Source organism: Oncorhynchus keta, chromosome 22 (genome assembly GCF_023373465.1).
Source record: "Oncorhynchus keta strain PuntledgeMale-10-30-2019 chromosome 22, Oket_V2, whole genome shotgun sequence".
NCBI lineage: Eukaryota > Metazoa > Chordata > Actinopteri > Salmoniformes > Salmonidae > Oncorhynchus > Oncorhynchus keta.
Window position 1 is genome coordinate 20,924,652 of NC_068442.1, and position 144,179 is coordinate 21,068,830.

Consider the following 144,179-nt stretch of genomic DNA (forward strand, 5'->3'; position numbering starts at 1 on the left):
CCTACTGGAGCCGCTTCTTCTGGTGTGGTCGGCTGCTGCAATAGCCCATCCGTGACAAGGACCAATGAGTTGTGCGTTCCAAGATGCCGTTCTGTTCACCACCGTTTTACTGCGCTGTTATTTGCCTGTTTGTGGCCCACTTGTTAGCTTGAATGCTTCTTGCCATTCTCCTTCGACCTCTCATCAACGAGCTGTTTTCACCCACAGTACTACCAATAACTGGATACAGGTTGTTTTTTGTTTGCCGCACAATTCTTGGTAAACCCTAGACACTGTCATGCGTGAAAAGCCCAGGAGTACCTTATAAACTGTCCACTGAGTGTAAGTCTGCATAAGTGTGTGTGTGTCTCACCATGACTTGGAGGTGTAGTGTGGGTGTCTGTAGTCTGTTCTCTACTCCTCTTGTCAGACGCACCTCCCCTGTCAGCTCATCCATCACGAAATGCCCGCTATCAGCCCCTGACAACATGTAGCTATCTATGTTATCAGCTCCTAATATTATTCTGCATTTCATTGTAAAGTTAAACGATGTGTGTGTGTGTGTTACCTGACAGGATGCTGTAGCTGAGAGGTGTGCTGAGGCCTCTGTCTCCATCCACAGCATTGATTGGCCCGGGAGAGAAGTCCAGAAGAATGTCCTATAACAGACAACATTAACACAATACATCAGTCCCTAAACGCTAACCACCGACACCTACCACCAACACCTACCACCCGCACCCTGGTCACTAACCTGTTCTCCTTCTGTGATGTTAACCATGTAGATGGGATTGGTGCAGACACGATTTGATTGGTTGTTGGAGATGGGCGTGCACGGCAGGAAATGTGGGTACTGGTCGTCTCTGTCCAAGATATTCACGATCAGGATGGCACTGGTGTTGAACTTCTCTGCAGTGTTAATCTCCTACACATACATAAATAGACACACACACACACACAGACCGTAGCAGACTGAAACAGACTGGTTGGTGGAACAGTTCCAGGCATGCAATCTGATTGGTGTGCATTATTCACAAAATATATCACACAGATTGTAGGAGCAACAAAACTCTTTCAGTAGCAGTAGGTCTATTAGTATACCAAAGCGGATATGGTAATCTCTAGTTGTGTTTTGGTCTCGTAGTCCAGAGGCTTGGCCAGTATCACCTCTCCACTGTTAGGGAGATCCACTCTGAAGTATGCAGAATCAGGCTGGAACAGAGACCACCCACAAATACTGTACACACTCATTTAAATGCCCAACATTATTGATGCAGTAAGGAGACCTGGTGTATATTTATGTATAAAACGTTATTAATACTGTACCGAGGTCTGGTCGATGGAGTACATGATGGTGTCATCATCTGCATCTGTGGCCTGGACTGTAAACACCACTGTATTCACCTCAGCCAGCTAGACAGCACGCAATAGTCTGTGTCAGTGTGTGTGTGTGTGTGTGTGTGTGTGTGTGTGTGTGTGTGTGTGTGTGTGTGTGTGTGTGTGTGTGTGTGTGTGTGTGTGTGTGTGTGTGTGTGCGCTTACATGTGTAGTCTACTTACCTCACTGATGCTGCGAGGCTGAATGGTGCTCTCCACAAACTCAGGAGTGTTATCATTCTCATTTAGAATCTCCACCACGATCCTGTACTCACTCTGAAACACACACACACATTTAGAAGTTTGGGATCCATAATAAAATCACTGTGGTAAAAGGGACAAATATATTTCCAGAAATGAATAGTCTCTACCTGCACAATGTCCTCCTCAAAGCAGGTCAACGCTGCCATCAGGACTGGGCCCTGAACCTGAAACACACACACACAAATACACACAAAAATGGTTATTTCAACCATAGGAGCCCGCTCTCAATGTTCAAAAGAACATGCAAGGGAAATGCACCCCACACCATAACGTAATCTTCGTTTACTCAAGTGTTTCCATTATTTCGTCAGTTACCAGTATGCCTACAGTCGGGAAGGCCGCAATTTGGGCAGCATGCACGCCAGATATACAGCTTGATGCATTGTGGTCAAATAAACATATAATCCATAGAAGGGTTTTGGAACCTATTACCCTGGCAATATGACTGTTACACTCATAGGTACACTCATGGGTACACTAACAATGGCTGTCAGTCCTGATTTAAATGGAAACTACCACCTATGATTTCTTAATCTGGCCCTGCTAATTTGAACTCTAACCTTAACCACACTGCTAATCCTAATGCTTAACCCTAACCTTAAATTAAGACCAAAAAGCTACTTTTTGTTATCATTAATGTTAACAATTTTGACAATTTTGACTTTGAAGCTGGCCTATCTGGCAGAAATCGCTCAGTTCTACCTCCAGGGCAAGATTCATGATAATAAAGGTCAACCTGAATCTGCATATGACTCTGCTGTGTGTTGTTGTTTGCGTCATGTTCCAAACCAAGACCAAATCCTGTCATCATTGTAACAAAATTGCAATAACATTTTTAAGATTACCTCCCGGTCCAGAACTCTGTCCAATGGGGCCTTGAGTCTGATGCTCCGCCCTTCCAGGAAGAACCAATCAGAATCCTCCCCAGTCAGGTTCCAGACAACATCATTGGCTGTCAGCTCTGTGTTAAGCTCAATGATAAGTTCTCCCATCATGCTGTTCTCTCTAACCGTGGAAAACACATCCTGGCCCCCCAGACATGGGTTCCCTGCCAGTCAGACAAGTCTATGATTAGCACAGTAGCCAATCAGACAAAGTGCTGTGCCTTTGGGATATAAGCCACGCAGGAAGGACAATTTCTGCTGACAACAAACACCTTTTCGGTAGATATTTAAAGGTTATTTCAGCTAATGGATTTAATCAATAAATACATGACTTCTGGCAAAGCAATAACAGAACAGCCTACAAGAAGGTGTGCCAACCCTGTTGAAAAAAACAACACAGACTGCTTGTAAATTTCAAGCTGGTCCATGCTGGTCCAGCTGGTCTGACCAGCAGATGTGGAGTGGAGTTACTCACAATGCTTATCAAAGTAGTGTGGTGTAGTGGAGGTATACAGCGTATCAATTAATAAGGCTGATGGAACAGATCAGAATGTTTAGCTTAAAATGTTGATAAACTATAATTTCTTCACATTTTCAGCGCAGCAATATGTCCACAGTGGTAGGCATACTCGCAAATGTTCCAAAATGCAATTGGCTGCAAAACACTGTTCTAAAATGCGCACAGCTCATGCAAGAGGTTTCATGTACAGAGATAAAAATATCTTTAGAAATTTTGAAAGAGGGGAGATGCAACAACTATCATTGGTTGCTAATATGACTAGGTTAATGCCTTTGGCTGCTAGACAATGAAAGAAAGTTGATTTGAAAACCAATAGGCATGCACACACATATGTACAGTGCCTTCGGAAAGCATTCAGACCCCTTGACCTTTTCCACATTTACAGCCATTACATCCGTATTCTAAAATTCATTCACCTGTATTTTCCCTAGAAAAACGACACACAATACTCCATTAGGACAAAGCAAAAACAGATTTTAGCAAATTTATATTAATTTATGAAATAATAAATGCTGAAATATCACAGCTATTTTCAAGTCTCTACAGAGATGTTCGATCGGGTTTAAGTCCGGGCTCTGGCTGGGCCGCTCAATGAAATTCAGAGACTTGTCCCCAAGCGTTGTCTTGGCAGTGTGCCAACATGATGCTGCGACCACCGTGCTTCATCGTAGGAATGATGCCAGGTTTCCTCCAGACATGATGCTTGGCATTCAGGCCAAAGAGTTCAATCTTGGTTTCATCAGACTAGAGAATCTTGCTTCTCATTGTCTGAGATTCGTTTAAGTGCCTTTTGGCAAACACCAAGCAGGGAGTCATGTGCCTTTTATTGAAGAGTGGCATCCGTCTGGCCACTCTACCATAAAGGCCTGATTGTTGGAGTGCTGCAGAGATGGTTGTCCTTCTGAAATGTTCTCCCATCTCCACAGAGGAACTCTGGAGCTCTGTCAGAGTGACCATCGGGTTCTTGGTCACTTCCCTGACCAAGGCCCTTCTACCCCGACTGCTCAGTTTGGCCGGGCGGCAAGCTCTTGGAAGAGTCTTTGTGGTTCCAAACTTCTTCCATTTAGAAATGAAGGAGGCCACTGTGTTCATTTTTTAGTACCCTTCCCCAGATCTGTGCCTCGACACAATCCTGTCTCAGAGTTTTACAGACAATTCCTTTGACCTCATGGCTTGGTTTTTGCTCTGACATACACTTTCAACTGTGGGAACTTATATAGACAGGTGTGTGCCTTTCCAAATCATGTCCAATCAATTTAAATGTACCACAGGTGGACTCTAATGAAGTTGAAGAAATGTTGATGGGCCCTGACCTTAGAGAGCTGTTTTATTTCTCTATTTGGTTAGGTCAGGATGTGATTTGGGGTGGGCATTCTATGTTGTCTATTTCTTTGATGTTTTTGCCTAGTGTGGTTCCCAATCAGAGGCAGCTGTCTATCGTTGTCTCTGATTGGGGATCATATATAAGTTGTCATTTTCCGTTTGGGTTTTGTGGGGTGTTGTTTTCAATTCAGTATCTGTACCTGACGGAACTGTTCGCTTTCGTATTCGTTATTTTTGTTTGAGTGATTCTTGACAATATAGATCATGAACACTTTCCATGCTGCGCTTTGGTCCACTCTTCCTTACGACGACAAGCGTTACAAAACATCTCAAGGATGATCAATGGAAACAGGATGCACATGAGCTCAATTTCGACTCATAGCAAAGTATCTGAATTCCTATGTAAATCATTTCTGTTTTTTCTTTTTAATAAATATGAAGAAAAAAATTTAAACCTGTTTTTGCTTTGTCCTTTTGCTTTGGCGTATTGTGTGTAGATTGACGAGGGAAAAAATTACTCATTGCCTTGGGCCCCTGGGGCCTGTGTGTGCGTGTGTGTGTATTTTCAGTTTTTCTTCAGCAGGGAAGGAAGAAGCTTATGGAAACGTGGTGATGGGTGTATTTGCCATAAACATATACCGGTACACTACAATTACTTACAATTTTCTCGTCTCACAGTTTGGTCACCACTCCCGGCCTCCCAAGGCAAGCCATCTTCTACAATTGTATAGGGATGCCCTGCATGAACCAAAACAGCTCACTTTTACACACAGCTTCATTGGAAACTCTGTCTAAATTAAATGAAAGTACTTACAAATTCGTAACATATTGCACGAATTGACATTTTTAACATATCATACAAAATTAATGGTGTTGTCACGCCCTGGTCGAAGTATTTTGTGTTTATCTTTATGTATTGGGTCAGGCCAGGGTGTGGCATGGGGTTTTTGTATTGTGGTGTGTTTTGTCTTGGGGTTTTGGTATATAGTGGGATTGTAGCTAGTGGGGTGATCTAGCAGAGTCTATGGCTGTCTGGAGTGGTTCTCAATCAGAGTCAGGTGTTTATCGTTGTCTCTGATTGGGAACCATATTTAGGCAGCCATATTTTTTGGTTGTTTTGTGGGTGATTGTCCTTAGTGTCCTTGTTCCTGTCTGTGTTAGTTTTCACTAGTATAGGCTGTTTCGGTTTTCGTTACGTTTTGTAGTGTTTGTATTTTAGATTCGTGTTATGTTTTTTTTGTTCATTAAACATGGATCGCAATCTACACGCTGCGTTTTGGTCCGACTCTCCTTCACCACACCTAGAAAACCGTTACAGGTGTTGTACAAAATGTGCACAATATTCGGGACCCGTTTTGGCTTGTGGGTGCTACTTTCAGTACTAATAGCTAAAAAGTATATACAAAACCTCTGGAACGCATCTTTAGTTACAATGTGAAAACAAACACACACACCATTCAACAGAAAACTGTCCTCCCTCCCTACTTGTGTTTTTTTATTTTTCTATGAGACAGTCAGGGTAAGATAATAATACAGTTGTGGTGATGGGTCTTACCTGTGACTCTGAGGGGACTGAGGAGGAGTAGTGTGGACCAGAGCAGGACCCTCCACCTGGACAGACAAGGCCTCTGTGGCTGCATCATTACAGCCTCAATCCAATACTAGGTCTTAATCACAGCCCCTAGCCTTGGATCTAGAACCTTCCTTAGCACAGCTCCATGCTCCGGGCCCAGTCCCAGCCTCTCACACCACAACCCCTGGCCTGGAACAGAGAACAATAAGTGTGATAACATAAGAGCCATTTTGTTGTTGAACAACAAATAGTTTTGCCACTGATCAATGCTAGACTATCTGTGGCTAGCTAGCAGTATTAACATGTCTGTCAATGAGCAATGCTAAGCTAACTACGACTAGACAGCTGTCTTTATTGTCATTGGTGTAACTTAAGTGAGTGATGCTAGGCTAACTATGGCAAGCTATATGTCTGTATTTACATAGGCAAGCTGTCATTGAGCAGTGCTAGGAAAGCTACAATTAACTGACACAGTGGCCACTGGGCAAAACTAAGCTAACTATGGCTAGCCAGCTGTCTGTATTGACAAGGCTGTAACTGAATGCTTGGTTAACTATGGCTAGCTTGCTGTCTGTTCTATCATGGTGGTCACTGTGACTAAACGATGCTAGGCTAACTATCTAGCTTTCTGTGTTGACATTGCTTGATTGACTGTGGGCTTGTGCCATCAGTATCCCTCACCTTTTCACATTACACTTTATTCAGTGGCTAATGTTAGCATTGGGCACATTGTAATTCCTGGTCCTGCTTAACTGATCAAGTTAAGGTCTTTACTGAAGCTGTAATTAATGTTTAGTTGGATGGAGATAAGCTCTAAGGGTCAGGACTTTAACACACTTATACACACTTGCATGCACGCACATACAACACAGACACACACACCAGTAAGTGTGATTTTGTTCAGCTTTACCTGTCTGACAAACCACCTCACCTCTAACCCCTGCTCTCCCCACCTCAGTCCTCCCTGAACCCCTCTCCTGCTTGACTCTGAGACAGACAACCACCCTTCACCCTTCCTATAACCCTCCCTCTCTCTACTGACACAGCAGTACCTTCTAGATGTGAATGTGTTATTGCCCGGTAAGTGATTGAGAGTCACGTAAGGTGACAAATCAGGTCAGGCTAAACAACATTGTCAGATCTGTATAGTATTTAAAGACACATATCCATTCCTGGAGTCTAAATAATGAATTCTGTCTTTTGGCTGTGCTGCCAACAAACCTCCTTCCATGGGGCCTAGTTCTGGTTCCTGTCAGGGTTTAGGATCACTCCATTCCATTTCAATTCCAACAAATAAAGCATCCATGAGTAAATTTGAAATCACACACACACACACACACACACACACACACACACACACACACACACACACACACACACACACACACACACACACACACACACACACACACACACACACACACACACACACACACACACACACACACACACACACACACACGCTCTATGCATAGTCACTTTACCCCTACCTACATGTACAAATTACCTCGACTAACCTGTACCGGTACTCCCTGTATCATAAGTAACCATTTCACAGTAAGGTCTACTCTACTACTACACTACACTACTCTGTTGAATTCGGTGCATGTGACAAAACAAATTTGATTTGATTTTGATGAACTCAAAAGTATTACCCTGCACACACACAGACGCATGCACGCAAGCACACACACATAAATCATATTCCTTGCTTTACTATCCTTGTGGGGACTTTTGGGGTTTTCCGGTACCCACAAGGATAATAATACAAGCCCCTCCCCCCACACACATATACACATACAGACACACCGTCTTTACTTGTGCTGACTGACCTTTCGCTGTTAGATCATCTGTGCGTTATGTTCTTAATGCCTAGAGAATACAACATATCTGCTGGACGGACTGTAGGAACACATATACATACACAGCCTTCCAAGCTGACCCAGGGAGCGTGTCCTCACAGCAATAAGCACACACTAAGAAACATAAGCACAGATACACAAGCAGACACCGCCAAACGTACAGAAAGAAACACGGACGCAAACACACACAGTACTTGAACTCTCTCTCACACACCAGACAGACAGCAGCTTAAAAGGCATTTCCTGAGGATAACTGTCGGCTCAGGGGGAGGGATTTTCCTGGTGACAGTCCGATAAACAAAGAGGGTACTTCGAGAGCACTAGCCAATCGAGGTGCCTAGAAAGATCATACTAGAACAGCATGGAGGTTAAAGACAGGAGTCAAATCTCACCTTACTGTCCCTTTTGACTTCCTCCACACACACCTCTGGGATCCCTGGTGGTTGAATATGGTTTCCATCAGGCATTACAGGTCCGGGTTGTGGTGTGGATATAAAGATGTGGCTGATTAAGCCTATTGATGATCTAGTCACAGTGGAGGCAAGGGACACACGTCTTATAAGGGTGTTGTTTGAGCCAGTGTGCGAGTGCGTCAGATGTTCAAGCTTTAGAGAGAACATGCTCTTCGCTAATCAGGCTTGACAAGGGATTACCAATCAAACATAGGATTTTAAGCATGACACCCATGCCCCACTTCTCTACACACACACACACACACACACACACACACACACACACACACACACACACACACACACACACACACACACACACACACACACACACACACACACACACACACACACACACACACACACACACACACACACACACACACACACACACACACACACACACCAGACCCAGAGAGAGAGAGGCAGAGAGTAAAGCCTCTTTCTATTTCTTTCTCTCTCAATTAAATTCAAAGGACTTTATTGGCATGGGAAACATGTTGTATGTTTACATTGCCAAAGCAAGTAAAATAGATAATAAACAAAGTGAAATAAACAATAAGAATTTAACAGTAAACAAGTTTCAAAGGGATAGAGACCTTTCAAATGTCATATTAAGGCTATGCACAGTGTTGTAACGATGTGCAAATAGTTAAAGTACAAAAGGGAAAGTAAATAAACATGCATATAGGTTGTATTTACAATGGTGTTTGTTCTTCACTGGTTGCCCTTTTCTTGTGGCAACAGGTCACAAATCTTGCTTCTGTGATGGCACACTGTGATATTTCATCTAATAGATATGGGAGTTTATCAACATTGGATTTGTTTTCAAATTGTTTGTGGGTCTGTGTAATCTGAGAGAAATATGTGTCCCTAGTATCATCATACATTTGGCAGGAGGTTAGGAAGTGCAGCTCAGTTTCCACCTCATTTTGTGGGCAGACCCACATCAGAGCTAAAGACCGGCTTAAAGCTAGTTGGAGGTCTTGTCTAGTATGTGGTTGTGGCTGCCTGGTTGGTCAGGTAGACTCACAGCTTTCAGGTAGATCAGATGCTGGCCCTTTCAAGGGGTACAACTGATAACAGGACCTTTGTGTCTGCCCATCTAAATCAAGGGTGTACATTTAACTTTAAAGGTGTCAAGTGTACACTAATTTCAGTGAAGATATGAGTCCCACTGTACTGGGGTTAAAATAACAATTTTGAAAATGTTAAAGATTGAACTCTGTTGCAGTTTTGCCCATTTATCTCTTAAATGTAAGCATCTGCCTCTGGCGCTAAAGATTGCACATTCGAATCTACTGATAGAAAGTTATTTTTTCCCCAAAAAATCTGAGCCTATCCCAAACCTTAACACTAACCTTAACAATTCAGAGTTAATGCCTAAACCTTTCCTGAAACACTTTGAAATTTGACGTTTGAGAAACATGGATGAACTAATTCTGATGTCAGACTGTGATATCTTATTGGTTGAGGTGTCATTTGATGTTTCTCTTTCTCCTATAGGCTTAAAAGGTGTCATGTGATATGTTTCTCTTCACCATGGCTGCGGTTCAACCTCATAAAAGACACATCCTCGTCCACTAACCCTCGCCTAAAGGGGGAATCCCCTTCACCATCTTGGAGGGCGGTCCAAATGATTAGCCAAGCAAGGGAAATTTGCAACATAAGCTCCTCAGACCTCGTTTTTTAGTTGAGTTTGCGAGTGTACAATTATGTTCACTCCGGGGCCTGAAACTCCCCATAATTCAATTTGCGACAATTGTACATCCGCTAAGAAAAGACCGACAAAAATTAAAATCTCAACGTCAATATGGAGTCAACATACAAGGGGGGTGTCAATGTAAATAGTCCAGGTGGCCATTTGATTAATTGTTCAGCAGTCTTATGGCATGGGAGTAGAAGCTGTTAAGGAGCCTTCTAGTCCACTTGCCGTGCAGTAGCATAGAGAACAGTATGACTTGGATGACTGGAGTCTTTAACAATATTTGGGGCATTCCTCTGACACTGCCTAGTATATAGGTCCTGGATGGCAGGATGGACCCGAGTGTTGAGGATCAGTGTCGCAGACATGTTGTTGCCTACCCTTACCACTTAGGGGGCGGCCCATCAGGAAGTCCAGGGTCCAGTTGCAGAGGGAGGTGTTTAGTCCCAGGGTCCTTAGCTTAGTGTTGTGCTTTGTGGGCACTACGGTGTTGAACACTGAGCTGTAGTCAATGAACAGCATTCTCACATAGGTGTTCCTTTTATCCAGGTGGGAAAGGGAAGTGTGGAGTGTGATTGAGATTGCATCATCTGTGGATCTGTGTGAGCGGTATGCGAATTGGAGTGGGTCGAGGGTATCCGGGATGATGCTATTGATGTGAGCCATGACCAGCCTTTCAAAGCACTTCATGGCTACCGTGAGTGCTACGGGGCGGTAATAATTTTGGCAGGTTACCTTCGTTTCCTTGGGCACAGGGACTGTGGTGGTCTGCTTGAAACATTTAGGTATTACAGACTCGGTCAGGGAGAGGTTGAAAATGTCAGTGAAGACACTTGCCAGTTGGTCCGCGCATGCTTTGGGTACACGTCCTGGTAATCCGTCTGGCCCATGCCTTTGTGAATGTTGGCCTGTTTAAAAGTCGTGCTCACATCGGCTACCGAGAGCGTTATCACACAGTCGTCCGGAACAGCTGGTGTTCCATTGCATGCTTCAGTGTTGCTTGCCTCGAAGCGAGCATAAAAGGCATTTTGCTCATCTGGAAGGCTCACGTCACTGGGCAGCTCATGGCTGTGTTAACCTCTGTAGTCCGGAATAGTTTTCAAGCCTTGACACATCCTACGAGCATCAGAGCCGGTGTAGTAGGATTCTATCTTAAAGCATCCGGATTAGTGTCCCACTCCTTGAAATTTGCAGCTCTAGCCTTTAGCTCGATGTGGATATCATAAGGTACTCTACCTTATGTGTGTCAGGGAGGGTCGACTGACACGGCTCAGAATGCCCCTGACCTCACTCCACCACACCCCTCCCAGGGACCTGTTGCCGAAACAACTGTAACAGTACACACACACATGCCACACACACGCATTCAGGAATATACACACATATATACAGCATACAATTCTCAGCAGATCCTCTCAAACTCTGTCAGGTCGGATAGGGAGAGTTGCTGTATAGCTATTTTCAGGTCTCTCCAGAGATGTTCAAGTCCCCATCTGCAAAGGTACCACACACACACAAGTGATTATTTTGCAACAATGATAACATTCTATACCTACAGAGATAAAGACAGGCTGCTCCAACTGTTCCTGTCTAAATGGAGCAGTGGTGTGTACACACACACACTGTCCCCCCACCGCCTGCACACCCCCACCAAGGTAAGGTTGGTGCTGTGCAGAGTGTGAGTGCTGTACCTTCAACCAGTGTGTATATAGCAGACAAACCTTTACACACCCGACCAGCCTTGTCCTAACCTTCACTCCCAGGACAACACAGTGCAGTGTGTGAGGAGAGCCGGTCCCCCCCTGAACTGTTCCAACACACACACACTGCACAGAGAGTGCTGCCCTAAATGCATAAGTATAACACGTGTTTTTTTGCCTGTGTGTTTCTTCCAGACTGTTCCTTTGAGAACAATGTGTTTGAGGATGGCGAGGTGTTCCCCTGCCTGGTGAGTGTGTGTGAGGGGTGTGTGTGTGTGTGTGTGTCAGGGAGGGTCGACTGACACGGCTCAGAATGCCCCTGGCTTCACTGCACCACATCCCTCCCAGGGACCTGTTGCCAGAACAACTGTAACGGTACACACACAAGCCACACACACGCACTCAGGCATACAAACATATATGTACAGCACATAATTCTCAGCAGATCCTCTCAAGCTCTGTCAGGTTGGATAGGGAGAGTTGCTGCATAGCTATTTTCAGGTCTCTCCAGAGATGTTCAAGTCCGGGCTCTTGCTGGGCCACTCAACGACATTCAGAGACTTATCCTGAAGCCACTCATGCATTGTCTTGGCTGTGTGCTTAGATTTTTTATTCTATTGGAAGGTAAACCTTCACCCCAGTCTGAGGTCCTGAGCGCTCGGGAGCAGGTTTTCATCAAGGATCTCTCTGTACTTTGCTCTGTTCATCTTTGCCTCGATCCTGACTAGAGAATCTTGTTTCTCATGGTCTGAGAGTAAGGCCCAATGCTGGAGATGAGAAGCAGGTACGACGAGTTAAACATTTAATGAGGAACCCGGGCGGTGTGTTTGGGATCATTGTCATGCTGAAAGACCAAGCCGCGTTTAATCTTCAATGCCCTTGCTGATGGAAGGAGGTTTTCACTCAAAATCTCACGATACATGGCCCCATTCATTATTTCCTTTACACGGATCAGTCGTCCTGGTCCCTTTGCAGAAAAACAGCCCCAAAGCATGATGTTTCCACCCCCATGCTTCTCAGTAGGTATGTTGTTCTTTGGATGCAACTCAGCATTCTTTGTCCTCCAAACACGACGAGTTGAGTTTTTACCAAAAAGTTATATTTTGGTTTCATCTGACCATATGACATTCTCCCAATCTCCTTCTGGATCATCCAAATGCTCTCTAGCAAACTTCAGACGGGCCTGGACATGTACTGGCTTAAGTAGGGGGACACGTCTGGCACTGCAGGATTTGAGTCCCTGGCGGCGTAGTGTGTTACTGATGGTAGGCTTTGTTACTTTGATCCCAGCTCTCTGCAGGTCATTCACTAGGTCCCCCTGTGTGATTCTGGGATTTTTGCTCACCGCTCTTGTGATCATTTTGACCCCACGGGGTGAGATCTTGTGTGGAGCCCCAGATCGAGGGAGATTATCAGTGGTCTTGTATGTCTTCCATTTCCTAATAATTGCTCCCACAGTTGATTTCTTCAAACCAAGCTGCTTACTTATTGCAGATTCAGTCTTCCCAGCCTGGTGCAGGTCTACAATTTTGTTTCTGGTGTCCTTTGACAGCTCTTTGGTCTTGGCCATAGTGGAGTTTGGAGTGTGACTGTTTGAGGTTGTGGACAGGTGTCTTTTATACTGATAACAAGTTCAAACAGGTGCCATTAATACAGGTAATGAGTGGAGGACAGAGGAGCCTCTTAAAGAAGAAGTTACAGGTCTGTGAGAGCCAGAAATCTGGCTTGTTTGTAGGTGACCAAATACGTATTTTCCACCATAACTTGCAAATAAATTCATTAAAAATCCTACAATGTGATTTTCTGGATTTTTTTTTTCATTTTGTCTGTCATAGTTGAAGTGTACCTATGATGAAACAGGCCTCTCTCATCTTTTTAAGTAGGAGAACTTGCACGATTGGTGGCTGACTAAATACTTTTTTGCCCCACTGTATATAGGCAGGTGTGTGCCTTTCCAAAATCATGTCCAATCAATTGAATTTACCACAGGTGGACTCCAATCAAGTTGTAGAAACAACTCAAGTATGAACAATAGAAACAGGATGCACCTGAGCTCAATTTCGACTCTCATAGCAAAGGGTCTGAATACCTATGTAAATAAGGTATTTCTGTTTTTAACTTTTAATAAATGTTTTTATTTTTATTCTAAAAACCTGTTTTTGCTTTGTCATTATGGTGTGTAGATCTCTGAGGAAATGTTTTTATCTAATGCATTTTAGAATAAGGCTGTAATGTAACAAATTGTGGAAAAAGGAAAGGGGTCTGAATACTTTCCGAAGGCACTATATAGTGTCCATTCCTATGTAACCATGTCAATAAAATTGACATCCTACTGTAGCTCAAGGTATGTGTGAGTCTCCCAAAGGCATACAGATGTCGGATCTTAATTTGAGTAATTTTACTACAGCAGGTAAATAATCCTACAGCAACAGGAAATGTGAATTATTATATGGATTATAATTGATGGACATTTATGTAGAGGTTGATACATTTTTCGTAAGGGAAAATCAAGTATGACATTTCTAAGTGGGAATTGCAAACTTCAGAACCATTTTTAAACCTCAAATGTGTGTGCACCTGTTTATTTACATGCGTGCATACATGGACCTGTGTGTCAACATTTTGATTGTGTGACTTAATTTGTTTTCCTGCAACAGGATGATCAAATTAAGATCCTACATCTCTGAGTGTTTCAGGCTGTCCATATGGGGGTTGGGTGTAGGCCAACGGGGAATCTTGGGATGATGTGTCCGGCCCGTGTGAAGTGTATGCGTGTCGCGATGGGTTCAGTCCTCTGTGCGAGGAAATGCTGCCCTGCTGTCAGCTGTCCTTACCCAATACAGAGCGAGTGCTGCCTAGCATGTGATGGTGAGATGGTGTACTTGCCAAGTAGCACACACACACGGTCACACACACAAAATGCACACACGTTATTCAGTGCTTAATACAGTGTTTAATACCTGTTTGTACAATGGAAAGCTGCATCAGCTGCATCAGCCCAGGTTGAACAAAAAGGGAATCCGGTGTTCAACTGAGGTGAAAATCCCTCAAAGAAATCTCACTCAGGACACTTTTATGGATGACTATCTAGGAAAAGAAAGACAAAGGATCACTCTATTTCTGGATAGATCTGATTATTTATTGACGGAACATACAGTCACGCACACACAGATCCCCCAGTTTACACACCTACTGTACCTCAGTACACACACACCTACATAGGTAGTATATCAGTACACATACACTCTCTCTCACTTTAAGGCTTCCAGTAATGTTAATGTGTGTATAGCCCCTCAGTAACTGCACAGCAACTCTGATGAACCCTGCTTCACCTGCCAGTGCAAGGTACCTTGACCACTGACCTGTGTTGATTGTGTTTGTTTAAAACTGTATATTATGTGAAGTAGTTGTAGAATCATGTAAAGCTGTGTATTGTGTGTTGGACTAGTGGTATAACATGTGTGTTGTTATGTTGGTCATGACCTGATGTGTCTTTACCAGAGCTGCCCCCCTGAAGAACACCACACATTCCCTGACTCCTGCTGCCCTGTGTGTGACTGTACCGGCTCACCCCTACTCCCTGTTCTGTCTGACTCTCAGTGTTCCATCTGGTCTCTCAATATTCTGTCTGGTCTCTCTGTATTCTGTCTGGTCTTTTAGTGTTCCGTCTGGTCTCTCAGTGTTCCGTCTGGTCTCTCAGTGTTCCTTCTGGTCTCTCAATATTCCATCTGGTCCTCTGTCTTCTGTCTGGTCTCTCAGTGTTCCGTTTCACTTGTGTGTGACAGGACAAGACTTCCGCTGTGATCCCAGGTGTGTGTTGTCCCCACTGCATTCCATGGCCAGCCACCTGTGTAGCGTTCGGGGATTCCCACTAAAGGACCTTCGATGGCCGCATGCGCCACTTCCAAGGAACCTGCACCTACATGCTGGCCCAGGACTGTGACGGAGGGAACTCCAGGTATGCAGTAAGGTTTTTTGTATAAACAAAATGTATATTTAGCAAGGTTTGGTATTTGGTTGATTTGAAGTAATTTAAGTACACCTGTCTGTATCTATCCAGTATCCCTGCGACCAATGATGACCGTGGTCAAAAGGGAGTGTCCTGGACCAAAGAGGTGACTGTCTTCATAGGAGATGTGGTGGCGCAGCTACTCCAGGACTGGGTTGTTAAGGTGAGAAAGTTGTTGGTTGTGGATGTTCTAGCAGAGAGCCAATCAGAGTGTGTGTATTAGAGGTAAGAGCCAATCCGAGGCGAGGTGTTTTTTTTATTCCAGGTAATCACCCTGCCATTCCTCAAGGAACCATACATCTACCTGGAGCGCCGGACAAATGCCATCCTACTCAACATTATAGGAATAAAGGTACTGGAACTACTGTATCTATCTACTCTTAGCGGTCTTAACACTTACCGTGTTCACTCTTACATGTCTGAACTCCCCTCCCCCTCAGGTGTTGTGGAGTGGGCGGTCCCACTTGGAGGGAGGTGTTCCGGGGTCGTATAAAAGGTCACACCTGTGGCCTGTCGTGTCTTTACTATCATTAAATGAAGACTTTTAGTTTTTTTATCAAAGATTCTCTGTAATTAGTATTACGCGATTAAACTGATTAATCATGTAACTGTAATTAACTAGGAAGTCGGGGCACCAAGGAAAATATTCAGATAATTTTCCTAATATAACTTTTCAGATATTTTCATATCTGATCGATAGTCTTCTGATTAATGAATTATTCTTAACCTCACGTTAGTCTCATTCAAAACGTCGTAAATTGTTGGTTATCTGCACGAACCCACTTTTCACTATGAGTCATCCATACATCAATTGTCTTAAATCATTTATTTACTAAATAAGTAATTCACAGAAATGCATAAACAAACAGCAGATAGTTACAAGGAAATGATAACGAATGTGCCCTAGTGGGCTAAACCGGCATGGCGGCTTGTTAGACAAAAGGGGAGTGGGGGTCAGCTGATAAGTCACTACAGAGTTGATAATTATAACAATTGAAATGCTAATCCTTTGCACATGAACGCTCACTCATTCGGGAACAATTGCAATCAATATATACATTTACGCTCAGTGTGTCGTCGGGGTCTCTGTTGAGAAGTTTGTTTCTGTTGGAGAGTTTGTCCGCCCTCTCTGCCGTGGTTAGAATGGATAGTTCAGAGTGACATTCATTCATGTCGTTATGGATAGATGTTTCGGCGGTTGTCGATCTTCGTGTTCAATGATACCGAATTCCTAGCTGCAGACTAGTAATTAATATCAAAGACTTGTTCTTATTCTGTCGGTATCGATAGTCTAAGAGTTTAACCATGTGGGATGGTGAAAATATTCAGCAGTCTGGTCTCAAACCTTGGCCCTCTCATTATCTAGGTAAGCTGGTCTGTTGAGAAATTCTCAAGGTGGGGGTTATATTCGGAATTGCACAAAAGGGCCTGTCCCAGGATGCCCGACCATAACTGTGCTCATGGGCGGTCCTCTGATTTAGTTAAACGCCAAAGGGAATCGGAGTTTCCTTCATTAAACAGTCCAAAATCACATTACACAATTTCACAAACAGTATCATCCTCACTCATTCATCTTATACAACAATTAGATGTAAGCCTCATATCTGAGGCTATTATATAAACAGCGTTATGGTAATGTGGCAGTATTGGCTCCCATGAGTTTAACAAAATTGTACCAAAGGGACCAGTTCGTAGCTGGATTCTTCACCAATCTTTTATACCTTCTCTAGAACATAAATGTTGTTCGGACCTCAAGTTCTGTGAGGTGGAAGAAATTCCTTTGTTCTCTATGAAAATTCACTCTGTCTCTATACTGTGGCCATGTGGATATAATCTCCTCCAGGAATTTACGACCTCTCTCTGACCACAGCAGCCTGGGTGTAGGGGGGCTTGTTGTACCCAAAGAAGGCAACGTCATGACAGGTCTCTGTGGCAACTTCAACAACTACCTCCAGAGTGACCTGAGAACCCCTGCAGGAAAAGTCAGCCAATCAGAGGCCGCCTTCGGAAACAGCTGAAAGGTCTGTGTCTGTCTTGTAGTGTTAACCACAGCTCGTGTAGGCACGCACAGACAGACAGACAGACAGACAGACAGACAGACAGACAGACAGACAGACAGACAGACAGACAGACAGACAGACAGACAGGGGCTAGACCATTTCCGAGGAGCTCCTCACTGTGTGGCAAATACACACACAAACAAAACCACATTATAACACATTGTTTTCCAACATTATTTTCCAACATCTGTCTGTGTTGACATAATCTCTCCCTCCATGTATACCCTCCTCATCTCCCCCTTCCTGTCTCTCTTTCTCGCTCTCTCTCTCTAGCGGTGGACTGTCCAGCGGAGCGTGGTTTCGTATTTGATGTGTGTGTTCCCCCATGTCCAGTGACATGTGTTAACGGTGAAGTACCACTAGGAGTGATAGGGAGACACTGTTTTAAACCCTGTGTACCCAGATGCCAATGTCCTGCTGGACTGGTACTACACAACAACCCAACAACCACTGTGTACCGCCAAAGACATGCCTCAAGATCATACACGGCAAATCCTAACGCACAGACATATACATACATTTCTAAGGACTGCATGGACCTCTCCCAGCTCTGACAGTGTGAATGAACTTTCTGAGGAGGAACCTCACTCACTCCCTTACCTTGTTGTTGATTTATTATGATTCTGTGAGGATGAATAAATTTTTATCAACCTTGTAATGAATGCTCTGTATTTTAGGACTGTTTGGTAAGTGTTTGTGATGTGACCACTGCCTGCCTCTGTAGCACTCAGGATGTTGACGGACATATTCAATCTCTCCCTATCCCAGTCTGCTGTCCCCACATGCTTCAAGTTGGCCACCATTGTTCCTGTACCCAAGAAAGCAAAGGTAACTGAACTAACTATCAACCCGTAGCACTCACTTCTGTCATCATGTGCTTTGAGAGACTAGTCAAGGATCATATCACCTCTCCCTTACCTGACACCCTAGACCCACTTCAATTTGCTTACAGCCCCAATAAATCCACATACGATGCTATCGCCATCACACTGCACACTGTCTTATCCCATCAGGACAAGAGGAATACCTATGTAAGAATGCTGTTCATTGACTATAGCTCAGCATTCAACACCATAGTACCCTCCAAGCTCATCATTAAGCTTGAGGCCCTGAGTCTGAACCCTGCCCTGCTGTACAACTGGGTCCTGGACTTCCTGACGGGCCGACCCCAGGTGGTGAAGGTAGGAAACAACACCTCCACTTCATTGATCCTCAACATTGGGGCCCCACAAGGGTGCGTGCTCAGCCCCCTCCTGTACTCCCTGTTCACCCATGACTGCAGCCACGCACGCCTCCAACTCAATCATCAAGTTTGTAGACGACACAACAATAGTAGGCTTGATTACCAATGACGAGACAGCCTATAAGGAGGAGGTGAGAGCTCTGGGAGTGTGGTGCCAGATAAATAACCTCTCACTCAACATCAACATAACAAAGGAGCTGATCGTGGACTTCAGGAAACAGCAAAGAGAGCACACCCCCCTATCCACATCGACGGGACCGCAGTGGAGAAGGTGGAAAGCTTCATGTTTCTCGGCGTAACATCACTGACAGACTGAAATGGTCCACCCACATAGACAGTGTGGTGAAGAAGGAGCAGCAGAGCCTCGTCAACCTCAGGAGGCTGAAGAAATTTGGCTTAGCACCTAAAACCCTCACAAACTTTTACAAATGCACAATTGAGAGCATCCTGTCGGGCTGTATCACCGCCTGGTATGGCAACTGCACCACCAGCAACCACAGTGCTCTCCAGAGGGTGGTTTGTTCTGCCCAACGCATCACCGGGGGCAAACTACCTGCCCACCAGGACACCTACAGCATCTGATGTCACAGGAAGGCCAAAAAGATAATCAAGGACAACAACCACCCGAGCCACTGCCTGTTCACCCCGTTATATTCCAGAAGGCGAAGTCAGTACAGGTGCATCAAAGCTGGGACCGAGAGACTAAAAAACAGCTTATATTTCAAGGCCATGAGACTGTTAAATAGCCAACACAAGCACGTTAGAGGCTGCTGCCTATTTACAGAATCATAAAACACGGGACGAGATGTTAAAAACTGTCCACTGTGCCAATAGATGGAATGCACTCACATGAGATTTGCCGTGATGTTGACAGAGTGGCATGGGAGGTTTATTTCTTAGACTAGGGTAAGATGTCAATTTTGGGACACATCCTCAGTAGTGTGCCTTCGAATCAGTGGGTGTTTCGGCCTTTAATCACTAAACACCCTCATCAAAGGTGGCCAGCTAAAGGGTAATCAAGCCTTAGCTTGTGTCCCATGCCCAATTAAGATGTCCCACGGGACTATGCAAGGCAGGGGCGTCCTCTTCCCTGAGCCAGCCATACAGCTGACCGCATACCTCATATGCCCTCCTCAAGTTGGAGGGATCTGAATTGGGTTCTCAGGTGGGGGTGGGGGGTCATGAAGTTATAGCCCAGCAAGGGTCCTTCCGTTTGATCCAGATCCACTGGCTGCCTCTTTCAGCTGCTTGAGAAACTGCTCTGGCGGTCTGCCGCAGAGCCTGTCCATGGATTCCAAGTTCTTTCAGCAACCTGATGATGGAAGAAGCCACGAATCCTCTGCATCCCACTTCAACTGGCCAGACCTTTGCATTCCAGCCACGCTGAGTTGCGTCTGCTGCCAACTCTGTGTAACGCAGTTTCTTACGCTCGTAGGCCTCTTCAACAGAGTTTTCCCACGGGACTGTGAGCTCTATGATGTACACAACCTTTTGTGAAGGGGACCAGAGTACCATGTCTGGCCTAAGGTTGGTAGAAGCAATCTCAGGTGGAAAAATGAGTTGCTGGCCAATATCGACAAGCATCTTCCAGTCCCGGGCCATGGCTAGGTGTCCAGTTTCTGGCTTTGTAGGAGGATACTTGGGCCTTTTCTGTCCCTCCCGGATGAATGTTGTTGTTTTGACGGGATTGCTTGTTTTTGGAGGTAATGAATTGGTTGCACTCATCTTGGACTCGAGTGCTGCAGCCAGGCTCTTGAGGACCTGATTGTGCCTCCAGGTGTAGCGGCCTTGTGAGAGGCTGGTCTTGGGCAGAGGGGGCAGGTCGAGTCCTCGCCATACCATTGATGTAGATGTTTTGGTGATGGAAGCACATCATAAACAGCTCTTATGATGAAGCTGATGTTGCTTGCCTCCATTTGCCAAAGCTCACTCCAGTTGATCTTTCTTCTCTCCAGGCCTTCCCACCGCGTCCATTGCCCTTGTTTAGCAAGAGACAGCCTTTGCACTTCTTGCAGTCTCCTCCTGTCTGCGCACCTCCTCGACCACCAGCTTCCTGCTTTCAGATGTTGTTGCCTTATGGAACGTTGGTTTGCTTGCTACCAGGCCAAAGCCTCCTCTTCCATGCTGGATATTCCCCACAATGTCTTGGTGTCTCAGGGCTGATGTTGCTTGCTGCACAGCCTTGGATGATGTCCATTTCCGTCCAGTTTGTAGGAGAGGTGCAGCCTTGCTAATGGTCTGGTCTTTGGAGTCCTTCAATGTCATCTGAAGTCTTACTTTAGAGCACTTGTACTCCTCCGTTAGACTTGTAAGAGGTAGTTCAAGGACCCCTTTGCCATAGAGGCCGATGTTACTCAGGCATCGTGGGACACCCAGCCATTTCTTCACGTATGAGGTAATGGTTCGCTCCATCTTCTCCACTGTTGTTATTGGGACCTCATAGACGGTGAGTGGCCACATTACCCGGGGGAGAAGTCCAAACTGTAGGCACCAAAGCTTGAGCCTCCCAGGCAGTAGGGTCTTGTTGATGTTCTCAAGACATAGACACAGTACATAGACGTGAAATCACTGGCCACTTTAAGAACACTAGTCACAATTTATTTATTTATTTTTTACATCTTTTGCATTACTCATCTCATATGTACAGTATATACTGTATTCTATTCTATTCTAGAGTTTCTTATTCTCTGCCGCTCTGACATTGCTGGTCTATATATTTATATATTCTTAATTACATTCCTTTAATTAGATTTGTGTGTACTGTGTGTATTGTTGTGAAAATGTTAGATATTACTTGTTAGATATTACTGCATTGTTGGAGCTAGAAACAAGCATTTCGCTACACACACAATAACATCTGCTATTTGATTTGATTTGATAGGGCTGCTGGTACACTATGATGCTCTGCAGGGATGTAGTGGGAAAATAAAAAGGTGGATAAACACTGTTATTAACATGTTGTTACTCCACTACATCCCAGGAGCTTTTACTGTAGAAACCCTGTTGTATCCACAGGGAATTATTGGAATATGTTTCAACACATGATTTTTCTTCGTGACTTAATGTGTATGTAACATGTGTTATGCCGGACACAGACTGGCAATATTGGTCACATTCCCTCTGCCATTTCACAACAAATAAAGATGACTGTTCAATGTGTGGTTTCTGTGCGTGTTTTAATACTTTATACAGGCCAGGGGAACTAATTGCTCCTAGGTGAGACCAGTAACATGGTCAGGTGTCACCTGTCTGACTTAGGCTGGCAGACAACTTTCGGTATTGTTGCCTGGAAACCTAATCCGACTGTTGTCGGGGCGACTGGCGTAATAATGGCGATAGTGTGTATAATTCATCAGTCTACAGCGTAAACATGGAGCAGGTAAGACACTATGGCTGGCTGATAATATTTATTTTCTTCAGTACTGTCTTATTAGTATTGTGTTTGTGTAATGTGTGAGGTGTACTGTGTGTGTGATCTCTCCAGGGTGTGATGGAGCAGTGTGTGGCTGGTCTGTACCAGTCTTTAGGTCGTTCTCTTGGAGGACAGCTTTCTCCTCAGGAAGTGTGTGTTCTGTTCCACAAGGTGTTCCATCTACACACCAGCTTGGAGGATGCACACACAGCTATAAAGAAGGTGAGACACACAGACAAACACACAGCTATAATGAAGTTAGAAGTACACACAAACAGACACACAGCTATAATGAAGTTAGAAGTACACACAAACAGACACAGCTATTATGAAGTTAGAAGTACACACAAACAGACACACAGCTATAATGAAGTTAGAAGTAAAAACACAGACACACAGCTATAATGAAGTTAGAAGTACACACAGACACACAGCTATAATGAAGTTAGAAGTACACACAAACAAACACACAGCTATAATGAAGTTAGAAGTACACACAAACACACAGCTATAATGAAGTTAGAAGTACACAAAGACACACAGCTATAATACACACAAACAGACACACAGCTATAATTAAGTTAGAAGTACACACAAACAACACACAGCTATAAGAAGTACACACAGACACACAGCTATAATGAAGTTAGAAGTACACACAAACAGACACACAGCTATAATGAAGTTAGAAGTACACACAAACAACACACAGCTATAATGAAGTTAGAAGTACACACAGACACACACACAGAAACACAAACACACAGCTATAATGAAGTTAGAAGTACACACAACACACAGCTATAATGAAGTTAGAAGTACACACAGACACACAGCTATAATGAAGTTAGAAGTACACACAAACAAACACACAGCTATAATGAAGTTAGAAGTACACACAGACACACAGCTATAATGAAGTTAGAAGTACACACAAACAAACACACAGCTATAATGAAGTTAGAAGTACACAAACAAACACACAGCTATAATGAAGTCAGAAGTACACACAGACACACAGCTATAATGAAGTTAGTACACACAAGTACACACAAACACAAAACACACAGCTATAATGAAGTTAGAAGTACACACAGACACACAGCTATAATGAAGTTAGAAGTACACACAAACAAACACACAGCTATAATGAAGTACACACAGACACACAGCTATAATGAAGTACACACAAACACAACACACAGCTATAATGAAGTTAGAAGTACAAACACACAGCTATAATGAAGTTAGAAGTACACACACACAGCTATAATGAAGTTAGAAGAACAAACACACAGCTATAATGAAGTTAGAAGTACACACAAACACACAGCTATAATGAAGTTAGAAGTACACACACAAACACACAGCTATAATGAAGTTAGAAGTACACAAACAAACACACAGCTATAATGAAGTTAGAAGTACACACAAACAAACACACAGCTATAATGAAGTTAGAAGTACACAGTTAGAAAACAAGTACACACACAGCTATAATGAAGTTAGAAGTACACACAAACAAACACACAGCTATAATGAAGTTAGAAGTACACACAAACAGACACACAGCTATAATGAAGTTAGAAGTACACAAACACACACAAACAAACACACAGCTATAATGAAGTTAGAAGTACACACAGACACACAGCTATAATGAAGTTAGAAGTACACACAAACAAACACACAGCTATAATGAAGTTAGAAGTACACACAACACACACAGCTATAATGAAGTTAGAAGTACACACAAACAAACACACAGCTATAATGAAGTTAGAAGTACACACAGACACACAGCTATAATGAAGTTAGAAGTACACACAAACAAACACACACAAACAGACACACAGCTATAATGAAGTTAGAAGTACACACAAACAAACACACAGCTATAATGAAGTTAGAAGTACACACAAACAGACACACAGCTATAATGAAGTTAGAAGTACACAAACAAACACACAGCTATAATGAAGTTAGAAGTACACAGCTATAATGAAGTTAGAAGTACACACAAACAAACACACAGCTATAATGAAGTTAGAAGTACACACAAACAAACACACAGCTATAATGAAGTACACACAAACAAACACACAGAAGTACACACAAACAAACACACAGCTATAATGAAGTTAGAAGTACACACAAACAAACACACAGCTATAATGAAGTTAGAAGTACACAAACAAACACACAGCTATAATGAAGTTAGAAGTACACACAAACAAACACACAGCAAACACACAGCTATAATGAAGTTAGAAGTACACACAAACAGACACACAGCTATAATGAAGTTAGAAGTACACACAAACACACAGCTATAATGAAGTTAGAAGTACACACAAACAAACACACAGCTATAATGAAGTTAGAAGTACACACAAACAAACACACAGCTATAATGAAGTTAGAAGTACACACAAACAAACACACAGCTATAATGAAGTTAGAAGTACACACAAACAAACACACAGCTATAATGAAGTTAGAAGTACACACAAACAAACACACAGCTATAATGAAGTTAGAAGTACACACAAACACACAGCTATAATGAAGTTAGAAGTACACACAGACACACAGCTATAATGAAGTTAGAAGTACACACAAACAAACACACAGCTATAATGAAGTTAGAAGTACACACAAACAAACACACAGCTATAATGAAGTTAGAAGTACACACAAACAAACACACAGCTATAATGAAGTTAGAAGTACACACAGACACACAGCTATAATGAAGTCAGAAGTACACACAGACACACAGCTATAATGAAGTTAGAAGTACACACAAACAGACACATAGCTATAATGAAGTTAGAAGTACACACAAACACACAGCTATAATGAAGTTAGAAGTACACACAGACAAACACACAGCTATAATGAAGTTAGAAGTACACACAAACAAACACACAGCTATAATGAAGTTAGAAGTACACACAAACAAACACACAGCTATAATGAAGTTAGAAGTACACACAAACAAACACAGCTATAATGAAGTTAGAAGTACAAACAACACACAGCTATAATGAAGTTAGAAGTACACACAAACAGACACACAGCTATAATGAAGTTAGAAGTACACACACACAGTTAACACACAGCTATAATGAAGTTAGAAGTACACAAACAAACACACAGCTATAATGAAGTTAGAAGTACACACAAACAAACACACAGCTATAATGAAGTTAGAAGTACACACAAACACACAGCTATAATGAAGTTAGAAGTACACACAAACAAACACACAGCTATAATGAAGTTAGAAGTACACACAAACAAACACACAGCTATAATGAAGTTAGAAGTACACACAAACAAACACACAGCTATAATGAAGTTAGAAGTACACACAAACAAACACACAGCTATAATGAAGTTAGAAGTACACACAAACAAACACACAGCTATAATGAAGTTAGAAGTACACACAAACAAACACACAGCTATAATGAAGTTAGAAGTACACACAGACACACAGCTATAATGAAGTCAGAAGTACACACAGACACACAGCTATAATGAAGTTAGAAGTACACACAAACAGACACACACAAACAAACACACAGCTATAATGAAGTTAGAAGTACACACAAACAAACACACAGCTATAATGAAGTTAGAAGTACACACAAACAAACACACAGCTATAATGAAGTTAGAAGAAACACACAGCAAACACAAACACACAGCTATAATGAAGTTAGAAGTACACACAAACAACACACAGCTATAATGAAGTTAGAAGTACACACAAACAAACACACAGCTATAATGAAGTTAGAAGTACACACAAACAAACACACAGCTATAATGAAGTTAGAAGTAAACAAACAAACACACAGCTATAATGAAGTTAGAAGTACACACAGACACACAGCTATAATGAAGTTAGAAGTACACACAAACAGACACACAGCTATAATGAAGTTAGAAGTACACACAAACAGACACACAGCTATAATGAAGTTAGAAGTACACACAGACACACAGCTATAATGAAGTCAGAAGTACACACAGACACACAGCTATAATGAAGTTAGAAGTACACACAAACAAACACACAGCTATAATGAAGTTAGAAGTACACACAAACAAACACACAGCTATAATGAAGTTAGAAGTACACACAAACAAACACACAGCTATAATGAAGTTAGAAGTACACACAAACAAACACACAGCTATAATGAAGTTAGAAGTACACACAAACAAACACACAGCAAAAATGAAGTTAGAAGTACACACAAACAACACACAGCTATAATGAAGTTAGAAGTACACACAAACAAACACACAGCTATAATGAAGTTAGAAGTACACACAAACAGACACACAGCTATAATGAAGTTAGAAGTACACACAAACAAACACACAGCTATAATGAAGTTAGAAGTACACACAAACAAACACACAGCTATAATGAAGTTAGAAGTACACACAGACACACAGCTATAATGAAGTTAGAAGTACACACAGACACACAGCTATAATGAAGTTAGAAGTACACACAGACACACAGCTATAATGAAGTTAGAAGTACACACAGACACACAGCTATAATGAAGTTAGAAGTACACACAAACAGACACACAGCTATAATGAAGTTAGAAGTACACACAAACAAACACACAGCTATAATGAAGTTAGAAGTACACACAAACAAACACACAGCTATAATGAAGTTAGAAGTACACACAAACAAACACACAGCTATAATGAAGTTAGAAGTACACAAACAGACACACAGCTATAATGAAGTTAGAAGTACACACAAACAAACACACAGCTATAATGAAGTTAGAAGTACACACAAACAAACACACAGCTATAATGAAGTTAGAAGTACACACAAACAAACACACAGCTATAATGAAGTTAGAAGTACACACAAACAAACACACAGCTATAATGAAGTTAGAAGTACACACAAACAGACACACAGCTATAATGAAGTTAGAAGTACACACAAACAGACACACGGCTATAATGAAGTTAGAAGTACACACAAACAGACACACAGCGATAATGAAGTTAGAAGTACACACAAACAGACACACAGCTATAATGAAGTTAGAAGTACACACAGACACACAGCTATAATGAAGTTAGAAGTACACACAAACAGACACACAGCTATAATGAAGTTAGAAGTACACACAAACAAACACACAGCTATAATGAAGTTAGAAGTACACACAGACACACAGCTATAATGAAGTTAGAAGTACACACAGACACACAGCTATAATGGAGTTAGAAGTACACACAAACAAACACACAGCAAAATTGAAGTTAGAAGTACACACAAACACACAGCTATAATGAAGTTAGAAGTACACACAAACAAACACACAGCTATAATGAAGTTAGAAGTACACACAAACAGACACACAGCTATAATGAAGTTAGAAGTACACACAAACAGACACACAGCTATAATGAAGTTAGAAGTACACACAAACAGACACACAACTATAATGAAGTTAGAAGTACACACAAACAGACACACAGCTATAATGAAGTTAGAAGTACACACAAACAGACACACAGCTATAATGAAGTTAGAAGAACACACAAACAAACACACAGCTATAATGAAGTTAGAAGTACACACACACAAACACACAGCTATAATGAAGTTAGAAGTACACACAGACACACAGCTATAATGAAGTTAGAAGTACACACCGACACACAGCTATAATGAAGTTAGAAGTACACAAACAAACACACAGCTATAATGAAGTTAGAAGTACACACAAACAAACACACAGCTATAATGAAGTTAGAAGTACACACAAACAAACACACAGCTATAATGAAGTTAGAAGTACACACAAACAGACACACAGCTATAATGAAGTTAGAAGTACACACAAACAAACACACAGCTATAATGAAGTTAGAAGTACACACAAACAAACACACAGCTATAATGAAGTTAGAAGTACACACAAACACACACAGCTATAATGAAGTTAGAAGTACACACAAACAAACACACAGCTATAATGAAGTTAGAAGTACACACAGACACACAGCTATAATGAAGTTAGAAGTACACACAAACAAACACACAGCTATAATGAAGTTAGAAGTACACACAAACAGACACACAGCTATAATGAAGTTAGAAGTACACACAAACAGACACACAGCTATAATGAAGTTAGAAGTACACACAAACAAACACACACAAACAAACACACAGCTATAATGAAGTTAGAAGTACACACACACAAACACACAGCTATAATGAAGTTAGAAGTACACACAGACACACAGCTATAATGAAGTTAGAAGTACACACAGACACACAGCTATAATGAAGTTAGAAGTACACACAAACAAACACACAGCTATAATGAAGTTAGAAGTACACACAAACAGACACACAGCTATAATGAAGTTAGAAGTACACACAAACAGACACACAGCTATAATGAAGTTAGAAGTACACACAAACAGACACACAGCTATAATGAAGTTAGAAGTACACACAGACACACAGCTATAATGAAGTTAGAAGTACACACAGACACACAGCTATAATGAAGTTAGAAGTACACACAAACAAACACACAGCTATAATGAAGTTAGAAGTACACACAGACACACAGCTATAATGAAGTTAGAAGTACACACAAACAAACACACAGCTATAATGAAGTTAGAAGTACACACAAACAGACACACAGCTATAATGAAGTTAGAAGTACACACAAACAGACACACAGCTATAATGAAGTTAGAAGTACACACAAACAAACACACAGCTATAATGAAGTTAGAAGTACACACAAACAAACACACAGCTATAATGAAGTTAAGAAGTACACAGCAGTACACAAACACACAGCTATAATGAAGTTAGAAGTACACACAGACACACAGCTATAGAAGTACACACAGACACACAGCTATAATGAAGTTAGAAGTACACACAAACAGACACACAGCTATAATGAAGTTAGAAGTACACACAAACAAACACACAGCTATAATGAAGTTAGAAGTACACACAGACACACAGCTATAATGAAGTTAGAAGTACACACAGACACACAGCTATAATGAAGTTAGAAGTACACACAAACAAACACACAGCAAAATTGAAGTTAGAAGTACCCACAAACACACAGCTATAATGAAGTTAGAAGTACACACAAACAAACACACAGCTATAATGAAGTTAGAAGTACACACAAACAGACACACAGCTATAATGAAGTTAGAAGTACACACAAACAGACACACAGCTATAATGAAGTTAGAAGTACACACAAACAGACACACAACTATAATGAAGTTAGAAGTACACACAAACAAACACACAGCAAGTACACACAAACAAACACACAGCTATAATGAAGTTAGAAGTACACACAAACAGACACACAGCTATAATGAAGTTAGAAGTACACACAAACAAACACACAGCTATAATGAAGTTAGAAGTACACACAAACAAACACACAGCTATAATGAAGTTAGAAGTACACACAAACAAACACACAGCTATAATGAAGTTAGAAGTACACACAAACAAACACACAGCTATAATGAAGTTAGAAGTACACACAAACAAACACACAGCTATAATGAAGTTAGAAGTACACACAAACAAACACACAGCTATAATGAACACAAACAAACACACAGCTATAATGAAGTACACACAAAAGTACACACAAACAGACACACAGCTATAATGAAGTTAGAAGTACACACCGACACACAGCTATAATGAAGTTAGAAGTACACCTACAAACAAACACACAGCTATAATGAAGTTAGAAGTACACACAAACACACAGCTATAATGAAGTTAGAAGTACACAAAAACACACAGCTATAATGAAGTTAGAAGTACACACAGACACACAGCTATAATGAAGTTAGAAGTACACACAAACAGACACACAGCTATAATGAAGTTAGAAGTACACACAAACAGACACACAGCTATAATGAAGTTAGAAGTACACACAAACAGACACATAGCTATAATGAAGTTAGAAGTACACACAAACACACAGCTATAATGAAGTTAGAAGTACACACAGACAAACACACAGCTATAATGAAGTTAGAAGTACACACAAACAAACACACAGCTATAATGAAGTTAGAAGTACACACAAACAAACACACAGCTATAATGAAGTTAGAAGTACACACAAACAAACACAGCTATAATGAAGTTAGAAGTACACACAGACACACAGCTATAATGAAGTTAGAAGTACACACAAACACACAGCTATAATGAAGTTAGAAGTACACACAGACACACAGCTATAATGAAGTTAGAAGTACACACAAACAAACACACAGCTATAATGAAGTTAGAAGTACACACAAACAAACACACAGCTATAATGAAGTTAGAAGTACACACAAACAAACACACAGCTATAATGAAGTTAGAAGTACACACAAACAAACACACAGCTATAATGAAGTTAGAAGTACACACAAACAAACACACAGCTATAATGAAGTTAGAAGTACACACAAACAAACACACAGCTATAATGAAGTTAGAAGTACACACAAACAAACACACAGCTATAATGAAGTTAGAAGTACACACAGACACACAGCTATAATGAAGTTAGAAGTACACACAGACACACAGCTATAATGAAGTTAGAAGTACACACAAACAAACACACAGCTATAATGAAGTTAGAAGTACACACAAACAAACACACAGCTATAATGAAGTTAGAAGTACACACAAACAAACACACAGCTATAATGAAGTTAGAAGTACACACAAACAAACACACAGCTATAATGAAGTTAGAAGTACACACAAACAAACACACAGCTATAATGAAGTTAGAAGTACACACAAACACACACACAAACAGACACACAGCTATAATGAAGTTAGAAGTACACACAAACAAACACACACAAACAAACACACAGCAAAAATGAAGTTAGAAGTACACACAAACAGACACACAGCGATAATGAAGTTAGAAGTACACACAAACAGACACACAGCTATAATGAAGTTAGAAGTACACACAGACACACAGCTATAATGAAGTTAGAAGTACACACAAACAGACACACAGCTATAATGAAGTTAGAAGTACACACAAACAAACACACAGCTATAATGAAGTTAGAAGTACACACAGACACACAGCTATAATGAAGTTAGAAGTACACACAGACACACAGCTATAATGGAGTTAGAAGTACACACAAACAAACACACAGCAAAATTGAAGTTAGAAGTACCCACAAACACACAGCTATAATGAAGTTAGAAGTACACACAAACAAACACACAGCTATAATGAAGTTAGAAGTACACACAAACAGACACACAGCTATAATGAAGTTAGAAGTACACACAAACAAACACACAGCTATAATGAAGTTAGAAGTACACACAGACACACAGCTATAATGAAGTTAGAAGTACACACAGACACACAGCTATAATGGAGTTAGAAGTACACACAAACAAACACACAGCAAAATTGAAGTTAGAAGAACCCACAAACACACAGCTATAATGAAGTTAGAAGTACACACTATAATGAAACAGTACACACAAACAAACACACAGCTATAATGAAGTTAGAAGTACACACAAACAAACACACAGCTATAATGAAGTTAGAAGTACACACAAACAAACACACAGCAAAATTGAAGTTAGAAGAACCCACAAACACACAGCTATAATGAAGTTAGAAGTACACAAAACAGACACACAGCTATAATGAAGTTAGAAGAACACACAGACACACAGCTATAATGAAGTTAGAAGTACACACAAACAGACACACAACTATAATGAAGTTAGAAGTACACACAAACAAACACACAGCTATAATGAAGTTAGAAGTACACACAAACAGACACACAGCTATAATGAAGTTAGAAGAACACACAAACAAACACACAGCTATAATGAAGTTAGAAGTACACACACACAAACACACAGCTATAATGAAGTTAGAAGTACACACAGACACACAGCTATAATGAAGTTAGAAGTACACACAAACAGACACACAGCTATAATGAAGTTAGAAGTACACACAAACAAACACACAGCTATAATGAAGTTAGAAGTACACACACACAAACACACAGCTATAATGAAGTTAGAAGTACACACAAACACACAGCTATAATGAAGTTAGAAGTACACACAAACAGAACACACAGCTATAATGAAGCTTGTAGACACACAGCAGTTAGAAGTACACACAAACAAACACACAGCTATAATGAAGTTAGAAGTACACACACACAAACACACAGCTATAATGAAGGACACACAAACAAACACACAGCTATAATGAAGTTAGAAGTACACACAAACAGACACACAGCTATAATGAAGTTAGAAGTACACACAAACAAACACACAGCTATAATGAAGTTAGAAGTACACACAAAAACACACAGCTATAAAATGAAGTTTACACACAAACAAACACACAGCTTATGAAAGTACACACAAACAGACACACAGCTATAATGAAGTTAGAAGTACACACAAACAGACACACACAGCTATAATGAAGTTAGAAGTACACACAAACAAACACACAGCTATAATGAAGTTAGAAGTACACACAAACAAACACACAGCTATAATGAAGTTAGAAGTACACACAGACACACAGCTATAATGAAGTTAGAAGTACACACAAACAAACACACAGCTATAATGAAGTTAGAAGTACACACAAACAACACACAGCCATAATGAAGTTAGAAGTTAGAAGTACACACAAACAAACACACACACAAACACACAGCTATAATGAAGTTAGAAGTACACACAGCTATAATGAAGTTAGAAGTAAACAGACACACAGCTATAATGAAGTTAGAAGTACACACAAACAGACACACAGCTATAATGAAGTTAGAAGAACACACAAACAAACACACAGCTATAATGAAGTTAGAAGTACACACACACAAACACACAGCTATAATGAAGTTAGAAGTACACACAGACACACAGCTATAATGAAGTTAGAAGTACACACAGACACACAGCTATAATGAAGTTAGAAGTACACACAACACACAGCTATAATGAAGTTAGAAGTACACACAAACAGACACACAGCTATAATGAAGTTAGAAGTACACACAAACAGACACACAGCTATAATGAAGTTAGAAGTACACACAGACACACAGCTATAATGAAGTCAGAAGTACACACAGACACACAGCTATAATGAAGTTAGAAGTACACACAAACAAACACACAGCTATAATGAAGTTAGAAGTACACACAAACAAACACACAGCTATAATGAAGTTAGAAGTACACACAAACAAACACACAGCTATAATGAAGTTAGAAGTACACACAAACAAACACACAGCTATAATGAAGTTAGAAGTACACACAAACAGACACACAGCTATAATGAAGTTAGAAGTACACACAAACAGACACACAGCTATAATGAAGTTAGAAGTACACACAAACAGACACACAGCTATAATGAAGTTAGAAGTACACACAAACAGACACACAGCTATAATGAAGTTAGAAGTACACACAAACAAACACACAGCTATAATGAAGTTAGAAGTACACACAGACACACAGCTATAATGAAGTTAGAAGTACACACAGACACACAGCTATAATGAAGTTAGAAGTACACACAAACAAACACACAGCAAAATTGAAGTACACACAAACAGACAGTACCACACAAACACACAGCTATAATGAAGTTAGAAGTACACACAAACAAACACACAGCTATAATGAAGTTAGAAGTACACACAAACAACACACAGTACACACAAACACACAGCTATAATGAAGTTAGAAGTACACACAAACAGACACACAGCTATAATGAAGTTAGAAGTACACACAAACAGACACACAGCTATAATGAAGTTAGAAGTACAGCTATAATGAAGTTAGAAGTACACAAACAAACACACAGCTATAATGAAGTTAGAAGTACACACAAACAGACACACAGCTATAATGAAGTTAGAAGAACACACAAACAAACACACAGCTATAATGAAGTTAGAAGTACACACACACAAACACACAGCTATAATGAAGTTAGAAGTACACACAGACACACAGCTATAATGAAGTTAGAAGTACACACAAACAGACACACAGCTATAATGAAGTTAGAAGTACACACAAACAAACACACAGCTATAATGAAGTTAGAAGTACACACAAACAGACACACAGCTATAATGAAGTTAGAAGAACACACAAACAAACACACAGCTATAATGAAGTTAGAAGTACACACAAACAAACACACAGCTATAATGAAGTTAGAAGTACACACACACAAACACACAGCTATAATGAAGTTAGAAGTACACACAGACACACAGCTATAATGAAGTTAGAAGTACACACAGACACACAGCTATAATGAAGTTAGAAGTACACAAACACACAGCTATAATGAAGTTAGAAGTACACACAAACAGACACACAGCTATAATGAAGTTAGAAGTACACACAAACAGACACACAGCTATAATGAAGTTAGAAGTACACACAAACAAACACACAGCTATAATGAAGTTAGAAGTACACACACACAAACACACAGCTATAATGAAGTTAGAAGTACACACAGACACACAGCTATAATGAAGTTAGAAGTACACACAAACAAACACACAGCAAACAAACACACAGCTATAATGAAGTTAGAAGTACACACAAACAAACACACAGCTATAATGAAGTTAGAAGTACACACAAACAAACACACAGCTATAATGAAGTTAGAAGTACACACAAACAGACACACAGCTATAATGAAGTTAGAAGTACACACAAACAGACACACAGCTATAATGAAGTTAGAAGTACACACAAACAAACACACAGCTATAATGAAGTTAGAAGTACACACAAACACACAGCTATAATGAAGTTAGAAGTACACACAGACACACAGCTATAATGAAGTTAGAAGTACACACCGACACACAGCTATAATGAAGTTAGAAGTACACAAACACACAGCTATAATGAAGTTAGAAGTACACACAAACAGACACACAGCTATAATGAAGTTAGAAGTACACACAAACAGACACACAGCTATAATGGAGTTAGAAGTACACACAAACAAACACAGCTATAATGAAGTTAGAAGTACACACAAACAAACACACAGCTATAATGAAGTTAGAAGTACACACAGACACACAGCTATAATGAAGTTAGAAGTACACACCGACACACAGCTATAATGAAGTTAGAAGTACACAAACACACAGCTATAATGAAGTTAGAAGTACACACAAACAGACACACAGCTATAATGAAGTTAGAAGTACACACAAACAAACACACAGTAACACACAAACAGACACACAGCTATAATGAAGTTAGAAGTACACACAAACAAACACACAGCTATAATGAAGTTAGAAGTACACAAACAGACACACAGCTATAATGAAGTTAGAAGTACACACAAACAAACACACAGCTATAATGAAGTTAGAAGTACACACAAACAGACACACAGCTATAATGAAGTTAGAAGTACACACAAACAAACACACAGCTATAATGAAGTTAGAAGTACACACAGACACACAGCTATAATGAAGTTAGAAGTACACACAAACAAACACACAGCTATAATGACGTTAGAAGTACACACAGACACACAGCTATAATGACAGCTATAAGAAGTACACACAGACACACAGCTATAATGAAGTTAGAAGTACACACACACACACACACAGCTATAATGAAGTTAGAAGTACACACAGACACACAGCTATAATGAAGTTAGAAGTACACACAAACACACAGCTATAATGAAGTTAGAAGTACACACACACAAACACACAGCTATAATGAAGTTAGAAGTACACACAGACACACAGCTATAATGAAGTTAGAAGTACACACCGACACACAGCTATAATGAAGTTAGAAGTACACACCGACACACAGCTATAATGAAGTTAGAAGTACACAAACACACAGCTATAATGAAGTTAGAAGTACACACAAACAGACACACAGCTATAATGAAGTTAGAAGTACACACAAACAGACACCTAGCTATAATGAAGTTAGAAGTACACACAAACAAACACACAGCTATAATGAAGTTAGAAGTACACACACACAAACACACAGCTATAATGAAGTTAGAAGTACACACAGACAGACAGCTATAATGAAGTTAGAAGTACACACAAACAAACACACAGCTATAATGAAGTTAGAAGTACACACAAACAAACACAGCCATAATGAAGTTAGAAGTACACACAAACAAACACACAGCTATAATGAAGTTAGAAGTACACACAAACAGACACACAGCTATAATGAAGTTAGAAGTACACACAAACAGACACACAGCTATAATGAAGTTAGAAGAACACACAAACAAACACACAGCTATAATGAAGTTAGAAGTACACACACACAAACACACAGCTATAATGAAGTTAGAAGTACACACAAACAAACACACACAGACACACAGCTATAATGAAGTTAGAAGTACACAAACGACACACAGCTATAATGAAGTTAGAAGTACACAAACACACAGCTATAATGAAGTTAGAAGTACACACAAACAGACACACAGCTATAATGAAGTTAGAAGTACACACAAACAGACACACAGCTATAATGAAGTTAGAAGTACACACAAACAACACACAGCTATAATGAAGTTAGAAGTACACACAAACAAACACACAGCTATAATGAAGTTAGAAGTACACACAGACACACAGCTATAATAAGTTAGAAGACAAACACACAGCTATAATGAAGTTAGAAGTACACACACACCGACACACAGCTATAATGAAGTTAGAAGTACACACAAACACACAGCTATAATGAAGTTAGAAGTACACACAAACAGACACACAGCTATAATGAAGTTAGAAGTACACACAAACAGACACACAGCTATAATGAAGTTAGAAGTACACACAAACAAACACACACAAACAAACACACAGCTATAATGAAGTTAGAAGTACACACAGACACACAGCTATAATGAAGTTAGAAGTACACACAAACAAACACACAGCTATAATGAAGTTAGAAGTACACACAGACACACAGCTATAATGAAGTTAGAAGTACACACAAACAAACACACAGCTATAATGACGTTAGAAGTACACACAGACACACAGCTATAATGAAGTTAGAAGTACACACAAACAAACACACAGCTATAATGAAGTTAGAAGTACACACAGACACACAGCTATAATGAAGTTAGAAGTACACACAGACACACAGCTATAATGAAGTTAGAAGTACACACAGACACACAGCTATAATGAAGTTAGAAGTACACACAGACACACAGCTATAATGAAGTTAGAAGTACACACAGACACACAGCTATAATGAAGTTAGAAGTACACACAGACACACAGCTATAATGAAGTTAGAAGTACACACAGACACACAGCTATAATGAAGTTAGAAGTACACACAAACACACAGCTATAATGAAGTTAGAAGTACACACAAACAAACACACAGCTATAATGAAGTTAGAAGTACACACAAACAAACACACAGCTATAATGAAGTTAGAAGTACACACAAACAGACACACAGCTATAATGAAGTTAGAAGTACACACAGACACACAGCTATAATGAAGTTAGAAGTACACACAAACAAACACACAGCTATAATGAAGTTAGAAGTACACACAAACAAACACACAGCTATAATGAAGTTAGAAGTACACACAGACACACAGCTATAATGAAGTTAGAAGTACACACACACACAGCTATAATGAAGTTAGAAGACACACAGCTATAATGAAGTTAGAAGTACACAAACAAACACACAGCTATAATGAAGTTAGAAGTACACACAAACAGACACACAGCTATAATGAAGTTAGAAGTACACACAAACAGACACACAGCTATAATGAAGTTAGAAGTACACACAAACAAGTACACACAAACAAACACAGCACACAGCTATAATGAAGTTAGAAGTACACACAGACACACAGCTATAATGAAGTTAGAAGTACACACAAACAAACACACAGCTATAATGAAGTTAGAAGTACACACAGACACACAGCTATAATGAAGTTAGAAGTACACACAAACAAACACACAGCTATAATGAAGTTAGAAGTACACACAGACACACAGCTATAATGAAGTTAGAAGTACACACAAACAAACACACAGCTATAATGAAGTTAGAAGTACACACAGACACACAGCTATAATGAAGTTAGAAGTACACACAGACACACAGCTATAATGAAGTTAGAAGTACACACAGACACACAGCTATAATGAAGTTAGAAGTGCACACAAACAGACACACAGCTATAATGAACTTTAGAAGTACACACAAACAGACACAGCTATAATGAAGGTTAGAAGTACACACAGACACACAGCTATAATGAAGTTAGAAGTACACACAGACACACAGCTATAATGAAGTTAGAAGTACACACAAACACACAGCTATAATGAAGTTAGAAGTACACACAAACAAACACAGAGCTATAATGAAGTTAGAAGTACACACAAACAAACACACAGCTATAATGAAGTTAGAAGTACACACAAACAGACACACAGCTATAATGACGTTAGAAGTACACACAGACACACAGCTATAATGAAGTTAGAAGTACACACAAACAAACACACAGCTATAATGAAGTTAGAAGTACACACAGACACACAGCTATAATGAAGTTAGAAGTACACACAGACACACAGCTATAATGAAGTTAGAAGTACACACAGACACACAGCTATAATGAAGTTAGAAGTACAAACAAACACACAGCTATAATGAAGTTAGAAGTACACACAAACAGTCTTTCTGTTTCTCCTCTCTAAATTCAATTAGTCTGGTTGACGTCTCTGTTCAGCTATTACATTCCACTCCTTGCCACTCCTGTCTTTGGCAAATTAAAGAAGTGACAACCCACTGGGCACAGACCGTCAAAACAACATCTTTTCTACGTTGGTTAATTGTCATTTCGTTGAAATTACATGGAAACAACGTTGATTCAACCAGTATGTGACCAGTGGAAAGGAGTGGAATGTTAGCGAAAATGACTGGTACCCAGACAAAAATGATATAGGTTTGACAGGCCGTGTGTTACTATTGCCAAGGTGTATTGTTTAAACCTCTTCCCCTGCCTCACTTAGGTTGCAGGGGATGATGAGAGTTGGTCCAGCAGTGATGGAAAGGTTTTAGAAGTTCTCCTTGAGATGGAAAGAGAGAGAGAAAGGAGAGACGAGGTATAGTAGCTATCACAGCTCTGTGTGTATGTGTGTGTCTGTGTATTACACCTGTGTTCAAATATAATTCAAATTCTTAATGTTTGAGCTTAAAAAACTTTGAATGATGTTTGTTTCTGAACCCTGATTCTACAGATCTACTGGGACCTTCAGTTGCTCAACACAGGAAAACTCAGAGACTTGTACCACACAGACACACACACCACAGACACACATACAAGAGACACGCACACCATACACCTCAACCAAGACCTGTACCACACCACCAGTCAAGCGCAGTACGACATAGACACACAGAACATACCCACAGAGAAGGAAAAGGGAAAGGAGAGAAAAGAGGGAGGAGTGTGTGGGTGGAGACTGAGGAGAGCAGTTAGACAGCGCTGGGCCAGGTAAGCTGTGAGTTTGTAAGACTCTCTCTGTCTCCCTCCCGCTCTCTTTCTCTCCCCTTATCTGTCTGCCCCCCTCTCATTTCTGTGTGTGTGTGTCTGTCCCCAGACTGGTGCAGGAGGGTGTGTGTGGAGCCCTGCCGTCTTTAAGTGGTGGTCGGGGGTCAGGGGTGAGAAGTCAGGCATTGGGGTGTGTCTCTCTGTCAGAGCTACTCCTACTGGTAGGAGTGAAGTATGATGCCGTCACACACATACTCTTCACAGAGATGCTGCAGGAACACCATGGTGAGACACACACATACTCTTCACAGAGATGCTGCAGGAACACCATGGTGAGACACACACACACATACTCTTCACAGAGATGCTGCAGGAACACCATGGTGAGAACATACCAGAGATGGTGCAGGAACACCACACACACACACACATACTCTTCACAGAGATGCTGCAGGAACACCATGGTGAGACACACACACACACATACTCTTCACAGAGATGCTGCAGGAACACCATGGTGAGACACACACACACATACTCTTCACAGAGATGCTGCAGGAACACCATGGTGAGAACACCACACACACACATACTATTCACAGAGATGCTGCAGGAACACCATGGTGAGACACACACACACATACTCTTCACAGAGATGCTGCAGGAACACCATGGTGAGACACACACACACATACTCTTCACAGAGATGCTGCAGGAACACCATGGTGAGACACACACACACATACTCTTCACAGAGATGCTGCAGGAACACCATGGTGAGACACACACACACATACTCTTCACAGAGATGCTGCAGGAACACCATGGTGAGACACACACACACACATACTCTTCACAGAGATGCTGCAGGAACACCATGGTGAGACACACACACACATACTCTTCACAGAGATGCTGCAGGAACACCATGGTGAGACACACACACACATACTCTTCACAGAGATGCTGCAGGAACACCATGGTGAGACACACACACACACATACTCTTCACAGAGATGCTGCAGGAACACCATGGTGAGACACACACACATGTGTATACTCAGTACATATCATCATGTTTATGATATTACAGGGCTGGTTGCCTGGAAGGCACTGTTGCCATGGGAGCGTGAGGAGAGGGAGGCGGAGCTAGGTTTGCTATGGGAGGAGACTCAGGAGTCAGATGACATGCTGAGTCTGTCTGACCTACCTGGAGCCTTCAGGATATACAGGTAACACACACACTTAGGATAGTTTTAGGCTGTGCATAACAAAGATGCACACTGAGTTTATATTGAGGAGTGATCTAATTGATTGGCAAACCTGAGGATGAGCAGGTATATGTGCAGCAGATGGCTATGCCTCTGACCAGGTGATGATATGATTGACAGGTGCAGTGAGGGTGTGTCCCTGAGGGGCTGTCCTGATTGGGTGAAACCCAGGGAGCAGTCTTGGTCGGCCATCTCTCTCCTCACTGAAATACACACCAGCCTTGAGCACGAGACAAACACTCTCACTGCCCTGGCCAAGAGGTACAAACACATACAGACACACACACCAATTCCACAATAACAGCCCTGACGAGAGGCAAGCACAACATTTTCCAGGTCCTGCAATAAGCCAATTACAACCTTGACTATCAGATCATGTCCTTCTGCCACTGCAGACTGGACAGGGAAACCCTGCAGTTGATGGGTCTGTATGCCAGCCTGGCCACCATCAGAGCTCAGAGGGAGACACTGTCCCGTGGTGCACTGCTGGCAGCCAGACAGGACTGGGAGACATGGTGAGGCCTTCATGACAACCACAATGGGAATAAGTCTCTGACTTTAATGTGTCAACGATTTCCTACATCTGCCTTGTTTTTAGGCCCAGGATTATAGGGTCCTGCAAGAGAGATCAGGCCCAGCTCTGGCTGCAGGAGAAGGAGGAGGAGGAGGAGGAAGAAGAGGAATCCTCTGTCTTTCAACAACAGGTTATGTCTAGTATCTGTCAGTAACACTGCTGTTGCCTCTTTGTTTTACTGTTATATGCCTCCCTCCCACCCTTCTCTGCTACTGGAGTTTGACCTCTAGCCTCTGACCAGGTGGTGCTGAGGTGTCTGGTACTGAATCAGGAGTGGGAGAGAAAGTGTCTGCTGAGGCTGCTGCACGGGGACTCCCCAGACAAGTTACAGGGACCAGGAGAGCAGAAGTCACCTATAGAGGGTCAGTCTGTATATCAAATATAGCTAAATGACTGCTTGTATCTATCTGGATCTCTCCTATTATCTGTAATGTAATCAGTGATGTCCAGTAACCAGTTGTGTGACTGTGATCTGTGAGGTGTTGTGTTAGCAGAGTGGGTCCAGCAAAGGGAGGAGGCGCTGAGAGTGGGGTGTATGAGCAGGCTGAGACACACACACACCTTCCTGCTGACTCAGGCCCAAACACATGCCCAGCTCCAGTCCTGTCTTCAGCCCCAAACCCTGCCAGAACAGGGCCCTGCCCAGCCCCAGTCCCAAACCCAATCCTCCCTCCAGCACCAGTCCCAGTGGGGAGGCTGTGCTCTGGTCCTGCTGGTTGAGCTGATGGATCTCCAGGAGGCCCAGGTCTCTGCAGTGCTGTCAACTCTACTGGACAGGGTCAGTCACAACACTGTGTTAAAATCAAAGCAACTTTCCATTGTGGCTACACTGGCAGATCTATTTGGTCCACCATTTGAAGTGTGTGTGTTTGTGTGTCTGTGTGCATTGCGTCCGTGTCCAGGGTGAACAGTGCCTGCTGTCCCTGATAGAAGAGTATGAGTCTGAACTCAGAGAGCCTCGTCTCTCCTGCTTGCTCACACTGCTCACCTCTAACCCCTGCCTGGCCTCGGACCCCAACACACTACTGACTGTTGTTGACCCCTGCCTGGGGCCTTCTGACTCAATCTCAGTCCAGAACATCTCCTCAGCCTCCCCGCCCACAGACCTGACCAGAGGTGACCCAGAACACCAACACACAGGGGACCTCTGCACAGGTAATACACAGACACACAAACACACAAATCATGAAAAAAGACACATCACATATTGTGTGCATGTGTGTCTCCAGGCTGTGGGACGGCCCTGGCCCCGGAGGACCTGCCCTATCTGGAGATCCTGTGTGTTTCAGACACCATCCACTCCCTCGACACACACCACACACCCTCTGCCTCCAATGGATTCTCTGCAGAGCGAGAGGTGTGTGAGGGACGAGAGGCGAGGGAGGGCAGCCACAGAAAGACTCCTCAGAGCTATGAGAAGCAGGGTTCTCTCATCACTCTGGCCTGGAGCAAACCACCGGATGGAGACACTGAGCAGCAGACAGGAACAGTAAGATATGCTACATTACCTCACATACAGATCTACAATCAGAAACACATCCTTGGCCCACACAGATCTAGGATCAGAAACACTACCTCACACAGATCTAGGATCAGAAACACTAACGCACACCAGACCTGGCATAGTTTTAACTATGCTTAATGGAAATTAACTATTTTTCCAGGGGAACAAATAGATCCCAAAAATGACTACTTTTCAAAATTATTTGAATACAGATCTGAGAAAGCAACAACATTTTCAAAATGTTAAAATAACAATGTTAAAATATCTGAATACAGATCTCAGGAAGTGACTACTTTTCTGAAACTATTGGGTTGATTTCCTTCAACTAATGGCAGGGCTGTATCTGGAACTGCATGTTGAAGATAAAAATATATGAAAGTCATATTTGATCTACACAATACATTTCTATCTGAACATTCTGTAACTGTCCATTCTCCTGAATGTCCATTGCCCCACGTCAAATAAGTCGTGTAAGTTGTGATGCTCAACTACTGTATGACTCTATCAACATGCCACTGAATCTGTCGAAAGCTGCAATTCATTTTATGATACCAAAAATACTTCAGAGTAATTCAAAGCCAATTGCAAACATTGCAAACAGCAAGTTGGATGCTTACAGAGTTAAATCAACACTGAAAGTGTGGAGTCTGTGGACCCATATAGGCACTGAAACAGTGTTAAAATTAACACACTGTTTAGTGTAAAGTCTTATTGAAATATTTCCCAGAGTGCCTCGAGTAAGTTGTAGAGTTACCACCCATGAGTGTATTTGTTAGTGACAGAGACATGTTTCATAACGCCTTGTTTTGAGGGGCTGGATTTACCCTAATACAGGGGCCAGAAACTATACACATCACATTGAACCAAAACCACAACCATCATTATTATATTTCCCAGCATGCTCTATGGTCGGTAGATAAAAAAACATTGTTTCAATATCTATGTTTGTGCATGTACATTGATTGATTGATTAATCTTATGCGACACAAATACTTTTTTCTAAACAAATCCATTGAAGTTAGATGTTTTTTTGCACCCCTTATTGAAATGTTTGTTCCAGTTTAAATGCCTTAGGTCATTCTAATCCATACATTTAGCTAGTGTGGCCATGAAGGTAGGGGTAAGATGGTGGACAGGGAAATAAATAGTAATCGGAAGCCGAGGCTTTCTGAGAGCTTCGGTGCTTTCACCAAATTGTGCTGAAAAACAGTTATTTTGTCGGTGCTTCGTTATCTATTCACAATGCACATTAGAGACATCTGCTGGTCAACAATAAATAGCAGTGTGTGATCATTTACAAAATATCTTTTTTAATCCATTTCATTATAATACGGTGGCGCACCGGTAAATCGTTGCCTTTAGTAACTTATAATGGTTTGCATCTTACATTATGCTTCCCTTTTTCACCTACAAGTTGACTATATTTCAAAAACTGAATCTATTACATTATTTAGGATGCTTAAGACATAAGCTTATACTACACTAAATACAAATAATACTTGAACAACAGTGCAGACAAAACCATTTCAAACTAGTGTGCCTTCAACGTGATTCAACCTTATACCTTTCACGTCCCTGTTCCACAGTCCCCTACTCTACCTGCTATGCTACTAGTCAGGTGAAACTTTATATACAAAATCCTAACTCTATTTGAAAGTACAGTGTCCAGTAGAGGACAGTGTCTGAAAGCAGCATGAAATGGGAAAAAGCAGTGAAACCATGGTGAAATCAGTGGGATCTCACATTTTGCAACACACGGGATGCAGTCCAAACACTTAAAAGAAACATCCTCATCCACTTACCCACCTTATGCCCTCGGGGGAATCCCCGTCGGCCATCTTGGAGGGCGGTCCAAATGGTTAGCCCAGCAAGTTTGCAACGTAAGCCCCTCAGCGCTCGTTTTTAGTCGGCTTTGCGAGTGTACAATTATGTTCACTCCGGGGCCTGAATCTCCCCATCATTCAATTTGCGACGATTGTACATCCGCTAAGAAAAGTCAGCGAAGTGTATACTCGTCAGACGTCATGATACATCATCAGAAGTGTCTTCTTAATTTGAGGGCTGAGGGGATAGGGTGTGTCTTTTAAGTGTTTGGACCGGTATGAAACAGCATGTGATCAAATTAAGCTTTGTATGTTATTGATGACGTACCTCTGATTAAGCGATTTCGACACATCCCTCATACTGTAGCTCCAGTATCAAATGTAACATCACGAGAAAAAAAAAGAGAAAAATGGAACATACAATAAGTAAATATGGAATGGGAGAATGAACAAGCCTTCTAGAAGATCTTATGAAGGAGAACATGGTGGATGGAAAAAAAAGTACAAAATTGGAACATGTTTTGAGTGAATATGGAGTGGTGGATCACACCCAACTTTTGGAAAAGCTACAGAAGGAAATTGAACGTGACGAGAGTGAGGATGAATCAATTGTGGTGGCAGGTGGTGTGAAGACCGCCAAGTTTGAGCCTCGTCCTTATGATGACAAAGATGATTCTGGCCCAGTGTGGTGGCAGGTGGTGTGGTGAAGACCGCCAAGTTTGAGCCTCGTCCTTATGATGACAAAGACGATTCTGGCCCAGTGTGGTGGCAGGTGGTGTGGTGAAGACCGCCAAGTTTGAGCCTCGTCCTTATGATGACAAAGACGATTCTGGCCCAGTGTGGTGGCAGGTGGTGTGGTGAAGACCGCCAAGTTTGAGCCTCGTCCTTATGATGACAAAGACGATTCTGGCCCAGTGTGGTGGCAGGTGGTGTGGTGAAGACCGCCAAGTTTGAGCCTCGTCCTTATGATGACAAAGACGATTCTGGCCCAGTGTGGTGGCAGGTGGTGTGGTGAAGACCGCCAAGTTTGAGCCTCGTCCTTATGATGACAAAGACGATTCTGGCCCAGTGTGGTGGCAGGTGGTGTGGTGAAGACCGCCAAGTTTGAGCCTCGTCCTTATGATGACAAAGACGATTCTGGCCCAGTGTGGTGGCAGGTGGTGTGGTGAAGACCGCCAAGTTTGAGCCTCGTCCTTATGATGACAAAGACGATTCTGGCCCAGTGTGGTGGCAGGTGGTGTGAAGACCGCCAAGTTTGAGCCTCGTCCTTATGATGACAAAGACGATTCTGGCCCAGTGTGGTGGCAGGTGGTGTGGTGAAGACCGCCAAGCTTGAGCCTCGTCCTTATGATGACAAAGACGATTCTGGCCCAGTGGGAGTGAGATTGTCGGAGAGAAGGTATCATTGCCTTGTGGCCAAGGGTGATCCATTTAAAAAGGATTATTTTCTCACTCGCCCCTTGCCCTGCAAGTGTATTCTCGTCACACGTCATGATACTTCATCAGAAGTGTCCACTTAAATTTGAGCTTTTGGACCGCAACCTGTGACTTGCTTTCCTATCTGGAGCAGGACGCGGTTGAAAGTAGTGGTAAGTGGAGTGGCGTTAAGTGTTGAGGAGGATCAACTGAAGTTGAAGATTCCCGGTGTGTGTGACTCGCTGTTGGGTGCGATGCAGACCCAGTGGAGAGCGTGGTGAAACAGAGAAGACACTGTCTGTACTACTGAGTTTTTCCATTTCAGATTACCGTGTTTTAGTTGTTAAATTTATGGTCATGTGGCAGTAGTGTGCAAGAGGGAGATTCCTAGATGTTAGAAGTGTGCATGAGGACTTGAGACAATGGAATGTGTATTATCGGTGGAAAAAGATGTGTGTAAACTGTATGTAAACCATGCTTCTCTCTGTGTGTAAACATGGTGCTGGTTGTCAATTGTACCACAGAAACGGAATATAAATCACAGAGGATAGATGTTGTGGTGGCAGCTGCAGAGAAGTACTTGGGTGTACGAGATTTTACTGCATTAAATGTATACATTTTGAACAATAGAGTCCCATTCTCCCAGGCTGCTGGCCTGGAGTAGGATCAGGTAGGACCAAAGTAGTTGAATAGTGGTGAGGTTTTAACATGTAATGAATTCATACTACAGAATAGTAAGCAGCCAATACAGTAGTTGGCGGCATGCACCTTTAATATTTGTTTGCAGACCACCATAATACCGAAGAAGAACAAGCCATACAATTTATGTAATAACCTCATTATTATGGAATTCTAAAGCAATTTTTTGTGTCATGATGTGGCCCTCTTTGGGTATAGCGTGCCTTCCCCCCTTCTCTCTCGTCTACACCCAGGCTGCTGTTATCTCAGGTCGTAAATTCCTGGAGGAGACTCTCTTCCTCATGGCCAGACAGTATAGAGAGAGAAACGGTTTCACAGGAGAACAACGGAACCTCTTCTCCAGCAAACTGTTTATACAAGAGTCTCAGTTAGGAGGCTTGCATCTAATTGTTGTATAAAATGAATGAGTAAAGATGAAACTATTTGTGAAATTATGTAATTTAATTTTGAACTGTTTAATGAAGGAAACTCCAATTGCCTTTGGAGTTTAACTAAATCATTGGCCCGCCCCATGAGCACAGACTTTAATCTGGCGTCATGGGACAGCCCCTTTCTGCTCTCCCGAATATAACCCCCACCGTAGGAATTTATCTTCAGACCATGCTTCTCTCAATCATTAGAGGGCTACGGTTTGAGTAGTGACCATGCTTCTCTCAATTACGAGAGGGCTAAGGTCTGAGTAGAGACCAGCTTACCTCGATAACCACGAGAGGGCTAAGGTTTCAGACGATTGCGGAATTCTTAACCATATCACGTGTTTCAACTCTGAGACTATCGAACCGACAGAATAAGAACAAATCTTGGATACTAATTACTTGTCTGCAGCTAGGAATTGTGTACCATTGAATGACAACTGCCGAAACATATATCCTATAACAACATTGCTGAATGTTACTCTGAACTATCCATTCTAACCACGGCAGAGAGAGAGAGAGAGAGAGAGAGAGAGAGAGAGAGAGAGAGAGAGAGAGAGAGAGAGAGAGAGAGAGAGAGAGAGAGAGAGAGAGAGAGAGAGAGAGAGAGAGAGAGAGAGCGGACAAACTCTCCAAAAGAAACAAACTTTCCAACAGAGATTACAACGACACACTGAGCGTAAATATATATATTGATTGCAATTATTCCCGATGAGTGAGCGTTCATGTGCAAAGGATTATCATTTCAATTGTTATAATTATCAACTTTGTAGTGTCTTTTATCTTTCGCGCCCTCCTCAGTCCCTTTGTCTAACAAGCCGCCATGCCGGTTTAGCCCACTAGGGAACATTCCCCTATCATTTACTTGTAACCATATCTACTTATTTGTTTTGTGCATTTCTGTGATTATTTGGTTAGTAAATAAATGATTTAAGACAATTGATGTATGGATGATTCATAGTGAAGACTAGGTTCATGCAGATAACCAACAATTTACGACGTTTGGCATGAGACTAACGTGAGGTAAAGAAAAATGTATTCATTAGAAGACTAATTGATCAGATATTAAATTATCTGAAAGTTACATTAGAAAAATTATAACTTTGTAATCTGAATAATTTCCTTGGTGCCCCGACTTCCTAGTTAATTACAGTTACATGATTAATTTAGTTTAATCACGTAATAATAAGATTATTTTTTATAAAAATAAGTGTTCAGTTTAATGATGCCAAGGACGAGACACTAGCTAAGTCTTATGTAACAACAATGTTGCTATTGTTATGATAAAAAAAGTTACTACAGATAAGAAATTGATGTCAAGTGTTACAGTAATACAGTATGTCTCACTTATTTTGAAAATATGTTGTCATTTTGATGCTGCAAACATGGTCTTCTCTAATGTTGAGGTGATTCAATGTACCTCAAGTATGTCATTCTAGCTATAGTCTATATTCATATCTAAGAACCCTCCAAACCATATGCTTATGATAATATATTTAGACTGATTCAACTACAGTGCCTTGAGAAAGTATTCATACCCCTTGACTTATTCCAAATATTGTGTTACAGCCTGAATTCAAAATGTATTACATTCATATTTTGACTCACTCATCTACACACAATATCCCATAATGACAAAGTGAAAACATGTTTTTAGAAATCTTAGCAAATGTATTGAAAATGAGGGCGAAGGTTCACCTTCCAACAGGAGAACAACCCTAAGCACACAGCAAAGACAACACAGGAGTGGCTTTGGGACAAGTATCTGAATGTCCTTGAGGGGCTCAGCCAGAGCCCAGACTTTAATACTGAATCTGAATACTTTCCGAATGCACTGTATATAAACTATATTTGGCCCATTTCCGTCTCACACACAGATCTAGGATCAGAAACACTGTCACACAGAGATCTGAACTGTGTATTCTTTGTGTTGTGGTTATGTAGGTCATGTCTACTGCAACAGAGCAACAAGAGGAAGTGGGTGAGGTGAGTGTGCACTGTGACACACACAACACCCCCGGATACACACCCTATGACGCACCTGGACACATACACTACAACGACACAACCAGAGACACAGACCAGGTGAAGGTGTTGGACTCGTCTCTGTTCCAGTACAGCTCTGAGGTTGAACAGCTCTTACCGCCTACAGACCAGCACCCCATCACGGGCCAGGTAGTCTGTTAGTCTCTCTAAGATTCCGTCTGGCTCTCATATTCCATGTGGCACTCTTAAGATTCTGTTTGGCTCGCCAATGTTCCAGCTGGCTCACTAAGGTTCAGATTATAACTGTGATGACTGTGTGTGTTGCAGAAGGAGTTGGTGATGGAGCAGTCAGAGAAGACAGAAACACTTTCTAATGTGCCCACACACACCCCTATCACACACACTGAGGAGCCTCCAACATGGGGCAGAGCCCAGCAGGAGGCTGAGAAAAGGTGCGGAAGTCCACCTGTCAATGAGGAATACACTGATGACCTCACTGCTTTGGGAGCCAATGGAAGTGCTTACCCACCCTCTTTGGGAGGGGAGAGGGAGGACATGACAGAGCTCTGGGCCCTGAGTAGACCTGCACCCCTTACATCAGCCCAGGAGACCCTCAACACCCCACACATTACTCTAGAGGGAGACAGATCAATGGAGGGAGAGAAAACAATGGGGAGTGTGATGGAGAGAGAGAGGACATTGGAGCCAGTCTCTATGATGGAGAGAGAGAAAACAATGCGCAGCTTGGTGGACCTGCAGAGGAAGGTGGAGCAGAAACAACAGCGAGACAGAGAGAGACAATTACTGAGGGTGAGATGGAGGGGGGGGGTGATCAAGAGAAGGGAGAGAGAAAGAAGGAATGGAATAGACAGGGACAACTACTGAGGGTGTGTGAGAGAGCGATGTACAGAGGGTGGGTTTTAGGAAGAAAGGCACAGGAGAAAGATTTTTTTTATTTATAGATGTCACTAAGGCATGTGACTACTTCCTGTGTGTCAGGTCCAGGAGCGGCTGTCAATCATTCAGAACAAGAAGTCCCAGGAAGACCTGATGGGCCTCAGACAGACTGACAGACTCCGACACCTCACACATAACCTGCCCCAGGTGACAAACACACACACAACCACATGTAATATACCCCATTGTCAGGCATTTGAGCGGGTGTGTGATTCTGGACTGTGTGTTTCTGTCAGGCGGATAAGAGCCAGCAGAAGACAGTGGTCAGAGAAAGACTGGAGCAGCTGAGGAGAGAACGCTCCTATGTCATGCAGTCCAAACGAGACAGGTAACACACACATTATGTAAGAGATACAGGTAACAAACCAGACTGGTGTCAAGTTCCACCTTTCACTCGTTCTTTATTCCCCCTCTTTCACTTTTGCTCTCCCTCCTCCCAGGAATACAGCAGGCTTCAAGGAGCTGCTGGGTCCAGTGAGACTCCACAGTGCAGAGACAGACGACACTGCTGACTCACTCAGGCTAGCCACCAGCGCAAGCTAATTATGCTATTCCTACACAGCTGTCTCATTAGAAATCTGCTGGTATTTGCTGGTTAATGTCCCACCCCAGCTGATCCCCCCTCAATCTGTCAGTCACTACACTATTACCCACCCTGTTTACAAGCCACATTAGCCATTTCTGGCTTCTTCTGTCATTGGCTTATACTGTAGCCTGATAAGTGTATGAACACAAAAACAGAGCTGATGGTGACAGTTTATTATACAGTTTAATTGTCATCCTAACAAACATGAGCATCATCAACAATAATAACATCATTTACTAAATAAAGCCCCTGTCTGTAGCGTGTCCCTCCAGTGGCCTATATAGCATATATACAGTGACAGTCAGATGACTACATCTCTACAGTTTAAAGTAGCCTCCTATCCACTCCATCTGTACTGATCTGACAGAACGACATGAGCAAGGAAATCCATGTGTGGCCTAGTAAACCATGCTGCTTTCACCTGGATCATGTTCAATAGTGCACACTAATGCAAAATGTTCAAACAGGAAATTATTGTTTTTCCAGGTAGTGTTCCAAAACATTTGTGCCAACTGACCATGACCATGCGGTCTTGTCCCATCAGTGCAGATGAAGAACAGGAATTTGGATAGGAGGGAAGGAGGCAACTGTAGAGTATTGAGATGTGACCGTGCACAGGGGCTGGGGTTGGTATTTACAGAGCTAAGGGAATGGAAGCTGAGATGGCATGTGTGACAGTTGTACTGGCATGGAAAGTTGTGTATAATGCACAGGTCAGAGGTTAGGGGCTAAATGTTACATGGTCAAGGTGGGAGAGAAGTTCAACACATTCAATTGTTTTTATCTTTAATTGAACATAAAACGAGGTCTCCATTCACATTGGCGATACACACAACACACACCGCTATGAGCAGAGAAGCCAGAACATTCTACAGCAGCTCACACACACCCAGCTCCTAAAATCACACACGCACACACACACTCAGTTTAGAGTATGCTACTCAAGACAAGCTCTGCGGTCACACGCACGCATGCGCAAAAGCACAATCCTCACACAGAAGAGAAACATGTTGTTTTCTGACAAAGGTAAATAAGCCTAAAGATTCAAGCTATTTTATTGGTGGAGAGAAATCTGACCAGGTAGTCCCGAGGTGCCTCAGCGATGGGAGACGTTTGAGCTTACAGGAAGCAATACAATAGCTTTCTGTGTGGCTCAGCAGGCCGCTGTGTAGACCAGGGGCTATGGTAGGTCTGTGTTAAATGTGTTTTCAGCATGCGCTGGTGTGTGACTAAGACTAGACTACGACACTGAAGCCTGTTAGAAGATAAATTAATAATTTCACTAGACAATATTTTCATTTTGTACACAAGGTTCCCAAATGACAACGTTTCCAGACAGATGTAGAGCCTACAAACCTAAGATGTCAAATGGCCACTAAACATCCATCACAGCCTGCTGACCACACTCAAACACACACACTGATTGGCTGATGGAGGAATGAAGAGGATTGAGGGTCCTGATGGGACCTGGGGGAGGGGCAGTGGAGGGGTGCCCTTCCCTCAGAGTACTCAACAGATGGGCGCACAGACCAGTGAGAGAAGGGTGTGTATGTATTCAGTCTACTGGTGGGCACACTGTACCCCTGGGCCATGTGGTCCACCCTCCTCATCAGAGCTGTCGTTGTAGGCCTCTCTCCTGGCCCCCGCTGACCCCTGACCTCTGACCTCACAGTCCTGGAGGTCAACCTCTTCCGCCTCCGATGAGATAACTGGAACCTCCGCACGCCCAGGCAGCAGATCCTCCAACTCCTAAAACATACAGGCAAAACACACATTCTGCATATCTCAGTACCAGGTTAGCCAGTAATAGCGGTCTTTATTATTATTATTATTATTTTGGATGATACAAAAATGTAATCAGCCTATAGGTTAATTTGCATAATTTAGTGTAATTAAATTGACAGGTGTATTTTTGTTAGTTTCAAGATTATTATTTACACACACACAACATACAGATAAAGAGCCAAGTTTATGCAGAAAATTGGTCAGACTGTGCAAGAGCTGCAGCTACAGCTCCTGTTGCTGCTGGAGTGAAACACGCCCGATCATTGCACAACAATTCTAAATGAATTCACGTGATAACTGTTTTGATAGCCACCATTAAAAATAGGTACTATTTTTATTTATCAACTGGTAATTGAAGTGCACTTCCCATTCAAATGCATATACAGGTCCTTCAGAAAGTACTCACATGCTAACTTTTTCCACATTTTGTTGTGTTATAGTCTGAATCACCTTTGTTAAGTGATTATTTGACAATCAGATGAAAACATCATGACTGGTTGTTTATGCCACATGTCCATAAGGCTAGAGGAAGCTAACAGGATGACTACACTGTGAGCGTTGCAAAATAAATGTAGAAATGTATGTTTTTCAATTATTGCACCCACACTGCTCCCGCGCGCCAACGAGCGTCTGCGTTGCCAAGGGCTAAAATAGAAGTCAGTTCTATTTCTGACGCAGATCGCGTTGCAAGTCCTACCTCTCCCATCTCCTCATTGGTTTATAGAAGCAGGTACCCACGTGCCATCTCCTCATTGGTTATACCCACGTGGGTGACTGAAAGACGAACGAGGTCAGTGGCGGTACTGTACCTAATTTATGAAAGTTATCAATCGCAATATAAAGTCAAGAGAAGAAAATCAAATCAAATCAAATTTATTTATATAGCCCTTCGTACATCAGCTGATATCTCAAAGTGCTGTACAGAAAAGGCATGGAAGGAAGAGCGATGACTAGAAAAGAGTCGGTTGACCGTTTTATGTCAGAGTAGAAGACCTTCAGGTAAAATAACAACTCAATGTTTATATCCCAGGACATATTAGCTAGCAACAGCAAGCCAGCTAAAATTGACAAATTAGCTAGCAAGTGCAAGCTAACTAGCCATAAATGTTTAATGCTTTTTGACCTGTCCCCAAATTAATATAATTGGTTCAGTTTGTTTTGAAATTTTAACCTGCGTGTCGTGATCGCGTTTGGTGTGGGGGGGACAAAATAATTATATAAGTATGCACGATGGCGCACACACGCAGCCAGTTTGGGTTCCGTGTATTTTTTGGATTATAATTTTCTTTTTTTTAAGTGGCCGCGCACTTGGGTGTCCCGTAGCAACACAATCTCACACGCAATTTGTGCATATTTCTCCAAAAAGTATTTCAGGAGATTGTGCGTTTTTGTGCAGCTTAATTCGTGTGAAGACACATTTTTGTGCGACTTCATTCAAAGGAAAATACATTTGAGGGCAAACTTCGGAACAATCTTTTGAAAATTATTGGAGCAATGCATATTGGGCAATGGTGTTTTACACTGACTTGTCCCACACTTGTTTGTTTGTTTGTATATATATATATATATATATATATACACACACAAACATCTCACACGTTTACAACCCAATATTGTTAATCAACCACGTTGTCATCGAAATACTTATAATAGCAGCCTTACGTTAATGCCAATGCTGTTTTCTTTGCAAGTTTTCACTTAATACTTTGGGATACTGGTGCTGTGTCGGAGTTTATGAGGGTTGCCAGATTGGAGTAAAAAGCTGTATTTGTCAGATTGTAAAACAAATCTGTTTAGTTTAAATCCCCTGGTGAAACTGTGGTATTTGCAACTGTGATCAATTAAACAGGTTAATGTAAAATAATGAATTATGTTGGCTTACACTTATGGCACTTCCAAGGCAGTTTCATGATGATTATTACAGTCGTGTCAATCATGTTATATACTTAGGCTATTATAACAAGGCATATGCAAGCATTGTTGGCTAGACTTTCATGGCAATGGCCATTAGAGCTCACTTTTCCACTATGAGCCCTGGTTAGAGTCCCTATTGCAGCTTTCACTTTATTCCGCTATATTGGTGGCAGCGTTTGGATCACCTCCAGCTCACATCTAGTTATGTGATCTAGAGGTGGGAAGCATTCGGTTTTTCAACATTGTGTTGGGTTTAATTACATTGATATATCTAGTGAACAATGGATAAGCAACAATGGGAGTGACAGAAGTAGTTACTACAGGTGTAATCAAGCCTTACATCAAAGTTGCCTGAAGCTGAATGGAAAGTCCTATGGAATGGAAAGTCCCTGACCAGTTATTCAGAAGAAACTCCTCTGTGATCCACATCATATGGGCAGACAAATAACGTAAGATTGTTATGCAGCAAAACACAACTATCCTTTTTTAGGATGCAGACCAGTAATATGAATCACTGTTGATCCATCCTGTTCTGATCTAATGAGATGGATGTAGGATTTTCTACGGCCTAGAATCGAGGCCTTTCACAGTCATGGAAGACATTGCTACGCCCTTCTTGATTCTCATTGGCGAAGACTGAACTCAAGTTAGGGGTCAGGCTCTTCTATACTACTTTGTCCAACATGTTATACCCCAGAGGTTGAAAATAAACCCTTTTAAAGGGGATATAACTTGTATCATTATAGGGCTAGGAAAGCCATAGCCTAATGGCTTCAGACAGAATTTCTCACTATTTATTTACAGAGAGCAATTTCTGTTTTATAACAGGTATTATCCATTTATTTACAGTAGTGTGTCAATTAATTATTGCTTTCTTCCTTGGAAATACAGAATATGTATAAAATGCCAAATATACCAAAAGCTAAATCAAGCAGAGATTTACAACTATTTAACCATGTTAATCATTTCTGAAACATGAAAACTACAAACATTTAACCAAAGAATGAATACATGACAACCATAGCATTGAAGGCAAGGAAGTCAGCGAGCATCTGGCCTCACTTGATAAAAATTTAAAAAAGTATACAAAAACTTGCCAATCAGCGTTGAGCTAAACTGAGCAAGCTCAATTGTGAATGGTACAGGAGCACCCCAAAAAAAGTGTCAGGGGAAACTAGCTTAAATGTTGGCGTCACTCCTATCAAATCCCATTGAGAGCACACATCATTGACAGAAAAACTTGAGTTGCTGCATCTCCTTGTGTTGTTGCCCTCTGGTGGCTGGCTAGCTAGCTAAAATTGTCCCGTTCCTAAATTAGCCATACTGGAGATAGGGATTTGGACTTGTGGTTTTGCTGAAGTTTATGTACTGGCCAATGATTATAACAGCTCTTCTGATCCAACCATTCACTCATACATTGATGTGCCCCTGGCCTGAGAGGATGGAAGTTCAACATGTAGCTAGATGTAGAAGGCTAATGTAGCTAACATTGCCCAAGAATGGAAGTTAGGCTAGTGAGCAAGCATTTTAGCCAGGTAGCCAACAAAAAATAAAACTGTGTACTGTATGACAGAGTGATAGACTGTTTTGTCTAGGCATATGCAAGGCACACAGGTTAACAGGTTAGAGAGCAAACAACGCAATTATCACAACACATGTTGTAATATGGATTTTGGGGGGAGGGGTATCACCTATAGGCCTTCCAAGTGGCGCAGTGGTCTAAGTTCTGATGCGTCACAACAGCTGTGTCACAGCCGGCCGTGACCGGGAGACACATGAGGCGGCACACAATTGGCCCAGCATCGTCCGGGTTTGGACTGGACTTTACTTGGCTCATCACACTCTAGCGACTCCTTGTGGTGGGCCGGACGCCTGCAGGCTGACCTCGGTTGTCAGTCCAAAAGTGTTTCCACTGACACATTGGTGCAGCTGGCTTCCGGGTTAAGCGGGCAGGTGTTAAAGAAGCGTGGTTTGGCTGATCATGTTTCGCAGGACGCATGACTTGACCTTTGCCTCTCCCGAGCCCGTTGGGGAGTTGCAGCAATGAAACAAGATCGTAATTGGATCACAATTGGATATAATGAAATTGGGAAGGAAAAGGGGGTACATTTTGTTTTGTTTTATTAATTGATATGACAGTTTCAATAAATTACTTAAATGGCAGCGTTTTTTTATTGACCGAATATGAGACAATTTAGCAATTAGGATTCGTTATCTATAATGGTAGCCAGAAGCTGGCCAAAAGCTGGCCAGAAGCTTGTTAGCTTCTTTACTGGCTAATCGATAGTATTCAGCTAACCACGGTTTGTGGTCATCAGCTATCCTTTAGCTCGAAAATCTACGCCATTTTTGTACAGCGCGGCTCAGACCGGAATATACCGGACCCATTTTCTCTCCATGTCCCCGGATTTCAACCGCAAGCTCTGGACATTTACACCTGGATCTCGCAGCTAGCTAGCTGCTATCTGTGTGACTATCGGCTTACGTCGATCCCGGAGCAAACATAAATTATTTCGGAGCTAGCCAGCTGAAGAGTTCCATCAGCCACTCCTGGGCTACAATCACCTATCCGGACCCGTTTTACTGCCAACGCGGAACCCCACCTGGCCTTCACAACTGGACTACCGACGTTATCTGCCCGAGGGAGTTATCCAGCTGGCTCCTCCGTCGCGACGTTACCTGAACGCCCATCTGAGGCCCGCTTATCGTTAGCTGTCTTATCGGCTGCTATCTGAATAGATCTATCAGACATTTTTTCTTCTTATTGGGCCTCTATAACTATATCTATTTTTTTGCGAATTGGATTGATCACCTCTACCACACGGAACCCCACTAATCCTACCGACGGAAAAGCACAAGGTGGCTAAAAACAGACATCCATCCTATGCTAGCTTGCTACCGATGGCCCGGCTAGCTGTCTGAATCGCCGTGACCCCAACCAACCTCACTACTCACTGGACCTTTTTGATCACTCGACTAAGCATGCCTCTCCTTAATGTCAATATGCCTTGTCCATTGCTGTTCTGGTTAGTGTTTATTGGCTTATTTCACTGTAGAGCCTCTAGTCCTGCTCACTATACCTTATCCAACCTATTAGTTCCACCACCCACACATGTGATGACATCTCCTGGTTTCAATGATGCTTCTAGAGACAATATCTCTCTCATCATCACTCAATACCTAGGTTTACCTCCACTGTATTCACATCCTACCATACATTATACCTCGCCCCCAGAAACCTCCTTTTACTCTCTGTTCCAGATGTTCTCGACAACCAATTCTCATTGCTTTTAGCCCTACTCCTCTTTTCCTCTGGTGATGTAGAGGTGAATCCAGGCACTGCAGTGCCTAGCTCCACTCCTATTCCCCAGTTGCTCTCTTTTGATGACTTCGGTAACCGTAATAGCCTTGGTTTCATGCACGTTAACATTAGAAGCCTCCTCCCTAAGTTTGTTTTATTCACTGCTTTAGCACACTCTGCCAACCCAGTTGTTTTAGCTGTGTCTGAATCCTTGCTTAGGAAGACCAACAAAAATTCTGAAATTTTCATCCCTAACTACAACATTTTCAGACAAGATAGAACTGCCAAAGGGGGTGGTGTTGCAATCTACTGCAAAGATAGCCTGCAGAGTTCTGTCCTACTATCCAGGTCTGTAACCAAACAATTTGAACTTCCACTTTAAAAAAAATCCATCTCTCTAAAAACAAGTCTCTCACTGTTGCCACCTGCTATAGACCACCCTCTGCCCCCTGCTGTGCTCTGGACACCATATGTGAACCGATTGCCCCCCATCTATCTTCAGAGCGTGCTGCGAGGCGACCTAAACTGGAACATGCATAGTCCGCCCCATCCCGCATGCGGGATCGTGACTACAGCCTCAAGCTCATTACCATAACGCAACGTTAGCGATTTCTAAAATCGATTTCTAAAATCGCAAATGAAATGAAATAAATATGCCTGCTCTCAAGCTTATCCTTTTCTTAACAATCCTGTCGTCTCAGATTTTCAAAATATGCTTTAGAACCAGAGAAAATCAATAATTTGTGTAAGAGTGGTGATAGCTAGCTTAGCATTTAGCGTTAGCATTTAGCACGCAACATATTCACAAAAACCAGCAAAGGGATCAAATAAAATAATTTACCTTTGAAGAACTTCAGATGTTTCAATGAGACTCTCAGTTACATAGCAGATGTCCAGTTTTTCCTGAAAGATTCTTGTGTAGGACACATCGTTCCGTTTTGTTACTATGCATTTGGCTACCGAAACTAACCGAAAATTCAGTCACCTACACGTCAAACTTTTTTCCGAATTAACTCCATAATATCGACTGAAACATGGAAAACGTTGTTTGAATCAATCCTCAAGGTGTTTTGTCATATATCTCTTCATTGAAATGGCAGTCCTAGAAGCCTTCTTTGTTCTCTGATTCGGATGGAAAAATACTGGTAGCGGACTTTTGCGCACCAATTTCCACGCAGACACCGTGCGGGACACTTGGCAATTGTAGTCTCTTATGGTCAATCTTCCAATGATATGCCTACAAATACGTCACAATGCTGCAGACACCTTGGGGAAACGCTAGAAAGTGTCCGTTCATTCCTGTCGCATTCACAGCCATATAAGGCGATCATGGAAAACGTACCTTCAGAAATCCTGTTCATTTCCTGGTCGCTCAAACATCTTGGTTTTGCCTGAAGCTTTTGTTCTAAGGCACTCACAGTGAAAATCTTTGCAGTTCTGGAAACGTCAGAGTGTCTTCTTTCCAAAGCTATCAATTCCAAGCATAGTCGAGCATGTTTTCGTGACAAAATATTGCGCTTATAACGGGCACGTGTTTTTATCCAAAAATGAAATACTGCCCCTATAGGACTAACAGGTTAACACCCCAGCCATCCTACAATCTAAGCTTGATGCCCTCAATCTCACAAAAATTATCAATGAACCTACCAGGTACCCCAAAGCCGTAAAGCCGTAAACACGGGTACCCTCATAGATATCATCCTAACCAACTTGCCCTCTAAATACACCTCTGCTGTCTTCAACCAAGATCTCAGCGATCACTGACTCATTGCCTGCATCCGTAAAGGATCAGCGGTCAAGCGATCTCCACTCATCACTGTCAAACACTCCCTGAAACACTTCAGCAAGCAGGCCTTTCTAATCGACCTGGCCGGGGTATCCTGGAAGGATATTGATCTCATCCCGGCAGTAGAGGATGCCTGGTTATTTTTTTTAAATGCCTTCCTAACCATCTTAAATAAGCATGCCCCATTCAAGAAATTTAGAACCAGGAACAGATATAGCCCTTGGTTCTCCCCAGACCTGACTGCCCTTAACCATCACAAAAACATCCTATGGCGTTCTGCATTAGCATCGAACAGCCCCCTGTGATATGCAGCTTTTCAGGAAAGCTAGAAACCAATATACACAGCCAGCCATGGCTAGCTTTTTCAAGCAGAAATTTGCTTCCTGCAACACTAACTCAAAAAAGTTCTGGGACACTGAAGTCCATGGAGAATAAGAACACCTCCTCCCAGCTGCCCACTGCAGTGAAGATAGAAAACACTGTCACCACTGATAAATCCACTATAATTGAGAATTTCAATAAGCATTTTTCTACGGCTCGCCATGCTTTCCACCTGGCTACACCTACCCCGGTCAACAGCACTGCACCCCCCACAGCAACTCGCCAAAGTCTTTCCCATTTCTCCTTCTCCCAAATCCAGTCAGCTGATGTTCTGAAAGAGCTGCAAAATCTGGACCCCTACAAATCAGCCGGGGTAGACAATCTGGACCCTTTCTTTCTAAAATGATCTGCCCGAAATTGTTGCCACCCCTATTACTAGCCTGTTCAACCTCTCTTTCGTGTCGTCTGAGATTCCCAAAGATTGGAAAACAGCTGCGGTCATCCCCCTCTTCAAAGGGGGGGGCACTCTTGACCCAAACTGCTACAGACCTATATCTATCCTACCCTGCCTTTCTAAGGTCTTCGAAAGCAAAGTCAACAAACAGATTACCGACCATTTCGAATCTCACTATACCCTCTCTGCTATGCAATCTGGTTTCAGAGCTGGTCATGGGTGCACCTCAGCCACACTCAAGGTACTAAACAATATCTTAACCGCCATTGATAAGAAACATTACTGTGCAGCCGTATTCATTGATCTGGCCAAGGCTTTTCGACTCTGTCAATCACCACATCCTCATCGGCAGACTCGACAGCCTTGGTTTCTCAAATGATTGCCTCGCCTGGTTCACTAACTACTTCTCTGATAGAGTTCAGTGTGTCAAATCGGAGGGTCTGTTCTCCGGACCTCTGGCAGTCTCTATGGCAGTACCACAGGGTTCAATTCTTGGACCGACTCTCTTCTCTGTATACATCAATGATGTCGCTCTTGCTGCTGGTGAGTCTCTGATCCACCACTACGCAGACGACACCATTCTGTATACTTCTGGTCCTTCTTTGGACACGGTGTTAACAACCCTCCAGGCAAGCTTCAATGCCATACAACTCTCCTTCCATGGCCTCCAATTGCTCTTAAATACAAGTAAAACTAAATGCATGCTCTTCAACCGATCACTGCCTATACCTGCCCAACATCACTACTCTGGACGGCTCTGACCTAGAATTTGTGGACAACTACAAATACCTAGGTGTCTGGTTAGACTGTAAACTCTCCTACCAGACTCAGATTAAGCATCTCCAATCCAAAATTCAAATCTAGAATTGGCTTCCTATTTCGCAACAAAGCACCCTTCACGCATGCTGCCAAACATACCCTTGTAAAACTGACCAGCCCACCAATCCACAACTTCGGCGATGTCATTTACAAAATAGCCTCCAATACCCTACTCAACAAATTGGATGCAGTCTATCACAGTGCCATCCGTTTTGTCACCAAAGCCCCATATACTACCCACCATTGCGACCTGTAAGCTCTCGTTGGCTGGCCCTCGCTTCATACTCGTCGCCAAACCCACTGGCTCCAGGTCATCTACAAGACCCTGCTAGGTAAAGTCCCCCCTTATCTCAGCTCGCTGGTCACCATAGCATCACCCACCTGTAGCATGCGCTCCAGCAGGTATATCTCTCTGGTCACCCCCAAAATCAATTCTTCATTTGGCCGCCTCTCCTTCCAGTTCTCTGCTGCCAATGACTAGAACGAACTACAAAAATCTCTGAAACTGGAAACACTTATCTCCCTCATTAGCTTTAAGCACAAGCTGTCAGAGCAGCTCACAGATTACTGCACCTGTACATAGCCCATCTATAATTTAGCCCAAACAACTACCTCTTTCTCTACTGTATTTATTTTATTTATTTTGCTCCTTTGCACCCCATTATTTTTATTTCTACTTTGCACATTCTTCCACTGCAAATCTACCATTCCAGTGTTTTACTTGCTATATTGTATTTACTTTGCCACCATGGCCTTTACCTCCCTTATCTCACATCGTATATAGACTTGTTTCTACTGTATTATTGACTGTTTGTTTTACTCCATGTGTAACTCTGTGTTGTTGTATGTGTAGAACTGCTTTGCTTTATCTTGGCCAGGTCACAATTGTAAATGAGAACTTGTTCTCAACTAGCCTACCTGGTTAAATAAAGGTGATATAAAAAATAAAAATAAATGGTTATGATAAATTAGGCATTGTGCACAGTGTTGGCATATAGATAAATTCACCGATTTGCAAGTACTCCAACAGTCCATTAAAGGTCTATCCCTAGCCAAAATATGACCAAATGTGGAGGTAATTATTTTATAAAGACTTCCATATAACATTGACACCAGTAGCCTATTTCACTCATGTTCTACTGTTTTTCAAATCAACTTTTTCATTGTCCAGTAGCCAAAAGATCTCCCCTCTCAAAACTTCTAACAGATATGTTCATTTATATCTCACCATGACAACTGTGTTTTCCCGCTAATTGCATTATGGAATGAACACTCACGCGTAGCCTACTGCCATGTGCCCATTGCTGCGCTCATAATGTGAAGAAATAATAGTTTATAAAAATGTTAAGCTAAACGTTCTGAACTGTTGCATCAGCCTCATTGCTCAAAAAAAAATAATGTAGCCTAGACCTATTGGTTGTATGAATTTGGGATCTATCGTCCAACAACTGTCCCAGAGTCTGTTTGGGATAGGCTATTTCTTTCTCGCACAGAATGACAAGCTGACCAATAGAAAAAGTAAATTGCTCTACCATGGGGGATAGTAGATTGACATAGACTAATGATTTTGCTGGTCTTTACTTGTCTTATTGTGCATCAGAATTCGGTAAAAAGGACACACGTAGTTGCATCCTCGACTTGTTCTGTTAAGATGAATTACCATAATCGAAATGTGATTTCTGTCATTCTGAGCACTGTGGGTGGACGGCCTAATTAGGTTATGCACCCAATGCATATGGGACTGGTACATTTCTCAAATGTACAATAAATTAAAATGCTGCCAGTCAAATGTCCAGCGACGCTACATTTTCCTAACAGAAACCCTGCTCAGTACAATCATGTAGACAAAGTGATGGTTGCGACAATGTGTGATGTCCTGGACTGTGAACTAAGTGGTTGGACACCTTAGGCAGGCCAGTTGGTTCTTAGAGGTACTTACAGAGAGTTTCTCAGGACTGATCCAGTTGTTTTCAGGGAACTGGACGTCAAACTTGATGAACAGATCTCCCTTCTCAAATGGGTTCCTGTACTGAGGCATCCCCTCTCCCTTCACCACCCGGATACAACCTGACAAAAACACACAATCATCAATTTAATGATACAGGTTGGACCAAATAGATATATACTTGAGGTGATGTGTGTGTTTTACCTGGCTCTATAACCTTGCCGGGGGGATATTTGACAGCGAGCTGGCGTCCGTCGAGGTGTGTGACTGCCAGTTGGAAGCCACACAGAGCCTCCACCAGGCCGATACGCTGCGTCATGTGAAGGTCATGGCCGTCACGACGGAACCCCTTCAGAACAGACACAACACTTTCTCAGCACTTTGACCCAACTGCTCTGAATGACAAGTGGGCGAGAGTTTCAGGAATGTCTCAAAACTCAGAAGATGTGAATTGAGGGCCATCTTCATGGAGGAATCTAAGGAATTTCCAAACACTTCACTTGAAGAGGTTTCCAGTAGTTTGTTTAAGTCTTCAAGTACTCTCTGCTACAATGTGTGTGTGAGAGTGTGTATATTACCTCATGCTCCTTTTCCTGTAGGACAAGTAGTATGTCTCCAGGCTCAGTGCCTGGGGCCTGGTCAGCCTCTCCTGTGAAGCTGATCTTCTGGCCGTGTTTCATGCCTTTATCAACATGGACCTCCAACAGCTTTGTCTCCTTGTTCACCTTACGACCCTCACACTTCTTACAACGGTCCTTCTCACTGATCACCTCCCCTATACAAAAACATCAAACGGATTAGTTTCCTATCAAAAAATGTGTTTCAAAAGCGTATTCATAAAATTGCAGACTATGTGAATGTGTTTTCCTACCCTCTCCGTTGCAGTCTGTGCAGACTGACTGCATCTGTTGGACCATGCCAGGAGCCAGCTGTCTGATCATGATCCTCATGCCTCTCCCTCTGCAGGCCACACACTTCTGCACCGCCCCTGCCTTACCCCCCGCACTGGAGACAGACCAAAGTGAGGAGAGTAAAGTATCACATTAAACAATATAGCTCATGTTAAAGATGTGATTTATTTCAAAAAGTGGAGTAGCTCAGCAACTACTAACATTGATTGTCACATGAAATACATTCTTTAAAAGTGTGTAAACTCACCCATTGCAGGAAGCACACAGGACATTCTTGCTGAGCTGTAGTTTGGTTGTTTTACCATTATAGAGGTCTTCCAGTGATACTCTGTGTTAGAAAAGTAGGCAGGGATAGGTAAGGCATAACCAACAATGTCTGGATGGAAGACTAGAGAAGTGAAGGGAGAGTAACTGTTACTCACTTGAGGGGGTGCACCATATCCTCTCCTCTCCTGCGTCCCCCGTTGCGTCCTCCCCCCTCCACGTCCCTGCCCCCCCATAAAGCCAAACAGCCCCCCTCCAAAGATGTGGGAGAAGATGTCGTCCATGCCAGCCCCTCCACCACCTCCCTCCCGCAGCCCCTGCTCTCCATAGCGATCATACAGCTCCTTCTTCTCTGGATTGGTCAGCACCTCATAAGCAAAACTGATCTCCTTAAACTGGGAGAAAAGGGGTGAACTATTAGGGACCTTTATCATAACTACCTCCCACAGACATTCTACAACTTCAGGTGACATTTCCCACTGTTTACTTTAAATCTGCATGAACAATCACCACATGCAGTTGTCTCACAGATACTCCTCTCCCAACGCAATAGTCTAATGTGGTTTACTTTCCTCTCCTCCTTCATCTGCAGTGATGTTACACAGGTCAGTTGAGAGATGCAGAACATGCTGGTTGGGAATTAGCTTTCACCTGCCAGTTATCTCAAGTCAGTGCTGTATATGAAGCAGATGAGACCAAGAGAGAGAAGGAGCCGCTATAGACTAGCCAGGTGCACTCCTGCTCTCGAGAGGAGGCCATTTGACTAATACTAAAGTCAATTAATACACATCTTAGTTACTGCTCAATACAGATAGGCCTGTGTAATGGTACTAACATGGCTGGTGATCGTGATGTGGCGCGATTAGCGTGGTGTGTGCTGTGTCACATGTGTGTATAACCACCTGTCTCTTACCTTGTCCCCGGCATCTGGGTTCTTATCAGGGTGGTACTCTTTGGCCAACTTGCGGTATGCCTGCACACAAAAGAGACAACTACATCAGTTACTGTCTCTGGGCCAACATTTTTCTAACTGCGTAGCTTTACACTGCTGCTGCCGCAAGACCAACACTTTGTGAACCTGAAAATCTTCCAGCTAGCTAATAGTCTATAACCAGAAATTCTGATCGTATGTACTAACCGGCTAGCTAACACATAGCCTAACTAGTACCTCTATGGTTCTACACTGACAGATTTGTTTCCTCACACTAACGTTAAGCCAGCTAGCAACTGCAGCTAACTTCGAGAAGCAATCTGCAGCGCATCGTCTAGCAACGATCTGACTGTCTGGGATAACGAATGTTACTTTTCTATGCATTAAGTAAGGCCTAACGTTAGTTTCCCATGTATAAAATATATCTAACCAAATTCCTAACAGCTAACTAACTGTCTAGCTACATTAGATCGAGTTGTCAATCAGAGAAAGACATAGCTAGATTTTCATTATATAAGTTATTTTCTCCAGAAATATCCGCTGTCTAACTCGCAAGGCTAGTTAGCTTAGCATCCGAACAGTGTTGGCAAGGCCACACCAACCCAGTTTTGCCGTTTAATTATTCACCAAAATGTCTGTGTAGGCACTGTGGTGTTCTTTTTTTTTAAACAATAACAACACCTGTCACGTACCTTCTTTAGCTCGTTTTCGGAAGCGGAGGGTGAGACTCCGAGGATGTCGTATAGCTTGGTATCCACAACGTTGGCCATTATGCTATCTATCTAGGGCTACACACAGAGAAAGACCTGCGGATGAAAGGAAACGAGAGAAGACAAGCCGGGTGGAAACGTCATACGCAATGCGTCAATTTGGGTCAGCGCGCTGTCAGTCAGCTGATATGCTCCAGAGAGATAGCAGAGATGATGAGGACATACATATGTATCTGTATAGCATGATCTCTAGGCTAACAGTTACAGCTTTGGATAACGTCTGCTTGTCAATTTTGGAAGTATCCTCCTGACTGTGTGACCCAGTTATCATTTTTACTAATCTCCTATTGCCAATAATCTGTGAGGGCGGGGGCATACATATAGCAGTGCGAAAGCTATGGTTTAATAGTGCCACCCACATTTTGGGGAATTGTAATATTCAGGACAATCTCTACTCTTTACCACAACGATAAACCACAAGTGCCCGTAGCTACCTTTTAATTTTGCGCGTTCCCGTAACAGTGTCCGCCATTTTGATTAAAAAATATGACAGCATCCTTGTCTGTCTTGCTGCAATCTTGAGGGTAAAAGCGATAATCAATTTACTGGCGCTGGGATTGATTGTACTATACACGGGTGGAAGGGTCAGGCAGCCTCTGGTGAGCTGTCAAAGAAACACTCGCCAGATTACTGACAGATTTGGTTGATGGGGCGTGCAGCTCCAGTTGACTGGCTTGGAATATAAACAAACTGCTCAACCAGCTACTTTAGCAGACTGACACACGCCCTGGAGCTAAATGACAAGGTAGGTGCTTGTCGTAGTTGTGCCATGGCAAGATTGCAATAATCAGCCTGGCTAGCTATATACGCAGTCTAATTAGCTATCTAGCTAACAACATCCTACTAGCTAATATGGTCAGACATATTTGACAGTCATTGGCAGCTTGCTAGCCACCTTGCTACGCAGCACAGCGTCCTAATCTTGAAGATTAGGAGAGTCAGAGATGTGTGTATGTGCTGGAACCCACTGATTCTTTCTCCATTTCTATCACCTTTTCGGTTTGCATACCGTTTATCAGTGTGTGTGCGCCAATGGTGTGAGTGTGTAATCGTCCATCCAGATGACCATTCCTTCCTGGGTCTATGAGACAAATGACTGAAGAGGTCTGACCAAGGACACACATTAATTAGGTAAACACTCACACACATTCTCACTTAAAGGTGCAATCTAACCTATATCTGTTTCACTATAGGTTTAATGTGCTTCCTCTGTAAACTGGGGGGTGTATCTGGCTGTGTGTAGTCGTCCATGCAGATGACCATTCCTTCCTGGGTCTTTGAGACAAATGACTGAAGAGGTCTGACCAAGGACACACTTTACTTTGGTAAACCCCCCATTTCAAGCCCTCTCCACGCATCCTTCTTGAGTAAGACCGTGGGGAACGAACCTCATCACACTCCAGACCAAGCAGGAAATGTAAAGTTGCAAAACCTTTGATACACAGTTGGTGAGGATGACTTTCTATTCACTCTTTCTCCTTGCAGCTGCAGCCATGTTCTGGAAGTTTGACCTGCACATGTCGTCCCAGCTGGAGGCCCTGCTGGAGAAGGATGATGTCACACTCACTGAGCTCATGGAGGAGGAGGACTTACTACAGGAGTGCAAGGCCCAGAACCACAGGTTATCCTTCAGCATTAACATCTGCCATAGAAACCGTTTATTAGCATTAGTTTGAGCATTTCAAATAGGAAATGGTGTCATGCTAATGAGTGTCTCTTCACTCCTCTCTGGGCCCAAGGCTGCTTGTCTTCCTGTCCCAGGACACCTGCATGCAGGAGCTGCTGCACCTCATCACCACAGAGCCCCCTGCTGGCCTGGAAGAAACGAGACGTTTTAAGTGAGTGGATTTGGGATCATCAACTAGATTAAGCCGCGGGCCGAATAAGCCGTGGGCCGAATTGTTTCTCAAGCGGGTGGTTGGGGGGGCTGGAACATAATTACAAATAATTTATAGATGGCAAATTGCCCGCAAGAAGCCCAAACAGAGATAATATTTGACTTAAACATAATCATTTCAAACCTTGATTACTTTTGTAAATGATCACATCTCTCTATTATGCGTGGGAATACTTGAACTGATTTCCAAAATTAAATCACTTGGAGCTGATTTCCTGGTGTTTTTAGTCTTTTATGTCCAACAATTAAAATTCTATTTATCAATTTTTTAAAATTTTTGCTCAGAAAACTTGAGGCCAAGAGGAGTAGAGACACACACACTGTCTATCAGTCAGTCAGTCAGTGGGATACTTTGCTGAGTGTGTGTGTGTTCCAGGCACCCTAACATAGCGTGTGAGCTGCTGACGAGTGATGTGGGGGTGATAAATGATAAGCTGGGTGGAGAGAAACTCCTGCTGGATACCCTGTACTCTTTCCTGGAGCAGCCCCCTCCTCTCAACCCCCTTCTTGCGTCCTTCTTCAGCAAGACCATCGGAAACCTCATCACACGCAAGACCGAACAGGTACAGTAACACCAACTCTCTCACACAGTTGATCATTTTATTCTGGTTGTGTTGTAGTTTCATTGTGGCAGTGATTCATTTTCTGCAGAAGAAGGAAGGTTTCCTCTCTTTAGTGTAGAGCCCTAAAAAATCTGTGTTGTGGAAAATGCGCATGGAATCCAGACATTAAAACAGAATTCAACAATATTCAAAATGTATTGCACTTAGTAGGAAATCAACTAAATGTATTGATCTAATTAGAAAATGCATCAGTTATTCGTATTTTCCTGCAACTTTCTGAAACGGCGTGTGTGTGTGCACGCACCAGGACTACCGCTGGCCATAAAAATGTTTTTTTTAAATGTATTTGATAAGCCGATAAATAGAATTGGTACCGTCCAATTGCCTGGGAGAAGAAAAAATCATATTGCGAAATAATGCTTATTCATCATTGCTTAAGATTTTTTATATCTATATAGGACCAGTCAAAAGTTTGGACACACCGACTCATTCCAGGGTTTTTCTTCATTTGTATTATTTTCTACATTGTAGAATAGTAGTGAAGACATCAAAACTATGAAAAAACACAAATGGAATCATGTAGTAACCAAAAAAGTGTTAAACAAATCAAATTATATTTTATATTTCAGATTCTTCAAAGTAGCCACCCTTTGCCTAGATGACAGCTTTGCACACTCTTGGCAAAGTTGTCATCAAAGCAAGGGTGGCTATCTGAAAATGTATTTTGATTTGTTTAATACTTTTCTGGTTACTACATGATTCCATTTGTGTTATTTCATAGTTTTGTCTTCACTATTATTCTACAATGTAAAAATAAAGAAAAACCCTTGAATGAGTAATCATGTCCAAACTTTTGACTGGTACTGTATATGTAGCCTAGTCCTACAGGTTATATGATTTTGGGAACTATTGTCCTACAATGTGTTTTAAGCATTGTTATGGACTTAGAACATCAAATTTTCTTGATTTTCTATAAAAAGGTTTATTTTTAGAGTGAAAAATGGAAACCTGGGAAAAACTCAACTGAATGATTTTTATAGGGCCCTACTTGGGTAGATAATATTGGTTGTAATAATTTTGTTGTATGATGTTGTTGTAGCCTACATTGTTGTATGGTTATTTATTTAGGTCTTTAGATGATCTGGTTGACAGGTGGTTGTGTTGCGGTCTCTGTAGGTGATCTCCTTTCTGCGGGGAAAGGAGGGTTTCCTGGGTCTGGTCCTGAATCACATCAACACATCAGCCATGATGGACCTCCTGCTACGCCTCATCAGCTGTGTAGAGCCTGCTCCTCTCAGACAGGACACACTCAACGTACGACACACACACACACACACACACACACCCTCAGTGTGTGGTAAAGTATGTAAGAGTGTGCGTTTGTGTTCCCTCTGCAGTGGTTAAATGAAGAGCAGCTGGCCCAGAGGCTTATAGAGCTCATCCACCCTGGGAAAGATGAGGAGGTAAGGTCGACACACACACACACCCACTCTACTGATGACTAGAAAGTGCTGTCAGAGGGGTAACGACAGCCGTGTGTGTGTGTTTCAGAAACAGTCAAATGCATCCCAGACTGTGTGTGACATCATCCGTCTCAGCAGAGACCAGGCCAATCAGCTCCAAGAGAACTCTGAGGCTGACCCTCTGCTTGCCGTGCTGGAGTCGTAAGACACACACACACACACACACACACACACACACACACACACACACACACACACACACACACACACACACACACACACACCTGTAATATCCTATGCCCTGTGTGCTCCAGGCAGGAGTGTGTGGGTCAGCTGCTGGACAACATGTTTGTGGGAGAGAGGACAGAGAGCTGTATCATCTGTGGAACTCAAATCCTTCTAACCTTACTGGAAATCAGGAGGCCAGGGTGGGTGTTCTATTCTTGCATACTTAAAAAGCCTAGTGCTTGCCAGCTTGCAGTACTAAAAAAGGGAAATGAGTTAGCATCTTCTGTTTCTGGTTCATTCCTATGGGGGAAATTAATGGGGTTTTGGGATATATGCAGAAAGTAAGGTCTGAGTTAATCCAGGCTTAGGAAATCTTATACGTTTTGTTCTATGAGATAATATCAGTCAGTTAATGAATTATGAAGCCTTTACGTACTTGTTTTGATTACATAAATGCTTCAAAATTCACAAAAAAACTATCATAATTTCGAAGATTGCCGAAGTCATGACGGAAAATGTTTTCTGGGGATGTGATGTATTACATGGAACCCAAATCGGCTGCGCGCGTACGCCATCGTGCATAAATGTATTTTGTCCCCCCACACCAAACGTGATCACGACACGCAGGTTAAAATATCAAAACAAACTGAACCAATTACATTAATTTGGGGACAGGTCGAAAAGCATTAAACATTTATGGCTAGTTAGCTTGCACTTGCTAGCTAATTTGTCAATTTTAGCTGGCTTGCTGTTGCTAGCTAATATGTCCTGGGATATAAACATTGAGTTGTTATTTTACCTGAAGGTCTTCTACTGTGACATAAAACGGTCAACCGACTCTTTTCTAGTCATCGCTCTTCCTTCCATGCTTTTTCTTCTCTTGACTTTATATTGCGATTGATAACTTTCATAAATTAGGTACATTACCGCCACTGACCTCGTTCGTCTTTCAGTCACCCACGTGGGTATAACCAATGAGGAGATGACACGTGGGTACCTGCTTCTATAAACCAATGGGAGAGGCAGGACTAGCAGTGCAATCTGTGTCACAAATAGAACTGACTTCTATTTTAGCCCTTGGTAACGCAGACGCTCGTTGGCGAGCGCAAGCAGTGTGGGTGCAGTAATTGAATAATATAGATTTCTAAATGTATTTTTGCACCGCTCGCGCACGCAACGTGAGTGGTGTAGTCAGCCTGTTATGGAGGACCCGGCAAGCCAGCCTATTCCCTATAATGTAAACTCCAACAGAAATAACTTCAAATGTATAACTTCAAATTAAACCAAAGAATTTGCACTCATGACTACTGGATTGAATGTAATTTTCTGCCAATTTACAAGCAAATACTTAAATAATTAATTGTTACCAATCAACTTGCTAGCCAACTAGCCTGCTAACTTTAGCCCTACCAGCCTGCTATCGTTACATTAGCACTGCAATAGTCAGCCTGTTGTTATCAATACCTAGCGTACAGCTACATTAAAGTAAATTTAAGTTTTGGAAATGAATAAAGCCATCTAACCAGTTTTCAAAGAATGTTAGCTATATGCAGTTATCTTAGCGAGCAAGCTAGCCAGCCAGCTAATGTTAGCTATTTAGCCAACTAGCATAGCCAACCACAACTAACACAACTTAAACATAACCGCAGATTAAAAGCAAAGAGCGAGCAGAGACCTTCAGATTGAAGTGTTGGGCCCATCCGATGGTAAAACTTAAGAGTGCAAGCTGAGTTGGCTACCAAAGCGAGTGGTAGGCGGGCGTTTCGCTGGGCCGAAGGAGAGTCAGGGAAATCCAATAGATATATAGTGAGAAAAATATAAAATAGATAGATTCTAGGAGTCCGTTAACTAGCGTGATAGCACGAAGCCAAGGTGGGAAAAGTTACAAAACTCTCGAACCCTACTTCACAGAGAACATGCTGAAAAGTTGACAAAACAAACAGGAGAACAGATTAAAGAACGGGTACTACACAATTAGAGCAAGCAGGTATGATTTTTCTATTTTGTTTTGAGCCTACGGCAAGAAGGCACCAGAGCCTGCCATGCTAATGGGTTCCCACTAGATAACGGCCACAAAGTTCGTAAAGAACACGGAGATGCCGCAGGTGCCCCATTTGTACATCACACCTCCTCTTGATCAGTGGATTGTAGCTCACCCCCGCCAACACTTGGTCTGGAATGTAATTACATGCTAGCATAGCTAGTGGCTAACGTTAGCCAGCTTGAGCAAGCTGCCGAGCTAGCATACGAACTAGGCAGCACAGAGTAGATGTTCCATGTGATATTGAGAAATTGTGGGTTGTTTAGAAGATATCCAGAAATAATGTATTAAATATGTAATGACCCAAAAACAAAAACATGTTTGTACTTGTAGTCACGATCTGGTTACCTATAACTAAGTTACTAAGTCTTTGACCACACCGTGTTGTTACATTTGTGAGCAAAAACTCATGCTTCCTACCCTTTTAAACCTTTCCTACCCCATTCATTTCCCAATAGGCTTTGGCCAACGAGCCATGGCGGAGTTAGCCTCCGTTATTGCCTTCAAAAATCGTAAATTAATATTGCTCTCTATTAGTTGGGATGTATAGGAATGAGGTCACAGCCTCTTTTTGGTTTCACTGCACGCACACATTTCCTCTTATGACAGGAAGACATTTCTCAGTAGCTACTGCCCATGGGTAGGGGGTGTAAATGGAAAAGTTGTGACTGATCTAGATGCTTATCTAAAGATACCTACCTTACCTGTGTGTGTGTTCCAGGGTGGAGGGTATGTTGGATGTGTGTGTTCAGGGACATGAGAGGTGTGTCAACAGTAGCATCCTGCAGGCCATCCAACCCCACCTCACACACTACCACCAACTACTGCTGGATCCGCCCAGGGTAAACTTGCACACGCAAACACACACCTTCAACAGACACACATCCTGTATTCTCTGACTTAGTCACCCCATACAGTCTTGCACTGTTATGCCATGTATAGTTTCAGAGTTGTAATGTCAACTATTCAACACATCATAAAACTCATTGACGTGTGTGTGTGTGTTTGTAGGTGACCCCCATGCTTACCAGTCTAGGTGTGTTGGAGGTGCCACTGGGTAACTGTCGTCTCCATGTGGCCAGACTGATGGCCTCTCTGCTACAGACCACTAACACCAGTTATTACATTTGTTGTAACAACACCATTTATAACAACACTGTCACACTGGAACTCTGCAGACTCAACACCATAAACATTCTACTGGTCAGTACACACACACACCATGTCCTGGTTTGTATACACCTTTACCTCTTTTATCCGTTAAGCTGTTTTTGTTGTGTGTTGCAGGACCTGTTCTTTAAGTACACCTGGAACAACTTCCTGCACTTCCAAGTGGAGCTGTGTGTGGCAGCCATCCTCAGCCACTCTGCCCAGGAGCAGAGACCCCTGGTTACCCAGGAAAATCCCAGGCTTCAGCAGGAGCCCCAGGAGAAGCAGGCCTCGCCTGGCCCTACACTCCCACTGCCCTCTGTTCCTCCCGACATCTCCACACACAACCCACTGGTGACCCATGTACGTGTCTGTCTGTCTGTCTCTCTCTCTCTCTCTGTCTCTGCATGCCCGTGTGTCTCAGTAACTCTCTCTCCCCCCCATCTGCAGTTGTTTCAGGACTGTCGTCTGGTTCTGAGGATATTGGAGGCCTGGGAGGAGAATGATAAGATGCAGTAAGATATTTTAAACTGTTAAACAGATAGCAAATCAGCTGTTTTTGAACCTGTTTTGTCATCTGTGATTGGTGTATCACTAGTATAGTGTGTTAACGTTCATAAATATAATTGTGTATGTTACATATTGGCACGAACGTGTGTGTTCTCAGGGCGGAGGGGGGCATGAGGAGAGGCTACATGGGTCACCTGACTAGGATTGCCAACACTGTAGTCTGTAGCATGGAGAAAGGACCAGTACACAGCCAGATCAGCAGCCTTATTACAGGTAGGGCTGTGTGGGTTACTTAGGGTTACGGACATAACAAACCAATTGTAGAATAACTGTCTGTGTGTGAAGCTGTCTCTACTGTGACTGTGTGTTGCAGAGCTGCTTGTGGATTGCAAGGGGCGCTGGGAGACCTTTGTAGACCAGGCCCTGACAGAGATCAACAGGAAGAACACTGTAGACCTGGTATTCATACACACACACACACACACACACACACACACACACACACACACATTAATACATGTAAAACCCCTGGCCTTGTGTGTTCCAGGTGTCTCACAACCTGCGCTCCTCCAGTGAAGACGATGATCGACAGAGTCCCTTCCCCAAAGAGCTGTCACTGCAACAAGTACACACACACACATGCATTTACATGTATTTCCAGATAGTCATCTACTGCTCCTACTCTGTCATGGTAGTTACCATAATCCAGTTCTGTTTTCTATGTGTGCTGTCTTTCAGACATTCTCAGACTACCAGATCCAGCAGATCACTGCTAACTTTGTGGATCAGTTTGGCTTCAATGACGACGAGTTCTCAGAACACGGCGACAACATCAAGTAAGACACACACACACACACAGCATCAAGTAAGTCCTCTAAGTGGTTCTGACTTGATTGTGATTGTGCGTATGTTGTGTGCGGCAGTGCCACCTTTGACCGGATTGCAGAGATTAACTTCAACGTGGACACAGAGGACACTGTGAGTGACAGAGTCCATAGCCTCTCTCCTAAGAGCATCCATTTGAAATCCACTGTCTGAGTCATTACTAGACTGGTCAACAGGTACAGTTATGCAGGTATCTATACGCATACGTTGTGGTGTGTGTGCATGCATGTGCAGGCTAAGACTGCAGCATTTGAGGCCTGCACCAAGGAGAAGATCCAGTCGTTTGATGACAACGAAGAGGAAGATATCTGGGAGGAGAGAGAGATCAACTATACTACACACACTAAGTCTAGGACCAGGTATACAAACACACACACATTCACACACTTAGATTAACAATATGACACACCAGGACCAGAATACGACACACCAGGACCAGAATACGACACACCAGGACCAGGACTAGAATACGACACACCAGGACTAGAATACGACACACCTGGTCCAGGACCAGAATACGACACACCAGGTCCAGGATCAGAATACGACACACCTGGTCCAGGACCAGAATACGACACACCTGGTCCAGGATCAGAATACGACACACCTGGTCCAGGACCAGAATACGACACACCTGGTCCAGGACCAGAATACGACACACCTGGTCCAGGATCAGAATACGACACACCTGGTCCAGGATCAGAATACGACACACCAGGTCCAGGATCAGAATACGACACACCAGGTCCAGGACCAGAATACGACACACCAGGTCCAGGACCAGAATACGACACACCAGGTCCAGGATCAGAATACGACACACCTGGTCCAGGATCAGAATACGACACACCTGGTCCAGGATCAGAATACGACACACCAGGTCCAGGATCATAATACGACACACCTGGTCCAGGACCAGAATACGACACACCTGGTCCAGGACCAGAATACGACACACCTGGTCCAGGACCAGAATACGACACACCTGGTCCAGGACCAGAATACGACACACCTGGTCCAGGACCAGAATACGACACACCTGGTCCAGGACCAGAATACGACACACCTGGTCCAGGACCAGAATACGACACACCAGGTCCTGGACCAGAATACGACACACCAGGACTAGGTACACATACAATGCTCTCTGTCTTGCTCTCTCAGGTTTGGGGGGTCACGGACGTCTGTTGGAGCGGCTCAGAGTGATGGGGTGAGCGATACTGCTGGTAGCTCAACAGGTTCTGAAACGGAGGAGTGGGAGGTGCCTTTTGAGGTCACAGGTCAGGCAGAACACAGCAAGAACATCAGCCAGACTGAGAACATCAGCCAGACTGAGACTGCACAGAGTAAGGATGACTATTTGAACACAGGTCTGCTTGTGTGTGGGTATATAATGTGTTTTTGTTCATTGGGTGTTTTTGTGGTTGTATGTGTTTATCATTTTCTTTGGTTGTGTGTTGCTGTGGTAGTCGATGCGTATATTTCTGGTTCTTCTTGTTTTGTTTGTGTGTCTGGTCCTCAGCTCTGAGTTGTATTTATTCCTCAGGCCCTGGCTGGGCGGCTAGTTTCGGGGAGGTGAACTCTAAAGCCCCCTCTCCTGGAGTGGGCATGGATCCATGGGCTAACCCCACCCCCAAGTCTGGAGTGGGCGTAGACCTATGGGGTAGCCCTGCCCCCACACCTGGAGTGGGCTTAGACCCGTGGGGTAGCCCCTCCTCTAAATCAGGAGTGGGCGTAGACCCATGGGGTAGCCCCACCCCCAAGTCCGAAGTGGGCGTCGACTCATGGGACAGCCCTGCCCCCAAGTCAGAAGTGGGCGTGGATGCATGGGGCAGCCCCGCCCCCCAACCCATAACTGCAGAGAAGGGCTGGGCCAAGTTCACTGACTTTCAGCCCTTCTGCTGGTGAGTGTAGCCACATTTCAGTCTGTCTTTATGAACATTCTGCTGCTCATGTATAGGTTTATATTTGTGTGTGTGTGTGTGTGTGTGTGTGTATTCAGTTCAGAGACAGGTCCGAGGTGCACTTCTCCAGTAGACTCCGAGATCTGTGGGTCAGACAAAACAAAACCCAGCCAAGACAAGAACTGTAAGTCTTTGTGTGTTCTCCCTGCATGGCGTGTGTAACCGTGTGTGTTAAATTTGCAAAGTGCGTGTGTTTTCTCTGCAGCTTGTGTGTGGAGTGTGTGTGTGGCGAGGAAGGCTCCCCTGGTAGCATCAGACAGCTCTTCATCAGGAGGCTCAGAAAGTGATGAAGAGGACAAGACTGAATCTGTTACTATGGAGACGGTATCCAAGGAAATGGTCACTACAGAGACCGCTGTTACAACCGCCGGACGGGAGACCATCAGACTTAGGATGGACGCCAACAACGAGAGAGCTGTCTTCACCAGGTACATACACATTCTCTTCTCAGTCGTGCAGTATATTCCTCTCCCTGCCTTACTGTCCAGTGTCCACACCACTCCTCTCATCTTACCTTCTCTCCTTCCCTCCCTCTCACTTTCCAAATCTGTCCTTCCTCCTCCTCTTACTCATCTTGCCCTCTTCCACTCCTCTTCTCTTCCCTCCACATTCCCTTCCATCTTCTCTCCTCCACTTCTGAATTTCCTCTCCTCCTTAGTGTTTCATCCTGCAGTCAGAGGGTATGTAGTGTATGAGGTCTCTAGCCATTGAGTGTGTTGCCTGTGGAGTTGTATTGCCATGGGAGTGTTAGTGTATAACACTTTGCAGAGCAAAACCCAATGGAAACATAGCCACAGATGACATCTGCTAACAAAAAAATACTTTATTTTAGTTTTATATATACCAGATAGGTGCAGTGAAATGTATTGTTTTAAAGTGTCAGGCATAGTAGTACCGCGCCCCTGGAGCAAATGCCTTGCTTAACCTCTCTGGGATATGAGGGACGCTAGCGTCCAACATCCAGTGAAAATGCTGAGCGCCAAATTCAAATAAATTCTGATTAAAAATTAAACTTTCATGAAATCACACATGCAATACACCAAATTAACGCTACACTTGTTGTGAATCCAGCCAACGTGTCAGATTTCAAAAAGGATTTAAGAAAGCACACCAAACGATTATGTTAGGTCAGTACATAGCCACGGAATAACACCAGCCAAAGAGAGGAGTCACAAAAAGCATAAATAGAGATAAAAATGAATCACTAACCTTTGATGATCTTCATCAGATGACACTCATAGGACTTCATGTTACACAATACATGTATGTTTTGTTCAATAAAGTTCATATTTGTATCCAAAAATCTCAGTTTACATTGGCGTGTTACGTTCAGTAATGTTTTGCTTCCTAAACATCCGGTGATTTTGCAGAGAGACACTTCAATTTACAGAAATACTCATTATAAATGTTGATGAAAATACATGTATTATGCATGGAAATTTAGATAAGCTTTACCGAAAAAGCACACCATACAATAATCTGAGTACAGCGCTCAGAGCACAATCAACCCAAAGAGATATCCGTCATGCTGTGGAGTCAACAGAAATCAGAAATAGCATTATAAATATTCACTTACCTTTGATGATCTTCATCAGAATGCACTCCCAGGAATCCCAGTTTCACAAAACATTTTTTATTTGTTCCATAAAGTCCATAATTTATGTCCAAACACCTCCTTTTGTTCGCTCGTTTAGTACACAATCCAAACTGACGACGTGCTGGCAGGTCCATGCGAAAGTTCAGACGAAAAGTCATATTACAGTCAGTAGAAACATGTTAAACTAAGTATAGAATCAATCTTTAAGATGTTTTTATCATAAACCTTCAATAATATTCCAACTGGAGAAATTCCTTTGCCTTCAGTAAGCTACCTCCCATGTAAATGCGCGTGACCAGCTCGTGACCTCTGACTCAATCCCCTCTCCCCCCTTTATCATAGAAGCATCAAACAAGGTTCTATAGACTGTTAACATCTATTGGAAGCCATAGGAAGTGACCCCATTTCCACTGTATCTTGGATAGGCAAAGAGTTGAAACACTACAAATGTCAGATTTCCCACTTCCTGGTTGGATTTTTTAAAATGATACAGTACTGCTGAAGTAGGCTAGCTGGCAGTAGCTGCGTTGTTGACACTACACTAATCAAGTCGTTCCGTTGAGTGTAATAGTTTCTACAGTGCTACTATTCGGGGGCTAGCTGGCTAGCTAGCAGTGTTGTTTACCTGCCACCCTATTAGCAGTGAATGGACTGCAGTTCTGCTGTTGATAACGTCAAACCAAGGCATTGAGCTTTGTGTTCAGCTGCATGAAAACTAACTATGTTTTTACCTCTAACCTTTGGCTGGGCATCCCTATAGTCCTCTTTGATCCTATGACTATGCCTCTCTACTCTCGGTCTATGCTGAGTTCTAATGGGTCTACTAGAGACAAATCCAAAAGCGCTCGAAAATCCTGGAGTGCACTACTTTTGGTCAGAACCACATAGGGCTGCAACATACAGTGCATTCGGAAAGTATTCAGACCCCTTCACATTCCACATTTTGTTACATTACAGCCTTATTCTAAAATGGATGAAATTGTTTATTTAATACATCTACACACAATACCCCGTAATGACAAGACGAATACAGGTTTTTAGAAATACCTTATTTACATTAATATTCAGACCCTTTGCTATGAGACTCGAAATTGGGCTCCGGTGCATCCTGTTTCCTTTGATCATCCTTGATGTTTCTACAACTTGATTGGAATCCAACTATGGTAAATTCAATTCATTGGACATGATTTTGGAAAGGCACACATCTGTCTATATACGGTCCCACAGTTGACAGTGCATGTCACAGCAAAAACCAAGCCATGAAGTCGAAGGAATTGTCCGTAGAGCTCAGATACAGGATTGTGTTGAGGCACAGATCTGGGAAAGTGTACCAAAATATTTCTGCAGCATTGAAGGTCCTCAAGTACACAGTGGCCTCCATCATTCCTAAATGGAAGAAGATTGGAACCAACAAGACTCTTCCTAGAGCTGGGTGCCTGGCCAAACTGAGCAATCGGGGGAGAAGGGCCTTGGTCAGGGAGGTGACCAAGAACCCGATGGTCACTCTGACAGAGCTCCGGAGTTCCTCTGTGGAGATGGGAGAACCTTCCAGAAGGACAACCATCTCTGCAGCACTCCACCATTCAGGCCTTTATGGTAGAGTGGCCAGACGGAAGCCACACCTCAGTAAAAGGCACATGACAACCTGCTTGTGTTTGCTAAAAGGCACCTATAGACTCTCAGACCATGAGAAACAAGATTATTTTTTCAGCTGCAAAGACTGGGAGACAAAGATGGGAGGCAAAGATGAACGGAGCAAAGTACAGAGAGATCCTTGATGAAAACCTGCTCCAGAGCTTTCAGCAACTCAGACTGGGGCGACGGTTCGCCTTCCAACAGGACAACGACACTAAGCACACAGCAAAGACAATGCAGTAGGGGCTTCGGGACAAGTCTCTGAATGTCCTTGAGTGGCCCAGCCAGAGTCCGGACTTGAACCCGATCGAACATCTCTGGAGAGACCTGAAAATAGCTGTGCAGCGACGCTCCCCTTCCAACCTGACAGAGCTTGAGAGGATCTGCAGAGAATGGGAGAAACTCCCCAAATACAGGTGTGCCAAGCTTGTAGCGTTATACCCAATATTTTTATAAATTTGCAAAAATGTTGTTTTTTTTGTTCTAATATGTTTTTCCTCTGTCATAATAGGATATTGTGTGTACATTGAGGGGATAAAACAATTGAAACAATTTTAGAACAAGGCTGTATCGTAACAATACTTTCAGAATGCACTGTAGAGTTCTGGCCAATAATAGTGCCCTATACAGGGAAGAGGGTGTGATTTGAGACACTGCCAATATGTTCTTACCTATGTCTTTCTACTCTTACAGTGAGGCTGACATGAGAGAGAAAGAGAAGATGAGAGAGAAAGAGAAGATGAAGGAGAAAGAGAGGGTGATGGGTGGAGGAGACCCTCTCAATGCCACCGCTGCTCCCCTCAAAATTCGGCCTGCCACCGTCACAAAGTAAGTGTGTATCTGTGTGTCTGTCTTGTGTACCTGCTTCTTCGCTGACACCACCCCCTCCACTCTCCCCACAGAGACACACCATCCTTGGCAAACGGACCGGCCTAGTACTACGGTACCACGACACACACACACACACTCCACTTTCCAACAACACTCCATGCCATGCAACGTCATGTATCGTGAGCAGTGCTGCCCTGTCATAGGTCTGTGTCTAGGTCATCTGCGGTGGCTGAGAGTCAAAAAGCAGAAGAGAAAAGCCATTCCGGAAGCCAAACAACAGCTCCTAAACACAACAGTTTATAAACAGATTCATGTGATGTTTGTCCCTGGCCTACTGCTGTAGTCTCTCCTAGACACCTGTGTGTGTGTGTGTGTGTGTGTGTGTGTGTGTGTGTGTGTGTGTGTGTGTGTGTGTGTGTGTGTGTGTGTGTGTGTGTGTGTGTGTGTGTGTGTGAGATCCAGCTTTATGTAGTCTTGTTGTTAGTTCTTGGCTCAGCCAGTAGAGAAGACGCTCCATTCCCGCTGTAGTCACATCATCAGCGCAGAGTAGTCTGAGGAGGGGAATGAGTAGTCAGTACTGACTGTAAGATCTTCAAAGACAAAGTGTGTTCCTATTTTTTTTTTTTTTACTCAATCATTTCAGCATAGAAAATCCAGCCTGATTATGAAAATTCTCCACTCTTTCTCCCTCTCTGTGTGGACTATTCCGTCTGTTCTCCCTCTCTGTGTGGACTATTCCATCTGTTCTCCCTCTCTGTGTGGACTATTCCGTCTGTTCTCCCTCTCTGTGTGGACTATTACAGGTAGTGAAAATATTGATTCTGTCTGTTCTTTCTCTTTGTGTGGGAGATTTGGAATATATATTCTCAGGTTAAAAGAGCAGTTCTGTGGATGTGATGAAAGCACACCTGTGTGATGTCACACACAGCATGAGTACACACACATACAGTGTGATTATTCACACACACACACACAAAGCTTGAGGCATACACACTCCACTGTATGAGTGTATACACACAAACACAGCGTTTGCGCAGACAAACACTCACACCCTTCCATATCACCCCTCCACAGAGCTGTGTAAATGTAATATTGTGACCTTTGAACCTTTTATTAGGTTGTGGTAAAATGTAAACGTATTATAATGTAAACAGTATATATATATATAAACACGTATCTATTTTTGGTATCAATTCAGATGTATCGGAAAGCGGATGTTTAGCAGGTTGCTGTGTGTGTGTGTGTGTGTGTGTGTGTGTTTATAATGGTGAAATGAGGCAATAATGACATCTGTGTTGTTATGGTTTTTACCCCAGCATCAGACCCTGATACCCTGCTACATGCTTCCTCCTGGGTGTGTGTGTGGGTACATGTATGTATGTATATGTTTAATGTATTGGAAATGTCTTCCATATCCAATTCCTCATGGTATATCATCTTATCAGTATCTAAAGCGGTCTCTCTCCCTTCTCTCATTTAGAGCATGTCATTCAGGTATGACTTAGTGAAGTTAGTTTCTGTTGTTGTGTGGTTTTATGTTTAAAGCACTTTGTGATGGTGGTCAGAACCATCAAGGTATTTTACTCACAGCTGAGGAAGAGGTTTGACTTAAAGGAATCAGTGAGTTATTACAAAATCTTAATAATATTTGTATGTGATATGACGATTTGATCCACCTATTGTGATGCCAAAGTGGGCTAGAGACTAATGAAATTGGCTAGATTTGGGACAGGGAGAGGGAACCACCCTGATAAAGCTAACCAGAGTTGTGTGCAGAGTTACGTCATACCTTCACCCCAACACTACACACTGCATCTGACCCATACCACACCACACACTGCATCTGACCCACGCCACACACTGCATCTGACCCATACCACACCACGCACTGCATCTGACCCACGCCACACACTGCATCTGACCCATACCACACCACGCACTGCATCTGACCCATACCACGCCACGCACTGCATCTGACCCATCTGCATCTGACCCATACCACCACACGCACTGCATCTGACCCACACCACACACTGCATCTGACCCATACCACACCACGCACTGCATCTGACCCATACCACACCACGCACTGCATCTGACCCATACCACACCACACACTGCATCTGACCCACACCACACACTGCATCTGACCCATACCACACCACGCACTGCATCTGACCCATACCACACCACGCACTGCATCTGACCCATACCACGCCACGCACTGCATCTGACCCACACCACGCACTGCATCTGACCCATACCACACCACGCACTGCATCTGACCCATACCACGCCACGCACTGCATCTGACCCACGCCACACACTGCATCTGACCCATACCACCCCACGCACTGCATCTGACCCATACCACACCACGCACTGCATCTGGCCCATACCACCACACGCACTGCATCTGACCCATACCACACCACGCACTGCATCTGACCCATACCACACCACGCACTGCATCTGACCCATACCACACCACGCACTGCATCTGACCCATACCACACCACGCACTGCATCTGCCCATACCACACCACGCACTGCATCTGACCCATACAACACCACGCACTGCATCTGACCCATACAACACCACGCACTGCATCTGACCCATACAACACCACACACTGCATCTGACCCATACCACACCACGCACTGCATCTGGCCCATACCACACCACGCACTGCATCTGACCCATACAACACCACGCACTGCATCTGACCCATACAACACCACACACTGCATCTGACCCATACAACACCACACACTGCACCTGACCCATACAACACCACACACTGCATCTGACCCATACCACACACTGCATCTGACCCACACCACACACTGCACCTGACCCATACCACACTGCATCTGACCCATACCACACCACACACTGCATCTGACCCATATGTGTGTGTGCTCTCTGTAGTCAGAGGCCTTTTATAAAGGGTTCTGATGCTGGCGGTTCCTTTTCTGTATATGTAATTGTGTGTGTTACTGTTGTCAAACCTAGCCTGTAAAGTCAGATATCAAACTAATAAATATGTCAACCATCAACACTGGGCTCTCAATGTCATTGAGTCATGTGCTGAAATGACACACACAGCAGCCAACACAAATACAGTATGTTTACCTTTAGGTCAGGTGAGTAGAGGGGTTGGGTTCAATTTGCAGTCTCACACACACACAAACCATCTACAATAATCCCCCCCCCCCTCTCTTGTTACATAAACACCTACTTTGTAGTTACTGGTTGGAGGGAGAGCTATTATTTAGGTTAGAAAGGGTAAATATAACCTAACTACTTCCACACAGTCATTCACAAAAAAACAAACTCCTGTATTCTTTCTGAGGTCTCCCTTGTCCCTCAGTCTCTCTCTGTAATATGTGACACATGGTACAGACACTGCTACTCTCAAATCTTCGTTCCTGATGAGACTGAGGCTAAACACACACCGTCTCACAACTACACACTGTCTAAAACAGACAAATAGCCTGTCTCTCTTTCTGTTACTCCTCTCTGTTTCTCACTCAGCTTTGTTCTGCTCTGTTGTGTGCGACTGGTCTTAGTGAGCACGCATATGTACCCTGAGTGTGTGGAGAGGTGAGGGGGACTAAAGAGGAATGGGTATGATGTAGAGAAGGTAGTGATGGAGTAGAGATGGAGGGAGGGGGGGTTGGAGATGGAGGGAGGGGGATAGAGTAGAGATGGAGGGTGGAGTAGAGATGGATGGAGGGAGGGAGGGGTTGGAGTAGAGATGGAGGGGGTGGAGAGAGGGGGTGGAGGAGGGAGGGGTGGAGTAGAGGGATGGAGGGAGGGGAGGGAGAGATGGAGGGAGGGGAGGAGGAGATGGAGGGGAGGAGGAGTAGAGATGGAGGGAGGGAGGGGTGGAGTAGAGATGGAGGGAGGGATGGTGGAGTAGAGATGGAGGAGGGAGGGGGTGGAATAGGAGGGATGGATGGAGGGAGAGATGGAGGGGAGGAGTCGAGATGGAGGGGGTGGGGTAGAGATGGAGGGAGGGGGTGGGTAGAGATGGAGGGAGGGGTGGGAATAGAGATGGGGGAGGGGGGTAGAGATGGGGAGGAGGGGTGGAGTAGAGATGGAGGGAGGGAGGGGGAGGAGGGGAATAGAGAGGGATGGATGGAGGGAGTAGAGATGGAGGGAGGGAGGGAGTCTAGATGGAGGGGGTGGGGTAGAGATGGAGGGAGGGGGTGGGGAGAGGATGGATGATGGAGGGAGGGGTTGGAGGGGGTGGATAGAGATGGAGGGAGGGGAGGGAGGGAGGGGTGGAGTAGAGAGGGATGGGGAGAGGGAGGGAGGGGGGATGGAGGGGGTAGAGATGGAGGGAGGGAGGGGGTGGAGGGAGGGATGGATGGAGGGAGTAGAGAGGGTTGGATGGAGGGGGAGCAGAGATGGAGGGGGAGGGGGTGGTAGAGATGGAGGGAGGGGAGGAGTCGAGATGGAGGGGTGGGGTAGAGATTGAGGGAGGGAGGGGGTGGAGGAGAGGGATGGATGGATGGAGGGAGTAGAGAGGGTTGGATGGAGGGGATGGAGTAGAGATGGAGGGAGGGGGTGGGGTAGAGATGGAGGGAGGGGGGTGGAATAGAGATGGGGAGCGAGGGGGTGGAGTAGAGATGGGGGAGGGGTGGGAGTAGAGATGGGGGAGAATAGAGATGGGGGAGCGAGGGGTGGAGTAGAGATGGGGGGAGGGGGTGGAGTAGAGATGGGGGAGGGGGGGTAGAGATGGGGGGTGGAGTAGAGATTGAGGGAGGGAGGGAGGGGGTGGAGGAGAGGGATGGATGGAGGGAGTAGAGAGGGATGGATGGAGGGGGTGGAGTAGAGATGGAGGGAGGGGGTGGGGTAGAGATTGAGGGAGGGGGTGTGGTAGAGATTGAGGGAGGGGTGGAATAGAGATGGGGGAGCGAGGGGGTGGAGTAGAGATGGGGAAGCGAGGGGGTGGAGTAGAGATGGAGGGAGGGAGGGAGGGGGTGGAGTAGAGAGGGATGGATGGAGGGGATGGAGTAGAGATGGAGGGAGAGGTGGGGTAGAGATGGAGGGAGAGGTGGGGTAGAGATGGAGGGACGGGTGGAGTAGAGATGGAGGGAGGGGTGGAGTGAGGGGGTGGAGTTGAGATGGGGGAGGGAGGGGTGGAGTAGAGATGGTGGGAGTAGGTGGAATAGAGATGGAGTGGGTGGAGGGAGGAGTTGGAGTAGAGATGGAGGAAAGGAGGGAGGGAGCGAGGGGTGGAGTAGAGAGGGAGGGGGTGGAGTAGAGAAGGAGCGAGGGGAGGAGTAGAGAAGGAGCGAGGGGAGGAGTAGAGAAGGAGCGAGGGGTGGAGTCGAGATGGCGGGAGGGGGGTTGGAGTAGAGATGGAGGGAGGGAGGGGTGAAGTAAAGATAATATAATAATATAATAATATATGCCATTTAGCAGACGCTTTTATCCAAAGCGACTTACAGTCATGTGTGCATACATTCTACGTATGGGTGGTCCCGGGGATCGAACCCACTACCCTGGCGTTACAAGCGCCATGCTCTACCAACTGAGCTACAGAAGGACCAAGATGAAGGTTGGGAGGGGGTGGAGTAAAGATGGAGGTGGAGTAGAGATGGAGGGAGGGGGTGGTGTAGATATGGAGGGGTTGGAGTAGAGGGAGGGAGGGGATGGAGTAGAGATGGATGGGGTGGAGTAGAGATGGAGGGAGGGAGGGGTGGAGTAGAGATGGTGGGAGTGGGTGGAGTAGAGAGGGAGGGAGGGGTGGAGTAGAGATGGTGGGAGTGGGTGGAGTAGAGAGGGAGGGAGTGAGGGGGTGGAGTAGAGATGGAGCGAGGGGTGGAGTAGAGATGGTGGAGGGGTTAGAGGGAGGGGTGGAGAGGATGGAGGGAGGGGGTGGATGTGGAGGGGTTGGAGCAGAGATGGAGGGGTGGAGTGAGGGGTTGGAGAGGGAGGGAGGGGTGGAGTAGAGATGGAGGGAGGGGGGGTGGAATAGATGTGGAGGGAGGGGTTGGAGTGGAGAGGGGGAGTGGGGAGGGGGTGGAGGAGGGAGGGTGTAGAGAAGGAGGAGGGGAGGGAGTGGAGAGGGAGGGAGGGGGAGGGAGGGTGGAGTAGAGATGGAGGGAGTGGAGTGAGGGGTTGGAATAGAGGGAGGGAGGGAGGGTGTGGAGTAGAGAAGGAGGTAGGGGCTGGAGTAGAGATGGAGGGAGAGGGGGTGAGGGTGGAGCGAGGGGTGGAGTAGAGATGGAGGAGGGGGAGTAGAGTGGAGTAGGGGGTGGAATGGAGGGAGGGAGGGGTTGGAGTAGAGATGGAGGGAGGGAGGGAGGGGATGGAGTAGAGGGAGGGAGGGATGGAGTAGAGATGGAGGGAGGGAGGGGGTGTAGGGAGGGGTGGAGTAGAGATGGAGGGAGGGGTGGAATAGATGGGGGATGGAGTAGAGATGGAGGGGGGAGAGGGGTGTAGAGGGATGGAGGGAGGGGTGGAGAGAGATGGAGGGAGGAGGGGGTGGAGAGAGGAAGGGAGGGAGGGGATGGAGTAGAGACGGATGGGATGGAGTAGAGATGGGGGGGGAGTGTAGAGTAGAGAGAAGGAGGGGGGTGGAGTAGAGATGGGGGATGGAGGGAGGGGTGGGTAAAGATGGAGCAAGGGGTGGAGAGATGGAGGGAGGGAGTGGGGTGGTAGAGTAGAGCTGGATGGAGGGGGGTGGAGTAGAGATGGAGGGAGGGAGGGTAGATGGAGGGGGTGGAGAGGATGGAGCAGAGGGAGGGAGGGATGGAGTAGAGATGGTGGGAGTGGGTGGAGTAGAGATTGAGGGGGGTGGAATAGAGATGGAGGGGGTGGAGGGAGGGTTTGGAGAAGAGATGGAGGAAAGGAGGGAGGGGTGGATTAGAGAGGGAGGGAGGGGGTGGAGTAGAGAGGGAGGAGGAGCGGGTGGAGTAGAGATGGAGTAGAGATGGAGGTGTGGAGTGAGGGGTTGGAGTAGAGGGAGGGAGGGAGGGGTTGGAGTAGAGGGAGGGAGGGAGGGAGGGGTGGAGTAGAGGGAGGGAGGGGGAGTAGAGATGGAGGGAGGGGTGGAGGGAGGGTTGGAGCAGAGAGGGAGGGAGGGGTTGGAGTAGAGATGGAGGGAGGGGTTGGAGTAGAGATGGAGGGAGGGGTGGAGTAGAGATGGAGGGAGGGGGGGGAGTAGAGATGGAGGGAGGGGGGTTGGAGTAGGGATGGAGGGGGTTGGAGTAGAGATGGAGGGAGGGGTGGAAGAGATGGAGGGAGGGGGTTGGAGTAGAGATGGAGGGAGGGGGTTGGAGTAGAGATGGAGGGAGGGGTGGAGTAGAGATGGAGGGAGGGGTGGAGTAGAGATGGGGGAGGGGTTGGAGTAGAGATGGAGGGAGGGGTGGAGTAGAGATGGAGGGAGGGGATGGAGTAGAGATGGAGGGAGGGGTGGAGTAGAGATGGAGGGAGAGATGGGATGGAGTAGAGATGGAGGGGGAGGGGTTGGAGTAGAGAGGGAGGGATGGGATGGAGTAGAGATGGATGGGGGAGGGGGTTGGAGTAGAGATGGGGGAGGGGGGTTGGAGTAGAGGGAGGGAGGGATGGGATGGAGTAGAGATGGAGGGATGGAGAGAGATGGGGATGGAGTAGAGATGGAGTTGGGGGAGGGGGGGGTTGGAGTAGAGATGGAGGGAGGGATGGAATGGAGATAGAGATGGAGTAGAGGGGGGAGGGGGTGGAGTAGAGATGGAGGGGTGGGGGGAGGGGGTTGGGAGTAGAGATGGAGGGAGGGGTGGAGTAGAGATGGGATGGAGTAGAGATGGAGGGATGGGATGGAGTAGAGATGGGAGTGAGGGGATGGAGTAGAGATGGAGGGAGGGGGTGGAGTAGAGATGGAGGGAGGGGGGGATGGAGTAGGGATGGAGGGAGGGAGGGGTGGGGTAGAGGGATGGAGGGAGGGGATGGAGTAGAGATGGAGGTGGGGTAGAGGAGGAGGGGTGGAGTAGAGATGGAGGGAGGGGTGGAGTAGAGATGGAGGGAGGGGGTGGACAGAGGGAGGTGGAGTAGAGAAGGAGCGAGGGGAGGAGTAGAGAGGGAGGGAGCGAGGGGGTGGGGTGGAGAGAAGGAGCGAGGGGAGGAGTAGAGATGGAGGCAGGGGGTTGGAGTAGAGATGGAGGGAGGGAGGGGGTGGAGTAGAGATGGAGGGAGGAGGTGGAGTAGAGATGGATGGAGGGAGGGGTGGAGTAGAGATGGAGGGAGGGAGGGGGTGGAGTAGAGATGGATGGAGGGAGGGGGTGGAGTAGAGATGGAGGGAGGGGGTGGTGTAGATATGGAGGGGGTGGAGTGAGGGGTTGGAGTAGAGGGAGGGAGGGGATGGAGTAGAGATGGATGGGGTGGAGTAGAGATGGAGGGAGGTAGGGGTGGAGATGGTGGGAGTGGGTGGAGTAGAGATTGAGGGAGGGGTTGGAGTAGAGATGGAGGAAAGGAGGGAGGGGTGGAGTAGAGGGAGGGAGGGGGTGGAGTAGAGAGGAGGGAGTGAGGGGGTGGAGTAGAGATGGAGGAGTGGAGGAGTGGGTAGAGATAGAGGGAGGGAGGGAGGGGTTGGAGCAGAGAGGGAGGGGTTGGAGGGAGGGGGAGGGGTGGAAGTAAAGATGGAGGGAGGGAGGGGGTGGAGTAGAGATGGAGGGAGGAGGTGGAGTAGAGATGTAGCGAGGGGTGGAGTAGAGATGGAGGGAGTGGAGTGAGGGGTCGGAGTAGAGGGAGGGAGGGTGTGGAGTAGAGATGGAGGGAGGGGGGGTTGGAGTAGAGGGAGGGAGGGGATGGAGTAGAGATGGATGGGATGGAGTAGAGATGGGGGGGAGAGTGTGGAGTAGAGATGGAGTGAGGGGGTGGAGTAAAGATGGGGAGGGGTGGAGTAGAGCTGGTGGGAGGGGTGGAGTAGAGATGGATGGAGGGAGGGGTGGAGTAGAGATGGATGGAGGGAGGGGTGGAGTAGAGATGGAGGGAGGGAGGGGTGGAGTAGAGATGGAGGGAGGGATGGGGGATGTAGATATGGAGGGGTGGAGGAGGGGTTGGAGTAGAGGAGGGAGGGGATGGAGTAGGGAGAGATGGATGGGGTGGAGTAAGAGATGGAGGGAGGGGTGGAGTAGAGATTGGAGGGAGGGAGGGGGTGGAATAGAGATGGAGGAAAGGAGGGAGGGGGGTGGAGGGGTAGAGAGGGAGGGAGGGGGGGTGGAGATGGAGAGATGGAGGGAGGGGTGGAGTAGAGATGGAGGGATGGAGGAGGATTGGAGTAAAGATGGAGAGGGGGTGGAGTAGAGGAGGGGTGGAGTAGAGATGGAGATGGAGGGGGTGGGGAGGGATGGAGGGAGGAGTAGAGATGGAGATGGAGGGGGAGGAGTAGAGATGGAGATGGAGGGGGAGGAGTAGAGAGCTCTTGGCTCAGTAAATATGTTTGTGGAGAAACCTGCCTGTCCACCTCACAGAGGAGGAGTCTAGGGGCGTGGGACACAGACAAAGAACAGACACACACTAACACGAGGAGGGAGAAGAGGACTTTTCTGTACACAGTGGATTTTACACTTGTGGAATATAATTCATATTTGGAACTTTGCTGGGGGAGGTCTGTGTGTTAGTGTGTAGTATAGTGTGCCTACGTTAGTGTGTTTTGTATGAGTGACTGTGAGAGCATGTGTGAGTCTGTTATGTTGTGTGTGTAACAGCCCGGCCCCGGATGGAAAGGGTTGTCGCTGGCTACTCCGAGGTCTTAGCTCCCAGCCATGGGGGGCTGCCAGAGTCACCCCTCTGCTGCGGATACACAAATAGTACCCCAGCCCTCTGACGTCAACAAACTGTAAGTATCTCTCCACTTCCTCTCTCTCAATCTATCCATTCCCCCCCTTCCCTCTCATTGTTCTATGCTAGTTCAGATTAGACTGGGTTTGTGAGTAGGGCTGGCAGTAGGTTGAACAGTTAGTTAGAACTCAAAAGATCTGAACTGAGGTGGAGAGAGAAAATTGGGGATAGAGCGAGAGACGTAGGGACTGGGAAAAAGAGAGACGGCTGCTGGACATGGTAAACTGAGGAATGTTCTCTTTATAAGGACGTGTGTGTGTGTGTGTGTGTGTGTGTGTGTGTGTGTGTGTGTGTGTGTGGCACATATTTGTCTGATAACATCAACGGGGATATAGATTCTTTTTCTGAGGCAAAAAGCAGGAATGATGGGATTGTGGTTCAAAAAGTGTTTAAGAAGAGATGGTGTGTGTGCTTAAAACATTTCATGAATATATAGATTGCTTGTGTGGCTTTTTGAACAGAGACAGTTATGCTTGGTTTACTGTTTGCTTCGTCCACAGAGTGCAGTGAAACGTTAACACACACACACACAAACACACACACACGAGTGAGAGAGCAGGCTCACAGTGGATTCTGTTTACCTATAAACACACCACCTACTTTGTGTGTGTGTGTGTGTGTGCGTGTGCATGTGCGTGTGCGTGTGTGTGTGTGTGTGTGTGTGTGTACGTGTGTGTACAGGTGGTTGGTAGAGAGGGTAGTCTAAATAAAGGGGCAATTGTGTAGAGTAGAATAGGGAGGAAGTTTAGTTGACAGTTCCCTCAGCGTGGTAAAACCAGCCTGATCGCTGTGTTCACCGCTATTTTACTATATTGATTCCCAATGTGACCTTCCTTCTGTCTGCACCATCCCCAGATGCTGTTTAAAAGCAATTCTGAAGATTCCTACATACTTTATCCTGACCTTACCCTTTAACCCCAACCTCCCTCTGTCATCGTTCACTTGCTCTCTGTCTCTCTTTCTCTTGTGGACAAAGGCAATGCTGTTTTGCCAATAGGACACACACACCAAGGCAACCCCAGCAGGGACTGAAACTCCTCATAGAGAACAGAATGTGTCTGTTATCAGTGTAACAAGGTCACACACACACACACACACACACACACACACACACACACACACACACATTCTCAAATACACACACAGATATCAAGGTTGAAAGTATTTTCGTTGCTTTCACTTCACTGACTGTGTGTTGATATAGTCAGTGGAAAACATTGACAGTGTAGTGTAGTACAGTGGAAAACGTGGACCTGCTTTGCATGAAGTCAAATCCCTCTGGCTCCAGTCCCTGGTTTAGACTCTCTAGGACAGAGACATTGACCAATATCACAATACATTTAATGTGTCTGTGGTTATAATGCATTATAACAAAGTATTACCCCTCTTACTTTATCATCTCCTCAGCCTGCCCCTCCTCATCTCTGATTTGTTAAGCTGAACAGATGCTTCCGTAACGACCAGACACACAGCTCTTTAACCTCATTACACAGGTGCATAATTAAATCGCTTTAGCACCCATGAGCGCCGGAGATAACCAAGCGAGCATATTTACACTGAACCAAAATATAAACGCAGCATGCACCTATTTCAAAGGTTTTACTGAGTCACAGTTCATTTGAGGAAATCAGTCAATTTACATGAATTGATTAGGCCCTAATCTATGTATTTCACATGACTGGGAATACAGATCTGCATCTGTTGGTCACAGATACAGTGCCTTGCGAAAGTATTCGGCCCCCTTGAACTTTGCGACCTTTTTCCACATTTCAGGCTTCAAACATAAAGATATAAAACTGTATTTTTTTGTGAAGAATCAACAACAAGTGGGACACAATCATGAAGTGGAACGACATTTATTGGATATTTCAAACTTTTTAAACTTTTTAAAATCAAAAGCTGAAATATTGGGCGTGCAAAATTATTCAGCCCCTTTACTTTCAGTGCAGCAAACTCTCTCCAGAAGTTCAGTGAGGATCTCTGAATGATCCAATGTTGACCTAAATGACTAATGATGATAAATACAATCCACCTGTGTGTAATCAAGTCTCCGTATAAATGCACTTGCACTGTGATAGTCTCAGAGGTCCGTTAAAAGTGCAGAGAGCATCATGAAGAACAAGGAACACACCAGGCATGTCCGAGATACTGTTGTGAAGAAGTTTAAAGCTGGATTTGGATACAAAAAGATTTCCCAAGCTTTAAACATCCCAAGGAGCACTGTGCAAGCGATAATATTGAAATGGAAGGAGTATCAGACCACTGCAAATCTACCAAGACCTGGCCGTCCCTCTAAACTTTCAGCTCATACAAGGAGAAGACTGATCAGAGATGCAGCCAAGAGGCCCATGATCACTCTGGATGAACTGCAGAGATCTACAGCTGAGGTGGGAGACTCTGTCCATAGGACAACAATCAGTCGTATATTGCACAAATCTGGCCTTTATGGAAGAGTGGCAAGAAGAAAGCCATTTCTTAAAGATATCCATAAAAAGTGTTGTTTAAAGTTTGCCACAAGCCACCTGGGAGACACACCAGGCGTAAAAGCAACACAGCTCATCACCCTGAACACACCATCCCCACTGTCAAACATGGTGGTTGCAGCATCATGGTTTGGGCCTGCTTTTCTTCAGCAGGGACAGGGAAGATGGTTAAAATTGATGGGAAGATGGATGGAGCCAAATACAGCACCATTCTGGAAGAAAACCTGATGGAGTCTGCAAAGGACCTGAGACTGGGACAGAGATTTGTCTTCCAACAAGACAATGATCCAAAACATAAAGCAAAATCTACAATGGAATGGTTCAAAAATAAACATATCCAGGTGTTAGAATGGCCAAGTCAAAGTCCAGACCTGAATCCAATCGAGAATCTGTGGAAAGAACTGAAAACTGCTGTTCACAAATGCTCTCCATCCAACCTCACTGAGCTCGAGCTGTTTTGCAAGGAGGAATGGGAAAAAAATTCAGTCTCTCAATGTGCAAAACAGATAGAGACATACCCCAAGCGACTTACAGCTGTAATCGCAGCAAAAGGTGGCGCTACAAAGTATTAACTTAAGGGGGCTGAATAATTTTGCACGCCCAATTATTCAGTTTTTGATTTGTTAAAAAAGTTTGAAATATCCAATAACGATTGATTGTGTCCCACTTGTTGTTGATTCTTCACAAAAAAATACAGTTGTATATCTTTATGTTTGAAGCCTGAAATGTGGCAAAAGGTCGCAAAGTTCAAGGGGGCCGAATACTTTCGCAAGGCACTGTATCTTTAAAAAAAAGGTATGGGTGTGGATCAGAAACCCAGTCAGTATCTGCCTCATGCAGCGCGACACATCTCCTTCGCATAGAGTTGATCAGGCTTGTGGAATGTTGGACTGGATATTGGCAGGAACACACTGTCATATACGTTGATCCAGAGCATCCTAAACATGCTCAATGGGTGACATGTCTGAACTGGGGCATTTTCAGCTTCCAGGAATTGTGTCCAGATCCTTGCGACATGAGGCAGTGTATTATGCTGAAACATGAGGTGATGGCGGCAGATGAATGGCACGACAATGGGCCTCAGGATCTCATCACGGTATCTCTGTACATTGAAATTGCTATCAATAAAATACAATTGTGTTCGTTGTCCGTAGCTTATGCCTGTCCATACCATAACACCCCCGCCACCATGGGGCACTGTTCACAATGTTGACATCAGCAGACTGCTCGCCTACATAACGCCATGACGTCTGCCATCTGCCCGGTGCAGTTGAAACCGGGATTCATCCGTGAAAGAGCACACTTCTCCAGCATGCCAGTGGCCATCGAAGGTGAGCATTTAACCTAAACTAGCAGTGTAATTAAAAGTATCATTTAAATCTTTAGTGAAAGTAAAGGAAGTTATTTAAAAACCTTCAAATAAACAATAATTTCCATTCTCTGAAGTCGGTTATGATGCCGAACTGCAATCGGCTCAAAAGCCTGGTGAGGACGACAAGCACGCAAATGAGATTCCCTGAGACGTTTTCTGACAGTTTGTACAGAAATTCTTCGGTTGTGCAAACCAACAGATTCATCAGCTGTCTGGGTGACAGCTCTCAGATGATCCCGAAGTGGGGAAAGTCAGATGTGAAAGTCCTGGGCTGGCGTGGTTACACGTGGTCTGCAGTTGTGAGGCCGGTTGGACATACTGCCAAATTCTCTAAAAGGACGTTGGAGGTGGCTTATGGTAGAGAAATCAACATTAAATTGTCTGCCAACAGTTCTGGTGGACATTCCTGCAGTCAGCATGCCAATTGCACCCTCCCTCAAAACTTGAGACATCTATGGGCATTGTGTTGTGATAAAACTACACATTTTAGAGTGGCCTTGTATTGTCCCCAGCACAAGGTGCATCTGTTTAATCAGTTTCTTAATATGCCACACCTGTCAGGTGGATGGATTATTAAGGAAAAGGAGAAAAGCTCACTAACGGGTGTAAACAAATTAGTGCACAACATTTGAGAGAAATAAGGTTTTTGTGTGTATGGAACCTTTCTGGGATCTTCTATTTCAGCTCATAAAACATGGGACCAACACTTTACATGCGTTTATATTTTTGGTCACTGTAGGTACATGGAAGTTGTGACAGAGAACGTTTTTGGTTTCCCACTGGTCTGGTAACGAATCTTCCTGACCGGTAAAACAATGTTTTTTTTTTAACTTTTTAAGAATGGGAGTGAAAATGTTGCTTGTTCTGGGAGTACATTTTTTAGTTTGCTGGGAGGTTCTGAGATTGTTTTATGAACATTCTGAGAATGGAAATGATTGGTTATTTTAACGTTTTTAAATTACTTTTAATAACACTGCTAGCTCAGGTTAACTGTTTTGAACACAGATAGGAGGACATTGAAATTAATTTGCTTAGGCATTTTATTGTGGCACGGTGTCAGTGAGATTCGCACTTATGATCTTCTATTCTCTATCCTTTGAACTAGTCCACTGCACCACCGGGATGGCGCTAGTGTGTTTATTTAATATTTTTATATTCATTCAAAGCTTTCTTTATTCATTTTAGTCTATTAAAACAGACCCCATTTCAAAGTGCGGCCAATACACCTGAACAAGATAGAGAATAGACAAAGTTTTGTTGACGCTGAGAACGGAATGTATATATTTTTTAATAATGTTCTATAGAACATTCTTTGAACGTTACTAATGTTTTGTGGGTTTTATGTAACAATAACAAATAGAACTATGAGGAAACCTGTAGGAAACGTTATGCTGAAGTACTGAAATTCCCACAGAGAAAGTTGTTTCTTAATGTTCTCTGAACTATTGGAGAACATTCCCCAATGTCAAACCAGTTGGAGAACGTTCCTTGAACATTACCAAAATTGACAGATCTAACCATCTTTAAACTTTAAGCTTAAAGTAATGAAATAACCACAAAAATAATGATTTTTTTGTCAAATTCCTTAAATGTGCTGAGAATGTTCCCAACCAAGTGATTATCCTGCACCATTCCCAGAACGTTGTGGGAAGGTTGTATGCAAAATAACCATAGGATAACCATGCTCTCACCAAGCTCTAAGAAAGATTGTACTACAACATGCATGAATATATACCGAATGTGTATTTCAGTATGTATATATTCACACTCACTGACACACACTGGCTGAGATAGAATATGCCCAAAGTTCTATATGATATATCTCACCTCAAAACCTCCAGTTTACAGTGTGGACTCCCTTGTCCTCCAGAGAGCAGCTGTACTCCTAAATCCTGCAGTTCATTGTTACTCAGATCCAGCTCTATCAGGTGTGAGAGATTTGACCTCAGAGCCGAAGCCAGAGAAGCAAAGCCTTCCGCTGTGACTTCATAACTCTCAGCCTGCAATGGGAGAAAAATATTTCCATCTCAGCTCTACATGAAGGATCAATTTATATTTTATAACAAATGAGTGGCAAATAATGGCATATTTGAGCGATGTCATTACTTCAGTGTCTTCGGTTTACAGTGTGGATTCCCCAGTTGAGCAGAGAGCAGCTCCAGTCCTGCATCCTGCGGTTTAGTATCACTCAGGTCCAGCTCTCTCCTAGATTAGAGGAGTTTGAGAGGAGAACTGAAGCCAACACATCACAGCATTTCTCTGTGAGATTACACCCTTTCTGCCTGACTAAGGAACAAAGAAGTGACAGAATGGGGTCAAAAATCTATTATTACCAATGAAATGGGAGAGTGCAACCAAATATGAATCATATAAATCGTATAGCTTGGTCACTCCTAAATATTGTGGATTTTTCTGAAACAGTTAATTGTATTAACAAATGAGTTAATACATACTGTAAGGTAGTGTGTACACGTATTACTTTGAAATGATTAGCAGGGCACCAGTCTAGTTATTGGACCAACTGGCTTTCTAAGAAGACCTGATTTATGAGTTATTTTAGTAATAACTCTATAAGACTACAATTAGAATAATATAGTGGTAAATATATTAACCTGAAGGTATGAATTAGTTGAGAGTCAATTGGAGTTATTTTCCAGAATAACAAGACAAACACAATTGGTTTTCAGAATGTTATGTGCTACCTGGGAAGAGACTGCAGCAACAGCTGTGTGTGTGAGCATATAGTAAACCATATAGTCCAGACTGCAAACGATGTAATCTGATGACTGCAGCTGGAGCAGTGAAACATGGACACTTAAATACTGACAGACACACTCACACTTTAACTGTGTGTGTTGTATTGTTTAGGGGAGATAATAACAACGAGCTGGTGTTGGAGGAGCGTCCCTATCTGCAGCAGCAGTATGTCTCTGAGAGGATCACACACACCGATATAACCGCCCTCACCGCCCTGCCACCCGGACTGGACCAGGCTGAGTGGCTCGCCAGCAACAGTCAGTGTATATATATATATATATATATATATATACATATATATATATATATATATACACATATATATACATATATACATACATACATACACACACACACACACACACACACACACACACACACACACACACACACACACACACACACACACACACACACACACACACACACACACACACACACACACACACACACACACACACACACAAATTGGGAATTCAGAAATGGGAGCCCTATTTGGGAGTGTTAGGGTTAAGCCAGGGTTAAACATAAAGTGAGTTAGGGTTATGCCAAGATTAGAGTTGTGGTTAGGGTTGAACCAGGATGTGGACATGAAGATACGGTTACTTTAGGGTTATGCCAAAAGAGTTAGGGTTCATTTTGTATATCCCTAATCCCAATATTGCATTACTATAACCTAAACTGTTTCTCTCTCCCCCTCTCCAGCGGTAGCCTTCTTTAAGCATATTAACCTGTTCTCCAGTACCCTTTCTGAGTTATGTACTCCTACCACCTGTCCTACAGCCTGCGGACCAAATAACATGTAAGTCACACTCAAACACACACACAGGTACGTACGTTAATATTCACACTCATGCAGACATACACTTCTGCTCCCTCAATGTGCCTGTGTGTAGAGTGTATACATGGACAGACGATCAGGGGAAGAAGTTGAGGTGTTCCGCTCCTCTCTACTTTGACTATACCATGTCCTACATCCAAGACCTACTGACAGATGAAGACGTCTTCCCCACCAGAGCAGGTACGTACGTACGTACGTACGCACGCACACACGCATACACACACGCACAGTATAATAAATGAAGTGCTGCAGACATTCACTGCCCTACTGATCATCAACCAATGACTACAACATAACAAACCAACTGATCTATCAGTCAATAAAATACTCAACCCTTCTCCCCTTTCATTCCCACTCCCCCACTACCTTACACATCATCCTCTGCCTCCTCACTATTTCCCTTCCCTGTCTTATCCCCAACACCTCTCTACATCCTATCCATCTCATTTCACCAGGGTCAGTGTTCCCAGCAGGCTTTGTTTTCTTGGTCAAGAAGGTGTTTCTGCTGTTGTTCCGTGTTCTGGCTCATATCTACTGGAGTCACTACAGAGAGGCCCTGGTTCTGGGACTACACCCCCACCTCAACACGTTGTTCATACACCTCACACACTTCAGCCTTCAACACGACCTGCTGGAAGCAGAACACACACAACCTCTACAGGACCTGATCATTGCTCTGGGACAGTACAGCCTCACCTGACACACACACAAATGTAACTTCCCAGATGTACACGCACGCACGCACGCATGTATGTACACATACACACAGCTTCAATGAATTTAGAGAGACAGACTCAGCGACTCTGTTGTATAAACTGTGAGATAACCTTTTAATGCAGTGGGTTAAATCAGGGTCACTTGGTAGTCTTAAGAACATTTACTTTGAAACAAAAGTATACAACTCACACATGGGCTTAAAAAAAAGAAGACACCTGTACCATGTCAGATATAGAGTTGAAATGTATTACATTTTGAATTTACATCCCAATAGACTTTATATACTGTACATCACAGAAGACTGAAATATAACAAAATTGTTTGACATAGATTTTCTGCATTTAAAACAAAATCATGTTTATTAATAATAAAACCAACGAGGCCACTAGGTTGTTTGACTGCAGGAAAGGGTTATGTAAGAAGAGGATGTGTATTGCTCTTTATGCTTTTGCATGTGATATGTATAATAGATAATATATGTTATGAAGATGATGTTCTTGTATGTTATTAAACTGAGGTCGTATGATTTTCTACGGTCATGTATACTGTAGGTCAACTATTATGCTCTCCTTCAAATCAAATTTTATTAGTCACTTGCACCGAATACAACCTTACAGTGAAATGCTTACTTATGAACCCCTAACTAACAATGCAGTTTAAAAAAATATTGAAAAAAATGGAAAAGAATAAGAAATAAAATTAACAAGTAATTAAAGAGCAGCAGTAAAATAACAATAGTGAGACTTAATACAGGAAACTACACACAAGTTATGTTCCAGGTTAATACAGTAGGTACAGTCACAGAAAGCACAGTTTCCCTTAAATGTTGCTGAGAATGTCTTCTTTCAGATGCTCTTTTCCCTGGGTGAATAGCCCCAACCTTTCAATAGAGCCAAATGTTTGATGCATGTCAAAGTCATAAACCCGTCAGATCGTCCGTGATCCAACGTTTTAAGTCAACATTTGTCAAAACTCAGTTTTAGCTGAAATTCAGATCAGTGTTGCTCAGCCTCTGAACATCATAAGGAAATCATTTTCATATCTATGTGGTCGGCGTGGTTGCACCATTCCTGTGCAGCTTGTTTCTAGGACACTCCAGTCAAAAGTTATATAGACTAAGGTCAAGGTCAAATTGTGGGTGTCAAATTGACCCAGAACATCATGGATGTCACTTTTCTTGTACTATGTAGTGATTTCTTTTATTTATTTTTATTATGTGTTTTACAGAAAGTTCAATAGTCAAATTGCAGGTCAATTTTACTCCAGATCAGTGTTGTTCAGCGTCTGAGTATCATAGGGATATCATTCCTGTGCAGAAAGCTTATTTCTAGGACACACCGTTCCAAAGTTATATAGACTAAGGTCAAATTGCGGGTCAAATTGACCCAGAACATCACTTTTCTTGTACCGTGTAGTGATTTATTTTATTATGTGTTTTACAAGTTTGAGACCAGTAGCTAAGAGAGTATATGAAGGGTCATGGTGAAAAAATTAAGTAAAACTGTAGGCCTATTTTAGTGATAAAAAAGTTAAATTGAACATAAGGGAAGAGATGTTAACTTTAAAATTTATATGAACATACATCTTTAAAAGTTATATGAACATACATCTTTAAAAGTTATATGAACATACATCTTTAAAAGTTATATGAACATACACGTCTTTAAAAGTTATATGAACATACATCTTTAAAAGTTATATGAACATACACGTCTTTAAAAGTTATATGAACATACATCTTTAAAAGTTACATGAACATACATCTTTAAAAGGTACATGAACATACATCTTTAAAAGTTAGATGAACATACATCTTTAAAATTATATGAACATACATCTTTAAAAGTTATATGAACATACATCTTTAAAAGTTATATGAACATACATCTTTAAAAGTTATATGAACATACATCTTTAAAAGTTATATGAACATACATCTTTAAAAGTTATTTATAACGTCTTTAAAAATATGAACATACATCTTTAAAAGTTATATGAACATACATCTTTAAAAGTTATATGAACATACATCTTTAAAAGTTATATGAACATACATCTTTAAAAGTTATATGAACATACATCTTTAAAAGTTATATGAACATACATCTTTAAAAGTTATATGAACATACATCTTTAAAAGTTATATGAACATACATCTTTAAAAGTTATATGAACATACATCTTTAAAAGTTATATGAACATACATCTTTAAAAGGTACATGAACATACATCTTTAAAAGTTATATGAACATACACGTCTTTAAAAGTTATATGAACATACATCTTTAAAAGTTAGATGAACATACGTCTTTAAAAGTTATATGAACATACATCTTTAAAAGTTAGATGAACATACACGTCTTTAAAAGTTATATGAACATACACGTCTTTAAAAGTTATATGAACATACATCTTTAAAAGTTAGATGAACATACACGTCTTTAAAAGTTATATGAACATACATCTTTAAAAGTTATATGAACATACATCTTTAAAATTACATGAACATACATCTTTAAAAGTTATATGAACATACATCTTTAAAAGTTATATGAACATACATCTTTAAAATTACATGAACATACATCTTTAAAAGTTATATGAACATACATCTTTAAAAGTTATATGAACATACATCTTTAAAAGTTATATGAACATACATCTTTAAAAGTTATATGAACATACACGTCTTTAAAAGTTAGCTCAGTTGGTAGAGCATGGCGCTTGTAACAGGGTAGTGGGTTCAATCCCGGGACCACCCATACGTAGAATGTATGCACACATGACTGTAAGTCGCTTTGGATAAAAGCGTCTGCTAAATGGCATATATTATTATTATTTATATGAACATACATCTTTAAAAGTTATATGAACATACACGTCTTTAAAAGTTATATGAACATACACGTCTTTAAAAGTTATATGAACATACGTCTTTAAAAGTTATATGAACATACGTCTTTAAAAGTTACATGAACATACACGTCTTTAAAAGTTACATGAACATACACGTCTTTAAAAGTTACATGAACATACACGTCTTTAAAAGTTATATGAACATACACGTCTTTAAAAGTTATATGAACATACACGTCTTTAAAAGTTATATGAACATACACGTCTTTAAAAGTTATATGAACATACATCTTTCAAAGTTATATGAACATACATCTTTAAAAGTTATATGAACATACACGTCTTTAAAAGTTATATGAACATACACGTCTTTAAAAGTTATATGAACATACATCTTTCAAAGTTATATGAACATACATCTTTCAAAGTTATATGAACATACATCTTTAAAAGTTATATGAACATACACGTCTTTAAAAGTTATATGAACATACATCTTTAAAAGTTATATGAACATACATCTTTAAAAGTTATATGAACATACATCTTTAAAAGTTATATGAACATACATCTTTAAAAGTTATATGAACATACACGTCTTTAAAAGTTATATGAACATACACGTCTTTAAAAGTTATATGAACATACATCTTTCAAAGTTATATGAACATACATCTTTAAAAGTTATATGAACATACATCTTTAAAAGTTATATGAACATACACGTCTTTAAAAGTTATATGAACATACACGTCTTTAAAAGTTATATGAACATACACGTCTTTAAAAGTTATATGAACATACACGTCTTTAAAAGTTATATGAACATACACGTCTTTAAAAGTTATATGAACATACGTCTTTAAAAGTTACATGAACATACACGTCTTTAAAAGTTACATGAACATACACGTCTTTAAAAGTTATATGAACATACACGTCTTTAAAAGTTATATGAACATACATCTTTCAAAGTTATATGAACATACATCTTTCAAAGTTATATGAACATACATCTTTAAAAGTTATATGAACATACAAGTCTTTAAAAGTTACATGAACATACATCTTTAAAAGTTATATGAACATACACGTCTTTAAAAGTTATATGAACATACACGTCTTTAAAAGTTATATGAACATACACGTCTTTAAAAGTTATATGAACATACATCTTTAAAAGTTACATGAACATACACGTCTTTAAAAGTTACGTGAACATACACGTCTTTAAAAGTTATATGAACATACATCTTTAAAAGTTATATGAACATACATCTTTAAAAGTTATATGAACATACATCTTTAAAAGTTATATGAACATACATCTTTAAAAGTTATATGAACATACACGTCTTTAAAAGTTATATGAACATACACGTCTTTAAAAGTTATATGAACATACATCTTTAAAAGTTATATGAACATACATCTTTCAAAGTTATATGAACATACATCTTTAAAAGTTATATGAACATACATCTTTAAAAGTTATATGAACATACACGTCTTTAAAAGTTATATGAACATACCTGTCTTTAAAAGTTATATGAACATACATCTTTAAAAGTTATATGAACATACATCTTTAAAAGTTATATGAACATACACGTCTTTAAAAGTTATATGAACATACATCTTTAAAAGTTACATGAACATACACGTCTTTAAAAGTTACGTGAACATACACGTCTTTAAAAGTTATATGAACATACCTGTCTTTAAAAGTTATATGAACATACATCTTTAAAAGTTATATGAACATACACGTCTTTAAAGTTATATGAACATACATCTTTAAAAGTTATATGAACATACATCTTTAAAAGTTATATGAACATACATCTTTCAAAGTTATATGAACATACATCTTTAAAAGTTATATGAACATACACGTCTTTAAAAGTTATATGAACATACATCATTCAAAGTTATATGAACATACATCTTTCAAAGTTATATGAACATACATCTTTAAAAGTTATATGAACATACACGTCTTTAAAAGTTATATGAACATACATCTTTAAAAGTTATATGAACATACATCTTTAAAAGTTATATGAACATACATCTTTAAAAGTTATATGAACATACATCTTTAAAAGTTATATGAACATACACGTCTTTAAAAGTTATATGAACATACACGTCTTTAAAAGTTATATGAACATACATCTTTCAAAGTTATATGAACATACATCTTTCAAAGTTATATGAACATACATCTTTCAAAGTTATATGAACATACATCTTTCAAAGTTATATGAACATACATCTTTAAAAGTTATATGAACATACACGTCTTTAAAAGTTATATGAACATACATCTTTAAAAGTTATATGAACATACATCTTTAAAAGTTATATGAACATACATCTTTAAAAGTTATATGAACATACATCTTTAAAAGTTATATGAACATACATCTTTAAAAGTTATATGAACATACATCTTTAAAAGTTATATGAACATACATCTTTAAAAGTTATATGAACATACACGTCTTTAAAAGTTATATGAACATACACGTCTTTCAAAGTTATATGAACATACATCTTTAAAAGTTATATGAACATACATCTTTAAAAGTTATATGAACATACATCTTTAAAAGTTATATGAACATACACGTCTTTAAAAGTTATATGAACATACCTGTCTTTAAAAGTTATATGAACATACATCTTTAAAAGTTATATGAACATACATCTTTAAAAGTTATATGAACATACATCTTTAAAAGTTATATGAACATACATCTTTAAAAGTTATATGAACATACACGTCTTTAAAAGTTACGTGAACATACACGTCTTTAAAAGTTATATGAACATACCTGTCTTTAAAAGTTATATGAACATACATCTTTAAAAGTTATATGAACATACATCTTTAAAAGTTATATGAACATACATCTTTAAAAGTTATATGAACATACACGTCTTTAAAAGTTATATGAACATACATCTTTAAAAGTTATATGAACATACATCTTTAAAAGTTATATGAACATACATCTTTAAAAGTTATATGAACATACATCTTTAAAAGTTATATGAACATACACGTCTTTAAAAGTTACGTGAACATACACGTCTTTAAAAGTTATATGAACATACCTGTCTTTAAAAGTTATATGAACATACATCTTTAAAAGTTATATGAACATACACGTCTTTAAAAGTTATATGAACATACATCTTTCAAAGTTATATGAACATACATCTTTCAAAGTTATATGAACATACATCTTTCAAAGTTATATGAACATACATCTTTAAAAGTTATATGAACATACACGTCTTTAAAAGTTATATGAACATACACGTCTTTAAAAGTTATATGAACATACATCATTCAAAGTTATATGAACATACATCTTTCAAAGTTATATGAACATACACGTCTTTAAAAGTTATATGAACATACACGTCTTTAAAAGTTATATGAACATACATCTTTAAAATTACATGAACATACATCTTTAAAAGTTATATGAACATACATCTTTAAAAGTTATATGAACATACATCTTTAAAATTACATGAACATACATCTTTAAAAGTTATATGAACATACATCTTTAAAAGTTATATGAACATACATCTTTAAAAGTTATATGAACATACATCTTTAAAAGTTATATGAACATACACGTCTTTAAAAGTTATATGAACATACATCTTTAAAAGTTATATGAACATACACGTCTTTAAAAGTTATATGAACATACACGTCTTTAAAAGTTATATGAACATACGTCTTTAAAAGTTATATGAACATACGTCTTTAAAAGTTACATGAACATACACGTCTTTAAAAGTTACATGAACATACACGTCTTTAAAAGTTATATGAACATACACGTCTTTAAAAGTTATATGAACATACACGTCTTTAAAAGTTATATGAACATACACGTCTTTAAAAGTTATATGAACATACATCTTTCAAAGTTATATGAACATACATCTTTAAAAGTTATATGAACATACACGTCTTTAAAAGTTATATGAACATACACGTCTTTAAAAGTTATATGAACATACATCTTTCAAAGTTATATGAACATACATCTTTCAAAGTTATATGAACATACATCTTTAAAAGTTATATGAACATACACGTCTTTAAAAGTTATATGAACATACATCTTTAAAAGTTATATGAACATACATCTTTAAAAGTTATATGAACATACATCTTTAAAAGTTATATGAACATACATCTTTAAAAGTTATATGAACATACACGTCTTTAAAAGTTATATGAACATACACGTCTTTAAAAGTTATATGAACATACATCTTTCAAAGTTATATGAACATACATCTTTAAAAGTTATATGAACATACACGTCTTTAAAAGTTACATGAACATACACGTCTTTAAAAGTTACGTGAACATACACGTCTTTAAAAGTTATATGAACATACACGTCTTTAAAAGTTATATGAACATACACGTCTTTAAAAGTTATATGAACATACACGTCTTTAAAAGTTATATGAACATACATCTTTAAAAGTTACATGAACATACACGTCTTTAAAAGTTACGTGAACATACACGTCTTTAAAAGTTATATGAACATACATCTTTAAAAGTTATATGAACATACATCTTTAAAAGTTATATGAACATACACGTCTTTAAAAGTTATATGAACATACATCTTTCAAAGTTATATGAACATACATCTTTAAAAGTTATATGAACATACACGTCTTTAAAAGTTATATGAACATACATCTTTAAAAGTTATATGAACATACATCTTTCAAAGTTATATGAACATACATCTTTAAAAGTTATATGAACATACATCTTTAAAAGTTATATGAACATACACGTCTTTAAAAGTTATATGAACATACCTGTCTTTAAAAGTTATATGAACATACCTATCTTTAAAAGTTATATGAACATACATCTTTAAAAGTTATATGAACATACATCTTTAAAAGTTATATGAACATACATCTTTAAAAGTTATATGAACATACACGTCTTTAAAAGTTACGTGAACATACACGTCTTTAAAAGTTATATGAACATACCTGTCTTTAAAAGTTATATGAACATACATCTTTAAAAGTTATATGAACATACACGTCTTTAAAAGTTATATGAACATACATCTTTCAAAGTTATATGAACATACATCTTTAAAAGTTATATGAACATACATCTTTAAAAGTTATATGAACATACACGTCTTTAAAAGTTATATGAACATACACGTCTTTAAAAGTTATATGAACATACATCATTCAAAGTTATATGAACATACATCTTTCAAAGTTATATGAACATACATCTTTAAAAGTTATATGAACATACACGTCTTTAAAAGTTATATGAACATACATCTTTAAAAGTTATATGAACATACATCTTTAAAAGTTATATGAACATACATCTTTAAAAGTTATATGAACATACATCTTTAAAAGTTATATGAACATACACGTCTTTAAAAGTTATATGAACATACATCTTTCAAAGTTATATGAACATACATCTTTCAAAGTTATATGAACATACACGTCTTTAAAAGTTATATGAACATACATCATTCAAAGTTATATGAACATACATCTTTCAAAGTTATATGAACATACATCTTTAAAAGTTATATGAACATACATCTTTAAAAGTTATATGAACATACACGTCTTTAAAAGTTATATGAACATACATCTTTAAAAGTTATATGAACATACATCTTTAAAAGTTATATGAACATACATCTTTAAAAGTTATATGAACATACATCTTTAAAAGTTATATGAACATACATCTTTAAAAGTTATATGAACATACATCTTTAAAAGTTATATGAACATACATCTTTAAAAGTTAGATGAACATACACGTCTTTAAAAGTTATATGAACATACACGTCTTTAAAAGTTATATGAACATACATCTTTAAAAGTTATATGAACATACATCTTTAAAAGTTATATGAACATACATCTTTAAAAGTTACATGAACATACACGTCTTTAAAAGTTATATGAACATACCTGTCTTTAAAAGTTATATGAACATACATCTTTAAAAGTTATATGAACATACATCTTTAAAAGTTATATGAACATACATCTTTAAAAGTTATATGAACATACATCTTTAAAAGTTATATGAACATACACGTCTTTAAAAGTTACGTGAACATACACGTCTTTAAAAGTTATATGAACATACCTGTCTTTAAAAGTTATATGAACATACATCTTTAAAAGTTATATGAACATACATCTTTAAAAGTTATATGAACATACACGTCTTTAAAAGTTATATGAACATACACGTCTTTAAAAGTTATATGAACATACATCTTTAAAAGTTATATGAACATACATCTTTAAAAAGTTATATGAACATACATCTTTAAAAGTTATATGAACATACATCTTTAAAAGTTATATGAACATACACGTCTTTAAAAGTTACGTGAACATACACGTCTTTAAAAGTTATATGAACATACCTGTCTTTAAAAGTTATATGAACATACATCTTTAAAAGTTATATGAACATACACGTCTTTAAAAGTTATATGAACATACATCTTTCAAAGTTATATGAACATACATCTTTAAAAGTTATATGAACATACATCTTTAAAAGTTATATGAACATACACGTCTTTAAAAGTTATATGAACATACACGTCTTTAAAAGTTATATGAACATACATCATTCAAAGTTATATGAACATACATCTTTCAAAGTTATATGAACATACATCTTTAAAAGTTATATGAACATACACGTCTTTAAAAGTTATATGAACATACATCTTTAAAAGTTATATGAACATACATCTTTAAAAGTTATATGAACATACATCTTTAAAAGTTATATGAACATACATCTTTAAAAGTTATATGAACATACACGTCTTTAAAAGTTATATGAACATACACGTCTTTAAAAGTTATATGAACATACATCTTTAAAAGTTATATGAACATACACGTCTTTAAAAGTTATATGAACATACACGTCTTTAAAAGTTAGATGAACATACACGTCTTTAAAAGTTATATGAACATACCTGTCTTTAAAAGTTATATGAACATACCTGTCTTTAAAAGTTATATGAACATACATCTTTAAAAGTTATATGAACATACATCTTTAAAAGTTATATGAACATACACGTCTTTAAAAGTTACGTGAACATACACGTCTTTAAAAGTTATATGAACATACACGTCTTTAAAAGTTATATGAACATACACGTCTTTAAAAGTTATATGAACATACATCTTTAAAAGTTACATGAACATACATCTTTAAAAGTTATATGAACATACATCTTTAAAAGTTATATGAACATACACGTCTTTAAAAGTTATATGAACATACATCTTTAAAAGTTATATGAACATACATCTTTAAAAGTTATATGAACATACATCTTTAAAAGTTATATGAACATACATCTTTAAAAGTTATATGAACATACACGTCTTTAAAAGTTATATGAACATACACGTCTTTAAAAGTTATATGAACATACATCTTTAAAAGTTATATGAACATACATCTTTAAAAGTTATATGAACATACATCTTTAAAAGTTATATGAACATACATCTTTAAAAGTTATATGAACATACATCTTTAAAAGTTATATGAACATACATCTTTAAAAGTTATATGAACATACACGTCTTTAAAAGTTATATGAACATACCTGTCTTTAAAAGTTATATGAACATACATCTTTAAAAGTTATATGAACATACATCTTTAAAAGTTATATGAACATACATCTTTAAAAGTTATATGAACATACACGTCTTTAAAAGTTACGTGAACATACACGTCTTTAAAAGTTATATGAACATACCTGTCTTTAAAAGTTATATGAACATACATCTTTAAAAGTTATATGAACATACATCTTTAAAAGTTATATGAACATACATCTTTCAAAGTTATATGAACATACATCTTTCAAAGTTATATGAACATACATCTTTAAAAGTTATATGAACATACACGTCTTTAAAAGTTATATGAACATACACGTCTTTAAAAGTTATATGAACATACATCATTCAGAGTTATATGAACATACATCTTTCAAAGTTATATGAACATACATCTTTAAAAGTTATATGAACATACACGTCTTTAAAAGTTATATGAACATACATCTTTAAAAGTTATATGAACATACATCTTTAAAAGTTATATGAACATACATCTTTAAAAGTTATATGAACATACATCTTTAAAAGTTATATGAACATACATCTTTAAAAGTTATATGAACATACACGTCTTTAAAAGTTATATGAACATACACGTCTTTAAAAGTTATATGAACATACATCTTTAAAAGTTACATGAACATACATCTTTAAAAGTTATATGAACATACACGTCTTTAAAAGTTATGAACATACACGTCTTTAAAAGTTATATGAACATACCATCTTTAAAAGTTATATGAACATACATCTTTAAAAAGTTATATGAACATACATCTTTAAAAGTTATATGAACATACATCTTAAAAGTTATATGAACATACACGTCTTTAAAAGTTACGTGAACATACACGTCTTTAAAAGTTATATGAACATACACGTCTTTAAAAGTTACATGAACATACATCTTTAAAAGTTATATGAACATACACGTCTTTAAAAGTTATATGAACATACATCTTTAAAAGTTATATGAACATACACGTCTTTAAAAGTTATATGAACATACACGTCTTTAAAAAGTTATATGAACATACATCTTTAAAAGTTATATGAACATACATCTTTAAAAGTTATATGAACATACATCTTTAAAAGTTATATGAACATACACGTCTTTAAAAGTTACGTGAACATACACGTCTTTAAAGTTATATGAACATGCACGTCTTTAAAAGTTATATGAACATACACGTCTTTAAAAGTTATATGAACATACACGTCTTTAAAAGTTATATGAACATACATCTTTAAAAGTTACATGAACTTTAAAAGTTACGTGAACATACACGTCTTTAAAAGTTATATGAACATACATCTTTAAAAGTTATATGAACATACATCTTTAAAAGTTATATGAACATACATCTTTAAAAGTTATATGAACATACATCTTTAAAAGTTATATGAACATACACGTCTTTAAAAGTTATATGAACATACACGTCTTTAAAAGTTATATGAACATACATCTTTAAAAGTTATATGAACATACATCTTTAAAAGTTATATGAACATACATCTTTAAAAGTTATATGAACATACACATCTTTAAAATACGTGAACATACACGTCTTTAAAAGTTATATGAACATACACGTCTTTAAAAGTTATATGAACATACATCTTTAAAAGTTATATGAACATTCTTTAAAAGTTATATGAACATACATCTTTCAAAGTTATATGAACATACATCAAAAGTTATATGAACATACATCTTTAAAAGTTATATGAACATACACGTCTTTAAAAGTTATATGAACATACACGTCTTTAAAAGTTATATGAACATACATCATTCAAAGTTATATGAACATACACGTCTTTAAAAGTTATATGAACATACATCTTTAAAAGTTATATGAACATACATCTTTAAAAGTTATATGAACATACATCTTTAAAAGTTATATGAACATACATCTTTAAAAGTTATATGAACATACATCTTTAAAAGTTATATGAACATACATCTTTAAAAGTTATATGAACATACATTTTAAAAGTTATATGAACATACATCTTTAAAAGTTACATGAACATACACGTCTTTAAAAGTTACATGAACATACACGTCTTTAAAAGTTACATGAACATACATCTTTCAAAGTTATATGAACATACATCTTTAAAAGTTATATGAACATACATCTTTAAAAGTTATATGAACATACACGTCTTTAAAAGTTATATGAACATACACGTCTTTAAAAGTTACATGAACATACCTGTCTTTAAAAGTTATATGAACATACATCTTTAAAAGTTATATGAACATCTTTAAAAGTTATATGAACATACATCTTTAAAAGTTATATGAACATACACGTCTTTAAAAGTTACGTGAACATACACGTCTTTAAAAGTTATATGAACATACACGTCTTTAAAAGTTATATGAACATACACGTCTTTAAAAAGTTATATGAACATACACGTCTTTAAAAGTTATATGAACATACATCTTTAAAAGTTACATGAACATACACGTCTTTAAAGTTACGTGAACATACACATCTTTAAAAGTTACATGAACATACACGTCTTTAAAGTTATATGAACATACATCTTTAAAAGTTATATGAACATACATCTTTAAAAGTTATATGAACATACAAGTCTTTAAAGTTACATGAACATACATCTTTAAAAGTTATATGAACATACACGTCTTTAAAAGTTATATGAACATACATCTTTCAAAGTTATATGAACATACATCTTTAAAAGTTATATGAACATACATCTTTAAAAGTTATATGAACATACATCTTTAAAAGTTACATGAACATACATCTTTAAAAGTTATATGAACATACATCTTTAAAAGTTATATGAACATACATCTTTCAAAGTTATATGAACATACATCTTTAAAAGTTATATGAACATACATCTTTAAAAGTTATATGAACATACATCTTTAAAAGTTATATGAACATACATCTTTAAAAGTTATATGAACATACATCTTTAAAAAGTTACATGAACATACATCTTTAAAAGTTATATGAACATACATCTTTAAAGTCTTTAAAGTTACATGAACATACATCTTTAAAAGTTACATGAACATACATCTTTAAAAGTTACATGAACATACATCTTTAAAAGTTATATGAACATACATCTTTAAAAGTTATATGAACATACATCTTTAAAAGTTACATGAACATACATCTTTAAAAGTTATATGAACATACCGTCTTTAAAAGTTATATGAACATACACGTCTTTAAAAAAGTTATATGAACATACATCTTTAAAAGTTATATGAACATACGTCTTTAAAAGTTATATGAACATACATCATCTTTAAAGTTATATGAACATACACGTCTTTAAAGTTATATGAACATACATCTTTAAAAGTTATATGAACGTCTTTAAAAGTTATATGAACATACATCTTTAAAGTTATATGAACATACATCTTTTTCTTTAAAGTTATATGAACATACATCTTTAAAGTTATCTTTAAAAGTTATATGAACATACACGTCTTTAAAAAGTTATATGAACATACATCTTTAAAAGTTATATGAACATACATCTTTAAAATTACATGAACATACATCTTTAAAAGTTATATGAACATACATCTTTAAAAGTTATATGAACATACATCTTTAAAAGTTATATGAACATACATCTTTAAAAGTTATATGAACATACACGTCTTTAAAAGTTATATGAACATACATCTTTAAAAGTTATATGAACATAGACGTCTTTAAAAGTTATATGAACATACACGTCTTTAAAAGTTATATGAACATACATCTTTAAAAGTTATATGAACATACATCTTTAAAAGTTATATGAACATACATCTTTAAAAGTTACATGAACATACACGTCTTTAAAAGTTATATGAACATACCTGTCTTTAAAAGTTATATGAACATACATCTTTAAAAGTTATATGAACATACATCTTTAAAAATGAACATACATCTTTAAAAAGTTATATGAACATACATCTTTAAAGTTATATGAACATACATCTTTAAAAGTTATATGAACATACATCTTTAAAAGTTATATGAACATACATCTTTAAAAGTTATATGAACATACATCTTTAAAATTACATGAACATACATCTTTAAAAGTTATATGAACATACATCTTTAAAAGTTATATGAACATACATCTTTAAAAGTTATATGAACATACATCTTTAAAAGTTACATGAACATACATCTTTAAAAGTTATATGAACATACACGTCTTTAAAAGTTATATGAACATACATCTTTAAAAGTTATATGAACATACACGTCTTTAAAAGTTATATGAACATACATCTTTAAAAGTTATATGAACATACATCTTTAAAAGTTATATGAACATACATCTTTAAAAGTTATATGAACATACACGTCTTTAAAAGTTATATGAACATACATGTCTTTTAAAAGTTACATGAACACACGTCTTTAAAAGTTATGAACATACATCTTTAAAATTACATGAACATACATCTTTAAAAATATTATATGAACATACAGTTATATGAACATACATCTTTAAAAGTTATATGAACATACATCTTTAAAAAGTTATATGAACATACATCTTTAAAAGTTATATGAACATACACGTCTTTAAAAGTTATATGAACATACATCTTTAAAAGTTATATGAACATACATCTTTAAAATTACATGAACATACATCTTTGAAAAAGTTATGAACATACATGAACATACATCTTTAAAAGTTATATGAACATACATCTTTAAAAGTTATATGAACATACATCTTTAAAAGTTATATGAACATACACGTCTTTAAAAGTTATGTGAACATACATCTTTAAAATTACATGAACATACATCTTTAAAAGTTATATGAACATACATCTTTAAAGTTATATTATGAACATACATCTTTAAAGTTACATGAACATACATCTTTAAAAGTTATATGAACATACATCTTTAAAAGTTACATGAACATACATCTTTAAAAGTTATATGAACATACCTGTCTTTAAAAGTTATATGAACATACATCTTTAAAAAGTTATATGAACATACGTCTTTAAAAGTTATATGAACATACTTAAAATTACGTCTTTAAAAGTTATATGAACATACATCTTTAAAAAGTTATATGAACATACATCTTTAAAAGTTATTATATGAACATACACGTCTTTAAAAGTTATATGAACATACACGTCTTTAAAAGTTATATGAACATACACGTCTTTAAAAGTTATATGAACATACATCTTTAAAAGTTATATGAACATACATCTTTAAAAGTTACATGAACATACATCTTTAAAAGTTATATGAATCATACACGTCTTTAAAAGTTATATGAACATACACGTCTTTAAAAGTTATATGAACATACACGTCTTTAAAAGTTATATGAACATACATCTTTAAAAGTTATATGAACATACACGTCTTTAAAAGTTATATGAACATACATCTTTAAAAAGTTATATGAACAAACTTTAAAAGTTATATGAACATACACGTCTTTAAAAGTTATATGAACATACACGTCTTTAAAAGTTATATGAACATACATGTCTTTAAAAGTTATATGAACATACACGTCTTTAAAAGTTATATGAACATACATCTTTAAAAGTTATATGAACATACATCTTTAAAAGTTACATGAACATACATCTTTAAAAAGTTATATGAACATACATCTTTAAAATAAAAGTTATATGAACATACATCTTTAAAAGTTATATGAACATACGTCTTTAAAAGTTATATGAACATACATCTTTAAAAGTTAGATGAACATACATCTTTAAAAGTTACATGAACATACATCTTTAAAAGTTATATGAACATACATCTTTAAAGTTATATGAACATACATCTTTAAAAAAGTTATATGAACATACATCTTTAAAAGTTATATGAACATAACATACATACTTTAAAGTTACGAACATACATCTTTAAAAGTTATATGAACATACATCTTTAAAAGTTATATGAACATAATCTTTCTTTAAAAGTTACATGAACATACATCTTTAAAAGTTATATGAACATACATCTTTAAAAGTTAGATGAACATACATCTTTAAAAGTTATATGAACATACATCTTTAAAAGTTATATGAACATACACGTCTTTAAAAGTTATATGAACATACATGTCTTTAAAAGTTATATGAACACACGTCTTTAAAAGTTATATGAACATACATCTTTAAAATTACATGAACATACATCTTTAAAAGTTACATGAACATACATCTTTAAAAGTTATATGAACATACATCTTTAAAAGTTATATGAACATACATCTTTAAAAGTTATATGAACATACATCTTTAAAAGTTATATGAACATACACGTCTTTAAAAGTTATATGAACATACATGTCTTTAAAAGTTATATGAACATACATCTTTAAAAGTTATATGAACATACATCTTTAAAAGTTATATGAACATACATCTTTAAAAGTTATATGAACATACATCTTTAAAAGTTACATGAACATACATCTTTAAAAGTTATATGAACATACACGTCTTTAAAGTTATATGAACATACATCTTTAAAAGTTATATGAACATACATCTTTAAAAGTTATATGAACATACACGTCTTTAAAAGTTATATGAACATACATCTTTAAAAGTTATATGAACATACATCTTTAAAAAGTTATATGAACATACATCTTTAAAAGTTATATGAACATACATCTTTAAAAGTTATATGAACATACATCTTTAAAAGTTATATGAACATACATACGTCTTTAAAAGTTATATGAACATACACGTCTTTAAAAGTTATATGAACATACACGTCTTTAAAAGTTATATGAACATACATCTTTAAAAGTTATATGAACATACATCTTTAAAAGTTACATACATCTTTAAAAGTTATATGAACATACATCTTTAAAAGTTATATGAACATACACGTCTTTAAAAGTTATATGAACATACATCTTTAAAAGTTATATGAACATACATCTTTAAAAGTTATATGAACATACATCTTTAAAAGTTATATGAACATACATCTTTAAAAGTTATATGAACATACATCTTTAAAAGTTATATGAACATACACGTCTTTAAAAGTTATATGAACATACACGTCTTTAAAGTTATATGAACATACACGTCTTTAAAAGTTATATGAACATACATCTTTAAAAGTTATATGAACATACATCTTTAAAAGTTATATGAACATACATCTTTAAAAGTTATATGAACATACATCTTTAAAGTTATATGAACATACATCTTTAAAAGTTATATGAACATACATCTTTAAAAGTTATATGAACATACATCTTTAAAAGTTATATGAACATACATCTTTAAAAGTTATATGAACATACATCTTTGAACAAAAAGTTATATGAACATACATCTTTAAAAGTTATATGAACATACATCTTTAAAGTTATATGAACATACATCTTTAAAGTTAAACATACATCTTTATGAACATACATCTTTAAAGTTATATGAACTTTAAAAGTTATATGAACATACACGTCTTTAAAAGTTATATGAACATACATCTTTCAAAGTTATATGAACATACATCTTTAAAAGTTATATGAACATACACGTCTTTAAAAGTTATATGAACATACACGTCTTTAAAAGTTATATGAACATACACTGTCTTTAAAAGTTACATGAACATACATCTTTAAAAGTTATATGAACATACATCTTTAAAAGTTATATGAACATACATCTTTAAAAGTTATATGAACATACACGTCTTTAAAAGTTATATGAACATACATCTTTAAAAGTTATATGAACATACACGTCTTTAAAAGTTATATGAACATACATCTTTAAAAGTTATATGAACATACATCTTTAAAAGTTATATGAACATACATCTTTAAAAGTTATGAACATGAATCTTTAAAAGTTATATACATACATCTTTAAAAGTTATATGAACATACATCTTTAAAAGTTATATGAACATACACGTCTTTAAAAGTTATATGAACATACACGTCTTTAAAAAGTTATATGAACATACATCTTTAAAAGTTATATGAACATACATCTTTAAAAGTTATATGAACATACATCTTTAAAAGTTATATGAACATACACGTCTTTAAAAGTTATATGAACATACCTGTCTTTAAAAGTTATATGAACATACATCTTTAAAAGTTATATGAACATACACGTCTTTAAAAGTTATATGAACATACATCTTTAAAAGTTATATGAACATACTGTCTTTAAAAAAGTTAAAGTTATATGAACATACATCTTTAAAAGTTATATGAACATACGTGAACATACACGTCTTTAAAAGTTATATGAACATACCTGTCTTTAAAAGTTATATGAACATACATCTTTAAAAGTTATATGAACATACACGTCTTTAAAAGTTTATGAACATACATCTTTCAAAGTTATATGAACATACATCTTTAAAAGTTATATGAACATACATCTTTAAAAGTTATATGAACATACATCTTTAAAAGTTATATGAACATACATCTTTAAAAGTTATATGAACATACATCTTTAAAGTTATATGAACATACATCTTTACAAAAAGTTATATGAACATACACGTCTTTAAAAGTTATATGAACATACATCTTTTTATATGAACAACATCTTTAAAAGTTATATGAACATACATCATCTTTAAAAGTTATATGAACATACATCTTTAAAAGTTACATGAACATACACGTCTTTAAAAGTTATATGAACATACACGTCTTTAAAAGTTATATGAACATACATCTTTAAAAGTTATATGAACATACATCTTTAAAAGTTATATGAACATACATCTTTAAAAGTTATATGAACATACACGTCTTTAAAAGTTATATGAACATACACGTCTTTAAAAGTTATTATATAAAAGTTATATGAACATACATCTTTAAAAGTTATATGAACATACAAAAAGTTATATGAACATACATCTTTAAAAGTTATATGAACATACATCTTTAAAAGTTATATGAACATACACGTCTTTAAAAGTTATATGAACATACATCGTCTTTAAAAGTTATATGAACATACGTCTTTAAAAGTTATATGAACATACATCTTTAAAAGTTACATGAACATACATCTTTAAAAGTTATATGAACATACACGTCTTTGAACATACATCTTTAAAAGTTATATGAACATACATCTTTAAAAGTTATATGAACATACATCTTTAAAGTTATATGAACAACATCTTTAAAAGTTACATGAACATACATCTTTAAAAGTTATATGAACATACATCTTTAAAAGTTATATGAACATACATCTTTAAAAGTTTATGAACATACATCTTTAAAAGTTACATGAACATACATCTTTAAAAGTTATATGAACATACATCTTTAAAAGTTATATGAACATACTGTCTTTAAAAGTTATATGAACATACATGAACATACATCTTTAAAAGTTATATGAACATACATCTTTAAAAGTTATATGAACATACACGTCTTTAAAAGTTATATGAACATACATCTTTAAAAGTTATATGAACATACATCTTTCAAAGTTATATGAACATACATCTTTAAAAGTTATATGAACATACACGTCTTTAAAAGTTATATGAACATACATCGTCTTTAAAGTTATATGAACATACATCTTTAAAAGTTATATGAACATACATCTTTAAAAGTTATATGAACATACATCTTTAAAAGTTATATGAACATACATCTTTAAAAGTTATATGAACATACACGTCTTTAAAAGTTATATGAACATACACGTCTTTAAAAGTTATATGAACATACATCTTTAAAAGTTAGATGAACATACATCTTTAAAAGTTATATGAACATACACGTCTTTAAAAGTTATATGAACATACATCTTTAAAAGTTATATGAACATACATCTTTAAAAGTTATATGAACATACATCTTTAAAAGTTATATGAACATACATCTTTAAAAGGTACATGAACATACATCTTTAAAAGTTATATGAACATACATCTTTAAAAGTTATATGAACATACATCTTTAAAAGTTATATGAACATACATCTTTAAAAGTTATATGAACATACATCTTTAAAAGGTACATGAACATACATCTTTAAAAGTTATATGAACATACACGTCTTTAAAAGTTATATGAACATACACATCTTTAAAAGTTATATGAACATACATCTTTCAAAGTTAATGAACATACATCTTTAGTTATATGAACATACATCTTTAAAAGTTATATGAACATACACGTCTTTAAAAGTTATATGAACATACATCTTTAAAAGTTATGAACATACCTGTCTTTAAAAGTTATATGAACATACATTTAAAAGTTATATGAACATACATCTTTAAAAGTTATATGAACATACATCTTTAAAAGTTATATGAACATACATCTTTAAAAGTTATATGAACATACATCTTTAAAAGTTATATGAACATACATCTTTAAAAGTTATATGAACATACATCTTTAAAAGTTATATGAACATACACGTCTTTAAAAGTTATATGAACATACATGTCTTTAAAATTACATATACATGAACATACATCTTTAAAGTTATATGAACATACATCTTTAAAAGTTATATGAACATACATCTTTAAAAGTTATATGAACATACACGTCTTTAAAAGTTATATGAACATACATCTTTAAAAGTTAGATGAACATACATCTTTAAAAGTTATATGAACATACACGTCTTTAAAAGTTATATGAACATACATCTTTAAAAGTTATATGAACATACATCTTTAAAAGTTATATGAACATACATCTTTAAAAGTTATATGAACATACATCTTTAAAAGGTACATGAACATACATCTTTAAAAGTTATATGAACATACACGTCTTTAAAAGTTAGATGAACATACATCTTTAAAAGTTAGATGAACATACATCTTTAAATTACATGAACATACATCTTTAAAAGTTATATGAACATACATCTTTAAAAGTTATATGAACATACATCTTTAAAAGTTATATGAACATACATCTTTAAAAGTTATATGAACATACACGTCTTTAAAAGTTATATGAACATACATACATCTTTAAAAGTTATATGAACATACATCTTTAAAAGTTATATGAACATACATCTTTAAAAGTTACATGAACATACATCTTTAAAAGTTATATGAACATACATCTTTAAAAGTTATATGAACATACCTGTCTTTAAAGTTATATGAACATACATCTTTAAAAGTTACATGAACATACATCTTTAAAAGTTATATGAACATACACGTCTTTAAAGTTATATGAACATACACGTCTTTAAAAGTTATATGAACATACACGTCTTTAAAAGTTATATGAAAATACATCTTTCAAAGTTATATGAACATACATCTTTAAAGGTTATATGAACATACACGTCTTTAAAAGTTACATGAACATACACGTCTTTAAAAGTTACATGAACATACATCTTTAAAAGTTATATGAACATACCTGTCTTTAAAAGTTACATGAACATACACGTCTTTAAAAGTTACATGAACATACACGTCTTTAAAAGTTATATGAACATACACGTCTTTAAAAGTTATATGAACATACACGTCTTTAAAAGTTATATGAACATACACGTCTTTAAAAGTTATATGAACATACATCTTTAAAAGTTATATGAACATACATCTTTAAAAGTTATATGAACATACACGTCTTTAAAAGTTATATGAACATACATCTTTAAAAGTTATATGAACATACACGTCTTTAAAAGTTATATGAACATACATCTTTAAAAGTTATATGAACATACATCTTTAAAAGTTATATGAACATACACGTCTTTAAAAGTTATATGAACATACATCTTTAAAAGTTAGATGAACATACATCTTTAAAAGTTAGATGAACATACACGTCTTTAAAAGTTATATGAACATACATGTCTTTAAAAGTTATATGAACACACGTCTTTAAAAGTTATATGAACATACATCTTTAAAAGTTAGATGAACATACACGTCTTTAAAAGTTATATGAACATACATCTTTAAAAGTTAGATGAACATACATCTTTAAAAGTTATATGAACATACATCTTTAAAAGTTATATGAACATACACGTCTTTAAAAGTTATATGAACATACATCTTTAAAAGTTATATGAACATACACGTCTTTAAAAGTTATATGAACATACATCTTTAAAAGTTATATGAACATACATCTTTAAAAGTTATATGAACATACATCTTTAAAAGTTATATGAACATACATCTTTAAAAGTTATATGAACATACACGTCTTTAAAAGTTATATGAACATACATGTCTTTAAAAGTTATATGAACACACGTCTTTAAAAGTTATATGAACATACATCTTTAAAATTACATGAACATACATCTTTAAAAGTTACATGAACATACATCTTTAAAAGTTATATGAACATACATCTTTAAAAGTTATATGAACATACATCTTTAAAAGTTATAAATCTTTAAAAGTTATATGAACATACATCTTTAAAAGTTATATGAACATACATCTTTAAAAGTTATATGAACACACGTCTTTAAAAGTTATATGAACATACATCTTTAAAATTACATGAACATACATCTTTAAAAGTTACATGAACATACATCTTTAAAAGTTATATGAACATACATCTTTAAAAGTTATATGAACATACATCTTTAAAAGTTATATGAACATACATCTTTAAAAGGTACATGAACATACATCTTTAAAAGTTATATGAACATACATCTTTAAAAGTTAGATGAACATACATCTTTAAAAGTTAGATGAACATACACGTCTTTAAAAGTTATATGAACATACATGTCTTTAAAAGTTATATGAACATACATCTTTAAAAGTTATATGAACATACATCTTTAAAAGTTACATGAACATACATCTTTAAAAGTTACATGAACATACATCTTTAAAAGTTATATGAACATACATCTTTAAAAGTTATATGAACATCTTTAAAAGTTATATGAACATACATCTTTAAAAGTTACATGAACATACATCTTTAAAGTTATATCTTTAAAAGTTATATGAACATACATCTTTAAAAGGTACATGAACATACATCTTTAAAAGTTATATGAACATACATCTTTAAAAGTTATATGAACATACATCTTTAAAAGTTATATGAACATACACGTCTTTAAAAGTTATATGAACATACATGTCTTTAAAAGTTATATGAACATACGTCTTTAAAAGTTATATGAACATACATCTTTAAAAGTTATATGAACATACACGTCTTTAAAAGTTATATGAACATACATCTTTAAAAGTTACATGAACATACATCTTTAAAAGTTATATGAACATACATCTTTAAAAGTTATATGAACATACATCTTTAAAATTACATCTTTAAAAGTTATATGAACATACATCTTTAAAAGTTATATGAACATACATCTTTAAAAGTTATATGAACATACATCTTTAAAAGTTATATGAACATACATCTTTAAAAGTTATATGAACATACATCTTTAAAAGTTATATGAACATACACGTCTTTAAAAGTTATATGAACATACACGTCTTTAAAAGTTATATGAACATACGTCTTTAAAAGTTATATGAACATACATCTTTAAAAGTTACATGAACATACACGTCTTTAAAAGTTACATGAACATACACGTCTTTAAAAGTTATATGAACATACATCTTTAAAAGTTATATGAACATACATCTTTAAAAGTTATATGAACATACACGTCTTTAAAAGTTATATGAACATACACGTCTTTAAAAGTTATATGAACATACATCTTTAAAAGTTATATGAACATACATCTTTAAAAGTTATATGAACATACATCTTTAAAGTTATATGAACATACATCTTTAAAAGTTATATGAACATACATCTTTAAAAGTTATATGAACATACATCTTTAAAAGTTATATGAACATACATCTTTAAAAGTTATATGAACATACATCGTCTTTAAAAGTTATATGAACATACATCTTTAAAAGTTATATGAATCATGAACATACATCTTTAAAAGTTATATGAACATACATCTTTAAAAGTTATATGAACATACACGTCTTTAAAGTTTTGAACAAAGTTATATGAACATACATCTTTAAAAGTTATATGAACATACATCTTTAAAGTTATATGAACATACATCTTTAAAAGTTATATGAACATACACGTCTTTAAAAGTTATTGAACATACATCTTTAAAAGTTATATGAACATACATCTTTAAAAGTTATATGAACATACATCTTTCAAAGTTATATGAACATACATCTTTAAAAGTTATATGAACATACATCTTTAAAAGTTATATGAACATACATCTTTAAAAGTTATATGAACATACATCTTTAAAAGTTATATGAACATACATCTTTAAAAGTTATATGAACATACATCTTTAAAAGTTATATGAACATACATCTTTAAAAGTTATATGAACATACATCTTTAAAAGTTATATGAACATACATCTTTAAAAGTTATATGAACATACATCTTTAAAAAGTTATATGAACATACACGTCTTTAAAAGTTATATGAACATACATCTTTCAAAGTTATATGAACATACATCTTTAAAGTTATATGAACATACACGTCTTTAAAAGTTATATGAACATACACGTCTTTAAAAGTTATATGAACATACATCTTTAAAAGTTATATGAACATACACGTCTTTAAAAGTTATATGAACATACCTGTCTTTAAAAGTTATATGAACATACATCTTTAAAAGTTATATGAACATACATCTTTAAAGTTATATGAACATACATCTTTAAAAGTTATATGAACATACATCTTTAAAAGTTACGTGAACATACGTCTTTAAAAGTTATATGAACATACCTGTCTTTAAAAGTTATATGAACATACATTTAAAAGTTACATGAACATACATCTTTAAAAGTTATATGAACATACATCTTTAAAAGTTATATGAACATACATCTTTAAAAGTTATATGAACATACATCTTTAAAAGTTACATGAACATACACGTCTTTAAAAGTTATATGAACATACACGTCTTTAAAAGTTATATGAACATACATCTTTCAAAGTTATATGAACATACATCTTTAAAGTTATATGAACATACATCTTTAAAAGTTATATGAACATACATCTTTAAAAGTTATATGAACATACATCTTTAAAAGTTATATGAACATACATCTTTAAAAGTTACATGAACATACACGTCTTTAAAAGTTATATGAACATACACGTCTTTAAAAGTTATATGAACATACACGTCTTTAAAAGTTATATGAACATACATCTTTCAAAGTTATATGAACATACATCTTTCAAAGTTATATGAACATACATCTTTAAAAGTTATATGAACATACACGTCTTTAAAAGTTATATGAACATACATCTTTAAAAGTTATATGAACATACATCTTTAAAAGTTATATGAACATACATCTTTAAAAGTTATATGAACATACATCTTTAAAAGTTATATGAACATACATCTTTAAAAGTTATATGAACATACATCTTTAAAAGTTATATGAACATACACGTCTTTAAAAGTTATATGAACATACACGTCTTTAAAAGTTATATGAACATACATCTTTCAAAGTTATATGAACATACATCTTTAAAAGTTATATGAACATACATCTTTAAAAGTTATATGAACATACACGTCTTTAAAAGTTATATGAACATACACGTCTTTAAAAGTTATATGAACATACCTGTCTTTAAAAGTTATATGAACATACATCTTTAAAAGTTATATGAACATACATCTTTCAAAGTTATATGAACATACATCTTTAAAAGTTATATGAACATACATCTTTAAAAGTTATATGAACATACATCTTTAAAAGTTATATGAACATACATCTTTCAAAGTTATATGAACATACATCTTTAAAAGTTATATGAACATACATCTTTAAAGTTATATGAACATACATCTTTAAAAGTTATATGAACATACATCTTTAAAGTTATATATAAAGTTATATGAACATACATCTTTTAAGTTATATGAACATACATCTTTAAAAGTTATATGAACATACATCTTTAAAAGTTATATGAACATACATCTTTAAAAGTTATATGAACATACATCTTTAAAAGTTATATGAACATACGTCTTTAAAAGTTATATGAACATACACGTCTTTAAAAGTTATATGAACATACATCTTTAAAAGTTTATGAACATACATCTTTAAAAGTTATATGAACATACATCTTTAAAAGTTATATGAACATACATCTTTAAAAAAAGTTATATGAACATACATCTTTAAAAGTTATATGAACATACATCTTTAAAAGTTATATGAACATACACGTCTTTAAAAGTTATATGAACATACCTGTCTTTAAAAGTTATATGAACATACATCTTTAAAAGTTATATGAACATACACGTCTTTAAAAGTTATATGAACATACATCTTTCAAAGTTATATGAACATACATCTTTAAAAGTTATATGAACATACATCTTTAAAAGTTACATGAACATACACGTCTTTAAAAGTTATATGAACATACACGTCTTTAAAAGTTATATGAACATACATCATTCAAAGTTATATGAACATACATCTTTAAAAGTTATATGAACATACACGTCTTTAAAAGTTATATGAACATACATCTTTCAAAGTTATATGAACATACATCTTTAAAAGTTATATGAACATACATCTTTAAAAGTTACATGAACATACACGTCTTTAAAAGTTACGTGAACATACACGTCTTTAAAAGTTATATGAACATACACGTCTTTAAAAGTTATATGAACATACACGTCTTTAAAAGTTATATGAACATACATCTTTCAAAGTTATATGAACATACATCTTTAAAAGTTATATGAACATACATCTTTAAAAGTTATATGAACATACACGTCTTTAAAAGTTATATGAACATACCTGTCTTTAAAAGTTATATGAACATACATCTTTAAAAGTTATATGAACATACATCTTTAAAAGTTATATGAACATACATCTTTAAAAGTTATATGAACATACACGTCTTTAAAAGTTACGTGAACATACACGTCTTTAAAAGTTATATGAACATACACGTCTTTAAAAGTTATATGAACATACATCTTTAAAAGTTATATGAACATACACGTCTTTAAAAGTTATATGAACATACCTGTCTTTAAAAGTTATATGAACATACATGTCTTTAAAAGTTATATGAACATACACGTCTTTAAAAGTTATATGAACATACATCTTTAAAAGTTATATGAACATACACGTCTTTAAAAGTTATATGAACATACATCTTTCAAAGTTATATGAACATACATCTTTAAAAGTTATATGAACATACACGTCTTTAAAAGTTATATGAACATACATCATTCAAAGTTATATGAACATACATCTTTCAAAGTTATATGAACATACATCTTTAAAAGTTATATGAACATACACGTCTTTAAAAGTTATATGAACATACATCTTTAAAAGTTATATGAACATACATCTTTAAAAGTTATATGAACATACATCTTTAAAAGTTATATGAACATACATCTTTAAAAGTTAAATGAACATACATTTTTAAAAGTTACATGAACATACACGTCTTTAAAAGTTATATGAACATACACGTCTTTAAAAGTTATATGAACATACATCTTTAAAGTTATAGTTATATGAACATACATCTTTAAAAGTTATATGAACATACACGTCTTTAAAGTTATGAACATGTCTTTAAAAACATGAACATACCTGTCTTTAAAAGTTATATGAACATACACGTCTTTAAAAGTTATATGAACATACACGTCTTTAAAAGTTATATGAACATACATCTTTCAAAGTTATATGAACATACATCTTTAAAAGTTATATGAACATACATCTTTAAAAGTTACATGAACATACACGTCTTTAAAAGTTACGTGAACATACACGTCTTTAAAAGTTATATGAACATACACGTCTTTAAAAGTTATATGAACATACACGTCTTTAAAAGTTATATGAACATACATCTTTCAAAGTTATATGAACATACATCTTTAAAAGTTATATGAACATACATCTTTAAAAGTTATATGAACATACACGTCTTTAAAAGTTTTGAAACAGTCTTTAAAAGTTATATGAACATACCTGTCTTTAAAAGTTATATGAACATACATCTTTAAAAGTTATATGAACATACATCTTAACAGTTATATGAACATACTTTAAAAGTTACATGAACATACACGTCTTTAAAAGTTACGTGAACATACACATCTTTAAAAGTTATATGAACATACACGTCTTTAAAAGTTATATGAACATACACGTCTTTAAAAGTTATATGAACATACACGTCTTTAAAAGTTATATGAACATACCTGTCTTTAAAAGTTATATGAACATACATGTCTTTAAAAGTTATATGAACATACACGTCTTTAAAGTTATATGAACATACACGTCTTTAAAAGTTATATGAACATACACGTCTTTAAAAGTTATATGAACATACACGTCTTTAAAGTTATATGAACATACATCTTTAAAAGTTATATGAACATACGTCTTTAAAAGTTATATGAACATACATCATTTAAAGTTATATGAACATACATCTTTCAAAGTTATATGAACATACATCTTTAAAAGTTATATGAACATACACGTCTTTAAAAGTTATATGAACATACATCTTTAAAAGTTATATGAACATACATCTTTAAAAGTTATATGAACATACATCTTTAAAAGTTATATGAACATACATCTTTAAAAGTTATATGAACATACATCTTTAAAAGTTACATGAACATACACGTCTTTAAAAGTTATATGAACATACACGTCTTTAAAAGTTATATGAACATACATCTTTCAAAGTTATATGAACATACATCTTTAAAAGTTATATGAACATACATCTTTAAAAGTTATATGAACATACACGTCTTTAAAAGTTATATGAACATACACGTCTTTAAAAGTTATATGAACATACCTGTCTTTAAAAGTTATATGAACATACATCTTTAAAAGTTATATGAACATACACGTCTTTAAAAGTTACGTGAACATACACGTCTTTAAAAGTTATATGAACATACACGTCTTTAAAAGTTATATGAACATACACGTCTTTAAAAGTTATATGAACATACATCTTTAAAAGTTACATGAACATACACGTCTTTAAAAGTTACGTGAACATACACATCTTTAAAAGTTACGTGAACATACACGTCTTTAAAAGTTATATGAACATACACGTCTTTAAAAGTTATATGAACATACATCTTTCAAAGTTATATGAACATACATCTTTAAAAGTTATATGAACATACATCTTTAAAAGTTATATGAACATACAAGTCTTTAAAAGTTACATGAACATACATCTTTAAAAGTTATATGAACATACACGTCTTTAAAAGTTATATGAACATACATCTTTCAAAGTTATATGAACATACATCTTTAAAAGTTATATGAACATACACGTCTTTAAAAGTTATATGAACATACACATCTTAAAAAGTTATATGAACATACATCTTTCAAAGTTATATGAACATACATCTTTCAAAGTTATATGAACATACATCTTTAAAAGTTAGATGAACATACATCTTTAAAAGTTAGATGAACATACATCTTTAAAAGTTATATGAACATACATCTTTAAAAGTTATATGAACATACATCTTTAAAAGTTACATGAACATACATCTTTAAAAGTTACATGAACATACACGTCTTTAAAAGTTATATGAACATACCTGTCTTTAAAAGTTATATGAACATACATCTTTAAAAGTTATATGAACATACATCTTTAAAAGTTATATGAACATACATCTTTAAAAGTTATATGAACATACACGTCTTTAAAAGTTATATGAACATACACGTCTTTAAAAGTTATATGAAAATACATCTTTCAAAGTTATATGAACATACATCTTTAAAGGTTATATGAACATACACGTCTTTAAAAGTTACATGAACATACACGTCTTTAAAAGTTATATGAACATACCTGTCTTTAAAAGTTATATGAACATACATCTTTAAAAGTTATATCAACATACACGTCTTTAAAAGTTATATGAACATACACGTCTTTAAAGTTACATGAACATACATCTTTAAAAGTTATATGAACATACACGTCTTTAAAAGTTACATGAACATACATCTTTAAAAGTTATATGAACATACACGTCTTTAAAAGTTATATGAACATACATCTTTAAAAGTTATATGAACATACATCTTTAAAAGTTATATGAACATACAAGTCTTTAAAAGTTACATGAACATACATCTTTAAAAGTTATATGAACATACACGTCTTTAAAAGTTATATGAACATACATCTTTAAAAGTTATATGAACATACATCTTTAAAAGTTATATGAACATACATCTTTAAAAGTTATATGAACATACATCTTTAAAAGTTATATGAACATACATCTTTAAAAGTTATATGAACATACATCTTTAAAAGTTATATGAACATACACGTCTTTAAAAGTTATATGAACATACACGTCTTTAAAAGTTATATGAACATACATCTTTCAAAGTTATATGAACATACATCTTTAAAAGTTATATGAACATACATCTTTAAAAGTTATATGAACATACACGTCTTTAAAAGTTATATGAACATACACGTCTTTAAAAGTTATATGAACATACCTGTCTTTAAAAGTTATATGAACATACATCTTTAAAAGTTATATGAACATACATCTTTCAAAGTTATATGAACATACATCTTTAAAAGTTATATGAACATACACGTCTTTAAAAGTTATATGAACATACATCATTCAAAGTTATATGAACATACATCTTTCAAAGTTATATGAACATACATCTTTAAAAGTTATATGAACATACACGTCTTTAAAAGTTATATGAACATACATCTTTAAAAGTTATATGAACATACATCTTTAAAAGTTATATGAACATACATCTTTCAAAGTTATATGAACATACATCTTTAAAAGTTATATGAACATACACGTCTTTAAAAGTTATATGAACATACACGTCTTTAAAAGTTATATGAACATACATCATTCAAAGTTATATGAACATACATCTTTCAAAGTTATATGAACATACATCTTTAAAAGTTATATGAACATACACGTCTTTAAAAGTTATATGAACATACATCTTTAAAAGTTATATGAACATACATCTTTAAAAGTTATATGAACATACATCTTTAAAAGTTATATGAACATACATCTTTAAAAGTTATATGAACATACATCTTTAAAAGTTACATGAACATACACGTCTTTAAAAGTTATATGAACATACACGTCTTTAAAAGTTATATGAACATACACGTCTTTAAAAGTTATATGAACATACATCTTTCAAAGTTATATGAACATACATCTTTAAAAGTTATATGAACATACACGTCTTTAAAAGTTATATGAACATACACGTCTTTAAAAGTTATATGAACATACCTGTCTTTAAAAGTTATATGAACATACATCTTTCAAAGTTATATGAACATACATCTTTAAAAGTTATATGAACATACACGTCTTTAAAAGTTATATGAACATACATCATTCAAAGTTATATGAACATACATCTTTCAAAGTTATATGAACATACATCTTTAAAAGTTATATGAACATACACGTCTTTAAAAGTTATATGAACATACATCTTTAAAAGTTATATGAACATACCTGTCTTTAAAGTTATATGAACATACATCTTTAAAAGTTATATGAACATACATCTTTAAAAGTTATATGAACATACATCTTTAAAAGTTACATGAACATACATCTTTAAAAGTTATATGAACATACACGTCTTTAAAAGTTACATGAACATACACGTCTTTAAAAGTTACATGAACATACACGTCTTTAAAAGTTATATGAACATACACGTCTTTAAAAGTTATATGAACATACACGTCTTTAAAAGTTATATGAACATACACGTCTTTAAAAGTTATATGAACATACATCTTTAAAAGTTACATGAACATACACGTCTTTAAAAGTTACGTGAACATACACGTCTTTAAAGTTATATGAACATACACGTCTTTAAAAGTTATATGAACATACATCTTTCAAAGTTATATGAACATACATCTTTAAAAGTTATATGAACATACATCTTTAAAAGTTATATGAACATACACGTCTTTAAAAGTTACATGAACATACATCTTTAAAAGTTATATGAACATACACGTCTTTAAAAGTTATATGAACATACATCTTTCAAAGTTATATGAACATACATCTTTAAAAGTTATATGAACATACACGTCTTTAAAAGTTATATGAACATACACATCTTTAAAAGTTATATGAACATACATCTTTCAAAGTTATATGAACATACATCTTTCAAAGTTATATGAACATACATCTTTAAAAGTTATATGAACATACATCTTAAAAAGTTATATGAACATACACGTCTTTAAAAGTTATATGAACATACATCTTTAAAAGTTATATGAACATACACGTCTTTAAAAGTTATATGAACATACATCTTTAAAAGTTATATGAACATACATCTTTAAAAGTTACATGAACATACACGTCTTTAAAAGTTATATGAACATACCTGTCTTTAAAAGTTATATGAACATACATCTTTAAAAGTTATATGAACATACATCTTTAAAAGTTATATGAACATACATCTTTAAAAGTTATATGAACATACATCTTTAAAAGTTATATGAACATACATCTTTAAAAGTTACATGAACATACACGTCTTTAAAAGTTATATGAACATACACGTCTTTAAAAGTTAAATGAAAATACACATCTTTCAAAGTTATATGAACATACATCTTTAAAAGTTATATGAACATACACGTCTTTAAAAAGTTATATGAACATACATCTTTAAAAGTTACATGAACATACACGTCTTTAAAAGTTACATGAACATACACGTCTTTAAAAGTTATATGGACATACCTGTCTTTAAAAGTTATATGAACATACATCTTTAAAAGTTATATGAACATACACGTCTTTAAAAGTTATATGAACATACACATCTTTAAAAAGTTATATGAACATACATCTTTCAAAGTTATATGAACATACATCTTTCAAAGTTACATGAACATACATCTTTAAAAGTTATATGAACATACCTGTCTTTAAAAGTTATATGAACATACATGTCTTTAAAAGTTACATGAACATACATGTCTTTAAAAGTTATATGAACATACATGTCTTTAAAAGTTATATGAACATACCTGTCTTTAAAAGTTATATGAACATACATGTCTTTAAAAGTTATATGAACATACCTGTCTTTAAAAGTTATATGAACATACATCTTTAAAAGTTATATGAACATACGTCTTTAAAAGTTATATGAACATACGTCTTTAAAAGTTACATGAACATACACGTCTTTAAAAGTTACATGAACATACACGTCTTTAAAAGTTATATGAAAATACATCTTTCAAAGTTATATGAACATACATCTTTAAAGGTTATATGAACATACACGTCTTTAAAAGTTATATGAACATACATCTTTAAAAGTTACATGAACATACACGTCTTTAAAAGTTACATGAACATACACGTCTTTAAAAGTTATATGAACATACCTGTCTTTAAAAGTTATATGAACATACATCTTTAAAAGTTATATCAACATACACGTCTTTAAAAGTTAGATGAACATACACGTCTTTAAAAGTTATATGAACATACACGTCTTTAAAAGTTATATGAACATACACGTCTTTAAAAGTTATATGAACATACATCTTTAAAAGTTATATGAACATACACGTCTTTAAAAGTTATATGAACATACATCTTTAAAAGTTATATGAACATACATCTTTAAAAGTTATATGAACATACACGTCTTTAAAAGTTATATGAACATACACGTCTTTAAAAGTTATATGAACATACACGTCTTTAAAAGTTATATGAACATACATCTTTAAAAGTTATATGAACATACATCTTTAAAAGTTATATGAACATACACGTCTTTAAAAGTTATATGAACATACATCTTTAAAAGTTACATGAACATACACGTCTTTAAAAGTTACGTGAACATACACGTCTTTAAAAGTTATATGAACATACACGTCTTTAAAAGTTATATGAACATACATCTTTAAAAGTTATATGAACATACATCTTTAAAAGTTATATGAACATACACATCTTTAAAAGTTATATGAACATACATCTTTCAAAGTTATATGAACATACATCTTTCAAAGTTACATGAACATACATCTTTAAAAGTTATATGAACATACCTGTCTTTAAAAGTTATATGAACATACATGTCTTTAAAAGTTACATGAACATACATGTCTTTAAAAGTTATATGAACATACATGTCTTTAAAAGTTATATGAACATACCTGTCTTTAAAAGTTATATGAACATACATGTCTTTAAAAGTTGAACATACCTGTCTTTAAAAGTTATATGAACATACATCTTTAAAAGTTATATGAACATACATCTTTAAAAGTTATATGAACATACATCTTTAAAAGTTATATGAACATACACGTCTTTAAAAGTTATATGAACATACACGTCTTTAAAAGTTATATGAAAATACATCTTTCAAAGTTATATGAACATACATCTTTAAAAGTTATATGAACATACACGTCTTTAAAAGTTATATGAACATACATCTTTAAAAGTTACATGAACATACACGTCTTTAAAAGTTACATGAACATACACGTCTTTAAAAGTTATATGAACATACCTGTCTTTAAAAGTTACATGAACATACATCTTTAAAAGTTATATCAACATACACGTCTTTAAAAGTTATATGAACATACACGTCTTTAAAAGTTATATGAACATACACGTCTTTAAAAGTTATATGAACATACACGTCTTTAAAGTTATATGAACATACATCTTTAAAAGTTATATGAACATACACGTCTTTAAAAGTTATATGAACATACATCTTTAAAAGTTATATGAACATACACGTCTTTAAAAGTTACATGAACATACACGTCTTTAAAAGTTATATGAACATACACGTCTTTAAAAGTTAAATGAAAATACCGTCTTTCAAAGTTATATGAACATACATCTTTAAAAGTTATATGAACATACACGTCTTTAAAAGTTATATGAACATACATCTTTAAAAGTTACATGAACATACACGTCTTTAAAAGTTACATGAACATACACGTCTTTAAAAGTTATATGGACATACCTGTCTTTAAAAGTTATATGAACATACATCTTTAAAAGTTATATGAACATACACGTCTTTAAAAGTTATATGAACATACACATCTTTAAAAGTTATATGAACATACATCTTTCAAAGTTATATGAACATACATCTTTCAAAGTTACATGAACATACATCTTTAAAAGTTATATGAACATACCTGTCTTTAAAAGTTATATGAACATACATGTCTTTAAAAGTTACATGAACATACATGTCTTTAAAAGTTATATGAACATACATGTCTTTAAAAGTTATATGAACATACCTGTCTTTAAAAGTTATATGAACATACATGTCTTTAAAAGTTATATGAACATACACGTCTTTAGAAGTTATATGAACATACATCTTTAAAAGTTATATGAACATACGTCTTTAAAAGTTATATGAACATACGTCTTTAAAAGTTACATGAACATACACGTCTTTAAAAGTTACATGAACATACACGTCTTTAAAAGTTATATGAAAATACATCTTTCAAAGTTATATGAACATACATCTTTAAAGGTTATATGAACATACACGTCTTTAAAAGTTATATGAACATACATCTTTAAAAGTTACATGAACATACACGTCTTTAAAAGTTACATGAACATACACGTCTTTAAAAGTTATATGAACATACCTGTCTTTAAAAGTTATATGAACATACATCTTTAAAAGTTATATGAACATACACGTCTTTAAAAGTTATATGAACATACACGTCTTTAAAAGTTATATGAACATACACGTCTTTAAAAGTTATATGAACATACCTGTCTTTAAAAGTTATATGAACATACATGTCTTTAAAAGTTATATGAACATACACGTCTTTAAAAGTTATATGAACATACATCTTTAAAAGTTATATGAACATACATCTTTAAAGTTATATGAACATACACGTCTTTAAAAGTTATATGAACATACACGTCTTTAAAAGTTATATGAACATACACGTCTTTAAAAGTTATATGAACATACATCTTTAAAAGTTATATGAACATACATCTTTAAAAGTTATATGAACATACACGTCTTTAAAAGTTATATGAACATACACGTCTTTAAAAGTTATATGAACATACATGTCTTTAAAAGTTATATGAACACACGTCTTTAAAAGTTATATGAACATACATCTTTAAAAGTTATATGAACATACACGTCTTTAAAAGTTATATGAACATACATGTCTTTAAAAGTTATATGAACACACGTCTTTAAAAGTTATATGAACATACACGTCTTTAAAAGTTATATGAACATACATCTTTAAAAGTTATATGAACATACATCTTTAAAAGTTATATGAACATACATCTTTAAAAGTTATATGAACATACACGTCTTTAAAAGTTATATGAACATACATCTTTAAAAAGTTATATGAACATACATCTTTAAAGTTATATGAACATACATCTTTAAAAGTTATATGAACATACACGTCTTTAAAGTTACATGAACATACATCTTTAAAAGTTATATGAACATACACGTCTTTAAAAGTTATATGAACATACATCTTTAAAAGTTACATGAACATACACGTCTTTAAAAGTTATATGAACATACATCTTTAAAAGTTATATGAACATACATCTTTAAAAGTTATATGAACATACACGTCTTTAAAAGTTATATGAACATACACGTCTTTAAAAGTTATATGAACATACATGTCTTTAAAAAATGAACACACGTCTTTAGTTATATGAACATACATCTTTAAAGTTATATGAACAAACACGTCTTTAAAAGTTATATGAACATACACGTCTTTAAAAGTTATATGAACATACATGTCTTTAAAAGTTATATGAACACACGTCTTTAAAAGTTATATGAACATACATCTTTAAAAGTTATATGAACATACACGTCTTTAAAAGTTATATGAACATACATGTCTTTAAAAGTTATATGAACACACGTCTTTAAAAGTTATATGAACATACACGTCTTTAAAAGTTATATGAACATACATCTTTAAAAGTTATATGAACATACATCTTTAAAGTTATATGAACATACATCTTTAAAAGTTATATGAACATACACGTCTTTAAAAGTTATATGAACATACATCTTTAAAAGTTACATGAACATACCTGTCTTTAAAAGTTATATGAACATACCTGTCTTTAAAAGTTATATGAACATACATCTTTAAAAGTTATATGAACATACACGTCTTTAAAAGTTATATGAACATACACGTCTTTAAAAGTTATATGAACATACCTGTTTTAAAAGTTATATGAACATACATGTCTTTAAAAGTTATATGAACATACATCTTTAAAAGTTATATGAACATACACGTCTTTAAAAGTTATATGAACATACATCTTTAAAGTTATATGAACATACACGTCTTTAAAAGTTACATGAACATACACGTCTTTAAAAGTTATATGAACATACACGTCTTTAAAAGTTAAATGAAAATACACGTCTTTCAAAGTTATTGAACATACATCTTTAAAAGTTATATGAACATACACGTCTTTAAAAATGAACATACATCTTTAAAAGTTACATGAACATACACGTCTTTAAAAGTTACATGAACATACACGTCTTTAAAGTTATATGGACATACTGTCTTTAAAAGTTATATGAACATACATCTTTAAAAGTTATATGAACATACACGTCTTTAAAAGTTATATGAACATACACATCTTTAAAAGTTATATGAACATACATCTTTCAAAGTTATATGAACATACATCTTTCAAAGTTACATGAACATACATCTTTAAAAGTTATATGAACATACCTGTCTTTAAAAGTTATATGAACATACATGTCTTTAAAAGTTACATGAACATACATGTCTTTAAAAGTTATATGAACATACACGTCTTTAAAAGTTATATGAACATACCTGTCTTTAAAAGTTATATGAACATACATGTCTTTAAAAGTTATATGAACATACCTGTCTTTAAAAGTTATATGAACATACATCTTTAAAAGTTATATGAACATACATCTTTAAAAAAGTTATATGAACATACATCTTAAAAGTTATATGAACATACACGTCTTTAAAAGTTATATGAACATACACGTCTTTAAAAGTTATATGAAAATACATCTTTCAAAGTTATATGAACATACATCTTTAAAGGTTATATGAACATACACGTCTTTAAAAGTTATTGAACATACATCTTTAAAAGTTACATGAACATACACGTCTTTAAAAGTTACATGAACATACACGTCTTTAAAAGTTATATGAACATACCTGTCTTTAAAAGTTATATGAACATACATCTTTAAAAGTTATATCAACATACACGTCTTTAAAAGTTATATGAACATACACGTCTTTAAAAAGTTATATGAACATACACGTCTTTAAAAGTTATATGAACATACACGTCTTTAAAAGTTATATGAACATACATCTTTAAAAGTTATATGAACATACACGTCTTTAAAAGTTATATGAACATACATCTTTAAAAGTTATATGAACATACATCTTTAAAAGTTACATGAACATACACGTCTTTAAAAGTTATATGAACATACACGTCTTTAAAAGTTATATGAACATACACGTCTTTAAAAGTTATATGAACATACATCTTTCAAAGTTATATGAACATACATCTTTAAAAGTTATATGAACATACACGTCTTTAAAAGTTATATGAACATACACGTCTTTAAAAGTTATATGAACATACACGTCTTTAAAAGTTATATGAACATACACGTCTTTAAAAGTTATATGAACATACACGTATTTAAAAGTTATATGAACATACACGTCTTTAAAAGTTATATGAACATACATCTTTAAAAGTTATATGAACATACACGTCTTTAAAAGTTATATGAACATACACGTCTTTAAAAGTTATATGAACATACATCTTTAAAAGTTATATGAACATACATCTTTAAAAGTTATATGAACATACATCTTTAAAAGTTATATGAACATACACGTCTTTAAAAGTTATATGAACATACATCTTTAAAAGTTATGAACATACATCTTTAAAAAGTTCTTTACAAAAGTTATATGAACATACACGTCTTTAAAAAGTTACATGAACATACATCTTTAAAAGTTATATGAACATACACGTCTTTAAAAGTTATATGAACATACATCTTTAAAAGTTATATGAACATACACGTCTTTAAAGTTATATGAACATACATCTTTAAAAGTTATATCTTTAAAAGTTATATGAACATACACGTCTTTAAAAGTTATATGAACATACACGTCTTTAAAAGTTATATGAACATACATGTCTTTAAAAGTTATATGAACACACGTCTTTAAAAGTTATATGAACATACATCTTTAAAAGTTATATGAACAAACACGTCTTTAAAAGTTATATGAACATACACGTCTTTAAAAGTTATATGAACATACATGTCTTTAAAAGTTATATGAACACACGTCTTTAAAAGTTATATGAACATACATCTTTAAAAGTTAGATGAACATACACGTCTTTAAAAGTTATATGAACATACATGTCTTTAAAAGTTATATGAACATACATTTAAAAGTTATATGAACATACATCTTTAAAAGTTATATGAACATACACGTCTTTAAAAGTTATATGAACATACACGTCTTTAAAAGTTATATGAAAATACATCTTTCAAAGTTATATGAACATACATCTTTAAAGGTTATATGAACATACACGTCTTTAAAAGTTATATGAACATACATCTTTAAAAGTTACATGAACATACACGTCTTTAAAAGTTACATGAACATACACGTCTTTAAAAGTTATATGAACATACCTGTCTTTAAAAGTTATATGAACATACATCTTTAAAAGTTATATGAACATACACGTCTTTAAAAGTTATATGAACATACACGTCTTTAAAAGTTATATGAACATACACGTCTTTAAAAGTTATATGAACATACACGTCTTTAAAAGTTATATGAACATACATCTTTAAAAGTTATATGAACATACACGTCTTTAAAAGTTATATGAACATACATCTTTAAAAGTTATATGAACATACATCTTTAAAAGTTATATGAACATACACGTCTTTAAAAGTTATATGAACATACACGTCTTTAAAAGTTATATGAACATACACGTCTTTAAAAGTTATATGAACATACATCTTTAAAAGTTATATGAACATACATCTTTAAAAGTTACATGAACATACACGTCTTTAAAAGTTATATGAACATACACGTCTTTAAAAGTTATATGAACATACATGTCTTTAAAAGTTATATGAACACACGTCTTTAAAAGTTATATGAACATACATCTTTAAAAGTTATATGAACATACACGTCTTTAAAAGTTATATGAACATACATGTCTTTAAAAGTTATATGAACACACGTCTTTAAAAGTTATATGAACATACACGTCTTTAAAAGTTATATGAACATACACGTCTTTAAAAGTTATATGAACATACATCTTTAAAAGTTAGATGAACATACATCTTTAAAAGTTATATGAACATACACGTCTTTAAAAGTTATATGAACATACATCTTTAAAAGTTATATGAACATACATCTTTAAAAGTTATATGAACATACATCTTTAAAAGTTATATGAACATACATCTTTAAAAGTTACATGAACATACATCTTTAAAAGTTATATGAACATACACGTCTTTAAAAGTTATATGAACATACATCTTTAAAAGTTACATGAACATACACGTCTTTAAAAGTTATATGAACATACATCTTTAAAAGTTATATGAACATACATCTTTAAAAGTTATATGAACATACACGTCTTTAAAAGTTATATGAACATACACGTCTTTAAAAGTTATATGAACATACATGTCTTTAAAAGTTATATGAACATACACGTCTTTAAAAGTTATATGAACATACATCTTTAAAAGTTATATGAACAAACACGTCTTTAAAAGTTATATGAACATACACGTCTTTAAAAGTTATATGAACATACATGTCTTTAAAAGTTATATGAACACACGTCTTTAAAGTTATATGAACATACATCTTTAAAAGTTATATGAACATACACGTCTTTAAAAGTTATATGAACATACATGTCTTTAAAAGTTTATGAACACACGTCTTTAAAGTTATATGAACATACACGTCTTTAAAAGTTATATGAACATACATCTTTAAAAGTTATATGAACATACATCTTTAAAAGTTATATGAACATACATCTTTAAAAGTTATATGAACATACACGTCTTTAAAGTTATATGAACATACATCTTTAAAAGTTACATGAACATACCTGTCTTTAAAAGTTATATGAACATACCTGTCTTTAAAAGTTATATGAACATACATCTTTAAAAGTTATATGAACATACACGTCTTTAAAAGTTATATGAACATACACGTCTTTAAAAGTTATATGAACATACCTGTCTTTAAAAAGTTATATGAACATACATGTCTTTAAAAGTTATATGAACATACACGTCTTTAAAGTTATATGAACATACACGTCTTTAAAAGTTATATGAACATACACGTCTTTAAAAGTTATATGAACATACATCTTTAAAAGTTACATGAACATACCTGTCTTTAAAAGTTATATGAACATACCTGTCTTTAAAAGTTATATGAACATACATCTTTAAAAGTTATATGAACATACATCTTTAAAAGTTATATTAACATACACGTCTTTAAAAGTTATATGAACATACACGTCTTTAAAAGTTATATTAACATACACGTCTTTAAAAGTTATATGAACATACATCTTTAAAAGTTACATGAACATACACGTCTTTAAAAGTTATATGAACATACATCTTTAAAAGTTATATGAACATACATCTTTAAAAGTTATATGAACATACACGTCTTTAAAAGTTATATGAACATACACGTCTTTAAAAGTTATATGAACATACATGTCTTTAAAAGTTATATGAACACACGTCTTTAAAAGTTATATGAACATACATCTTTAAAAGTTATATGAACAAACACGTCTTTAAAAGTTATATGAACATACACGTCTTTAAAAGTTATATGAACATACATGTCTTTAAAAGTTATATGAACACACGTCTTTAAAAGTTATATGAACATACATCTTTAAAAGTTATATGAACATACACGTCTTTAAAAGTTATATGAACATACATGTCTTTAAAAGTTATATGAACACACGTCTTTAAAAGTTATATGAACATACGTCTTTTAAAGTTATATGAACATACATCTTTAAAAGTTATATGAACATACATCTTTAAAAGTTATATGAACATACATCTTTAAAAGTTATATGAACATACACGTCTTTAAAAGTTATATGAACATACATCTTTAAAAGTTACATGAACATACCTGTCTTTAAAAGTTATATGAACATACCTGTCTTTAAAAGTTATATGAACATACATCTTTAAAAGTTATATGAACATACATCTTTAAAGTTATATGAACATACACGTCTTTAAAAGTTATATGAACATACACGTCTTTAAAAGTTATATGAACATACACGTCTTTAAAAGTTATATGAACATACACGTCTTTAAAAGTTATATGAACATACACGTCTTTAAAAGTTATATGAACATACACGTCTTTAAAAGTTAGATGAACATACACGTCTTTAAAAGTTATATGAACATACCTGTCTTTAAAAGTTATATGAACATACCTGTCTTTAAAAGTTATATGAACATACATCTTTAAAAGTTATATGAACATACATCTTTAAAAGTTATATGAACATACACGTCTTTAAAAGTTACGTGAACATACACGTCTTTAAAAGTTATATGAACATACACGTCTTTAAAAGTTATATGAACATACATCTTTAAAAGTTATATGAACATACACGTCTTTAAAAGTTATATGAACATACACGTCTTTAAAGTTATATGAACATACACGTCTTTAAAAGTTATATGAACATACATGTCTTTAAAAGTTATATGAACACACGTCTTTAAAAGTTATATGAACATACATCTTTAAAATTACATGAACATACATCTTTAAAAGTTACATGAACATACATCTTTAAAAGTTACATGAACATACACATCTTTCAAAGTTATATGAACATACATCTTTCAAAGTTATATGAACATACATCTTTAAAAGTTATATGAACATACAAGTCTTTAAAAGTTACATGAACATACATCTTTAAAAGTTATATGAACATACACGTCTTTAAAAGTTATATGAACATACATCTTTCAAAGTTATATGAACATACATCTTTAAAAGTTATATGAACATACACGTCTTTAAAAGTTATATGAACATACACATCTTTAAAAGTTATATGAACATACATCTTTCAAAGTTATATGAACATACATCTTTCAAAGTTATATGAACATACATCTTTCAAAGTTATATGAACATACATCTTTAAAAGTTATATGAACATACATCTTTAAAAGTTATATGAACATACATCTTTAAAAGTTACATGAACATACATCTTTAAAAGTTACATGAACATACATCTTTAAAAGTTACATGAACATACACGTCTTTAAAAGTTATATGAACATACCTGTCTTTAAAAGTTATATGAACATACATCTTTAAAAGTTATATGAACATACATCTTTAAAAGTTACATGAACATACACGTCTTTAAAAGTTATATGAACATACACGTCTTTAAAAGTTATATGAACATACACGTCTTTAAAAGTTATATGAAAATACATCTTTCAAAGTTATATGAACATACATCTTTAAAGGTTATATGAACATACACGTCTTTAAAAGTTATATGAACATACATCTTTAAAAGTTACATGAACATACACGTCTTTAAAAGTTACATGAACATACACGTCTTTAAAAGTTATATGAACATACCTGTCTTTAAAAGTTATATGAACATACATCTTTAAAAGTTATATGAACATACACGTCTTTAAAAGTTATATGAACATACACGTCT

At 37.5% G+C, this 144,179-nt stretch overlaps 4 protein-coding genes, 1 long non-coding RNA gene and 1 pseudogene across 24 annotated transcripts in view; 4 read left to right on the forward strand and 2 right to left on the reverse strand.

Moving 5' to 3' along the window:
* LOC118400836 (cadherin-related family member 5-like) overlaps positions 1 to 8,328 on the reverse strand; it is a 12,504-nt gene extending 4,176 nt beyond the window's left edge. The window contains exons 1-11 of the mRNA XM_052474623.1: positions 8,174 to 8,328; positions 5,902 to 6,108; positions 5,007 to 5,084; positions 2,465 to 2,667; positions 1,727 to 1,783; positions 1,539 to 1,631; positions 1,306 to 1,392; positions 1,081 to 1,191; positions 734 to 904; positions 548 to 638; positions 353 to 459 (exon numbers count right to left, since the gene is read on the reverse strand). Of these exons, the coding sequence (XP_052330583.1) occupies positions 353 to 459; positions 548 to 638; positions 734 to 904; positions 1,081 to 1,191; positions 1,306 to 1,392; positions 1,539 to 1,631; positions 1,727 to 1,783; positions 2,465 to 2,667; positions 5,007 to 5,084; positions 5,902 to 5,989 (1,086 nt within the window). The 5' untranslated portion in view covers positions 5,990 to 6,108; positions 8,174 to 8,328. The remainder of the gene's footprint in view (positions 1 to 352; positions 460 to 547; positions 639 to 733; positions 905 to 1,080; positions 1,192 to 1,305; positions 1,393 to 1,538; positions 1,632 to 1,726; positions 1,784 to 2,464; positions 2,668 to 5,006; positions 5,085 to 5,901; positions 6,109 to 8,173) is intronic.
* Positions 8,329 to 22,298: 13,970 nt separating this feature from the next.
* Positions 22,299 to 51,590, forward strand: LOC118401160 (uncharacterized). Of its 17 annotated transcripts, none has more exons than XM_052474869.1 (18): positions 22,299 to 22,329; positions 22,435 to 22,584; positions 39,622 to 39,714; positions 39,850 to 40,106; positions 40,213 to 40,388; positions 41,197 to 41,335; positions 41,495 to 41,635; positions 41,770 to 41,889; positions 41,973 to 42,078; positions 42,190 to 42,310; positions 42,428 to 42,726; positions 42,851 to 43,103; positions 43,178 to 43,437; positions 49,748 to 49,978; positions 50,117 to 50,599; positions 50,789 to 50,893; positions 50,983 to 51,074; positions 51,187 to 51,590. In XM_052474869.1, the coding sequence occupies exons 1-18, from the start codon at positions 22,321 to 22,323 to the stop codon at positions 51,287 to 51,289; spliced, it is 3,138 nt and encodes a 1,045-aa protein (XP_052330829.1). In that variant the 5' UTR covers positions 22,299 to 22,320; the 3' UTR covers positions 51,290 to 51,590. The 17 variants fall into 17 exon arrangements, with proteins under 17 accessions (XP_052330829.1, XP_052330830.1, XP_052330831.1 ...); XM_052474870.1 differs by having other exon boundaries at positions 50,120 to 50,599; XM_052474871.1 differs by having other exon boundaries at positions 42,440 to 42,726.
* Positions 51,497 to 66,669, reverse strand: LOC118401162 (dnaJ homolog subfamily A member 2-like; annotated as a pseudogene). The gene is made up of 9 exons (XR_008075433.1): positions 66,456 to 66,669; positions 65,746 to 65,805; positions 64,991 to 65,227; positions 64,816 to 64,896; positions 64,529 to 64,662; positions 64,236 to 64,432; positions 63,862 to 64,006; positions 63,652 to 63,779; positions 51,497 to 53,081 (listed from the first exon to the last, which is right to left on the reverse strand). The product of XR_008075433.1 is annotated as a dnaJ homolog subfamily A member 2-like (transcript).
* A 324-nt stretch (positions 66,670 to 66,993) lies between these two features.
* Positions 66,994 to 83,191, forward strand: LOC118401161 (serine/threonine-protein phosphatase 6 regulatory subunit 2-like). Of its 2 annotated transcripts, XM_035798439.2 has the most exons (25): positions 66,994 to 67,278; positions 67,553 to 67,664; positions 68,019 to 68,154; positions 68,273 to 68,371; positions 68,807 to 68,993; positions 70,170 to 70,307; positions 70,391 to 70,456; positions 70,545 to 70,657; positions 70,771 to 70,884; positions 73,447 to 73,567; positions 73,737 to 73,928; positions 74,013 to 74,237; positions 74,325 to 74,389; positions 74,542 to 74,657; positions 74,758 to 74,843; positions 74,932 to 75,009; positions 75,123 to 75,220; positions 75,308 to 75,362; positions 75,504 to 75,628; positions 76,434 to 76,615; positions 76,816 to 77,173; positions 77,272 to 77,357; positions 77,439 to 77,661; positions 81,159 to 81,293; positions 81,368 to 83,140. In XM_035798439.2, exons 3-25 carry the CDS (start codon positions 68,027 to 68,029, stop codon positions 81,399 to 81,401), a joined length of 3,024 nt encoding a protein of 1,007 aa, XP_035654332.1. In that variant the 5' UTR covers positions 66,994 to 67,278; positions 67,553 to 67,664; positions 68,019 to 68,026; the 3' UTR covers positions 81,402 to 83,140. The 2 variants fall into 2 exon arrangements, with proteins under 2 accessions (XP_035654332.1, XP_035654334.1); XM_035798441.2 differs by lacking the exons at positions 66,994 to 67,278; positions 67,553 to 67,664 and adding an exon at positions 67,770 to 67,858 and having other exon boundaries at positions 81,368 to 83,191.
* LOC127910600 (uncharacterized) lies at positions 75,738 to 76,419 on the forward strand. Its single transcript, XR_008075434.1, has 3 exons — positions 75,738 to 75,879; positions 75,913 to 75,933; positions 76,069 to 76,419. It is a non-coding gene; the product is annotated as an uncharacterized LOC127910600 (long non-coding RNA).
* Positions 83,192 to 90,744: 7,553 nt separating the features above from the next.
* Positions 90,745 to 99,854, forward strand: LOC118401163 (MOB kinase activator 2). 2 transcript variants are annotated; one of them, XM_052474885.1, is made up of 6 exons: positions 90,745 to 90,901; positions 91,002 to 91,132; positions 97,858 to 98,009; positions 98,452 to 98,548; positions 98,643 to 98,767; positions 99,043 to 99,854. In XM_052474885.1, the coding sequence occupies exons 2-6, from the start codon at positions 91,059 to 91,061 to the stop codon at positions 99,285 to 99,287; spliced, it is 693 nt and encodes a 230-aa protein (XP_052330845.1). In that variant the 5' UTR covers positions 90,745 to 90,901; positions 91,002 to 91,058; the 3' UTR covers positions 99,288 to 99,854. The 2 variants fall into 2 exon arrangements, with proteins under 2 accessions (XP_052330845.1, XP_052330846.1); XM_052474886.1 differs by having other exon boundaries at positions 90,768 to 91,132; positions 97,858 to 98,003.
* The last annotated feature ends 44,325 nt before the right edge of the window (positions 99,855 to 144,179 follow it).

Coding starts and splice junctions, on each gene's coding strand:
- LOC118401160 (XM_052474869.1), top strand. Junction 41,890..41,972: donor AGACAGGACTGGGAGACATG/GTGAGGCCTTCA, acceptor CCTTGTTTTTAG/GCCCAGGATTATAGGGTCCT. Junction 42,727..42,850: donor TGTCAACTCTACTGGACAGG/GTCAGTCACAAC, acceptor GTCCGTGTCCAG/GGTGAACAGTGCCTGCTGTC.
- LOC118401161 (XM_035798439.2), top strand. CDS start 68,027: ATGTTCTGGAAGTTTGACCTGCACATGTCGTCCCAGCTGGAGGCCCTG. Junction 70,308..70,390: donor TCAGACAGGACACACTCAAC/GTACGACACACA, acceptor TTCCCTCTGCAG/TGGTTAAATGAAGAGCAGCT. Junction 73,568..73,736: donor TACTGCTGGATCCGCCCAGG/GTAAACTTGCAC, acceptor GTGTGTTTGTAG/GTGACCCCCATGCTTACCAG.
- LOC118401163 (XM_052474885.1), top strand. CDS start 91,059: ATGGGGGGCTGCCAGAGTCACCCCTCTGCTGCGGATACACAAATAGTA. Junction 91,133..97,857: donor CCCTCTGACGTCAACAAACT/GTAAGTATCTCT, acceptor TGTATTGTTTAG/GGGAGATAATAACAACGAGC. Junction 98,549..98,642: donor GCCTGCGGACCAAATAACAT/GTAAGTCACACT, acceptor GCCTGTGTGTAG/AGTGTATACATGGACAGACG.